General features: G+C 39.5%; 8 protein-coding genes and 1 long non-coding RNA gene across 23 annotated transcripts in view; 4 read left to right on the plus strand and 5 right to left on the minus strand.

The window, feature by feature from the left end:
• Positions 1 to 7,091: 7,091 nt before the first annotated feature.
• Positions 7,092 to 11,944, minus strand: ube2v2 (ubiquitin-conjugating enzyme E2 variant 2). The gene is made up of 4 exons (XM_067474327.1): positions 11,798 to 11,944; positions 7,779 to 7,927; positions 7,552 to 7,677; positions 7,092 to 7,387 (listed from the first exon to the last, which is right to left on the minus strand). Exons 1-4 carry the CDS (start codon positions 11,811 to 11,813, stop codon positions 7,241 to 7,243), a joined length of 438 nt encoding a protein of 145 aa, XP_067330428.1. The 5' UTR covers positions 11,814 to 11,944; the 3' UTR covers positions 7,092 to 7,240.
• A 972-nt stretch (positions 11,945 to 12,916) lies between these two features.
• On the minus strand, positions 12,917 to 21,021 carry mcm4 (minichromosome maintenance complex component 4). Of its 3 annotated transcripts, XM_067474325.1 has the most exons (18): positions 20,567 to 20,644; positions 20,440 to 20,463; positions 19,983 to 20,060; positions 19,695 to 19,853; positions 19,437 to 19,600; positions 19,217 to 19,318; positions 19,036 to 19,131; positions 18,819 to 18,914; positions 18,371 to 18,509; positions 18,015 to 18,235; positions 17,752 to 17,872; positions 16,985 to 17,244; positions 16,459 to 16,824; positions 16,233 to 16,360; positions 15,723 to 15,930; positions 15,402 to 15,630; positions 14,026 to 14,159; positions 12,917 to 13,301 (listed from the first exon to the last, which is right to left on the minus strand). In XM_067474325.1, the coding sequence occupies exons 3-18, from the start codon at positions 20,044 to 20,046 to the stop codon at positions 13,206 to 13,208; spliced, it is 2,583 nt and encodes an 860-aa protein (XP_067330426.1). In that variant the 5' UTR covers positions 20,047 to 20,060; positions 20,440 to 20,463; positions 20,567 to 20,644; the 3' UTR covers positions 12,917 to 13,205. The 3 variants fall into 3 exon arrangements, with proteins under 3 accessions (XP_067330426.1, XP_067330424.1, XP_067330427.1); XM_067474323.1 differs by lacking the exons at positions 20,440 to 20,463; positions 20,567 to 20,644 and adding an exon at positions 20,925 to 21,021; XM_067474326.1 differs by lacking the exon at positions 20,440 to 20,463 and having other exon boundaries at positions 20,567 to 20,591.
• A 2,708-nt stretch (positions 21,022 to 23,729) lies between these two features.
• Positions 23,730 to 25,146, plus strand: cebpd (CCAAT enhancer binding protein delta). Its single transcript, XM_067474736.1, has one exon. It carries the CDS (start codon positions 23,953 to 23,955, stop codon positions 24,820 to 24,822), a length of 870 nt encoding a protein of 289 aa, XP_067330837.1. The 5' UTR covers positions 23,730 to 23,952; the 3' UTR covers positions 24,823 to 25,146.
• An 87-nt stretch (positions 25,147 to 25,233) lies between these two features.
• Positions 25,234 to 63,601, minus strand: spidr (scaffold protein involved in DNA repair). Of its 4 annotated transcripts, XM_067474728.1 has the most exons (20): positions 63,402 to 63,599; positions 62,450 to 62,611; positions 59,670 to 59,727; positions 58,173 to 58,379; positions 57,741 to 57,883; positions 54,462 to 54,697; positions 51,958 to 52,058; positions 50,306 to 50,513; positions 43,813 to 44,017; positions 42,090 to 42,337; positions 36,367 to 36,525; positions 32,633 to 32,720; positions 32,015 to 32,155; positions 31,840 to 31,899; positions 31,116 to 31,314; positions 29,138 to 29,332; positions 27,855 to 27,945; positions 27,659 to 27,773; positions 26,310 to 26,366; positions 25,234 to 25,734 (listed from the first exon to the last, which is right to left on the minus strand). In XM_067474728.1, exons 1-20 carry the CDS (start codon positions 63,414 to 63,416, stop codon positions 25,615 to 25,617), a joined length of 2,808 nt encoding a protein of 935 aa, XP_067330829.1. In that variant the 5' UTR covers positions 63,417 to 63,599; the 3' UTR covers positions 25,234 to 25,614. The 4 variants fall into 4 exon arrangements, with proteins under 4 accessions (XP_067330829.1, XP_067330830.1, XP_067330831.1 ...); XM_067474729.1 differs by lacking the exon at positions 26,310 to 26,366 and having other exon boundaries at positions 63,402 to 63,601; XM_067474730.1 differs by lacking the exon at positions 59,670 to 59,727.
• Positions 63,602 to 64,492: 891 nt separating this feature from the next.
• Positions 64,493 to 77,336, minus strand: mapre2 (microtubule-associated protein, RP/EB family, member 2). 3 transcript variants are annotated; one of them, XM_067474733.1, is made up of 8 exons: positions 77,259 to 77,336; positions 69,743 to 69,870; positions 68,902 to 69,047; positions 68,562 to 68,778; positions 68,065 to 68,210; positions 66,135 to 66,293; positions 65,818 to 65,960; positions 64,493 to 65,601 (listed from the first exon to the last, which is right to left on the minus strand). In XM_067474733.1, exons 2-7 carry the CDS (start codon positions 69,861 to 69,863, stop codon positions 65,862 to 65,864), a joined length of 888 nt encoding a protein of 295 aa, XP_067330834.1. In that variant the 5' UTR covers positions 69,864 to 69,870; positions 77,259 to 77,336; the 3' UTR covers positions 64,493 to 65,601; positions 65,818 to 65,861. The 3 variants fall into 3 exon arrangements, with proteins under 3 accessions (XP_067330834.1, XP_067330835.1, XP_067330833.1); XM_067474734.1 differs by lacking the exon at positions 77,259 to 77,336 and adding an exon at positions 77,023 to 77,042; XM_067474732.1 differs by lacking the exon at positions 77,259 to 77,336 and adding an exon at positions 73,203 to 73,486.
• LOC137098485 (uncharacterized) lies at positions 72,311 to 75,070 on the plus strand. The gene is made up of 2 exons (XR_010910613.1): positions 72,311 to 73,090; positions 74,810 to 75,070. It is a non-coding gene; the product is annotated as an uncharacterized lncRNA (long non-coding RNA).
• A 1,181-nt stretch (positions 77,337 to 78,517) lies between the features above and the next one.
• Positions 78,518 to 97,078, minus strand: dtna (dystrobrevin, alpha). Of its 6 annotated transcripts, none has more exons than XM_067474742.1 (22): positions 96,868 to 97,078; positions 93,059 to 93,126; positions 92,261 to 92,341; positions 91,957 to 92,170; positions 91,546 to 91,631; positions 90,965 to 91,119; positions 90,758 to 90,863; positions 90,063 to 90,229; positions 89,756 to 89,880; positions 88,274 to 88,357; positions 87,972 to 88,040; positions 86,108 to 86,203; positions 85,487 to 85,568; positions 85,063 to 85,157; positions 83,752 to 83,865; positions 83,448 to 83,544; positions 81,665 to 81,824; positions 81,484 to 81,573; positions 81,321 to 81,417; positions 80,823 to 80,925; positions 80,657 to 80,694; positions 78,518 to 79,720 (listed from the first exon to the last, which is right to left on the minus strand). In XM_067474742.1, exons 2-21 carry the CDS (start codon positions 93,123 to 93,125, stop codon positions 80,677 to 80,679), a joined length of 2,106 nt encoding a protein of 701 aa, XP_067330843.1. In that variant the 5' UTR covers position 93,126; positions 96,868 to 97,078; the 3' UTR covers positions 78,518 to 79,720; positions 80,657 to 80,676. The 6 variants fall into 6 exon arrangements, with proteins under 6 accessions (XP_067330843.1, XP_067330841.1, XP_067330840.1 ...); XM_067474740.1 differs by lacking the exon at positions 96,868 to 97,078 and adding an exon at positions 96,464 to 96,627 and having other exon boundaries at positions 80,657 to 80,709; positions 80,821 to 80,925; XM_067474739.1 differs by lacking the exon at positions 96,868 to 97,078 and adding an exon at positions 96,464 to 96,620.
• Positions 97,079 to 97,244: 166 nt separating this feature from the next.
• On the plus strand, positions 97,245 to 116,932 carry LOC137098486 (coiled-coil domain-containing protein 178). Of its 2 annotated transcripts, XM_067474737.1 has the most exons (20): positions 97,245 to 98,362; positions 98,571 to 98,691; positions 101,804 to 101,940; positions 102,046 to 102,101; positions 102,188 to 102,267; positions 102,402 to 102,596; positions 102,728 to 102,948; positions 104,018 to 104,160; positions 104,855 to 105,008; positions 105,095 to 105,190; positions 105,406 to 105,542; positions 105,709 to 105,892; positions 106,890 to 106,952; positions 107,085 to 107,213; positions 107,292 to 107,405; positions 107,609 to 107,754; positions 107,966 to 108,125; positions 110,490 to 110,639; positions 113,175 to 113,309; positions 115,602 to 116,932. In XM_067474737.1, the coding sequence occupies exons 2-20, from the start codon at positions 98,634 to 98,636 to the stop codon at positions 115,737 to 115,739; spliced, it is 2,496 nt and encodes an 831-aa protein (XP_067330838.1). In that variant the 5' UTR covers positions 97,245 to 98,362; positions 98,571 to 98,633; the 3' UTR covers positions 115,740 to 116,932. The 2 variants fall into 2 exon arrangements, with proteins under 2 accessions (XP_067330838.1, XP_067330839.1); XM_067474738.1 differs by lacking the exon at positions 97,245 to 98,362 and having other exon boundaries at positions 98,387 to 98,691.
• Positions 116,933 to 123,555: 6,623 nt separating this feature from the next.
• klhl14 (kelch-like family member 14) overlaps positions 123,556 to 133,630 on the plus strand; it is a 16,241-nt gene continuing 6,166 nt past the window's right edge. The window contains exons 1-5 of one of the 2 annotated variants that reach the window (XM_067475569.1): positions 123,556 to 124,189; positions 125,032 to 125,932; positions 127,855 to 127,976; positions 132,581 to 132,670; positions 133,526 to 133,604. In XM_067475569.1, the coding sequence (XP_067331670.1) occupies positions 125,055 to 125,932; positions 127,855 to 127,976; positions 132,581 to 132,670; positions 133,526 to 133,604 (1,169 nt within the window). In that variant the 5' untranslated portion in view covers positions 123,556 to 124,189; positions 125,032 to 125,054. Of the gene's footprint in view, positions 124,190 to 124,277; positions 125,933 to 127,854; positions 127,977 to 132,580; positions 132,671 to 133,525; positions 133,605 to 133,630 lie in introns of those variants that run through there. The other variant, XM_067475568.1, reaches the window with a different exon arrangement.

The following is a 133,630-nucleotide window of genomic DNA, read 5'->3' on the forward strand; positions in this document are numbered from 1 at the left end:
CATAGCACAATATACAATATACAATAATAGTGGTTTATATTTGACCAAAGTTCTTTGCATCTAAATTTCATAACTTAGCATTCATAGCTTGACAGTTAGCTTAGCTGGACACGGTTTCCATTAGTTCACTACAGAAAAATAATGTGCGAGTTAGCTGATTATTTGCAGCCTGTTTTGAAGCTCACAAGTGGACGTCTGGTGACTCCAGCAAAGCTGGACACATGAGGCTGCTCCGCTATCTTAGTTAGCTAAGTTAACTCAAGTTAAATGTCAGAGTAAACATAAGAAACAATGTGGTGCCGGTGGAAGTTCTGTCATTCTACCGTCTCTTCACCACGATTGCAGCGACACTAGCAGCATTTCGCTTACGCTGTTTAGTTTATTGTATTGAATCGTTATTATCTCCACTGCTTCACTATGTTGCTTTTTCTCCTGCTCCTCTTTTTTCACTCCCAGAAGGAAAACTCCTAAATTTTATCAGCTGGTTTTCGTTGTTTCATTAGACCTGTTTGTTTACACCGAATCATGTGCTACTTGCAGCGTGAGTGAGAGTTGGGGTCCTCTTAGGGGGGTCTGTGACTGGTGGTGTCATTGCAAACTTTGCACTCAGTGCTCAGTCCTCGGGGGCCCCCTGCTTGTCAAGCAGTTGCCTTCCTTGCCTGTTGGCGTGCAGGACCTTGGCCCATTAAAGCGAAATAATACATACTGCTTTTGGAGCAACATATGTTTTCATACAGAAATCTTTTTTTAGGGGGGACCTTGGTTAATTTGCTTAATCCAATGGCAAATCAAATTCTGCATGTATTACAATAGCATGGCCCCACAGTCCAGGAGCTAAACGTGCCTGCCAGCAGTCCAGACCTGTCATCCATAAAAACATTTGATGTGAATAATCCAAAATGCTGCAGCAAGAGTGCTGACTGGAAATAGCAAGAGAGATCATATTTCACCTTCATTAGCTTCTCTCCATTGGAATTTAAAACCCTGCTTCTTACATATAAAGCTCTGAACGGTCAGGCTCCATCATATATAGAAGACCTCATAGCACCATATCATCCCAGTAGACCACTTCGCTCTCAGAATGCAGGCCTACTTGTGGTTCCCAGAATTTCCAAAGGTAGAATGGGAGGTAGAGCCTTCAGCTATCAAGCTCCTCTCCTGTGGAACCAGCTCCCAGTTCTGATTCGGGAAGCAGACGACCTCTCTACTTTTAAGTCTAGGCTTAAAACCTTCCTCTTTAATAAAGCTTATACTTAGTTATAATCATGCTGCATGCTGCTTACTCCTCTTGACCCTCTCTCCTCTCCTCTCACCCAACAATTGTCACCACTGTATGACATTAACTCTGTGTGTTTTCTCCTTGTCTTTGTCCTTCTCTGTCTCCCGCTCTCTGTCCCTTTCTTCAGGTGTCCTCGGCTTTGGACCCGTGTGTTTTCCAGCGTCCAGCTACTGGTCCTACCAACCTGCCTGATGTTTTGTTGTTGCTTTTTGTTGCTCTTTTCTTTTCTCTCTCCACTTTCCAATTGACCCCAACCGGTCGAGGCAGATGGTCGTCCACTCTGAGCCTAGTTCTGCTGGAGGTTTCTTCCGTTAAAGGGAGATTTTCCTCTCTAATGTTGCCTAGGGTTTGTTCAAGGGGGAATTGTTGGGTTTTCTCTCTTCATCTTTATAGTCTTAAAATTGTTATGTAAGATGACTTTGTTGTGAAATGGTGCTAAATAATTAAAATTAAGCATTATATTATATCTAAAGTTCAACATTTAACATGTAGATTTAATAAATAGATTTTAAAAAATTAAATCTATTTACCATGAAATAGTTTTAAAATTATTTGCAAAAATCATTGCATTCTATTTTCACTTACATTTTACACAACCCAACCTTTCTGGAAATGTGATTTCTTGTTTTGTGCATTGCAGATTGAGATTGTAAATAAAAAATACATGACAAGTTAATAAAATATCAGGTACATTTCTAAAATATATTACACAAGAGTGTATCTGTATAGTAGCTAATGTTAGCTTTGCCTCAACCAGCTACTAAGAAGAATCAATAACAAGTGCTGCTGTCACTTTGGTTAAGAAATAAACATAGCATTGCCCTAAAATTATAATTTCTAAAGCAAAAGGTAGCAGTATGTTTTTTTTTTTGTTTTTTTATTTGTCAGGAAGTAGTTTTAATAAACCAAAAAGATAAAACATCCAACAAACAAGTTGTGATGTCTTCTTTCCCCGGTGACTTTTCAGGACAAACAAGCTGAATTTGTGCCTCCCCTGGCGTTTGCTGCCTGTGAACAGCAGTTTTCTCAATATTAATAATAATATTACCAATGGCACCACTGAAAGAGAGGGATTAGTGCTCATACTGCTGGATGAGAAGTCACCGCTTGGCTGGTATACATGTGGGATTTGACTTGACTTTTCTTTAAACACAGCAAATGGGAAGCCAAAAATCTTTTTCATTTAAGAGCAATTAAGTGGATCCCAGAATCACTGGCTCCAGCACGCCACAGAGGCTTTTTTCATGGTTTTATTACCCATTTCCTCTTCCTTGCGCCAGCAGAAGGAATGCTTTCTCTCACAAAGCCACATTTCCAATGCCAGAATCACACAGGGACCACCATGATTAAGTGCAAGCCAGTGCTTCCCTAAACATGTGAGACATTAGACCCCCCTCCTCCTCCAAACACTGGAGAAGTGTTGTGTTCCAACATTTATGTGAAGTAATTAAAAACATCCACCAGTAATTTAATAGTTCTCACCAAGTAGAGACACGAAGTCTACACAGTTTTTTCCCTCTGTATAAATAACCAGGAATGCAGTGAGTACACAGACAGACGATTGGGTATTTTTTCCTTTCTACTTTTTGCAACATTTTGTAAGGAGCCCTGTTCTGTTTCACTTTGACGCAAGATGAGGCTGTGTAGTTACAAGCAACATGCTGACTTTAAAATCAAGTTCCAGAAAGTGAAATCCATACATCATGCGCTGACAGCAGATTCAAATCAAACCGTTCTTGTAAGTTGAGACTGTCATTCAACGCGTCTTATAGTCTCTCGGCATCAGTAAGCATAACAGTGACCTCAAGTGCTCGCTGCAGCAGTGTATCCGAATGTGGATGGCTCTGTGAAGTGCATGTCAATAGCCCAGAGAGCCGGCAGTGCGACAGACATGTGGTTCCAATCTGTCTCTTTTCTCACAGAGAAAAGAGGAGGCCAGTCATTTATCTCACTGTAAATACAGCCCTTAAACATTCGACAGACACCACTGTTTTCAGCAAAAATAAATATATAAATATGAGTTAGCCACTGGCTGGTGAACAGGAATTTAGCAGCTGAAAAGCCACATGCACGTATTTCTTGGTAGTGTTAAGAACAAAACTAGAGTTAAGAAGAGTGAAGACTGGTTTTAGTTTCAGAAACACCACTGCGGTTCTTCATCTGGATTGAGAAACAAGCAGGTGATTGATATTATTTCTACCACATCAGATTTAAAAGGTGATGCCATGTCAATGGTGTACTGCTGCCGAGCAACTAAAAAACTCTTTAAAGCAGGACCAAAGACTAAAACGAGATCTCTCAGAAAGAGTTGCTTCTTCGAGATGCTTGTTCAACTGAACAGGATAGCAAAGGGCAATGCAGCAATCTCAGGGGGTCACCTATGAAGGTAGTATCATACAACTACTACTTAGTGCTGTACATAATGTTTCAACAAAGACCTCCCTCATGGGGTCAGGAAAAATCACGGCCACCACATGAAGCCAGTGCTTTTTTGAGAATTCATGACACCAAACTGGATACAAGCCTCTGCCATATGCGAAAATGTACATGTAAGTTCAGGGAGGCAAGTAACTGGATTGAGTTTACCTTGGCTGATTAGACCCATCACAATTGATGACTTAGAAACCAACAGTAATTGTAATGTTACCCAATTTTTCCCCATTATTCTAAAAAAATATTATCCTTTACATGTGAAGAGAAATTATGCATCAAGTTTTATTTGTAGTTATAGTCTTATAAACTCTCTAGTCTGTAAAATGCAAAATGTGAATTACACGTGGAGAATGTGAACAAATCGAGTTTCTCAGGCAGACAGACACATTCTCTCCCCAGCGACCATAAAAAAGACAAAGCTTTTTACAGTATCAACAGACACAAGATGTGACCTTTTGGCCCCTCAGGGCAAAAGGTGAGAGCTCTGGGGGCAGAGGGCTGGTTCCAGCAGTCTGCTAGCAGACAAGACCTATGTCCTCGCCACCACATTCCTTCCCATCTTAGATCACCGAACAGCACTCTGCAGATTTCCCAGTGCAATATAACTCTTTATTTTTGCCCAGATGGCACCTTATAAAGAAACCAAAATAGAATGAGTGGTACAAGTGTAATAAGCTCAGTGAGCTTTCAGTGCAGCTCCAACTGGAGCTTTTGTGCAGGTGCAAGTTTGAAATTCAGATTAGTCTGATGAGGGTAGGGGTTAAATCGTCAGGTAAGGATTTCCCACTTTTATTCAAATGAGACTCTTAAAAAAGTGCAGGCATCAGACTAGGTTCAGAGAAGTCTACTCCGGAACTGCATGTAGTGAATAAAGGAATAAGCCTGTGTAACCTGGGGCTGTGTCTTTTATATTTGGGTAGGACTGTGCTACTGAGTGAACTGGCTGCAACACAAGCCCCTTCTGATTTTATATTCATGACTTCCGAGAGGAGTGGGGAAAAAAATAAAACAACAAGCAAGGGGAGTATAGCTGATGGAAGCTATGCCCATATACTAACTGTCACATCCAGAAAGTCAAATCTTGTCTTGCACAGACTGAAGAGGAGCGAGGTCATCCTCTGCAGCAAACACTGACTCATCTCACACCCACACATGCATGCACACAAATCGAAGAAAGGAATCTTGTTCGCATTCACAGATCTAATGGTGGCATGGTAAAAACTAGTTATCTATCAGCCTAAACAGCCCTATAAGGACACAAAAGGGACACCGGCTTATAGTCTGTGCTCGGTAGTCTGCAAAACTGCCAGGCAGTAGTTGCCTACAGCGAACTGCAAAACACGTCACTTTCCTAAAGAATAATGACAGCGTGCACAAATGAAGCCTGGAAGCATCACAGTGGCAACTGCCTTTTCAGACAAGTCATGTCCTCTAAACAGAAGCCCCTTCACAGAGCCCTGCCGAGGACATACATAAGCGTAGAGCGCCCTCTAGGGGACGTAGCTGTTAGTTGATTGGTCACGAGAGACAGTGACATGCTAATAACTATTCAACCAAATGCACATCACACTTCGCAAATTTGTCTTGAAAACAGAAAAAAAAACTATTACTTATGATATGCTAATGTTGCAGACATGGCCATGTAATTGCCGAAGTATGTTTTCTTATTTGCATATACATGTACAAAATGTTTATCACTTGTGCTTGTGTGTTATTTCTTTTTAAATACACTGACACAAGGCATCTCTATGGTTTCATCCTTATTTATGCGTTCTGACATTAGATACAGTCTGTGGCCCTGTGTCTTTTTAGGAAGTGATTTTGAATTATCACAAAACAGAGCCATGTTTGCCGTGACTGTTATGCTGAGGGTCACAATGTGGCAGACAGATGTGTGCCCATCCCAGCCCCAAGACAAAACAAGCTGCAGCAAGGTAGACATACAGCCCGGAGGTCACTCAGGTCAAACGTGGAAGCCACCACAGTTCATCACTTTGAGATGTCGCGCATCCACACTCTCTTGGAGCCTCGAGTGTTAACTGAGGACACTGATTTATCAAGAGTTGTACTGCTTCCACAGAGTGTGTGGCTTTCAAAATTCACCATCCATAGTTAGTTTTCACAATGTCAGATTAATGTCACAAAGTCTGGATAGACGATAAATTTTCCATTCTATGATTTCAGTTATACCATAGAATATTTATGTTAATGTTTAGCATTACATTGTTTTTAAGTATGTCAACAAACTGAGTGTACTTAAAATTGAAGATAACACCACCGAAAGTAAATTCTCTTTAAATGCCCATCTGGTTAATTTAGCTATAAATAATGAAAACTGAAAAGCAACAAAAGGTGACATTCTCACAGGGAACACTGCCATTCTTCTCAATGCCATACTGAGTATCTACCGCAAAACACTGCAGTGTTCACATAGGAGCCCAAGAAGAATCCGTGCACATTAGAACAAGGTTTGATGGGCAAACAATCAAAAAAAAAGAGGCTTGTTCATCTAAGAAAAATATGCCACTACATAAGAACTTCAGTGTAAAATAAAATACGTTTTGATTATTTTATACGCACAAAACATATATCAGTGATCTGCAGCGTGGTGTCATCCAGCAGTTTCATTACCCTATTTCCATCACATGGCTCAAAATGGACAGCGAGCTCATTCACAACATAACGTCTGACTCGTGCATCCAGTTGCCGACACACAAAATGACTTCTCAGCTCAGGCCCTGTTATTGGAATACTGGCAACTGTAGGTACAGGCAGCGAGTCGCATAAACATCAACCTCAGCATTTATTTATTTCGCGGTGATTTTTATTTCAGAAAATCACAAGTTCATACACCTGCCATTTTCACTAGAAGTTAAATGCAAGGGTTTCAGAACAGAACAGGCTTCAACGTCTGTTACATGTCAAAGAGCTGGAGAACAGAAATGTATTGGTATTGTGTCAAATACAGATATATATATATATTTATATATTTATAAAAAAAAAAAATCTTTCTTACCTTGTGACACTACTTTTAGACTACAGCCACAGTTTAATATTCAGTAATCTGCATGATATCTCAATAAAACTGCTAAATCCGACTAACAACTCAAAATCGTGGCTTTTCTTCGACTAGGTGTTAGTTACAGAACATGCCTTCACACACACATCTTGCTGTTTACTTCAGTGATCAGTCTGTTGAACATAAAACTATTTGGACTCTGGTACAGCCTTCGCGTGGCATCATGCTTCTCTCCTCAAGTCCACTCAAGCTGGAACAGGTCAAACATAAAGGTCATTGTCAAAGTAACTTTATTAAAGGCAAATAACTGTGGTCTTGTAGTCTTAACTATCTATTCAGTGCTTAACTGCAGGAACATAATTTTGTTTTGAATGAGCTATGTAATAAAAGTCCAATCTCGCTCTTGCAGACGATATAGTTGATGTGTGAAGTGAGCCTTCTTGATGATTTTACACATTATTTCTAAGAGAGTAAGGTTTAAGACAGAGGGTCAAAACAATCCATTACGATTAAGTGCTGTAGGTTTGTCCTTCTGGAGGTTGTGGAAGCTTCATATTTTCTTTGGACATCATTAGGCGCCTTAACTCTTGAAGAACAATTTTAATGCTATAAGAATTCTGCCATTTTGCTAATATTGGTATGCTACGTGAATCCACCTGTGAGACAAACACACACAGAAAAAAGAAACACAGCCATCAGTCATTGTGACAGGAGTGCTGACAGTGGGTTATTGCACACGTCACATCAAAACCACAGCACACAACTATTTCTCTCGTAGCAACACTCATACATAGTCTTGTCAGATTGCGATGGCACTTACCGTCCCGTTGGAATTATTTATCCCATTCATGCTAATTTTTGTTACAAATCTAACAGTGGGGGCTGTCTCTGGGTATCTAGGTCCACATTCCACTTTCAGACTGTATATCCTGTTCTCATAATTGGTCTGAAAAAAAAAGGAGACAGAAAATAATCATTGACATTTGTTATCTTTTTCTGAATGAGTCGGCTGTGTTTTCTTGGACGTGCTGAGTTCTCTTTGCTCACTCTTGCTGGTCCAATGATCATGCCTGTCCACCTTGTGAGAGTCATGTCTTCATCATCCTCGAGGCCCCAGCTGACTGTGCCATCACCTTCGCCTTTCTGCCCCTCTTCAAGCTCCTCCAACAAGCGAAAATTGCGTGGAACTTTAACTTCTAAAATAAAATTTAAAAAAATAAATAAATAAAAGCTTTTAGAAGGCTTGTTTGGGGCTATTTTCTATTTTTCTTACTGCCAACTAAAACTAGCATTGGACTAATCCAACTAATCATGAACATGTACAAAGTTTTTAACAAGCAGGGGTTGAATTAAAAAACTTTTATGAAACTACTTTGCATTATTACAATTACTACTAACAAATACATATTGTAAATATGATCATCTTTACAGTAAACTGCCTACTTACTTACATATTCTAATCTCCCAAGTTGTGCTGAAAAAAACAGTCAAATTACTTGCTTGTACTTTATAGTTGGAAAAGGTACCTGCAACACACGTCTGTGAAGCCAGAGTCTAATATATGCGGCTCCTCTACAGACCTCCATTGTTTTCCAAATGCTATTAGAACTGGCTGGCATGTTGCTTCATTATGAAAAATAAACTCTTTGAGTCAGCCTCATATTAAGCATCCTGCTGCTGTAAAACCACAGTAGTTCACAGATGTGTATTAATACGCTACTAGTTCCCACAATCTCCTCCACTCAGCTGCTTGTATAAAATCAACCAGCCTTTAATCAAGCCACAGTCAGTGCAGGGAAGTAACACAATATTTTTTGACAATATCAAAAATCCATCTGCAATCAATTTGATAGTTAGTTTTTTAACAAAAACTATATGAAAAATATTATGGTTTTGCGTCTTTTTTCTTTTGGTACACAAAAAACAGTTTTAGGAAATAAATGATGTTTAATGAATTATTATTCTTCAAATTAAAAATAGATTAACTGATGGGGAAAAAAATCATTAGTTCCAGCTACCGGTTTTAAACTGTACCCAAAATAAAAGTGTAGCATCATTATCCAAGTTTGTTGTCAATGTTGGTGCAGAAGCATTCATCTTTCAAAACACAGATAGGTTTTATAATAATTTACATTGGTTAATTCCAGCAATCAGTCACTGGCTTGATGCATCATGTGCATGTCGCCACAGCATACAGCATACGCTTGCCCACACACTGTGGAATGGCATCTAATTTGATACTTAATGATATCTGATGCTGCTGAATGTCGAACCCTAATAGAAAAAGAAAAAAAAAAAATCTGCACTCAACAGCTGTTTAGAAACAGTCACAAGCTTTAGAGCACATGGGTCGATACTGCTGATTTTTAACAAATGATGGGGGGTATAACATGCAGTTGTGTTATGACTGATGTTGCAATAACTAAGTTGATAATAAAATAATTTGAAAACGCTTTAAACGCTAGCCTGACAGCCACTCATGGCACTATAAATAATGAACCACTTAAGGCTCATGACTGAACGAGTGGTGTAGGTCGAGGGGACACCACACAAGTAAATCTATGGCTATTCATAATCATGACCCTGCAGACAAAAATCACAGACAGGGAAGTGACAAGAGCATTTCATGACGGCCACAGAGACTGAGGGAAAACATTCCATTTTCAAACCACTTACCACAGTCAAACTTCACAAAAATAACTTTAGAAAATCACTATTTCACATCTGATGTGCAGGGGCTTCTCAAGCGGAACATGAACTCTCTTACAAGGCGTTTCAGTCCTTTCTGAACATGCAAACACTGAAAAAGAGACACCTATCAACTAATTATAGCTCAACACAGCATTGTGGGTAACAGCATATTTGTCAGCTGCTAAGTAACAAGAAACTGCAACAAAGAAATTGTAATGATAAAAAAGGGCTACAACATTACAAATAAATGTGCTGTTACTTTCTCATTCCATTGAGTGCTTGGTCTACTGAAAACGATAATAAATCACCTAGCGCTACAAAATAATTTACACACATCTTTTCACATTGCTCCAATCAATTCAGTGTTGTTAAAAGAGCTACGTCTTCTTCTAACTTAGAGAACCTGAATATCCCTCTATCATCACCTAGCTTCGGCTCGTCCCTTCAGGGGTCGCCACAGTGGAATGTGTTCCGCACATTGATTTGGCATGAGTTGTTGTTTTTTTTTCACCCTCCCATTTGTATCTGGGCTCGAAACCAGCACTAAGGTGGCACGGCCCTGCCCAGAAAGGGTGGGTTTTGGAATGGCAGCCTTCTACATCCCAACCCAATGCTCTACCACCGAGCCACCTAGCTTTTGCTTTATCTAAACATGGCTAAAACCCGTGAGTCACATGTGTTCCTGTATGTGCACTAACAAGCCTTGTAATTTACCAATGCTTATATTTATTTACTGAATTAATTATTGTAAGTAAGTAAATCTGACAACATTTGAATGGTGGTTGAGTTCAATATTCATATCTGCTCCCCCTCAAATCACATGGCTGATGATTTATTGCATCTATAATTATTTAACTTAGTTTTTGGTGCCTGAGCAACAGTCCAAAAGCAAACAAAGCGTTTAGGAAAGAGGAAATGGCTCTAAGAAGCCGGAAAACATCAAATCTCCACTTTTTTTTATTAAAGAAAGAAAAAAAAAAGACTTTTAGATTATTTTTTAAAATCTAAATTACTTTGATTAGTTTACTAAAAATGATTAATCATTAATCGAGTTTCAGGAGTCGGAAAGAAAAGTGGTTTATACAAAAATGGGAAATGAAAGTCAAATTAAAATCGGGGGCGTGAGGGACTTTTTACTGCAATAAATAGCAACGACAAATCAGGTATAGTACGCAAAATAAACCCTCTGCAGGTAAAATTGGCAATCCACTTAATTCCTGTACAAAATCTCAACAAATATAATTTTTTAATCCAGTTTCAAATTAAATCTCACCTATTAAAAAAACGAACAGCAGGTCGCCCCAGCTTCTTTCGATTAGCATTAAACTGCAAACCCAAGTTTCTCCACTTTCTCGCCACGTCCACGTGCTTTACGACTAAACCGACGCGGCAGCAAATAAGTTAAACCTTGTGTTCCTTTTAATTTTACTAATGACATTTGTTTTGTTTTTTTTTTTACATTTCAAATTTTATTCCTGCAAGTTTTAGGACAGCGCTTCCTGTTGAGCGTAGACACAGGCTCTGACTATGTGCTGGCACAAAGCTACTGTAGCGTTTCTAGTATGTTGTAACAATCAATCCGGTGCGTTTCTACACAATTACCTTATCTTCCACTTACCGTACTGTGGAATATATATTTCATGTCAATACACCGATTTACTTTTATCTGTTTATAGAGATTGGTATCTGAAATTCTGCGTTAGCTGCAGTAGGACTGGTATATGTTAAATGCTTTCCGTTATCTTGCTGGTTTGACGTGTATCACTTAAAAGCTTTACGAATCCAGACACTGAATTAGACTTATATTAACGTCACGGCTACTTAATGGCTAAGAAATGGAACAAAAACGTGTGACTGGGCGGTAAATAAAGTCCACGATACTCCGCTAAGCTAGCAGGACATAACGGGCTCGACACTCGCAGAATATTCTAGTCGCTAACTTCGTTAGCTTAGCTAGCTAGCACTGCCTGCGGTTGTTTACAGTGCTCATGTTAAGGCCAATTTAAACAAACCGTTAAACTTTCCCATCGCATTACACCGTTTGTCAGGGTTTATTTGTGCCACAACGTACCAATGTGAAATTCGTTTTCGGGCACCTTGAGAATTTGGAGCTAACTAATATGGCACGCTGTTCACAACGCCTCGCTTTAGCCACAGCAAGCAACGGAGCAGGGCTCCATGAACTAGACTGCTCCAGTGAAGATCATTGCATCACCGAGAGGAGATTTGCGAGACAATTACAACTCAGAGCAGCTCTATAAACATCTTGAATGTGCAGATAGACACGTTTGCAAGCCGAGACGTCAGCGGTGCCCCGGGTTTGCTCACACTTTGTGCCCCTGTAACGCTAGATGTTAGTTTGAAGACCTACAAACCTGAGGAGGCCGCCATCTTCTTCAGCCGAGTCCAGAAGCGCACAGCAGTGTGACATCACACCGACAGGTCTCTGCTGCAAGCTGCACCCTCTGTTTTCCCACTGTTTAACGTAGAATGAAGCGCAGCTACTACAACAGTGTTTAGCTTCTGCACCTAAATACTGCTCTTAAATTTCCATTTTACACAGATCTCTTCACGTTTTTGTTATTGATAACATTTCTCATTCTTCCCATTAATATATAATCAATAATTCAATATTTGGGGGGAAAATGACTATTTTGGATGTATTAACAATATAAAACAAATCCTCCTTTTCTATTTGTTGTAGAAGCAGCAGCTACGGCTTTGGGCGTTTTTGGTAAAACCCTTAGGAAGAATGGGAGACTTTCTACAAAAAGTCTAACAGATCCTCTCAAGTTCCATTAGTGTGGATGGGTCCAAACTGCCATTTTCAGGTGGGTTTTAAGTCTGGGCTGTGGTTGGGGGACTCAGGGAGATTAGAGATGTGGTCTGAAGACTGTTGTATGCTTTGGATCATTGTTGTACTGAAAGTTGACCCCTGTCACACATTTTTGCTGTATCCATCCATCCAGTATTCTGATTCTATCATCACTATGTTTTACCTTAAGGACACTATACACAGTGGCTGGGGTTAGGACAAAATTTTGTTTTCCCATATGCGTTTAAAAATCAAGTGGTTGTCATCTCTTAATTAGGGCCATTTTCTGTGCATCACAATGACCTGACTTGATCAAGGGCCTCCTGGAGATTTAAGTTTATTTAAAAAGAATAAAATCAATTTAACACGGGCTGTGTAGATGGGTGGCTACAAACAGTCTTTTTACAACTTCCATTTATTGGGTGTGTATATCTATCTCTATATCTATAAACTACTTGAAAAAAACTGAGCATTTGTAGTGAGCAACATTTTATTTACCCTCTATTAACATTGCAATACAATGCAAGCTACAAGAACTTCAAGTATAGTAGTAAGTACTCCTTTAGAAATTGATATAAATGTTTCAAGCTTGCTTTAACAACCAACAAACAAAAGAGTGATTATAATGTACAAGAAAAGGAACTTTATATTCTAACAGGGCACAAAACAGCAAGAATACTAACAAACAATATACTATTTTTATTTTATTTTATTTTTTACACAATAGCTTTATTAATTGCTACTCCACATATTTTGTTTCCCTTGAGATCACAACAGGAAAACCGAAGTTTGAAGGAGCCATCTGTTCAATTTGAATCACATCTCCATAATCCAAGATATTCAAACATTTAATACGGCCAGAAAACCAATGGTTTATCAATGAAAATTATTTTTACAGCATGAAAAAAAAAACTAAGCGACAAGAAAGAACTTAAAATTAAGTACTGTACATAATTGCAGGCTGGGCCTTAGGCAAGGAGACGAACAGTCTTTCCAGTGACCGTTAAGTAATCCTCGTCAGCCAGGGCTCTGAGGGCCTCATCAAACAGCTCCTTAGTGATCGCCTACAAACAAAGGCACAAAGGAAGAAATCGTAAAAATTGAGTTGATTTTTCTACCAGCCTTGCAGTTTAAATTTCATCCTTTTATTAAAAATGAATCCCCAACGGTGAGACGTTTGCGTTTACTTCATCTAAAACTCCAGTATACAACTTTTTTTCTTTGTAGAAATTTGTGAAGATTCCCTTCAACTTCATTTAAATTGTGCCCATTCACATCAAAGTCATCTCAAAGCACTTTACATAATAAAGTCAACACTATAAAGATGTATAGAGGAATCCCGACAAATCCCCCTTGAGCAAGCCTATAGGCAACAGTGGAGAGGAAAAACTCCCTTTAACAGAAGAAACCTCCAGCAGAACCAGGCTCAGGGTGGGCGGCCATCTGCCTCGACCAGTTGAGTTAAGTGGAAAGAGAGAAGAAAACAGCAACTAAAAGCAACAAGACATCAAGCAGGTTGGTAGGACCAGTAGCTGCACGCTGGTAGTCACTCCTAGCATTTATTGAACAAGGCTTGCCCCTCTCTCAAATTAAAATTATTTCTGCTTAACCAACACATTTTGCAGCAACTAACACCAGATGAGTGCAAATCATAAAAGGTGAGCAGAGCTGTTTCAGAAGCAGGTAGAGGGAGGGCCGGGCTAAAGAAGCTGGACTAACCCTTAGTCTCAAACCACCACTAGCTTAAGCTGCATAATCTTACAAGAAAAACTAAATTCAATATTTTACCGTTTCAGACTGTCCTCTTAGGTCATCGAGTAGCTGCTGGTATTTCATGGCAGGGGTCTTTCCTTTGGCCTGGATGAGTTTCTTCAGGGCTTGGGCGACCTCCTCCTTACGTTTGCGGGCAGTGGCACTCATACCTAAAATGAGAAATCAATGTAGCAAAATACTGTGTTCACTTCTAGATCCAACAAGTGCTGAAAAATGTGGGGTCTCACTTATCAATCCATTTTGATTACACAATTCCAACCCTTTACTTCTCCCAGCTTCTCTAATGTGAGAATCTGCATGCTGTATATTATAATTTAATTATTCGAGTGAATCAAACAGGTTTTTTAACGGTTAATTGGACAGACGACACATCTGGATTCTGGGAAACTGGGAAGGCACTGACACAGGTGTGGTACGCTGTACATCAAAGCAAGTAACGTCCAATCACGATTGCATGTAGAGAAAGGCTGAGCAGGACCAGTTCCTTTAATTAAATGGTAAATCACCACTTATCTAAACAGACCGACCCCTGTGGTTCATGGATGACTGCCTTATCAGCTGAGCTGCAGCCGCCCCCATTAATGATGTTGGGATTTATTACAGAAGATGCTGGACCCACACAGGCTGTAAAATAACCAAGCCAACCGCAAAGGATTAGTGACGAAGACCAACTGAAGTTTCCGCTCCGATTGCCCTTTGTCTGGGCCGACAAGTGGCATTTGCTGTCAAAGCAGCGATTGATTGCCATTTTTACACCACTCTTGCTCACCACAGATGGCTTTTAACTTCTTCTAATCAAGGATATGTCTGATAAGAAGTTACACGTTGTACTGAGAATGTCAGGCTGCCTGGTTGCAGATCATCAGTTTGGATGCAGAATTCTCCCAAGATCAAATCCCAGCCAACGCACCAGGTGTTTGCTTAAGCAAGATGCTAGAATCCTTGGCGCCGCCTGTGACCGCACACGGCTCCCCCCAGTGGGATAGGTTAAATGCAGAGATCAAGTTACATTGTAATTGCATTCTATAGAATTTAATTCTAGTAAGACCAGGGTATGTTCTCATCAAAGTGATCCCTCCTACCAACAGCATTTTAACGTGTTGAATGAGCTGATAAGACAGATACAGGGGTCCAAGTAGTGCTAATGCACTGCAAAAAGTAGACAAACAGAGGTTCACCAAAGGCCTAATTGCTGACCATTGGCTTGGTATAGTAGTAAGGTAGTTCCATTCTTCCAGTGCAGTTCCACAGACAACCAACCCCAAAGAGCATTAAGGTGCTCTGGCACCACATTGTGTCCTACCACCACTTTAATTTGTCACCTGTCCTGTAGATGCTACAATTCATAAGGCATCCGTGACAACTAATTCCCTTTCACAACCCTTACATACCCGTAGTGAGGATAGAGATGTCAACAAATCCTGTCCTGGGGTCAGTGGCCGACTGTTTGAGGGCCTCTCTGTGCAGCCGCTTGGCCTCCTCCACATCTATGGTCTCCACCTTCTCAGAGAAGCGCACTTTAGCGTGGGCTTCTGCGAGACGGATGAGGGATTCCAGCTGCCGAGGGTAGGCGGACACCATGCCTCGACCACTGCCTATTTTCCTCATGTCCACATAGGCCTGTAAAGTAAAATGTACAAAAGCTGATGCAGACGCCTAGGTGCTTTTAACATAAAGCTCATAAATGGTAGGAATCAGTAGAGAAAACAAACCTCAATGAGGGCCTGGCTGGCCTCCTCGCTCAGTCTTGGACTGATGTATGTTCGTGCGTATGCAATGTAGTCCTTCAACACAGCCATGTCAAGGAACACTTCCTCCATCTGCTCCTCGCTCTGGTAATACAGCGACACCAGGTGGTGGGCCAGCCTGCGGTCGTAAGCCTCGTCTTGGGGATCCAGCATCAGGAAAATAAGGTCAAACCTGATGTCCACAGGAGAACACCACGTTAAACAAATGAGACAAAAAAAAAAAATCATACAGACCCCATCAGGTTATTAAAGCTGCAGCTTGGTGGTTCAAAAGGCAGAGCATCACGCTGGGATACAGAAGTCAAAAATTTCCCTGTACTGATTCACCATCACCTGGGGCACAAACTTAACAGACCCTTATTAAAAAAAAAAAAAATGTTGCATAGCAGCAAAAACTGCCAAGATCTTAGCAGCAGATGAAGATACATTTTCCAGCAGGTCTTTCAGTGTGATGCTTTTGACTGATCTTATCACCTGGAAAGCAGTGTGTGAGGCAGCTGGATGTTCTCAATTGTGGTCTTTTTGGGGTTCCACTGAGACTCAACGGGGTTGGCAGCAGCCAGCACAGCAGTGCGGGCATTCAGCTGACAAATGATTCCAGCCTGCACCGCAAGAATCACGAGTTAGTAATGATTTCGAAAACACATTTCCTCCTAGCCTGAGTGCGTGTATGTGCACGTAAAATACTTGTCAAACGTACCTTGGCGATGGAGAGGGTCTGCTGCTCCATGACCTCGTGCAGCACTGAGCGTGTGTTGTCACTCATCTTGTCAAACTCGTCAATGCAGCAGATGCCGTTGTCACTCAGCACCAGAGCTCCAGTCTGCAGGACCAGCTGCCTAGTCTCCGGGTCTTTCATCACGTAGGCAGTGAGACCCACAGCGCTGGAGCCTTTTCCCGAAGTGTACTGGCCACGTGGGACCAGGTTGTAGACATACTGTAGCAGCTGGGATTTGCTGGTGCCGGGGTCCCCGCAGAGCAGGATATTCACCTCTGCACGGAAGTTGCCACGGCCAGTCTGGCTAAAGTCCTTACGGGTGCCACCGAACAGCTGCAACAAGATGCCCTGGAAAAAGAAAGAAGCATTTTTAAAAAAAAAAAAAAACTTGCTGAGATGTTTTCATCATGTACAGGTTCACACTGGCTTCAGGGCCAGTGTGAACAGTTACACTGGCCAAGACATACAGTCCACTCACAGGAAAATGTGTCCAGTCACACCCACCCACCTTTTTGATGTCCTCTTGTTCATAGATACTCGGTGCAAGAGCAGAGGAGAGGCGTTCATAGACATCTGGTTTGGCTGCCAGTTCCTTCAGGGTCTGCACTCTGTCCTCAGTGAAGAGTTTCTGCTCGGCCTCCTCATCCATACCGTGCAGACGCTTCTCATCCGTCTTGCGAAAGTGAATGGCATCTATGTGAGTCTTGTAGACCGACTTGACGTTGCTTTGACGGGGGTTAACGCGCATGGGGACGGCTCTGTAGATACCTGCATTGATATTTGAGAAGCTGTTAAACTTTCTGTCAATTCCATAGCGCTAGTTAAAAAAAAGCCTAAAACCATCAGACACTAGACAAATTAATTTAAACAGGCTTATTGTTCATAAAAAGGTAAAATTACTAAACATTTGTAGAGTTTCTGCTACTCAAACATGAGGTGACACTTACCGTTTTATATTATTGTAAAACCATTATTTAAAGTGTTAGTTGGACAACACAATCACCATGAAAAATTTATTTGTGTCTCACAATTAACAGTGGAGTAATTTTTAAAACACAAATGAGAAATATAATTTTATGTCTGTGAGGAGTTTGTCCATTTTGTCTATTACAAATAATGTTTTGGGCTTGTGCAGAAGCGAATGTGTCGCCTTCTGCTCAAGAAAAGTGATGGTCAAGATGCATTATTCTGACATTTCACAGTCTAAACAAAAAAGCCAGAACAAGGGGCAAAATAATAAATAATGAAAATGTTTAGGGTGTTAGGAGAGCTTACCAGTGATGTTCACTCTGTCTCCTGGCTGCACTTTATCAACCAAATCATTGTGGGCATAGATAATAGTCGTGTGAGGTGTCTGACCAGCAGGCATATCTTCAGGCGACTCTTGAATTTTGATCTTTTGTAAAGAAAGAGCAATAACAGAACAGATGTCCTAACATCAGCAGCAGAACATGAGAAGTTACCACTTGACATTTTCTGAGGTTAGATGTCACTTCCTGTAACAACGTGCCCCATTACCGACCCCACCAAACTCTCACCATCTGTTTGTCTGAAAAGACCGAGCGATTGTGAATGAGCGCCAGACTGTGGGTGGTGTTGCAGTTGCGGCACACAGCCGGCTCAGCGATGCGACCGCGATCCACCTCCACACGGGTGCTGTAGGCACACACCTGGCACTGGAAGAAAGCCTCCTGCATCTCAGGAATGAGTTGTGAGGTGCGGATCACCATGCCGCTAATGGTAATCAGCTGATCGATGTCTGTGTAGACACATAAGACACACAGAAGCTGCAGCCTGATTCTGATCATTCGGATTTTATCAAAAGCAAGAAACAATATTCAAACGCACAAAAAAAAAAATAAATGCAGTGTGATTTTCACTTTGACCCACACACCTTCTGGGTTCAGACTCCGCATGTTTCTGGTTTTCAGGGCGTTGTAGGGGCGGACTTGGATCTGATACTCCAGAATAGAGTCTGGGAAACGCTCAAAGAAAAGTTCGTTGACTGCCATGTCAAAGGTTGGGATGACTTCCTGCAAGAAAACAACTCATTCATCAGCATTAATATGCAGCCACAAGAGAAATAAAGTAAAATTTAAGCATTAAAAAGCTGTTGTAGCCTCTATACTTTCAACGTTGACAAAAGTATAATATAGTAACCTACAGCTATTTTGGGATATGTGTAACATTTTCACACATTATTTTGTGGCTGTTAAGGTGCACTGCTATTTCATTTAAGTCAAGGAAACATCTATCAATAACCTCATTTACAAACATAGTAAAATTATTTTGGGATCACATGTGTTCATGCTGATGCCATGTAAATCAGTGCGTGACTTTACCTGTGGGTAGCAAATGAGCTGCCTGTAAAGTTCTGCATCAAACGCCTGCACATGCTGACAGTTCACATTCAGAACTGGATCACCAACAACACTGATCTGTAAGAAACAGAAAAATATTTAAAGTTTAAAAGGTTTAAAGTTTAAACATTAGTTCAATAATTGTTATGAATGTTATTTAACCTATTACTTGTTTACATCCAGAGCACAACGACATTACCTCTTCTAGCTTCTGCATGTATAAGGGCTCGCTCAGGTCCAGACCAGCGTTCTCATCTTCAGTGGAGGTTGGATCAATAAACCTCTGCAGGAACCTCTGGAATCAAAACACAGACAGATAAGCTCAAATGTGTCTCTCAGAAAAGGCAAAATCTAACAGCAATATTTCATTACATTAATACCTGAAACTTCTCCTTGCAGGTGCCCACATTGACATCAGTTCCCCAGATCACCAGTCTCTGACCTGCATTTGGTTCGCTGGCAACTACACCTTCAGCATTTGGCTGCAAATAAAAACACAGTATTTAATCTATAAATATTAATGCCAGATTAGTTACACTGGCTCATGCAATCTTAATAAATGTGATAATGAACACAGTAAATCTTGATGCCTCCACTGACCGGCTCAGAGTGAAGATCAACTTGTGGACCCTTCCTCACTGACCCCAGGTCAGGACGTTGTCGGGCTGGGGTGCCACGCACTCCACTGCGAGGCGTCCCTTCAACCCTGGAGCTGGGCGTCCCGTACATCAGCGGAGAGCTCATGTCCACTTCATTGGGTAGGACTGGTAAAGAGAGATATTATGGCACAATAGAGTTACATCAAATTCCCTTGTGTTTCCACTGGATATAAAAAACCAAATTTGTAAATTTTAATACCTGATGGCCGTGGACTGGAAAACAGAGAAGTGTCCTGAGGTGCTGCAGGACTGAGCATGTCAGTGGCTGGAGAGGTGGGCATCGGCATTAGGTCCCCAGTGGAGGAATCTTGTCCCCTGCGTCGCTGAAAAGGAGGTGAGTTGGGTCCATCACTGCTGGCTGAAAATGCAAGACACAAGGATCATATCATATCAACAACTCAATGACCCAGCAGCTGAAAACACACAAATGCCGACTAAAAGGTTTTGTTTCATTTAGGCCAGAGAGAGAAAAATAATTTAGACTCACGTGTGGATGGGTTGGTGTTTCTTCCACGTTTGCGGCCACCAGGAGTCGATGTGGGGGATGACATTCTTGATGGATTATCTGAAAATTAAATAAATTAAAGTGCATTGGCATGTTACCAAATGGAAAGGCTGTTGCAGTGGAAGATTTTTTTATTTTTTTTTAAAAACACGCACATTTTCTCAAGCACTGACCTAAATCTAACACTTAAGACGCTACATTTCCGCCACCTGCTGAGTTTAACAAAAGGTCAGGTGTAAACTGTTGTTCAGCTGATTGTGGCCTGTTTTACTCTGTTTCACAGTATGTGCTATGTCAAATTGTTAAAGGGAATAAGTTTTGGTGTTCTTTTATCCTGATAATGCCACTTTAATCTGCAGGTTTTATATATTTGATGTTGAGCTTGTTGTGAACATTAGTAAAAAATGTTCTGAGTATTTGACACTTATTTTTGTCTCACATCTCTCTTTATCTTCTGGTCACTCTGGAGATTAAGACACAAAACATATCATAGTTTCAGTATATACGTCAATTGTAATTTATAACGTAACTATTGTAAAGGTAATAGAACTGTTATGCAAAATCACCTCGCTATCTGTTAAATGTTCATGTTTACGCAGCAATAAGTCAACACCGATTCTTCTTCTTCAAAAAAGGACCATTTTCTGTGAAGCCCACATGCGTATTTTTGTTTATAATTACCGTTGATTTTCTACTTTATTGAAGATTTTTTAAATGTGTCTGCATGAACTTCACCATCTGACATGTGGTTACTGAGGAAACAATAAAATGAAAGCCATCTGACCCGATTTAATACAAAACAACTATAAAGACAGGTTGGTGCGCAAGCAGCCGACCACGTGTACTCATCGACACATTTATTCAATTATATTAATCAAAGCTTAAATAAGAACATTTTTAAACTATGATTAAGTTTATTCTCACCCCTTCTTTTCCGTACGTCCGAGTTCTGCAGATGTGGCGCGAAACTGCAGGTAACGTCACTTTCGCGGGGAACTTTGGACCAATAGTAGGCCAGGATTGTAAAGCCGCTTCATTCACTGCAGAGGGGTGTTCCTGTTTAGTTTTTCCCATTGTAACTTTACTTACACTCTAAGATATGTCGTAACGATTAAAATTAGTAGTGCATTATAGATTTATGATATATAGGTCTTGATTAAAATACAAATGAAACAAGATATTTGTTTCCTGTGCGGAGTTTTACATTCATGGTACCCTCACGCGATTTGAATAGGTCCAAGAGTAAATGACCTCCTCCTACCTTTATTTAAAACATTAGACTGTACAAAAACAAGGCATGGAAGGGCAAAGAAAATAGCTCAAATATTTAATCAAAACAAATAGGAGAAATTAATGACAAAGTTACGTAAAATGACACCGTAATTTGATAAGCGCGTAGTAATAAATTAATAAATTAATACAATACCTTTTTTAATTCATAATTTTTTAAATCATGTGCAAAAATAACTCATCTATGGATGTAGATTAAGTTAAATTGTAAATAAAATATAAATTATGTAAATGTAAATGCACTGTGTAATGTGTGACTTGCTTATACATTCACTGACCACTATGGGACACTGTCTCCTTTTTAGAAGGAGCTATGAAAGAGGAAAAGTACAGCATGCTTCCCAAGAGGAAAACATTCAAGTATTTCCAAGAAGTGTTGATTCATTTGTCATTGAAAGTTGCTTTTTATAGAACTTTCCAGACAAGATAACAAATAGCATTTTTTCATTACCTTAGGAAGTTATCAGCTACTTTTAATTTACTGTCTGCCCTCTATTATTAAATGCCATATATTGTTTTTTAATTAGTTTTATATAAAATGATTAAAAGTGGGTTTTTTTTAGGATAAATGAATACCAACCTGAATCTGAATGAGTAATAAAGTGTAATGCACAAGTAAAAAGGGATTTTCATAATGCAAACAGAAATATATATACGATATATCCTAATATATACTACAATTAAAATACACATTTTTCTGTAAAGTAAGCAGACTTTATATACTGTACTGCATAGTCTTACATATGCTCATCAACCATATTAGTATATGTAGTAATTTATTATCCACAACTCGTACAGTCATAGTCATATGTACTTCTTTTTTTTTAGCTTTTAATCATTTTACAATTGTATGTCCAGTTTTATATCCATGTAAATTGGTTCTGTTTTGCCAGTGAAAGCTAACTCAGGACACTTACAACAAGTACTACTCTTATCTACCTTCAACCCCCCATGCTTTCATGATTTATGTCATATCCTAATGACGTCCTTCAACATGACAGTACTTGCAAGTTTAAATCATGAATGTCTGTGTGGGAGATTAAGCACTGCTTAACAAAAGATATACTGTTTTGGTTTGTTATTTTCTCCATTGTAGTGCTTTTATCACAGACTGAATGTGATTAAGTACATTCTTTCACATCAGTACTACAGTTATTCTGGTATACTTGACCACATTTTGGATGGAGGAAATTTCACTTTTGGCCAATCTACATTTTTCTTACAGCTACACATTACTATATAAATTAAGATTTTAAACCCAACAAAACATTATTAAACATATTAACCAGTGGATGAGTGGTAGAGCATTGGGTTGGAATTCAGAAGGCCGCGGGTTCGAATCCCACCCCACCAGGCCCGGCCACCGTGGACGACTCTGGTGCCGGTCCCGAGCCCAGATAAAATGGGAAGGTTGTGGCAGGAAGGGCATCTGGTGTAAAAACTCATTCCAAATCAATGTGTGGAAAACATTCTGCTGTGGCGACCCCTGAAGGGACAAGCCCAAAGCCATCGATCTAATAAACACAATAAACAACCTCATACTATAATTAACATTTACAACAAGCTGCATGTCAACGAGCTAATAGAATAATGTACTGCTTGCTCTGAAGTAATCAATAATAATGATCCAATTACCTGTGGAATCTTCTGAGTAAATAACAAATGTGTGTCCAGTATGTGTCTTTCAATTGCATTTGCAGGTGAACCCACCCATGCAGCAATCCATCCATGTGTCTCCTACATGTGTACAGTATAATATGTACAATAACACGCAGGAAATGTTCTGCATCATGAGTATTTTAGCTTTATAGGTAGTTCTATACTTTTGCTGTGCACTGAACATTCTAATAGCAGATGGATTACTTCCAAGCACCTGGACATCAGCCCCTCTAGAGATGACAAAAATGATGGCATACAAAATAACAATAAATGAACTAAGAGTAAAAATACACCAGAATTGCCACAAGGGGATGTAACAGGAATACAAGAGGATACAAAATTACTTTGAAGAGATGCAAAATAATTAAAAATAAGTGCAAAACTACTACTACATTTTTTTCAGTCTTTGGTAATTTTATGCTGGGTGCCATGTGTCTCATTATCTACTCTTGTACAGGTAATTGATCTTTTTTTTTACAGTGTAATACTTCTGCTTTTACGGAAGTCGATGGCCTGAATGCACCACTGTCTGACTCATACTTTTACAGGCAGTCACATTTACGTAAATCCCAAACACCCAGGACACAACCTACAGAATGTAAACAACTATGAGCCATTCATACAACCGTAGTAAAAAGTGGGTGGCATGTGAAACACACCCCTTTCCGGCCAAACGAGAACATACAGGACACCACGTGATTCCAGATTCTATTTGACTGGCCCGTGAGAGGGCGGCACGTGTGACGTCAGCGGTGGAAACTGTACAAAACAGTCCGCGAAAGTACAGTCCTTTCACAGACTGACAAGAAAGTATTTGAGCGTCCTCGGTGACAGAAATCTGACAGGCAGCACCCAGGGTGACAAGCAGCACCTTTGAAAGGGCTTAACAGAAAGAAGTCGCTGCAGGGTGCGTGTGCACCACAGAGTTGTCACATCCCTGTTTTTTTTTTTTTTAAACAAGTTCAATTCTTTCCTAAACCACGTGGACAAATCAGCAGGGTTCATGTGTGACATATACAGCCTGGACTCCCACTGCGTGTCTCCACCATGCAACATGAGTTGGCAGATGGAGCCTGCTAACTTCTACGAGAGCACCAAGCTGGGCGGCCCGCAGCAGGGGGTCTGCAAGCCGGGCAGCCGGAACGACGGAGCGGGCGAGGACGGCACCATGGTGGAGCTGAACACTGCCCCTGCCATGTACGACGACGAGAGCGCCATCGACTTCAGCCAGTACATCGAGTCGATGACGGCCGTGCCGAACCTGGAGCTGTGCAACGACGAGCTCTTCCTAGACCTGTTTAACACTGTGAAGCAGGAGAAGGCAGAATTCTACAACATGCTGCCCGGCAGCATGCAGCAGCTGTCAGCCACATACACGGCTGAGAGGAAGGCGGACAGCGGGCTGGACAAGGGGGCATTCAGTGCACCCATCAAGCAAGAGTCCGACTGGAGTGACAGCGACATGTCCTCATCTCTGCCGTCCCAGATTGAAACCTGCGCCCAGACCTCTGTCAGCCTCCCCACGGGGCAGCCAACTCCCCCAACAACCCCGGAGCCCGCTTCCACTGTCACCTCAGCCAAATCCACCCCGCGGAAGATCGGGAGGGAAAAGGGGAAGAAGTCGGTGGACAGATACAGCGTGGAGTATCGACAGAGGCGAGAGAGGAATAACATTGCTGTGAGGAAAAGCAGGGACAAAGCCAAGAAGCGCAACATGGACATGCAGCAGAAGATGATTGAACTGAGCGCTGAAAACGACAGGCTTCATAAAACTATCGAGCAGCTAACCAGGGAGCTCACCGGGCTCCGAGATTTCTTCAAGCAGATGCCCAACTCGACCTTTGCGGGCTCCACAAGTGCAGAGAGCCGGTGACAAATGAACTGTTGCAAAAGCCGAACTTTTAGCAAACATACCTCAAGAGACATTTTGATGCTTACCATCTGTACCAGATGTATTTTAAACTTACCATAATGGCACTGGAAAATATGATGTTGCTGCCATATTTTTGTGGGATTTTATTTCTGTATTAAATTATTTTACCACTGCATTTATACGATGTTATTATACCTGATAACGGTACATGTTTTATAATTCCAACTTTGTATAAGAGCCAGAGCATGATCTTTTATATAGTTTATAACAAACTCTGAAACATTTTGTTTATGGAATATATAATAAAATTGCCGAAAACGTGAACGAGTGGCTGGTGTGTGATTAGTCTTTATCTGTGGCAGGAGGGTTTTCTCACAAGAAGCGCAACAGGAAATAGGAAGACAAGTCAGCAAAAATGCATACAGCCTTTATTGACATAGTGTCAGTGAGCTCAAATACAGAGATGACTTGGAGAAAGGCTTTCAGACCTTTTTTAAAAAAATGTCCTTCGAAAAGTCACATTCCAACTTATGAACCATGGTGGCTGCTTTGACAGACTGCGTTGCCACTGGTCCAGCCTTGGGCTGTCAGCTCCTGGTCCACAAGATCACATATCATTAACACAAACAAGACCTTGTCTTCTTGCAGCCTGTTCACTTCAGCACAGCCTGAAGCTGTCAGTGAGGCCTTCAGAGGGGAGGAGAGGAGGCCAAAACAAGGCCTAGTGTGCAGATCCTTGGAGCCAGCTGAAGCCTGAGGATTGATATCATTTGCTACTTGCTCTGACAGCCTTTAGAGGCAAATCTCTTCCAGGCCGATCCAGAGGGCAGGTTTCCTGGTGACGACTCGGACGTAGACAGCGAGGGGGCCCACCTCTTTTCCCAGGACATTCTCCACATCGTAACCTGGAAACTAAAACACATTTGGTCTCGTTTAGACCACTTTAAGCTGCAAACTTATTTGAACTGCACATGGACAAACTATTTATAGTTTTTTTTTTTTAATCTGATGATGTTACTGTGGTTGCGATTATATTTGAGAGATCTCTGTATTCAGAATATGTTATCAGCGTTCCAGAACAGAACTAAACGCGCTTGACAACTCTGCTATATAAACAGCAATTATTTCAGTATTCAAAATTTGATTAGTAGCTAGTGAGTCTATTGTAAATCTAAATAATATTTGCATACTCTTTATCATCTCCACCACTTGCTGGATTTCTGGAGAGTCAATGGTAAAACTCCAAAACAGGAAAAAAAGCATTGCAAACTTTAATAAGTCAATCCGTACTTGCATGAGGTGGTGGAAGATTATGTCAGTATTTTGGCAGCAAATGCCTTCAACTGAATCAGTGACCAGTTTGACTCAGTACAGTGCAAACTTTATTACCCTGACAGATGACTGTGCTTTCAGGGCATATTGACAAAAGATCAATGCGCTGCACAGTGCTGATGTGTTACATAAGAGTAGGTAAAGGCAAACCTTACCTCGTTACCCTCCAGTGCTGCAGTGTTGAGAATAGACATGATGGTCTTTTGCTGCAGCTGTTGCAGAGATAAAAAGGTGTGGAGCCATACAGGTCTTTTTTAATTATCACCTTAATGATATAAATGAAAACAAATGCTGCACTAAACACATTCTGCTCTATAGTCAGTGACTGATTACTGAGGGGTCAAAATATCAGCTGGCTGATAAGAAGAACTCTAATCATTTTTAATCAGTTTGGCTCACTTAGTTCCCTGATAAGAAAACCAGACCAGGTTGGTCGCAATACAAATTCCACAGTGCAGATGCACACACTGGACGATTTTATTTCTTTAACCTTTTAATGTGCAGAATATGACTTCTACCTAATTACAGAAGAGATGATTCAGCGTCTTGCTCAAGGACACTCGTCAAAAGGTTTGAGCTGAGCTCTCTGATCACTGCGCTGCCCTCCCACCCTGCTGCTCTTTGTGCTTGCTTCAGATATAACAATCAGGTTTTCCTGCTACTTCCCTCTTTATTTCTGCTGGTTAGTAAGCTTGAAGCATTGGAGACGTCAGCACTTACAATTAGCATAAACACTGGAAACCGAGGAAGATGGATTGTCTGTCACTGTTTAAAAGTCATAAAATCCACCTATCAGCACTTCCAAGTTTCACTAACTCACACATTTTGCTTTGATTCAAGTTATAATATGTAACTTAAAGTAGTGCTAGCATGACACTTGAAATCAATCTGCTTTCGTCCTCCATCCCTCTCCCTGCTCTACTATGCTCTGCCATGCACTGCACAGCCCTTCAGCTATTAGTCATTATCAGATTAAAATAAATAAAAAGAAAAGAAAAGGTACTAATCACGTAGAAGTTGTTGAAAATCTCCAACTGCCTAGAAAGGTGAACCTGGCTCAAACAATCTCTCTTTTTGTGGTCTGCTGCCAGTGCTGTTCTGCCAGTTTGACTTCACGTGTTGCTTCGACAGCACCTCTCCTCAAAAAATATTCCAAAAAGTCAAAACAACGTTTGTTTTACAGGGTGTCATGTCTCAGAGTATGTAACAGATAGGAGCAGTTTCCAAGCAGCTAGCTTGAAGAAGTTACCAGTCCCGGACGATGAATATTTCACCAGACACAACGTTTCCAACGTTAAACAATAAACAATTGTTTACTGGTGGATTTAGAGGAGTTGGTAGATAGACAAACTAAGCTAACCAGCTCCTGGTTTTATATTTAGCATTCAGCCACGGGAGTGGTTTCAGTCTTCACATTTTACTTTCAGCAAGCAGGTATTTCCCCAAATACTCCAGTTTTCATTTTAACACATGTAAGTTACGATTATTTCCACTATGTTCTCACCTTAACTTTCAAAGTACAATTAGTTAATGAAGAACAAGTCAGAAACACTTCGAGCTGAATCTTTGTGTCTGGATTATCCACTGCCGACTCACAAGACACACAGTGGAAGTTGTGACTGTGGAGAAAAGCACAATTACACTTATTATTTGCCATTGACATTCGTCAAAGTATTTCTGGTTCATTTTAAAAAGGTTACCTTTCAGCTATCATTTCTAAGTTGTCACTGCCACAGTGATTGCACACAGGCCAGGAATATGCTGTACTCTCATCCACACCAACTATCACCCCTGCAGAAATACAGTCAAAATCAACCACATTAGGCAAACAAATCATGCAAACTGAACTTTTTACCATGTATCACTTTATTTAAAATGTAGTGACAACATGCGTATTTTTATTACAAATTACATTTATATTTCACGTTCTTTTCAACTGGTGGTTGCCAAAGGAAAGATACTGATGCCTAACTAGAAACTAGAAACACTGATAAATGATCTACGTATACGTTTCAAAGTGTGTGTATATTTGTGACAGGGTGTAAGAGATAAACACATCCCTTTCATTTTTATCTGCAGCTGCAATGATAAATGCAGCAGAGACTTACTCCCTACCTAAACACCATCTAACTTGACAACCAGCGCTGCTGCCCTACAACTCAAACATGGGACCTTAAATAAGATACTGTCTTTAACGCTGATAAACTGATCATGTACTTTCTGGTCTGAGGCTTTTTCCACTGGTAATTTCCAGAAGATACTCTTCGTGCACGAGTGCAAAAGATAATATGTTTGTTTTATTTTTTCAAAGCCACCTGACCAAACATGTATGGCCATAGGGGCCAGAACCAAGAGGGTTCACAGGTTGAACTTTGCCCTCAACTGCGACACAAAGTCGACAGATGCAGATTATTATCTGAATTTCAGCAACACATTTACATACTTGGAAAGCTTCAAAGAAAGAAAAGCAATACTTTACGACAAGTACTTTTAACTGTTACCTGAAGCAAATAAGATAACATTTAAATGAACACAGGAAAAAGTTGAAATGTTTCTCCAACATAAAGCTGTGGCTAATCATATTTGAAGTTAGCAAATGTGCTTTTGGGCAAATAGTGCAATGGACCTCTAAGATAGCATTTTTTCACATTATGTTATCATCAACTAAAATTTAAAGCCTTGTGGGGAGCAGGCATGTTAATTTAATAAAAAAATGACATGGGAACTGATGTGAATCCAACAATATTTCACGTGTTTTTACTTCATAAAGTCAGAAACAATGACAGCCTGAGGACAACAAATTACAAAGAGCACAAAGTAATGCCCTAAAGCCACATCAAGGCCTTTTTGCTCAGCTGTGAACTCATAAGAGAAAAAAGTGGTTTTCATCTCCTGAAACAAAATAAACAGATGGAACATGCTCTGCAGGGATTTCTTCAGACGAACAGAAAAGCGTAGTACTGTAAAAAAGGGGGAAAATGACCTGTGAGGGTGCAGAGGCAGTTGGGTGTGGTCTCAAGACTAAGGGGATCCAGTCTTACAGGTTGGGACAGGGTCTTTGCCTGGGGCTCAGTCAGCGACTGTGGAAGTGACTCTGGTCTGGCTGTAGACTCGAGGCTGTCATCAGGATGCGCTGAACACACCTGGACTACTGAGTGCTCCACACACAGGAAGACACCTAGATGTTGACATTTTTAGGCATTATTACCAAGGAAATTCTGAAGTACCGATTGTGCTCGGTGAGAATTCAGCGGCGGAAGAAGCTCTCTGATCCTTTACTTAAGTAGAAACAGCAGTAGAAAGTAGCTACGTATACATACAGTTTTGAGGCACTGATGCCTAAATATTTCCATTTTATGCTTCTTTACAGTTCTGCAATGAAGTAGGGAAATATTGTACTTTTTGCTCCATTGCATTTATTTAATAGCTTTCTCACGCTGCAGTTTCAGGTTATTAATATGAAATAATATTGACAAAATTATCAAATTACAATTACGAATACTGCAAAACCTATCAATTAAGCGGAATGTTTTTTCTAAATATTTGAAATACTAAAAAAGTACTTAAAGTTACATAGTGTTGTTCAGGAAAATGTTTCAATACTTCTTCCACTGTTCACTAGAAGAAAAGCAATGGAAATTACCATCCCAATTCCAAAAAAGTTGGGAAGATGTGAAAACGTCAGAATCCAATGATTTGCACTCCTCATCAACCCATATTATATTCAAAATAGAACATAAACGATGTATCACATGTTGAAACTGAGACATTTTACCCTTTCACAGAAAATATCAGCTCATTTTGAATTTGGTGGAAGCAACACATCTCAAAAAAGTTGGAACAGGGGTAACAAAAAGCTGGAAAGGTTATTTTGGCTTATCCCCTTATTAAGCAGAAATGAGTATTTGTACTTTCCTTTAAGTACAGTCTTTAAGTAAGTACTGCATTCACTATTGTCTGAGACAAAAAAGACCGATGAATGTTCTGTGGTCAGATGAATCAAAATTTGAAATTATTTTTGGAAACCATGTTCTGTGGACTACAGAGGAGAGGGATCATCCAGCTTGTTATCAGCAGGCAGTTCAAAGGCTGCATCTCTAATGGTATGTGGATAGCACTTGCATATTTCAGCAAGACAATGCTAAACCACATACTGCATCTATTACAACATCATGGCTTCACAGCAGAAGAGTCCAGGTGCTGAACTGGTCTGCCTGCAGTCCAGACCTCTCACCAATAAACATTTGGTGCATCATAAAACAAAAAAATCCAGCAACAAAGGCCCAGGACTGCTGAGCAGCTAGAATCCTGCATCAGACAAGAATGGGACGACATTCCTCTCCTACAACTCCAGCAACTGGTCTCCTCACTTTCTAGAAATTTTACAGACACAGGAGGGGATGCTCCACAATGGTAAACATCACCCTGTTTCAAACATTTTGAGATGTGTTGCTGCCATCATATTCAAAATGAGCTAAAAAATTCCATGAAATGTTAAAATGTCTCAACTTCAACATCTGATATGTTGTTTATGTTCTATTGTGAATATAAAGATGGGTTGATGAGATTTGCAAATAACTGCACTCTGGTTTCATTTATGTTATACACATCTTCCCAACTTCTTTGGGAATTGAGGTTTTATTTAAATGCAAATCGCTGGTTTCATGATGCACAGTAAAACCCATAAAAAAAGAGGGTAAAAAAAAATCAATGTAGCAGAAAGAATCAACTTTCTATTCAATCCAAGCATAAAAACCTGGCACTTATTTAATGCACACTGCAACTTGACTGTTAGCTCAGGTGTGTACTGTTAGTAGCAGTAGCCTCAAACAGAGATGAGGAGCGAGCTACACGGTCTAGAAATGATTTAAAAACATTTTAAAAACATGTCGTACTCTGTAAACACCTGTAAACAAATTTTCTATGACATGTCAGGACACAATAAGCCATGTTATAGCTACCATGCTCTTTGATGGCATCTCGAAATAACAAGCAGCAGGCAGTAGGGGAATTTAGTGCTTTGAGGACAGAGGATGTGAGCACACAGGAAGTGCTCACACACAGGGCCACTGTTCGCCTGCATGGCCTGTCATGCTGCTCCTCCTGAAGACTGGGGTCTGTGAGCACCAACCAAACCTCACCCTGGCCTACATCACAGCTCTAAAAGAAAGCATACAAAGACAGAAAATGCATACATTTACTTAGAATCTGAAACAGAGTGACCTAGAAAGAGACAATTTAATGGAAACATTTCATAACTAAAGCTTCTGACATACAATTTGGTTAAAAATTGACATTTCTGTCAGCAGAAACAGCTTTGATGGGATTATTCATTCTACACACGGTGCAGGTTTGCTGGTGAAGCTGCATTAACAACTGTATGTGTGTAAGTGGTGTGAGTATGTGGCAAAGTCCACCACTTTGTTCTGTGCTGCTATCTCACCTTGGTCAAAGTTTAAAGATCTTACCAATCAATGGTAAAGAACACCCGAGCCGTACGCCGATTGTCATACATGCTGTGATATGAACACTGCATTTTACGTCAGAGCTAAAATCTTATCAGTTTGTTTGTTCAAATGATCTCAAAAAGCTGACTGAAGGGCTTTAAGGCAAATTGTTTAACTCGTTCTTTAGCTTGAATTGCATTCTAACTGTTTACTTCATTTGAGAAAAAGAGAACAATACCTGGTTTCTCTTGTATAAAACAGTAGCAACAAAACTGCAGCAACAGGTTGTCATCTCACTCTGAAAAACAAAAAACAAAAACAAAATAGAGATCAACCTCCTGAAGATAAGTTATCTCAATCTGCAGCAATTTTCTAAAATTTGCAGCATGTGTGTCTTTTGAGAGACCGTTCACCTGCAGTATATTTTGTAAGCTCCGCGTGTTCGGGGGTAGGTAGAGCAGGGACAGGTTCTGCCCCTCCGTGATTTCAACAGTGTTCTCCTGACCTGACAGCAGGTAGCAGAAACTTGGAGCTGGTCCTGCAGGGTTGCTCTCCTATAAACAACATTTGGAATTACCGTCCACGTTAACAAAAATATTGGGTGACTTCTAAATTTGTAGAAGTCACGACATATTTGACTGTCTTGCCTGATGAAACTTTCCTCAAAAAGAGGATCCCTGGTGCTCATTCCTCATCTTTATAGATTAGATATACACCAATCAGCCACAATATTAAGTTCATCTGTGGAATTTAATCTAATCCAAGACAGTGGCTATGCCATGAATTCTACTTTTTCAAGAATAGAATTTCTCAGGGTTTAGGTTGACACTGTCAGAAAAGTTGTAATTCTACTATGTGTTTATTACTGAGGTCAAAGTAGGTAGTGGAGTCGTACTAGTGTGCATTATAGGACAAGGTGCTTCGAATGTTTTAGCCACCTTATGCATTTCAAGGTGTAAGATATATATTTATATAAAATGCTCAAACCCAGACTTTCAATGAGGACGATTTCTGTTGTGGTGAGAACTTACACTGGACATTAGATACGTGCTGCCATGATCTCTCAGAGGTATTACTGGGGGCCACAGACTGTCTATCAAGCTGAAAAGTCTGGTGCGCCTGAGAGGGAGGGACAAAAAAAAAAAAAAAACAGAGTGAGGGGAGGAGAGTAAGGAGAAACTGGTGAATAATGAACTTTAGTGAGCGACTGAGCTTTCACAGCCAGTTTCACTTCCACTGAAACATGAATCTGTTAGGACAGAGCTTTAACGTCAGCTAGAATTAACAGTGAGCATGCTTGGGCTGGCAGAGCAGATACGCACAAAAACAGTTTTTTAAAAGCAGGTTGGGAAAACCGTTCACACCCTGTACAAATCACCATATCTTTGTGAGGCTAAAATAACAAGGCTTAAAAAACTAATTACAAGTTATTTTTTGCACAACCACATCTATGATCTTAGGAGCAACACACTGAAATTAGGTCATAGCCAGCGCGCTTTTATCACGTTTCATCTACGTCAAACTGATACTGGTAGCAAGGATTAAAAAATTAACTCTGGCAGAACACACCATTCTCTTTATTCATGGTCTCTTTTGTGAGTGGAGTATTTATTGAGTTCAGTGTGGCTGGTCAATGTTAGTTATTCATCCATGTGGGTGCTGTCATATCAGCCAGTGGTTTAACAACCTGTTAGTCAGCCTGTAATCACAGGGTTTCTTTGTGTGAACTGGTTCTGCAGCCCATTCAAGTCCACTGAGGCCTGCTTAAGGATGAGTAACAAAAAACTAATAGGACTCATTAAACACTGATTTTGACACAGGGATAAAATACAATAGTAAACAGTAATGAGTCTTTGTTCTCCTGTCTTAGGTACAGCTGTGGCTTTGTAGTGGAGAGTTAATCCCTTGCTTCCTTCAGTCATACTTCCATTCTTGACGACAACTGACAAGAGTATTAATCCATAAATATTAAAAGGTCAGCACTTATATAGCGCTTTTTCTACTTATTGGCACTCAAAGCGCTTTACACTGCTTCTCATTCACCCATTCACACTCACACTCACACACACACTCATACACCGATGGGGGAGTCAACACTAACCAATCACTCAGCACTCACTGTTCAGCGTCTTGCTCAAGGACACTTTGACACACGCCCGGAGGAGCCGGGGATTTTTGGACGACCGTTCCACCTTCTGTGCCAAAGTTGCCCACTTCTTACAGGTTTCTATTTAACTGGCACACATCCAAGACAATCTCACCTTTACATAATGGTGATTTTGACAGGTAATGATAGTTGCATGGTGTCTCTTCGAATAATTAATTTTGAAACAAACACATCAACAGTTGCATGGGATGGGAATAAGTAGCTCATACAGTAGCTGTAAAGCTGGAGATGTAGAGTTTTAATATGTTGGTATTAGAGGAGCATTGGAGATTGAAATGTTCATGTCTGGTTTAGGGGCTTTTTCTTATTCTTGCATGTTACTGTCTCCCAACTGACCTAAAGTATAACTTTATTCACATTTTCTAAATTAATCGTTTCCACAATCACTATAAAGATCTTAAAACCAACACCGAATGTTCTCTACTTGCATTTGGTAGGTTGTCAGTCAGCAGTCAGGATTTGCTTGTTCATCTATTGTTGTCTAAAAACAATAGAAAGACATCAGCTAGACACACAGCTCTGCTGGATGACATGTCTCCATTTAAAAATCACTGATCCCTGCATTTTTAAACAAATATTGCTCTGCATGATCCAAATCACCATTTCCTTGTACAGTGCCGCAGCAGTCAACTGTGCATACGTGACATCTCCAGGGAGTTACGGTGACTCACAAATATTTAAATTGATTAGCGCTTTTGGAGTCCATAAACAAGCCAGCCAGTGGAACAATGTGTCTGGCCGATTTGTTTGATAGTTTTAATAGTTTTTTGACAATAACTGAGGTCTATGGCACAGGTAAACACTCTTATCCAGGCTACAGGCTGACAAATAAATGCAAATAGAGAGGTTCAATGTTGGTTTGAGCATCTGTATGGTAAAGGCTGACAACATGAGTAATTTCGTTTTAATTTAGTTAATTTATCACTGGTTATCCTTTAACTACTGTTTTGTTTTTGTATATTTTTTTTAGGTTTCCATATGGCTGAATGTATCATAAATACATGTGCCAATTTTTAAGCTGTGTTGTGTTATGTGTATGCATGTAAAGCCGAGTAAGTCAGTTTATATATACCCCACACCCCTCAAAGACTGACACTGGTAAATGATCACTTTACTGGCTTTCATGTTGAGCAGGATGAAATGATTGATACCACATCAACATCTGTTAAATGTAAACCTTCAGCCAGTAGTGTTTAGCACAATGTAGCACAAACATGGGCAGAAACAGTTAACAGTCAGTAATGAACATGTTAATTAGCTTCATGCTTGTTCGGTTAGTTTAGGGAAGGTTGTGGCTTTGTTCTTGGGACAGGTTACAATCAAATCAACATGTGAATACTTGTTTTTCCTTGAGTTTAATTAGTGAGTTTTAGCAAAAGTTAAGACCTACAACCAACATCCAAACAACAAAGTAAGGATGGGGGCATCTTGTGAACATGTAGACATATAGACAATCAAATATGATGGATGCAAGTCCAATATAAGTCTCAAAGCTTATCACAGACCAAAACTCATTTATTATACTGAGGCAGCAAAATACACCATGTATCACCATGGAAATTTGATAATTTTTCCAACTATAACAGGAAAAAGTGTAGAAAAATCACCTTACAAAATAACCCAGCACTGTCTTTGTGGCTGATGGTGCAGTGGGTTGTGCCGAAGCTGAACAAGGTACACGTTTTTTTAACAGACAACATTAACAAGAATGTGGGGGCTGTATTTTTCTACAAACATGAGCTTTAAGTGCTGGTAGGTGGATTATGTTATGTGAACACAGCCAGGACACCTCTTCCACCCTTGTATTCAGTCTTTATGCTAAGCTAAGTGAACCAGCTGCCCGCTGTAGCTTCATATTAAAACAGACTTTAAAGTGGCACTGATCTTTTGATCTTACAGTCCTTGGAGGTACAGATTATGAGAAAATGCTTAGAGGTCAAGTAGTGACCATTTCTAAGAAACTGGAGAAAAATGAATGCCTGATTTATTCCAAACAGGCCCACGTGTTTTTCCACTTGAGCTAATAATATGGCCCATATGTGTGCACTGAAGATAGCCCATCCATCAGTCTGACCACAGACAACCTCCAGAGACATTATAGGCTGCGGTGTCATTGAAAATACCAAAGATGTAAACATACCCTGAGCCGGTTACTAAATGTCCCCATGTCAGTTCTTCTAACTGCTTCTAATCTGGGAACCTGACTGTGGAAACTCACAAGGAGACCGTGCACCTTGGTATCACTTTACATGTAAACACAGTGCCACTGCTGGGAGGACAGCGTAATCCGGTTCATATGAGCTGCGGACACTACATTCTTATTGTTCTGCAAAGGAAGATAATTAAGGTTTCAAAATTGCATTCAAGTATAAAAATGCTGCGGTTTACAAAACAATACAATACAGTAAAAGATTCACATGAGGCACTAAGTTTATTGTGTGTTTAATGGTTTAACTTGGGACAGAGAGGACAAAGCCCTGAGACTACCCTGCTACCATGTCATGTCAGAACGTGTCTACCAAAGGCATTTACAAAGCACCGTTGTCCCAGTTATCCTCATCTAAGAGGGACAGGTACTGTGGAGTGTGTGGGTCTCACCTTTCTCGAGTGACCCGTTGAACCACTTTAATGCCTCTCAGCACACAGGTCTTGCCCTCCCACATCCGGGAGTATTGGTGGAGGTCATCTTTGCTGGGGAGGAGGTGGAGCTGGACTAAGCTGAACATCCCATAACTGTCCTGGACAAGAACACACATCCTGGAGTGAAAGGAAAAAGAGCAGATAGAAAATTAGCTTTGGCTGATCCAAAATTTTTTATATGCACTTATCCTGTTGATTGTGGTCGGTGGAGTCAACAAACAAAAGTTTCTGTGCACATCTCTCAGAAAAAAATATTGTATAGTGTGTATCTTTGAGTGTGCGCTAATAAACACACCGGGTGCATTCCTTGCTATTAAAACAGTTGCAGAGCTGATTTTTTTTTAGCTACTTCCATTTGTTGCTCTTTTTGGCTTTTAGTGTCATTAATAGTGCTTAGTGGACGTGTGGCAGAAGACATCATTAATATGCTTGTTGTTGTTGTTGTTGTTGTCATGCACCGAAACAAACCTGTATACAATTTGTAAAAGGACAGCTGTGTTGAGAATTGGTTATTTCATTTTCATTTTTAGGTATGTGCACTGAAAATACTGAAAATGACTAGCATTCTTATAAAAAGCACACAATTTGAATCCACGTATATGTTATCAAACATCTTAAACTTTTTTGCCATTATGTAGGGGATAAAGTACGGCTAAATTTAGGGAGACTTCATGGTCGTCGTCAGTTAAGACAGTTTTGTCAGTTGATTTTTTTTGTTTTGTTTTGTTTTTAAGAAAACTTGAAGAACTTGGTGAGCAGAGTGCTTTTGTTCTGGCTGCACCTGTACCTGAATGGGCTTGGATGAGCATGTAACCCAGGTTTGTAAAAAGACACCCGTACGAGGAACGTTAAATTACAAACCTGATAGTTTATTATTTAGGAGTTATATTAGAAGTTTTTGTGGAAGTATTTTCCATTACTTCTTTGGCAATAATACAGTTTTTTCGTTGATTTTCATAAATACTTACCTTCAGAGTGTTATATATTTAGAAAGTAACAAAAATAAAACAGAACTGCTCTCAGTGACACAGTGACAATGCACATTTCAGACCTAGTAGTGATGTTTTGGTAGTTAGTTGGTAGCTGGTGGCTGGTTTGACAGGCTGGTGCTGACAGAAAAGACCTTTTGCCTACAAAGTTGTGAGGCAGTGAACTTCTGTGTATTCCTGCACTCTGCTGCTCCCAGCGAGTGTGGATGCTGAATGGCTATAGACTCTAGTATCTCAGTCAAGCCCAGACACAGCCCATGTCCCAGCCCTGAGAGTAAACAGTAGAGTTCATATCCCCTGGTTAGACAAGCAACAGCCAAGAAGAGAAGAGAAGGAGGAAGAAACAGAAAAATACAGGAAAAATGTCAGCATGCCCATCATGCATGTGCACATCTCAGACACTGGGAAAGTGGGGAGACTGTTTTCAGCCACCTGATTGGACCTATAAATGTCTTCTGTTGGTAAACATGAGGTCCGTCTGTGTTTGTTTTAAGAGACCTGGAAATAGATATCTAAATAACATGCCTCACATGACTTATGGTGTTGCAGGCCAATGTTTTAACCAAGATTATTCTCAGTTGTTTGCTTAAATCACAAACCAAAATCAGAAATGTACAACATTTTGTTAAAACAAGGAAGGCTGAACACAAAACTAACACAAAGTTTCTGCTGCTTTTACAGCCTCCAAGCTTTAAAGTGTCTAACAGATTCTTTCAAAAGAAGCGAGTAAACTGTTTTTGACCTGCAACAACAACAACAACAACAAAAAAATCATAACCAATAAGCTAAAACTAATACTATTTTCAGTATGAATTAATCTGCCCTTATCAGTGTTTTATTCTTTGTCTACAATGTCACTCAAAAATATGTGTACTGATATTCACTTTAGTGGCACAGCAGAGAGAGAAACTTTTTATTTTACACAAGCTGAAAGCAGCAAATATTGTGACAATTTTGCTTTATAAATTGAGTAGAATTATATGACATAGAGCAATATCAGCACTATTCAGTTAAGATTTAATTTCAGATAATGAACTTTAAAACTTTAGGGAGGCAATGTTAACATCTTTCCAGGGACTACAGATGAAAAATAGCCTTTTGGCTAATTCTGGCATATTTGCTTAAATGCTTATTAATGTACACTGTCCCCGTCAAATGAATGAATGTTCTTTCCGCTTATCCCGTAAGTTCAGGGTCGCGACAGCGGATCATTGTCCGCATGTTGATTTGGCACAGTTTTTACGCTGGATGTCCTTCCTGACGCAACCCTCCCCAATTTCTACCGGGCTTGGTCTGGCACTGCACAACTGGGGAGGGGAATGGGCTGTTAGGGGTTCAGTTTCTTGCCCAGAGACACTTCGACACTATAGCCAGGGCTCAGGGATCGAACCGCTGACCTTGTGATCCGAGGACAACTGCCTTTACCTACTGAGGTACAGCCGCCCCCCACTGTCAAAACAAAACAAGATTTAACATACAGTACATAAATACAGCTGCTGGACTGTTATATCTACTTAAATGTTAATATACTTTCACTTTTTGTGGAGCTTCTTTAAACCTAAACAAAATAAAATAATAATAATAAAATAAAATACAAAATAAAAAGTGTGAAATCCGATGTGACACTTGACTGATATGGGAGACTCATGGTGGTACCAGCTTAATATTAACAACTCTCTATTCAGTCCCTCCTCTTAACTGTTCACAGACCAGCTTCCTCAAACACCGACCCTCAGTTAAAAAACTCCTCAGCCATTGGCCGGTTTTAGTCACAGGCTGTTTTCAGGAATTTGTTTTTGTGAGTGATCACAGAAAATTCTTAGCAACTCAGGCTTTCTTCCAGGAACTTCAATCCACTGAGCCTGTGCAAGCAACATGCATGCACACGTACGCACACGCACAAACCAGCGCACATACAAGCACACATACACACACACAAGTTCCTTACACATAGTCACACTGTGTGCACATACAAGCCATGCACTTGCACATTACTTGGCAACACAGTAAGTAAGCAACCCACACATTAAGAATACAGCAGAGAGGCCTCATTGGTGGGGGGCAGACAGGCGGGATTCCTTCCTATGTGTTGTGCACCAATCAGTGCAGGCAGAGTGATAAACACAGTTGTAACAGGATCCTTTCAGCACATTGTGTTCCTTCTACACAGAGAGAGAGAGAGAAAAGACGACAAAAAAAAAAAGAAAAAAAAACAGCCTCTCCTCACTTCCTGCAAACAGTTAATCTTCTTGTTTATTCTATTCCAAATTTACGGGAACTTAACATCTTCTTCAGGCATAAATATCATACTGGCCTCTATCCCGTGTGTGTTAACATAGAGGCTGAACAACAAAAGGATCAAATCAGAATGCTGACCAGGAGAGTGAGTCATAGAAGCTGGGGACATGACATTAGAGGTACAAACTGTCCTTTACACAGAACGAGGCCAGTAGGCTGCTAAGTAAACTACCCAGCTCTCAACTCCGACGCATTCATTGCATCGTGGAAAAGCAGTACAAGCAACACAATGTACCAAACTTTATTTCTGTGCAACAATTCGGACCAGAGCCTCTCATGAAAAAGGCATGAGAGCAATAAAAATCTGCTACAGGTTAGTTAGATAGTAAAAAAAAACAAGAAGAATTAGGAAAGGCTGGGAACATAATAACAATTGAGGATTCAAATTGTGACTTTTGAGATGTTTAATTTCTGTCATATCATTATGTTATAGTGATCCTGACATTCTGAACTTAACCTATGTGTCCTAGACCAGACCCCACCTCCGGCCTTTCACTACCAACCAAGCCTGTTGAATCTGGTTGAGTTAGGCGGGGGAGTGTTTCTGGTCAGAGGGTGGTGATTGTTTACCAGCCGCAGAAGCAGCATGGCAAAAGTGTGTGTCATATTACCAGTTAGCTTGTCAGCTGACCAGGGCTGTACTCCCTTCACCACAGGATGCCCCTTGGGCCCCTCTGCTCTCAGAAACCAATACTTTTCTTTTATTACGCAGCAAAGGACAAAAACAACAAGCCTGGGGAGGGCCACGCAACTAAAGGTCACACTTCCAGGATGTGCTTCAAACAGAACATTCACTGGTTCATTAACAACAGGACTACTTGAGTAATTCTCAATTTCAATAAGACAGGCCAATGTAAACAGCTTTGACTGGACACAATATTCACTTGTCTGATACTTGTTTTTTTCAAAATAAGACATAGTTAAAAGTGGCACTATCTATCTTTGTTTTCTTTGCTTGGATTTGCATCATTTCAAGCACTAGGAGGCAGCCATCTTTGAACAACATCAAAAACACAAAATAAACAATCAAACGCACAAAACTTTAAACTACTGGGCCAACACCAAGCAAAAAGCAGTCACCTAGTGCTTGTACAGGCACTTACATTACCCGATTACACTCACGGCTCGGATTTCCTAGCTGCGATGTACACAAGAACGTTTTTTAACCACACTTTCACAACACCATTTCTGCATAAAAATGTGCGCAGATTGTAAGTAAACGGCTGAATGAAAAAGGGGTCATCATACCAAACAGAGGACATGATAGGCCCTCCAAACTCGGACATCTGACCTCAGGTGTCACGTTACATTGCGTGTTTGTTTAATTTCAGTTTGTGCTGTGCAAATCCGTGAGCCATGCTTTCTAAATACGCAAGGAGGAGAAATCAGATTAGTCATGTTTCTGCATTTGTACCTGGGTTTACAGTAACTATGTTAAGCGAGTGTATCTAAACCCACCTACATTTCGAGACTCATTAGTGAACACGGTGGAGCATTCAGCATCTACAAAAACAAGGTATTGTACTCGGAAGCTTATGGAGGCGAAAGAGGTGTTAACAGTGAATTAAATAAAGTAAATAAAAATGCTGCTCCAACTACAGCAAAAATTAATTTTCTGCTAGATGTATAAAAGAGCAACTGTTTCATAACAAATCTCACACCACAAATTAATGTAGTGATAAAAAGTGCCTTTTTTGCCATTATTCCATCCAACCATTTGTTACACTGCTTTATCTCGTAGAGGGGTTGTTAGGGCCAATTCTAGTCGTTGCCGGGCAAAGGGCTAGAGCATAAGCCATATAAATTCATCTATAGGGTCCACCTACAGATAAAGTAACCAAAACTAGGTCAGTACACTTTTTGTAATGCTGAGACTGATAGGAGTGGCATTTCTTATCAACCATATACAATATACTTTCATGAGGTTATTTTTAATGTGTTGAGGTTGATAAAAACCTGTAGCAAACCTGTTCTACGCAGCGTACGAGTGGGCACTAATTCAACTCTGACTTGCCGGTTCATGAAATTGTGAAAACATCATGTTGTCTTTCTTGAGAACTGGCTCACAGAAGGACTGGATTCAATTATAAATGTTTGTGTCCTTTGTCAAGCAATGCCATATGCCTGGATACAGCACTTTGTGGGGCTTGCTGTGCTGTAACAATAGCTCGACCACTGAGACACACTGTGCCACCAAGGAGAAGCATGCGAAGCCTGAGAAAGATACCGGCATCCAGTTTTTCACAAAAAGAGTAATTTATACTTTGGGAGAGAAACATAAACACAGCACATAAAATTGTGTTTAATCCCCCTCCCTATTCTGTCTTAGCATCAAGTGCCAACCAAAGGCCTCACTTTGCCGACAATTGTCAGAAAGAAATGTCAAACAAGTACCTGACTTTCCCTTTCTCTGCTTGAAGAAGAGGAGCTGAGGAGAACAGGGAGGAAACTCTGGGCTTGAGAATGGACACAGGAGCGCTGTCAGGCACGGGGATGGAATAAACTCTCTGGACCACCACCTCCACGTCCTGCTCAACGCAGCCAGCCTGGCCCAGTCCCTCAATAGCTTCCAGGAGAGAAACGCAGTGCCGTGTCAAAACCCCTGAGCTATCATAACTGCACAGAAAACCAGGATGAGACATCTGGAGGAAAGAAAACAGGGAAATGCTTAGTTATGTACAATATGTTTAGTACTGGAAACAAGTAAATTATTAACAAATGAAATGATCTGCAGAAGATAAATATTTTCTTAGTAAATTAATAATCTTAGGTGATTTTTTTAGATAAAATGGCAACATTTCTAGCTTTTAAAATGGGAATTTTGCTTAGCTTCCTTTCTGTCAATAACCTGAATATTTTGGACCAATAATAGTTACAAATGTCACAATGGACACGGGGACAGGGATTTATAACCTAAACAAATTATATATTAACAGAGGAATAAATTAACAAATGAAATTGTAATTAAATTATCCATTAGATGTAGCCCTGCATCCCTACCTCAGACAAACAGTCTGTTAGTTTATACTTATTTCCACTCGCATCACCTAGTTTTGCATCACTGGTGTGTAAACATTGCTTAAACTCATATTCTTACAAAACACAGTGCTAATTTCACGACAAGTGATTGTCACTGCAGAGTATATTGTATATAGTTTGATATTAACACAGATAAAGGCTGTGATGAGGTATTCACTATTACAATCATGATTTCTAGGTCACGTATATGAAATCCACTTTAAAGGGAGAGCATTGCTGAAGAAGTGCTTTTTGATCTCTGTCAGCAACACCTGGTTCACGTTTCTATTTGCTTAAAGCAGCCAGATGCTCAGTTTTAGTGAAACAAACACGCGTAAACCAAGAACCTATGATACCGATACAGCAAAGACTCAACGCACCTGTTACTGACTGATATGGGTTGAATGCTCCAGTGAGACTATTTAGTATTCTTTGTATTGAAGTGTACCAGAAAAACCCTCTGATAAAACCTATTGTTTGCATAGTTGCACCTGTGATTTAAGACTATGAAGAGAAATTAATAAAGCTGTTTATATAAACATAAACAACTAAACCTGATTAGAACCTTGTGGTGGGTGGCAAACTTGTCCTGTACACAACATACTGTAGCGGTTATCACATCACCAGCTGTGTTTATATGCTGATGTGTTAAACTGATGTCATGTGTCCATTTCATATGGTGCACTGAAAGTGAGTTACTAAGGTTAGAGAGCAAAACAAGAAGATACAAGGAACTGAATCGAATTTAGAATTACAGAAGTGAACTTTCAGTGAGATTTCTGCCTTTATGCATAAATATCATCAAAACATCACATTTCTCAAACTCCTAAACTAAATTTAACAAATGATAATGATAAAATTCCACATTCATTTCTAAGGAAAATTATCCAATCTTACATATTTATGTAAACTTAGAAGAATGTTGGTGATGACCAAGCACTTCATTCCAACATAATTAGATAGACCTTAGTTGTATGACTTGGAAGAAAATCTGATCATAGTTATGCAAAAAGAGAGAAAACTCAAAAGGGTTCACAAACCTTCAACTATTAGGGTTTGTTTAAGTCACTTTATTGCAATGACATCAGAGCATACACACCTGTTTAATGCTGTTCTCATCCGTGGTTCTGCATACTTCAAGCAGGTTAAATTTCCCCCCCAAATAATAAGGCATGCCCCTCCTCGTGGTGATCAGACCTCTGGAGGTGGACTGGTTGGCGGGTTTAGAAGGGGAGAAGATTTTCTGGCTGAAGTGCGTGTTCAGAATTATTTCACAGCTGAAGCCATCTATAGAAAGACTTTGCCTGCAAAAATATAAAGTTCATAAATTATAGATTCAGGGCAAACCTGCTGTTAGCTGCTTTTTTTGGATTCCACATTTTCTACTCTGCACTTTTTTGGACATTGTATTCACCATGAAATGAAACACCCTCAAGGTGTTGGGAAACAAACTGTTTTTGTTGTGATTGCATTGATAATGAATGCCAAAAACTCAGATTTTACATTAAATGGAATAGGCTTTTTAGACAAACAGGGGGCTGACACCTCCAGGCTGCTTAAATGTCAAGCACAGATAAGGTACCAACCACCTCCACAGGTCTGTGTACCACCCTACACAGAGAACAAGTTCAAGTTCGCATTACCCGCCTCCAAGGCAACTTAAAATACACAACGGATGTATTTGTCCTCTTTAACTGAGCTAAAAGATCAATTTTCCATGTAATTGAGGTTCTTAAAAAGCTACAATTCACAACTTGGCACCGTTTGATTGAAAACACTTTCCAAATGTGACATAATCTGTGGAAAAATATGACCCTTAACACAATCAAACAAGCTCAGAGTGTACTGATGAAAAACACCAAATACAAAGTGCATACTGCATATGTGGGACCTGAAGTTTTAAGATTACCAGCTTAGTGTCAAAAAGGAGGTGCTCAAATCCTTCTTACAACATTAAGAAAACATTTTTGGTCAAGCCACCTAACTCCTTCAGACAAACAACACATCTGAAGTGCAACAGAGGTTGAGAATAAAAGAACTTGAATAGCAGCCAGATAATTATATGGCACGTTGTTGCTGGATAAGTCGGAGTTAGATTTTTTTCACATGTGAAATGGATAATAGAGTGATGATGGCTTATCACTGAGTCAGAGCCAAACGCATTCTGTGACTGGAACTGCTGCACATGTCACAGCTCGTCTCAGAACTGGGATGATAGTTGAACCAGGGACATTAATCACAAAGATAAGTGGGGAAAAACTGATTTGTTTGGATGTTCGGTGATAACATGGGAGAGGATCACTTTTTCAACTTTTGGTATTAACCAAACCTAGCTGAAAACAGAATCCAGTCTTTATAAATTATACATTTTGGTTAAAGCTGAATGGAGAGGTGTTTGTTTACTTTTGGATCATTTTAGAGCCAGTAAATCCTCTGTTAGATGCCACAGTGTTAACACAGTGTCCTGAGCATTATTAACAACACTTGCTGTTTATCGGATGTATGAAAGCCTGAATACTTTTGGAGATAGAAGTCATAGCAGAGCTAATTCAATATCTATTGGAGTAAAAAAAAAACTGAAAATGAAAGATCTTACAGATAGTATTTACTTGCAGTTTTCTTGCCCTTGACTGCAGCAGGTTGTTCTTACAATCCTTGGCATCGTTTTCATTACCTGTACTTTACGTAGTAATGCAAGACTAATGACAATAATATTGATCATTCACCACATCAAGCACATACTGTGTGGTTTTCCAAGCTGGTACAGACACACACATGACTCATCCATTAGTCAGTCAACTGAAAATTAATGAATTGTTAATTTGACAGTCAAACGTCATTTATCAAGTCAACATAACTAAAATCTGCTTCTATATATCAGGGGAAAAAAAGCATTTGTAAGCAGTATATCAGCATTTAGATACAGTTTTATAAAACATTGTAATGAATTAGTACACAGCTAAACAGGACTGTGTCTAAGTTATTAATAACGGTGACTTCATCTTATAGGTCTACAAAGACACGGTATTTCACAGTAAGACTTTTTGTACATTTTGTATGTTACAGGTAACAAAGACATACAAATATAAGTCTTATACAGTATATGCTCAAAACTATTTTATAGTATGTAAACTACATATGTTTATACATTGTTTACAAGTGCTATATAGGGTAAATAAGACTAAGATGTAAAACAAAAAAGTGCCCATTGAATGTCAATCAAAAAACATTTGATTAAATGTGTATCTGACACATTAATGTATCACAATCTGACATTAGATCTTATATTTACCAAACAAATTGATCCAAAATATTGAGGGGCCTGATTTACAAATATTAAGTTTGCACCTTGAAAATTTGACATTTGTGAGAGTAGGACCACCTTAAAAAATGCATGAAAAGAAACCAACCAGGCAGAAGTGTAATTACCCCCCCCCCCCCCCCCCCCTCTTTTTTTTTTTTTAACATCATTATGAAATGGCACCTACACTGTGCCATTGGAATATAAAGGACAATTTTAACAGGAAAGGAAAATGGATCTTGCTCAAAACAATTTGCTGAATGATTTGCGGAATTTTGTTTTAGTAAACAGCGACAGTCCCTTACTTGAAGCACCGACAAGTGTGTGTTGGATGGTTTGGTCATTAATTCTCTTCAGGTCGAGGCAAAGCCATTTAATCGTGGCTGCTTTGTAAAATGTTAAATCCCTTTAATGTAGGTTTTTTTAAAGTGTAATTGATGGTTAGAACGTACTCTTTAACAATAACCATGGCTCAGCTATGCTGCTGTAACAATTAAACAGAAAACAGCCTCGTTGAGGGAAAAGTTCAGGCAGATTCTTTCAATTGCGGCAGAGTTTGGTCTTTGACAGGAGCGAGGTTTAATGTGCACTTGTCAATGCCTTTGAGTTCTGTTTTAGACAGAAATAGCACTGATCAGTCCTAAATTATCAGCAAAATGTAAAGCTAAATAATTTCTACACTTTGTTAACAGCTGCAAATGAACTCCACTAAGTTTTCACTAAGTGGAGTTACTAGCTAACGTGCACTAAATAAGCTGCAAACAATAGCACTGTTACTGCAGTTAACATTACCTGCCTCCAGCTGACTTGCTTTGCTGTGACTGAGTGAGTAGTGACATTTATTACTCCTGGTAACATTAGATTTGAGGCTACGGCTGCACGTGTACACTTGATTCCAAGTGGATCCTTCTTCCAAATTTTAAGAAATTCAATTAAGAAAGGAGTTTGCTTGTGATATTGCATTTAAGAAAGTAAAAGGCCTTTGGGGGCCACAGAAATGTTGAGCTTGACCTTTTGCCTCTGGCCAATGAAATATCATCAGTTCACCCTTGAACTCTAAGGGAAATTTGCAGCATCTTTGAAGAAATTCCCTCAAACCATGCCTGACATACCGCACTCACAGGAATGTATGGACATAAGGTCAGTCGGACTTCGACCTTTGACTTCTAAAACCGAATCAGTTCATCCATTAAGCCTGTTGGGTATCTCTGCTAAATTGAAAAGAAATTCCCTAAATGGCATTGTTGAGATACTGTGTTCACAAAATTGTTGACAGGATGATTGATTGACTGATTGATTCAGTACATATATGTTCCTAAACACAATTTTGCGGAATCTCTACTTAAATTTCTTTTTGCTAATCTCTACTTAGCATTTCTGTTTTGTAATACACTCAGTATGCTTACTTACTGTGAGAATAATGTTTATGATATTTGATTGTAACACAACAACATTATTTATAGTTTTAAATACTTTTGCTTGCTGTTTGTACATTTTTTTAGTATTCCAGACGTTTGCTTGATATGGAGTATTTTTATACTTTTACTAGTATCAGAAGTGAATATTTCTTCCACCACTCATAAATACTGACAAAAGAAAACTTCCCTATGAAAATCCAGAACATGCACTCAAGTTATGATTTAGTATGTTAGCATCAGGATTGATATTCTGTGTTAATCTGTAAAAGCTATACCCTAAGGTAAATTGAGCGGAATGTACTGCTTACAGGAACAGGTACCGGAAGTGTATCTCTATTGTGAACAGGTGAGTGGGCAGCAGTCGTTATCAGATAGGTAGCCGGTTAAGGAGTGGCTCTGGTTGCTGGCGTCACAGCTAGTAAGTGAATAATCTCTGCAGGTATTTCCTCTCAGTTCTCAGCACACTGGCAACAAGGTGTGGGAGGTGGGAGGGGTCAACTTACTCACTGTACACGGGGCGACTAAGCCCCGTCACAACGGAAACCCATAATAGGAGTTTTACAAGACGATGCTTTAAATTCCATGTATTCAGTTTGGCCTGTGCTGAAGCTGCAAAACTCTTGAATCAGTTAACATCTCTCGAGAGAATATTAAGCCTTTCATTGACTTTTCTTGGTTGATTGTCCTTTCGATGTAGAGTCTTTTTATTGAGTTGAACTGACTTCTTTCCAGTAATTACTATACTAAATGTTTAAGCAATTTACCCAAACAAAGAGCATTTGAGGATGCATGTTCACATAAAAAGTACTTCTTAAAAGAGCATGTGGGTGTTTTCAGTTAACTTGTGATTTCAGGAATATAAAACTGGGAAGAAGAGGTGCTAAAAACTAGAGATACTCTCAAACCACCATGTGTTTTCAATCTCAGCACTCTGGCTCCATCCACTCTCTTCTCCCAAATACTCCAGAAAATAATCCTACTGTGTTTTTTCCCCCCAGTTTGCTGGAAATGACCTAACTACTGCCAGGAAGAGGAATGTGAAGCATTCCCTGGAGCTGTCCGTGACGTCAGAGCGCAGAGGAGGCCCCTGCACTTCCGCCAGCCTGGATATTCCAGATCACACTCAAACTAAACTCCCAACAGCTGCAGTCAACTGATGCTGCCTCCATCCAACTCCAAAACAATCCCAAATGCACACACAATCACCCCTCCTAAGCTTTGCTGGCTTGTATGTGTGGGACTGTTCCTCACATCTGGGTCTTTAGTAGTTACTATTGTGAGCTGAGAACAGTACGTTATGATACTTAGACCAATGTTTAACCATTATCACTACAGTTATTTTTAAATGCAGTTTTCAGGGTTTTATGTACACATTCATGTGTAGTATTCTGTCTCTCAATTGAGTCTATTCAATTTGCCTTCTCAGCATTATTTTGTGAGATCCTGTCACACTTTGTTCTGCACACGATGAGTCACTTTTGCATTGTGCAAGTGCCTGAAACAGTCTCTTTTTGTGCATTTTTTGATTGCCTGCCAATATAGGTGTAATTAAATATCAACAAACAAGAGAACTGACCAGAATTTTTAGAAACACGTCACCCTACCCGTTTCCTATACTATTTTAAATGTACTGCATGTAGAGAATAGCTTGTATTTTAATTCATTTATTAATTTATTGTTATTAAAGCTTCAACAATTACTCATGTGTTTTCTGTGACTTGAGTGACTATTTTTAAGACCAGCTGAGGAACTTTTTAACTTATTGGTTCCAGCTTTTCAACTGTGTGTATTTCCTCTGTTTTTAATTTCTGGTGACTTTGTGAATGGCAATTTGAAGACATCTTCTTACGTATGTGATGTGGGGCGGCTATAGCTCAGTTGGTAAAGGCAGTTGCTTACGGACCACGGGGTGAGTGGTTCGATCCCCGGCCCTGGCTATATGTCGAAGTGTCCCCGGGCCTAACAGCCCATTCCCCCTCCCCAGCGATGCAGTGCCGGTCCAAGCCCGGTAGAAATTGGGGAGGGTTGCGTCAGGAAGGGCATCCGGCTGTTGGCTGTCTGGATGTTGTGCCAAATCAACATGCGGACAATGATCCGCTGTGGCGACCCCGAACTCACGGGATAAGCCGAAAGGAGAGTAGTAGTTCTTACGTATGTGATGTGTATTCAGTTCTATTTTCAGACATTGTATAGAACACATTTATTATTCCGAAAGAGAGTACATCATTGCACCGACTACTTGAAACGCTGTGCACAGTGTGGTGGAGCGTAACACGCAAAGGAACGATGCTTCAAAGCAGGGAGATGCATGGCTGGGCAAAGCAGTGAAAACTGCAATGGCAAAAGAAAACTGACTCAGTGAATTCTGAGTCTCACATTAGAACTAGCTTAAGTTGCACACGCTAGCTTTAGCAGCTGCTAACTGCAAATGTGTGCAAAACATTCTCATCCATTTCTTATCCACATTGGACAAAAGCAGTCAAACGTGACTTTAGTACAACAACTGCCTCTAGAAACCTTTTTAATCATGTAAACATTATCTGCTAATACTACTTGCTTTAAATCATTATTTATATATTTCTATTATTTATACATTGCAATAATTATTTTTTTTCCCATAGACTATTATATACAAATATGTTATATGTTTAACTTGTGGACACAAGGTGTCTGCTACAGAACTCCACTGAAGGCAATTCTCAGTGTATGAGCAATGCAAGGTTTCAAGTTTCTACATTAAAAACAGACTTTAGTGTCAAACTTTGCACACACGTGCTCAGTGCACACATTCTGCACAGTATGGGTCATAAGCAAAACACATTTTTCAACTGAGCAGAGCAAATGGACTTTAAAACCGTACTGCATTCTCTCACCATGGTGGGTAAATGTGGATGATATCTCCGGGTGCAGGAATCATCTGTGCTGCAGTCTCTCTGTTGAATAACACCAGCACACCAGCTTTCTCCTGGGAGACAGTGTGGCCCTCTCTGGGCAGCTGGCTGTGCTCACAGTGCACCAGTTGCATGCTGCACTCCACCTGAACCTCCAGCACCTCCAGCACCAGCACACCAGGCCTGTCCACTGGAGAGCAGAGCAACAGTAAAACAGATGTTGATTGTGTGTTCGTTTCATTGTGTGTCTGTCTTCACAGTGTATTCATGCTCTCACGGACTCTTGCTCCCTGTGGGATTCATTATGTGTTGTAAAAATAATTCACTCTTATGAACAGAACAATCCCAACTGTTTAACTGTAAAGCTGTTACTGACTCAGTTGGATATGAAAGGAGTAGATCTCATTGGGTAAGTGCACAAATGTTTGGAATTTGTACCACAGCTCTGTCTGAGATTTTGGCCCAAACAATAAAGTCGAAAGAGAAAATTAAGAAGAGCAAATCAAGTCAAAAGCCTGGGGCTACAGTATAAATCAAACTGAGATAAGACAGCTTGGATGAATGTGAATTCTATGTGCAAACTTGGCTGCACCAATTTGTGAAGATTGCAGCATAAGAGCCTACGGTCATGTTAGCTATTCAGCATTGTCTGCATTAACAATCCCTAAAAGTAGCCGGAGGGAAGATCTACATATAAAGAGATAATCATATTAGAGGTGATCAGTACAGAGGTTTTAGGTTTCTGCACACATTTGCCTAAATGTAATGGTTAAACAAGTAAATTGTGCTCAGTGCATATTTGTGACAAATTACAAAATCGTTAGAATACAAATGGGCAGCAGGCCAAAAGTGAGAGAGTGAACTCCATTTCTACTACTGACCTCTAATAGTCTTATAAGTCACAGGCAAAGAGTTATTTCGGGAAACAATTTGAGATCTTTTACTTCTGCATGTATGATTCCTCTTACATCACACAGCACAATCACTAGAATAAACCCATCCAACAACAGTGGGATTTACTGTATTTGGGAAATGATGGTTATTGTTATCAAGATTTGTTCCAATAGAGTTACTTAATTTAAAAAAAAAAAAAATCATAGTTTTCTATTACAAGATATTACAGACTGAAAGATCTACAAATAGGAGTAAAAACTGTCAATACAAAACAAAATGAAGTCAACTCACTATAAACCTCCACACTTGAACCTCTGTTTAATCCTTCACTCTAAACCATCAACTGACCATAAACTAAGCTGCATCTTGTGGGTGTTTTCTTTTTTCCACAATAAACTGTCACATTTAAGCGTCTCTGCCTGTGTCCTATTATAAGTAGCACAATTGGTTTGGTACAACCATGGAAAGGAAAAAATACTAAACAAACAAACAAACAAAAAACCCACTAAGCAAGCAGTTTCCTGTCAACTACATAATAGCTCCACGGTTCAAAGCAACAATGATCAACCTACAGCCAGCACTTCCTCAGCGTGGCCTCTCCATGCAATCACATACATAAAAAGTTAATCATCCCACTCATACGTCAAAGTTCACTGCTGCACTCGAATGGTGATTCAGAGGTGCAAATGTGCAAAATGCTGTAATCTGGATGTGTAGTAGGTTTGTCTGATGTGCATCACCTGTTGTTGTTAAGCTGTCAGAGATGGATTGGTGCCTCCAGAAGCTAATAGCTGACCTCTGTCTGCACTGAAGTCGATTCAGCCTGTCTGCCAGACCTCCACTACATACAAACACACAGAGGTAGATTATGTTATTTGATAAACACACACAGAACACACAAACAGAACAAAAGCACATGCAGAATTGTTTATTTCAAAGGGGAAAAAAAAAAAAGATTTTCTTATGCAGACAACAACCTCTCAAAGACTACAGATAGCCATCTGTCAGATTTGGTGGGCTTGGAGATGGCAATGACATTTAGCACCCACATTATGACACCAGGTGTCCCTTTCATCATCAATTCTGCAGTGGAAACATTGCCGCCAAAGTCTGACTGTCACCTGGCAGCAAACAATATCTCTCATCTACTTTGTTTGCTCCTCTTATGAGGCAATGCAACATGGAACATGAAATACCTGGACACTTTATACAACACGACAGACTGCCAGAGACTGTGTTTTTAGGAAAGTTATGTATCACATGTACAAGTATGGTTTTATGAATGCATTTGTAGTCAATGATTGTGTTAGGACTTCACTATATTTATCTTACATATGCATTAAAATGTTTATCCCCCATGTTTGTAAAAGATTATTAACAACTATCAACAACTAACTTAACTAATCAGTTAAGTTTAACCCAACTCCAACCGACGAAAACAATAATACGACTACATGCCACTATTGGGAAATCATGTTTAAATCATGTTTATACTCTTACAGAGCTTAGTTACACTGGTGTACAATATATTTATGTTTCTGTGGAGTTGCATATGCATGTAGTTGCTTTCTTTATGAATAAAACTGTAGATATTTGGGAACAAATTCACCAGATCCTCCCCACAAATATTACAGATAGATCTTCATGTACAACAGCTCTAGAATCATCAATAAGACCCAAACCCCTAATAGACACCTTTTTATCCATAGACCTTCAACAATTGCTTCTTCAAAACTAACATGTCTTTTAGATGTTTTACCTTTAATAGACACATTCGTGTTAGATTTGATCAATCTATCGTTAGAAACTAGCTATGTACCAAAGGGCTATAAAGCTGCTGCAATCAAACCTCTACTTAAAAAACCTTGTCTTGATTTAGCCAATTATCGACAGATATCCAATCTACCCTTATACCCTTATATATCTAAAATCCTTAAAAAAATAAAATAAAAACCTGTCTGAAGATTTCCAGACAGGAATATAAGTACATCACAGTACAGAAAAAACACTGGTGAAAGTCACCAACAACCTTCTCTTGGCTTCAGATAATCGACTTGTGTCTATACTCGTCCTACTAGACTATAGTGCCTATAGATTTCAATTTGTTCATGTTAAGGATAAAGTTTCTATATGCAGAGAAGATCCACGAGGCTCTGTGTTAGGATCAGTACTTTTTACTCTGTATGTGTCACCTCTAGGTAACATTATTAGGAACCATTCCATTAACTTTCACTGCTATGCAGAGGATTCCCAGCAATATTTATCTGTCAAAACCAGAAGATACTAAACATTTAGTCAATCTTAAAGTATGCCTAAATCAAATAAAGGCCTGGATGTCCTATACTTTCCTATATTCAAACAAAACTGAAATCAATGTATTTGAGAAATATGAGAAATATGATGTCTAATATAGTTACTTTAGATGGCACAACTCCGGATTGCAGTACTGCTGTGAGGAACCTTATCTTTGACCCGGATTTGTCATTTACCTCGCAGAAAAAAAACAAATCTCTAGAACAGCCTTCTTTCACCTACGGAACATTGCCAAAATTAGGAGCATTGGCTTCCCATACCCAAGACCTCATAGTACCACATCATCTGATTAGACCACGTCAATCCAAGAATGCAGACCTACTTGTGGTTCCCGGAGTTTCCAGAAGTAGAATGGGAGGCAGGGACTTTAGCTATCAAGCCCCTTTCCCGTGGAACTGACTTCCAATCCAGATTCAGGGGGCAGACATGCTCTCTGCTTTTAAGACTAGGTATGGTGAGTTATATTTATATGTAAATGTATAGTGACAACGTTTATGGTGCCTTGAGATTATTTTGTTGTGAATTGGCACTATATAAACAAGGTTATACAGAATAACCTTATAATATATTTGAAAATAAATATTTAATGTTAGGGCTGACAATGGTGACATTTTGGTGTGCACACACGAAAATATCTCGAAATATATGTTGACTCTTGTTTTTACCTTTTTGGTTAGATGTAGATTTTATTGGTTGTCTGTTTATCCAAAAGCCTAACCAGGGAACAGGGGCTGCTAATGAGCTATTGCCATCTATCAATTTATTATGCATTTTATTAAATACAGTTTCTTTATTAACATATTATTTTGGGTTCAGCTTGTCAGGTACATTCATGGAGTCAGCCGTCACGTATTTCTCACAGCGTAACCCCAAATAATATATAAGTGTACTATTATATAGGAATTTGAAAAAGGGGTAACATAATTCAAACCTTTGAAATTTCCTCTTCTTTTTGGCAGAGTCTTCCGGAGTCTTGGACTTCCTGTCAAGTGATTTCTGAGGCGTCTGTAGCATTGCCTGAGCAGACCTGACCCAGTCACTGACTGACCTTCTGCTGCCCTCACCCGTTTGGAGAGGAAGGCTCTTAGAGTCCCGTCTGCTCAAGGACAATGTGTCACCAATATTTTCCCCATCGGACACATATCCTGAGATTTCTAGTTCCGTCCCCTATGGAGACAGTAAATTGTATTAAATTTTACAGCAAAAATACTTTGGCCTAGTTTAAAATATATTATGTTTTAATACATTTGTGCAGTTCAAGGTATCAATTTGCATATTTATATACCTCTGTATAACAGGTGATATTATCTAGCCTCAGCCTTGAGTAAATTGATGAGTCATTAAAGATTAAACAAAATTCAGTAAGTCAATAATACAATAAGTGCACATCGGGCAGTGATACACTGATTCATAGGATATCATAACAAAACTGTCATTTTTGCTGTATCACTGCTCACTGCACCTGAGGGAATCAGTTCTCATGGAAAAATCCAGGATAAACCTGAGTTCCTGTCATGTGCAGACAAGACCAACATACCAGGCACTGTCAGCCAATGTGCTCTCTTATTTGAATCAACTTGACCCTGCTAGGCGATGTGCCAGCAGACGTCACACTCTAACCAGCTACAGAGAAAAAGGAACACTATGTTCCTGGCCACGGCTCAAAAATGTTTTCACCCGGCACTGAAATCGTTGTAAGTACACAGCTCTGTGCAACCTCATCCACTCACGTGTTTTTTTCTGAACAAACAGTAGTAAAAAGATGTTTATGGCTTTCTACTGTTGATATGGCCCTTTTCTAGTAAAGACCTGGTGTGGGGTATGTTGTGACCCTTTAAGCCTCCGATGTTGGGGGACGCTGACCTACTAATGTGCTTTATCTGGGAAGTGGCCATCTTCTTTGCCCTTCAAATGCAAAGTAGCCCTCGCAGCTCCGCCCATCCACTCTCAGCATTAATACAACAACAGAGAAATCTGGCAGACGTGCATCAAGTGAGTCAACCATGCATTTATCTTGAGTAACATTTCTGACTTGGATCGGGATCTTCCCCCTCTGTATCCTGTTAGATCCGGTTTGATCTACAATTGGCAGTTTGGAAGCAAGCTTTCCGGGCAGTAAAAAAATGTCAAACTAGGTTAGAACAATCTGCTGCTGTATTAAATCATCATAACAGGCAACAGATATAATAAAACTGCAGCTAAATGCAGCTAATAATCCACTTGCTACTTTAATTATACACACTGATCAGATTTTCAAAAATAACACTTGCATACATTTCAGTAAAGTCATATTTCAAAACTAGAACTCTAAAGACTTTCTCTCTAGTAGGCCTCTGACCACAAGCGTTCTGTTAGGTGATCTTAAATCTCATTTGACCCCATAGAGCTGATAGCAGCAAATTAAACTGTGACAAGAGGAAGTAGCTGGGTCTGTGGGAGGGATGTTAATCTGTTGACACGCTTCCTCTCAACATACAACCTGCAAACTCTGATCTTCATCACCAAAAACTGGTTACTTAAGTTGATTACTTTCTGACTAAACGAGTTTAATTAGTGGGAGCAGTAAGCCACTATTGCCCATGATTCATTTGAGTACTTCAACCAGCGTCGTTCTGTTCTTTTTCATACACCGCTATCCAGACAACCACATCACTTCAGTAATTTGGTCATCTCGAGCTGATTAATTACATGTTGTAATGTGTGTGATGACAACTAGACATGTGTCTTTGTCCGTGGTTTTGAACCTGAGAACAACTCCCACCCTTCTTGAACATTGTCGACATGCTAGCCCTTCCTTTAACAAACACTGCACTTGCATGATGTCTGAAAACATTCTATCCCGGTGTCCAGATTATAGAGGAGGGTCAATAAAAATGGACTTAAGTTTTGCATTTACGTTTGCTCCAAAAATATCCAACTGGCTGTGTGAATGACAAATCACAAAGCAACAAATCCCCAAATTTAAGAAGCAAGAATAATCAAATCTGGAATTTTTACTAAGAACTTAACTTGCTAATATAGACAATTCATTTTTTTCTGTGTTGCAGCTCTACAGTGTTCTGACTACCATAAACTTTTGTTTTTTTTTTTTTTTTTTTTTTTTACAAATTTGAGTTTCACAGAATACAAAACAACCACTGCCCTTATTAAAGCTGAGATGTTTCATATTTACACATTACCAAATAGTAAAATATCAGTTGGGATGTGTGAATATGTAGAATCTTGTCCCCACAGTCTGAAATAGAAATCTAGAAATTGCTCATTGCAGCCCTAGGTTTGAGCCCTTAGTCTGAGTCTAATACTCCACCTAGTGGATGAATGGATAAGAATACATCCATCCATCCATCCATTATCTGTAACCGCTTATCTTGTTTAGGGTTGAGGGGGCTGGAACCAGTCCCAGCTGTCAATGGGTGAGAGGCGAGCTACACGCTGGGCAGATCAGGGCCAACACAGAGAGACATACACAGACAGACAACCATTCGGGTTCACATTTACACCTACGTGCAATTCAGAGTCACCAATTAACCTAACATACATGTCTTTGGACTTTGGGAGGAAACCGAAGCAGCTGGAGGAAACCTATGCAAGCACAGGAAGAACATGCCCACACCATACAGAAAGGCCACAGCTGGCAGGTAGATTCAAACTGGGAACCTTCTAGCTATGAATCGGCAGTGCTAACCATTCACCACTCTGCTGTCCTCCATCTCACATTAAATTATAAAATTTAAATAAAATATTTTACACACCAAATAATTTTGGATTTGTGTAAGTTGACACTAAAGCTCATGATGTTTATTCTTGAACAGAATATTATGTGGTGTTTTTTCTGGAATCAAGACTACTCACACATACACTGATCAACCACCTGGAGGATTTAATGCTGTTGTCTACTGGGGTCAGTATGATCACTTTGACCAGTCTGAAGCTTTACAGCTCTATATGCAGTAAGCTCTGATGCCCTGTATGAGCATCACAAAAGGACATCACGACTATAGGGTCGGAGGATCCCACCATCTGTATCCCCAGCTGTGCAGTGCCAGTCCCCAGTGCTGGTAGAAATTAGCGAGGGTTGCATCAGGGAGGGCATCCGGCCAAATAAACATGCGAACAAATAATTTGCTGTGGCGACCCTGAACTTACAGGGTAAGTTCAAAGGACAAAGAACAAAAAAAAAAGGTGATCAGATTAAGTGCAGTTTACTCACATTTGTAGGTTTCAGGGAAAGGTCTTTTGAGTTTCCATCGTAGAACTCTGACTCACAATCAGAGATTTGTTGCCCACTGTCCTTCTCAACATCTTCATCAGATTTAACCAGATCACTATCTGTGTCTATAACAGGAATGTCATCTAAAAAAAATAAATACAGTCAATAACTAGTACATAAAAATTTCAAAACTATCCATTTGTTAGCCAACTGAATTACTTTTTTCTTAATTAAATGTTTCACTACTTTTTTCTAATAACAAAACTAAACATGTTTGGGTTCTATGGAGCAAAGCTGGATAGTAAACATTCACACCCAACCAAGGTGAGGCCTAAGTGTGACCAACTGTGGGAGATGTTGAAATTGTTGAAAAATCTAACTGCGCAGAACAAGCCATGCCCGAACTCAGGAGGTCATAACCAGCATGTTTACCTTTATCAGCGCTGAGCATGCGTAGTGCCCTGGTGTAAGACTGAATGTGAGCCTTTGGTCTCCCTTTTCCCCAGGCGCATTGTTGCTGTGGTGCAATAGTTCTCGACAAATGCTGCTCCTGGTTCTCATCATTAGACTGTTCACTGTCACTGGAGCTCCACAAAATATGCACCTGGTCCTCGCTGCATTGAATGCCACTTGTCTGTACTGGAAAGATACACGAAGAGTTAATATCGTAGTCATGATGAAGTAAAGCTGAAACACCTGTAGAAATGCATAAGCACTGGGATGGCTGTTATCGTTGGCATTTTAGAACTTTTTCCTTATGTGCCAACATGTGCTACTGTCCACAGTTTGACTTAACAACCAGAGTGCTACCAAAAGACTGCTTTGTTTGTTACCTTCCTTTGAGAAATACACATTTTCAAACAAAGGGATTTTTACGCTAGAGGCCTTTTCTGACACAGCCATCCCCAGTTTTACGGCACTTAAATGTTTGGCCAGGAGGATTTGGGGCACAAAACTACCAGTTAATAAGGAGCCACTCTACCACCTGCCCCCAACATATCTGCATTCATTAAACTGTCCAAAGTCCCAATAATTTAGATGTGATTAATGAAGGGAGGTGTGATCGCTTTAATAATATCTGCCCTGGTCAGCAATTTTAATCCAACTGCTGCTTAAAGGAAAAAAAAAAAAAAAAAGGCAGGCCAAACAGAAATCCAAGACCTCATAAAAGCTCATCAAATGGACCCGTTATGTTTTCTTAGCAATTATCAGACCATATTTGTTTGCATTTAAGCCAACCGGCATCATTAAAGGTAAAACAATTAGCAATTCCCATTAGCCAAATACTCATGGATGTACAAACAGCCATCACTAGACTGATTGTGATTCTTAAAAAAAAATGTTTCCTTATGTGTAGGCAGGTTCTAAAATGCAATGATTTCTAAGCAGATTTATAGAGAAGTATTTTCAATGAACAGCAGAGATATTGATATCCCTGGATATAACATATATCTGTGTTTAAAGTTTGTATGCTAACATTTGATTTAATTATAACTGCTTAATAGTGCAATTTCTGAATAGAATTTACTTTGCACAGTTAGCAGCACTTCCGTGCCTCCCTATCACCTGTCCATCTCAATTACAGATGATATCTTGTAATTTGGCAAAGTTTCAAATCCCATCCAAAATAGCAAATGATGTATCTTACTAAGAACCCCATTAACCTCTTTTAACAAAATTACAAGTCTGACAAGCATTCAATGCCAGCTCTCAGTATGAAACAATAACTGTCCATAAGACAAGGAACATTTTTTTGTGTTCCAAGAAAGGTTTGATATCCAGCCTCAGAAACAAACACATAACATAATTTAACACATCATTTATGAAGTCTGTACGTTGCTACACTGCTTATAGTTAACTTGAAAAGTGTCATACTGAAGCTATGAAAATATGTGATGCAAAATTTAATTGGAATGAAAAGCAAATTACCTAAAGAAGGGGTCAACTTTCTTATGGAAGACAGTTTCTTTTCTGATGACTTGAGGCTCTACAATAAAAACAACAACAACAACAAAAAATCCATCAATAATGTATAACATAACATAAAAGTTGGGGTATACTTGCTGTTTACCCAGGTGTACCCATTGACAACAGCAGTGTCATTGTTCACATACTTCCTTTGCAGTTTGTGTATGTCTGGAACATTAGATTGTTTAGCCACAAGGGGACACAACAGGTCTGGGTTACATATTGTTACCCATAATGAACTAATCCCTGAGAGCATAGCACCAACTGAAGCACCATAGTCCATGACCCCCGGTAAGTGGACCAAAAGTCACTACTTCAGCACTCTCATGGTGTGCTCAATTACATCCACAACCACAGTACATAAGAGCAGTGATGGTAGCACTTCTTCCCTTAAAACTAACCTTTTCCCTTCAGCCAGACAAGGTATCTATATAGGCCCAAAATCCAGAGGGCAGTACATCATAATAAGAGAACCTACAATATGGAACCATTGTTCTGTTGCAAATGTTGCAGGTACTCTGGCTGTAGAATAATGAATCAAATGCTACAGCAGGATTTTGTTCATGCCCCACTATTCCAATACAGCACCTTGAGGCAAAACAACAAAACCCTGCTTCATGGCTGGGCCAACCTTAACCATGAAATAGAAAAGGGAACTAACCTGCAGACAGTCAGAGAGCAAAAAAGAAACAAAAGGAGGGGCTCACTTAAGTTCGAGATGAAACAAACCTGCGTTACCCCAAAACTGTGCCGGACAGGGTAAATGGTCTGCACTTATATAGCGCTTTTCTACCTATTGGCATTCAAAGCGCTTTACACTGCTTCCTATTCTCCCATTTACACTCACTCGCTGGCCAACACTCACCAGGAGCAACTAAGTTGGGGTTCAGTGTCTTGCTCAAGGACACTTCGACAGCTGGGGATCAAACAAACAAATGCGAGATTGGTGGACAACCGCTCTCCCTTCCCGCACCACAGTCACCCCTGGGACCAGAAGGGGGAATAAGAAAGGGGTCCAAAATAAATCCAAAAACTGTACAATCTCACCATCACAAAGATTAGCACCCTGGGAGGTGGAGAGCACTGAACCAGAGGAGGAGGGGCATAAAATATCATGCCAGACTGAGGTCCCCATGGATTGAGAAACACTCCAGGCAATCTGAAAGGGCAGAGAGGTCACTCACTTGCTTCATAGAGTGAGGGGGGGCTGGAGAAGCACCATCTTCCATGACAGGAGCCTGAGAGGAACCTGGTCATGACTTCCACCGCCACTGGAAGTGACAATTCTTTGGTCCCTTCACTGGTGGGCCATATCATGCTGCTTCAGTTGGCACTACGCGCTTCATTATGCTACCGCCAGAGTGTTAAGCAACAAACGAAGCAAAGCAGCAGTTCTTTCTCAATAATTTACACTTTTCCACAACATTAACAGAAGCCATAGCAACACTTAAAGAAGTTAATTTTGATGGCAATAACATAAATGGCAGATATGTAGAAGGGGGGATTCGTTGACAGACATGGTCATGTTCTTCCCCAAACTTTCCACTATTGTTGTGATTTGAAGCCACTGCATGCATCTCTTGTAGTGTGTTTCTGATGAAATGCACAGGCAAAATTTTTAATGGACGCAGGCTATCCAAGGGAAACATTTCCCATAGACGTACACATACTTAACAGCAAGTATACTTAAACCCTAAAGTTTTGTAAAGTGAATCAGCAATGTCACAATGCACCAACTTTTGTTCAGTAATGGGACTGGTAGAAAACAAATTAGCAGTGTACAACTGTATAAAAAGTGCATCAACTCTTTGACATTTACATTACATTCAATACTTCCCTGCTTGACAACGATAATTTCAAGTAATATAATTTATTTTCGTAACCTGGACCCATAGAAAGATGGAAGAGGATCAGGGGCACGATAAGCCCTTGGGCCCCTAGTCTTGTTTCTCTGTATGAAGTGACTCGTAACAATTCATGTTTGAAAGTCACGGAGAGCAAAAACAAAAGAGCATAAAGTAAAGTAAAAATATCCAAAAGAGGCACAAAGCAACAACTAATAACATGTTGCAATATATGTTGTTGTTTAGCGCCATTCTTGGGGTTGAAGCCATTCACATATATGCACCTAGGGAGCCAATGTCTATATTAGGGCTGCATGATGTATCCTTTCATCATCATCATTGCAATACGAGCATGTGCAATATTGACATCGCAAGACATGCAATATGAGGTGATGCAAATTAATTCAAACACACCAGCTACATCTTTTATTCTGCTTGAGAATAAAAAGGAAAATTCACATGGTTCTTATTGTTCATGTCTAATTTACAAGAAAAAACATGTTAGATAACATATAAAAGATAACACATAACATCCAGGTGATGTCATCTGGAGGTGTTTTTTTAGCTAGAAGTAAAGACATATTTTAATTTGGGTGAATCAGAGGGAAGTTTAATGGCAGTCAATCAAATGTACTCCCTAAACTAAAGCCAAATGAAGCGAGTTCAGTATCAGTGAAGGCGTCATTTAACAATCATGGATTAACTGATTAAGATCTATACAATTTTTGCTATAATTGCAAATCCCAATACACAAAAGTTGTAACTAATGGTAAGAAACATACAGGAGATACTTAAATTAACGTAATTAACTTTTAGTACATTTTAATGTATATTTGAAAGTAACTGAATTTGTTGCATTTTACAACCTGTAGATACCGTGTATGTAAAAATAACTACCTTTATCGACGGAGTGTCCAAAAAGCTGTCTCCCCATTTCTCCCAACTCTTGGCTGAAGACACTGATGACAGTGATGCTGGCTCTGTGCACACTTTTTGGAAACCATTTTTGACATCATCCGGAAAGAAAACACACTTCATATCCTTAGAGTATCTTTTTCGCTACAAAACCAGTAAAGAAAAAGACAAGAAGGACCGGGTTAAACACGTTCATCATCTCTAATGATAAATGAGAACATAGCGAATAGCTTTTTCAGATGTTGCTTATCAGATGTTTGAAGACCTAGGTTGGAAAGCCAAGATTTAAAAACTTTATGGTATTCTGAGGGTATTGCCAAAAACTCAAGAGTCGTCTAACCACCTAGATGTGAAGACATGTATCGTCGGCTGCAAGATAAAAATAATTTTGACCGGTTTCCCCACGTTGTTAGTTGGGTTTCCTATACAGGCAGTCAGCTGGACCGCCATCTTTGTTTTGATGCAGACACACGGTCAGCACTTGGGAAATTATTTCAAAAATTCTTGTCCCTAAATGAGTGGGCTGAATATGTTCCACCCAGAAACCATCCAGATGATTAAAGTAGTTTTTTGTGGGATGTAGCGAAACGTCTACAAAAACGGTAGAGTATGTTTAGAGGACATTTCAAGATTACAGACATCGCTAATTATTTTACTTGTACAGTAGATCTTGGTGACGTCGGCGACAGGAGATATTACACTATATTAGCACATACTGGTGCGATTCCTGATGGACTGTGATGAAATATATGCGCAGTGTCGTTAGCGAATGAATAACTAACGGTAAGATTATAAAATAGCTGGACGGTGGATTTTGTCCAGACTTTAATAACACACAGGTACAAAGCACTCGGCATGGGCGGGCAGCAACATAGGTTGCTAACGCTTCTGGCAAGCAAGTTTGCCAACGCTAGCTAGCAAGCGGGTTTCTTACCTTTCTGGACGACATAGCAGCACAATTAAGTTCGTCTGCACCGCTGGTATTGTTGACACAGCAGAGCGAACGTTTATGAAATATGTTTTATTAACCCGTCTCTTTAAAGCTGCGGGTGGCCTCCAGGGAAACCTCACTCGCTGGAAATAAAGCTATCTACCAAGAACAAACTTGTTGCTGTTACACAATATGAACAGGGGTGTGTTTGATTCATGGACCAGCGGAAGGCGGGTTCCTCTGACCTACTCCTAGTAAAGGAAAGCTTCAGTATTTGTAACAAGTGAAGATACTGCATTCAACATATTACAAGTAAAAACAGTCGTTATATGAACAAGTACTTCTGTGTTTTAATAATATAGACCAGAGCGGGTAATAATCAACTCTGTACCGTATTTGTTAATAATTGGTATAGATTTTTCATATTTTTAAACTTTAAAAATTTGTTGAACAAATCTCGACTAAACTTGGACAGTTGTTATCCACAGCTTAAAATTCAATACTGTTAAAAAATATTTTTTGTGAAATTTAACATCCCATACTTCAACGTGAGTAAAATATCCATTTGTTGTAAATTATGTTTTTAGTAGTGCTTTCACTTTTACTCGAGTATTGACTTTGTATACTTCTACCACATTATGCACAGTACATTATTATATTATGTCATTAATATATTAATTTTTACACTTCTCAAAGTTTCAAATGCTTCATTATCTTGTATGGTAACATAGGAGATAAGATGGTTTTCATATGTTTTGTATGTAAAGTCAACATCTGTGAAGTGATACAGCTGCTGGTCAAATGTTTAAATACAAGTACCTCACATGCTTCAGTATAGTACTGGAGTGAATCTAAATAGTTACTGCAAAAAATAAATTATCATTACTCTACTCTACTCAACTGCCGGTTTTAAGAGAGCACATGTAAATATGATTATTAAATGATCATCTAGAAAAATACTTTAACAATTTCTATAGCAAAACATGCACACAGAATCAAACCACTTGTTAAGAAATACACTGTTGACAAAATGAAACCCGGGCTGGGTTAGTTGCTGTTGAATTGTCATTCTGGAGTGACATGAAGACCCCCAGTGGGCTCAAAACATAATTTTTATTACAGCAAATCCATCCCAATCTCAACATCTTTCAAATAGCAGGTAAACATACAAAAGCTCACTTAACGTATACATGTTTTTTTTTTATTAAATATGTAAAAAGCAGGTCAAGTTATTCACAAATAAAATGCAAACATGCAACACTTTTGGGGAATGCATAAGTGGGACTTAAAAAAAAACATTTACCATTCATTAATTATTGACAGTACAAGTTTACATTCCTTTTCATTTACACAATAATATATGACTAAAGCATAATGGTGCACTGCCCCGTTCAGTATTAGTAAATGCAATATTAAGAAAGAGTATACAATGTATTTTGTGGAATATACCATGGCAAATTGCTCAGTGAACCGACTCAGCTCCCTAAGACCTGTGGTTTAAAAAAAACAAAAAACAAACCCAGCTGAAATTTGAACAAATGACAAGTTCCAGCTGAGGTTTAAAAATTAAAATGCTCAACGTAAGACTAATCCACAATAATATTTGTTCCTTCCCTATGTTTATGTCACACCAGGTGGACTACTAAACCATGTTTTGTGGGGAGTAACACATTGTTGAGTACACTGATTATCTAAAATGGTGTAATTTGTGAGGAAAGTTGTCAAACGGTCAAATGTTGGTATGAAAACTACATTTTATTCACAATTGATTCACTGTATTATCCTCCATTATGAGGATACAATTCAGAATCTTCCACTATTCTAAAGGCTTAATAATAATAAATATGGTGAGGGTCTATGGACAGATTGTCCAATACAGATTTAAATGTCAGTGCAACATATGGGAGGATGTTAAATAAGAGCTACTACGAGCCCTTTCAGGGCTTTTCCTTATTGCATTCAAGTGATTAATATTGTTGATATGCTAAACAAAACCAACTATAATTGAAAGAAAACAAACAAACAAAAAAGACAGAAGCGGGGAAGATAATACTTGCACTGATGGACAACAGTCACCTGTGTAAACTTCAGCATTTCATCACTTCTACTGTTTGGACTTGAATTGACTTTCCACTCATCCAGTCCTTGGAAACCTCTGTGATGGTCTTGAGCTTCTCTGCTGGTAAAGGCCATCACCGCAAACCTGCCACAGCAGTTCACCAAAAGTCACAAATAACATCGAACAGTGAGCAGTGAGATAGAGAGAAAAAAAAAAAAAAAAGGTGATGGTGCTTCTATTCAGGAGGTTGCTCCATGTGCTCAGTCTTTGAGAGACCAAAAATGTGTAATAATAATAATAATAACAATAATTATAATAATAAACCATGAGGAAAAATTAAAATCCTTTAAAAGTTCTCACATATTAAAAAGAGGGGGAATAACTGCAGTGACCAGTGATGGCAGTCAGTATTCATCCTGTTCCTCCTGCTGATCATCTGCCGTTTCCTCGTGGGCATGCTGATCCACTTCCTGCCCATCACCTTCACCCAGCTCTGCTCTTTCCTAAAAACCCATACAGTACCATTACACACAAAAATGGAATTCTTATCTCTAGCAACTACGTAACCAAAATGTAACTTTCACGCTTTACTCGTGTGCACCGCTTCTATAATTAAATGAACAACAACAACAACCATCCTCAATCCGGTTCAGACCAATTCAAGCTCACAGACTGACCTGTTCATCTGAGGCGTAGAGAACCTCCATTAGCCGCTCAACAAATGGGGCATTTTCTTCACCCTGTTCCTGGCAGAGCAGCTCCACCTCTCGCAGCTTGCTGAAGTAGTAGTCTCTTTCCTTCTCCACCCCCTCCAGTGCCAACTTTAATGTGTTCACCTGCAGAAATAAAAATTCACCAAATTATTTTTTAGCGTCAATATCAAACACATACACATACAGTGAGGACTTTGGTAAGAGTCAGAAGGTTTGAGATGAACAGCCACAAAACAATCAAACACAGCTTTGCATTTAATTGATTTTAACAAGCTGTTGCATATCGAAGGACAGAAATAAGAAACATTCTTTAAGTTATGCAAACTGTTTAAAGTGCACAAATTACATGTAAGTAGAGTAGTAAAGGGTAGTGCTGAAACACCAATGCACTTAACAGATTAGCCTGTGGACTGGAACTCAATCATCAGGGTTTAGTCGGTGTTATAGATTATGTTATAGATAATACATTGATAAGTTATCGATCAGTACAAACATAATATATTTTCTGATGACAGATATTTTACTACACTCATTTTTCACGTTACTCTTGGTATAACCATTCCTTCTAACAGGCCTTTAAGAGGAGTAGGTCCCTGTTTAACTGATGGGGGGCACAGTATACAGTCTTCCCTTTGTGCCAAAATATATAAAAATAAGTTTACCTGCAGTAAATTACAAAAAAATTCCCAGCCTTTTTTAGGCAAAATGTTAAGTTTTTGCTACTAGCCTCTGGCTGCAGGGTAAAAAAAAAAAAGACTAACTTTGAAAGATACCCACTTGATATGATTTAGTTTGCCAATACCTCAGATTAGCCTCTAATACACCATGTTGAACAGAATGAGGACCGTGGGTTTTCCCCCCTCATATAACATCCACCGTGAGATGGAGGACCAACATGTAGTGGAGGAAAGATTACAGCAAGCACACTAACTAACTAAATGTTCATATGGGCTTTTAAAATAAGGCAAACCAGCACTTTAACATCAAAGCCGAAAGTCTGGTCACACTGCAGACAAGAGTTTCAGCTCACTTTCATCTTAGTCAGGATCTGAAGTGTACCCAGCCACATTAATGCAGCCAGCATCGCTCAATACATCTGCTGAAGCCTGTCTGGCCTTACAATGGAACAACTATAAGATTTACACACTGCTTCTATTTGCATGAGATAAATGTAGCTCTAGATTCTAAATCTTCTCCACTGTGTAGCATCCTTCAAACGTATTGTCCTCTCTTGGATGTTTTACACTTCCTTTTGTACTACACTAACAATTCCTGGCTTAAAATTCACTCAGTGCTGGGCTAATATGAAACCTACACAAAATTTACCCAGGACCATGGGTAGAGATTTTTTTTTGACCTAGTGACCCAATGGGGGATGTGTATATTACATCAATACTGGGTCACAACTGACTGGTACTGGGTACATTTAAGACATTTTGTGTAGATGCTGTATTGATCTATCACAGGCACACACACACACACACACACACACACACACACACACACACACACACACACACACACACACACACACACACACACACACACACACACACACACACACACACACCAAAAAGGAGTTCAACAATTAGTTGAACAATTAGACCCTGTTGTGCGGGGCCAATTGGAAATTGAATATAGCCTTATTACTAAATACAACAATGAAAATAATTCCTGGTCCGTATAAACCTGCAGCTGTGTGAGCTTTAACACTCTCTCTATAAATCAGCTGCACTCCTCTAGTCTTTCCTGTTAAAGCACACATCACTCTAATCACTACTCCAAAGACAATCCATTAGGTTCAAACGTGACCACAAACGTGGAGAACAGACTTTGGTTGTTGACTTCAAAAAGATAATGCATTTAGACCAATTCCTATCCAACACAAACATACCTGCTCCGTAAGATGTGTGACCTGTGCTTCCAGTTCTTTTTCTCCTTTTGCAGGAGTTGATGCAGCTGCAGGGATCTTTTTGGCTGATGAGGGTCTGGATGTCGGTGTGGAGGACTTGGGGGTTGTCGAAGTTGACCTTGATGCTCCTGCAGCAAATGTAAAAAGTTATGAGCCTGGCATTGAAGATTTATTGCCAGAATTCTATTGCGATTTGTTTCATTGACCAATACCATAAAGCAAATCCTAGAACATGGAGACGTGCAATTTACTGTGAAATATTAAGTCTGGCAGTTACTAGAATTAAAACCACAAGATTAGTTAATAAAACAAATGTTCCTATTTCATTTCCTATTTCATTTATTTGTTATAATAATCATTAATGTTAATGTTATTTCAGAAAATTAAAAAACTAGAAACATTTGCAAATAAAATCACTAAAATCAGCATTAGTCATTCGTGTGCTTGTAACCTTTAATTTCTTTAGCGATGATAATTACCTGCAGTGGGGGAGCTGGCTGCGTGGTGGGACTTCTTTGGCAAGTTGAAGATCTGCTCACCAGGGTCTGGTGGGGGAATGGCATCCTGACCCTGTCGAGCTGCAACCGGGTCGTACTCTTTACCGTCATAATTAGCATCAAAAAACTTCTTAAACCATTGAATGAAATCAAGATTGTCCTGAAATCTGCCTTTAACCAGTTTCTCCACAGGAATAATCTGAGTTGAGGAAGGAAAGCGGTTATAAAGTTAGAAGACTCATGCACATAAATGTGTAGTGTGCAACAATTAGTTATAAACATATGACCAAAAACTGAAAAAAGACAAGGTTATGAAACCCACCTTATCCACATTCATCCTTTTGAAGGATGCCTGCAGGAGTTTAAAATTGTGAATGTACTCGTGCTCCAATTTTGCTTGAAACTTGACCTTCTTAAGACTAATGCAGCCAGGGAAGAGCAGATCCATGAACTGGCAATAGGCAGCTCCTACACACAGAGTAAAATGTCAGTTCAGACCATAAGCCCTTGCTGGAAGGTACAGCAATCTGACGAGGATTAATATTTGTGCACACTTTAGCAAAACAAAAAGCCTGGAAGTCCAGATCATTGGCCCTTTTACCTTTAAAAAAACAAAAAACAAAAAACTATTATTGGCAACATGGTTCGGGGAATCAGCTCAACCTCGTTGGCTGTAATTGGAAGGTATCAGATAAAAACTCACAAGTTCGACTACAAACTTCATAAACAGTTATAATATTAATTTGCACAAAAAAAGAAGCCTACACATAGGTGATTGTGTAAATCTCTGTAGGCAGAGTGACTGAAATTGGATTACTTGGTCACAGCAGGAGAACACAGCAGGCTGCAGGTTTATTTATAGCTACAAAGAGGTGAGCGTGTTTCCATGCGTTGTTGTAGCCGTCCACTTATACAGAAACTTATGTGAACCGTGTGCATTACAGGTGAAGATGTAGTCTCTAACATATGGTTCCCATCTCAAAAAGCCTGATGAAATGCAGGAAGAAAGGAGCGGGTAAGATGAAAGAGAGAGAGAGAGAGAGAGAGAGAGAGAGAGAGAGAGAGAGAGAGAGAGAGAGAGAGAGAGAGAGAGAGAGAGAGAGAGAGAGAGAGAGAGAGAGAGAGAGAGAGAGAGAGAGAGAAGTCTTTCTCTCGGTTCTCACCTGAGGACAGCTGCTCCACTTTTGTATAGTTTAGGCAGAGAATATCATTAACCCAGGCAGTAATGTCATGCCTGCTCATAGTCTCCTGGGTTATTGAGGTAGAATATACGTTGACCGCCATCCCCCAACTGCAATCAAATAAATAAATTATTAATTAAAAAAACAGTAAAACGCAAACAAGCATTGCATCTAAAGTAAATGTGCCATTCCCCATGTCTCATGTTAACTTCTTGAGGTACAGAAGTTAAACAAAAGAAGCGATTAGTCAAGGTGAAAATAAAAGACAAAAATCAGTTACAGAAACAAATGCGTGTTGTTTCCACTCAAATGACCGATTCCTGGGATTTTTAGCATTTAACCACATGGCCAGACTGACCCACGGGGCTTCAACAAACCCTCAGGCTCTCACTGTTGCATGCTACCTGTACTGGTATCCATGCTCGGAAGTGGGAAATGTAACCTAGTGTCCTTGCTGAGCACAGTGTACAATCTGTCATGGATTATTAGGCGAAGAGTAGCGAAATGTACCTAAGGCTTTTACACATTTTGTACCTGTAGGCTGAAAAAATACAAGTCAATGTAAACATTTTATTATGGCCAACATTCTCAGTGTACAGTACAATTCATTCATTTCTGTATTCATCAAATATGTCAAGTATTTTCTTCATAAATCATCAGTTTCAGAAACCAAAATTTGGAAAAAAAAAAATGAAAATCTATCAAAAGGGTTTTACAGTGTATGTGCACAATCTGTTGCATGATGCTGGAAATGTGTTAACTATGTTGCATTGCTACTATTGGCTGCAGCTCTTTTAAAAAAAATTGTAATATATTACAAATGTGCATCTTTTTCTTAGCTAAAGTTCCCTTTTACAAAAAGACATCTTCCTTTGCTCAGGGAACACACAGTATGACTATGATGATAATGGCCCTTTGCTATATTAAAATCTTGGTTGGTAGGCTCTGTATTTGTGTTTAATTTGATTTAACCTGCACAGTAAATGAAAGCTGTGGCAATTTTATCAGTATGGCTTTTGGGGTCTCTGGCACCTGCAGCACATGCCTTCAGTTTGAGCGGCCTCTAACTCTAATCCTTAAGCTTTAGGTTAAGCAGTTGCACCAAATGGAAACAAAACCCTGAAACATTGCCTCCTCCAATTTCTACAATTTCATTTGTTACCTGCAAGAAATACTGGGTCATCATTCCCAATGTTTCTCTCTCTCGCTCTCTCTCTCATACACACACACACACTATATGTGGTAAACAGAAAGCCTTACAAGCATAATCTGACCAGCTTTTAACAATGTTTCACAACCAAATTTAAGTTTGTCGACTTATGCGTTTATTCTTCCTTTCAGTTGCATGTTTGTGAAAGTCAATCCCGTAAAACACATATACAACCCCAATTCCAAAATGTTGGGAGTATGTGTAAAGCGCAAACAAAAACAGAATGCAATAATTTTGCAAATCTCTTCAAACCATATTTTATAACATCAGATATATCAGATGTTGAAACAGACATTTTACCATTTCATGGAAAATATTAGCTCACTTTGAATTTGATAGCAGCAACACATTTTAAAATAGTTGGAACAGGTTGATATTTACCATTGTGTAGCATCCACTCTTCTTTTAAACAACTGTCTGTAAACAAAACATTTGGCATATCATGAAACAAAAATCAGGCTACAAAGGCCCAGGACTGTTGAGCGGCTAGAATCCTGCATCAGACAAGAATGGGACAACATTCCTCTCCTAAACTCCAGGAACTGGTCTCCTCACTTCCCAGACATTTACAGACAGTTCATAAAAGAAGAGTGGATGCTACACAATAATAAACATCGCCCTGTTCTAACTTTTTTGAGATGTGTCCCTGCCATCAAATATAAAATTAACTAATAAATATCTTAGTTTCAACATCTGATATGTTGTTAAAGTTCTATTTGGATAAAATATGGGTTGATCAATTATTGCATTCTGTTTTTATTCACGTTTACACATCCTCCCAACTTTTTTGGAATTTGTATTGGATTTGTATATTTAAATATAGATACAGTTGATTGGTATAAGTGGGTAATATTATTGCAGCAGTCAGTCCTGGAATAAATCCTACCAGTTTTATCCTTTCGGATGCGTGGATATCACACATTTCGAGGATTTTCTGTCATATATGTCACAATAATTTTGGACTGAACCAAAACATAAACAAAGCATATTAAAAAGAACATGTGTGTATTTATATAGAGTAAATATTTGAGTAGAATACTCAAAAGATGATAATCATTTGCTGTGATCTTAAGGCAACAGACGTCAACAGCACTGACTATTACAGCTTCCAGAATGGCCGCACACACACTCAGCTGTAATTTTCAGGAACAACTGAATAACTATCACCTCCATGAAGTTAGACTGCATTAGTTTTAGCTCAGCGTACATAATAAACTGCCAACTCACTGTACAATAAAGTAGAATTAGTAGTAGTTATTAATACACAGTATTTAAGTGAAAATAGTTCGCAGTCCTCCAGGTTCCTGGCAAAAATAAATAAAAAGAACAAATCAAGACTGCAGCATGAGAATTCCAGCTTGTTCCCTGATAGAGAGCAGCAGGACAGCAACATTCAAAGCACCTCTCCTTGGATGATGGCATCCAAAAACACGGTATTAACACAGGCTAAATCATCGTCGCATTGACCGTCCAACCTCTCAGGCACCAGCAAATTAATCATACCGACCCAATATCAATGAAACGGGGCCATGGCAGCACTACATAAGAGGAGCCCCGGATGACCTGTTCTCTGGGAAGGAAGGAAGGAAACTCGCCAGCCGAGCTCATGTCAACAAAGCGGATGTATGTGTAGCGGCTAGCGCGCTTTGTTAGCCGGGCAGAGACAGCCAGCCAGGCGACATCAGGGCAGGGCTACCGCCTGGATCCACGCAGGGGGAAGCCGGAGTTGAGCATCAGGGAATGAATGGTTATACACGTTTAAAGGCACCGACCAACGCGCGTTAGCTGTGATATCTGCGCGTTTTGTGGCTGTAGAGTATCAAGTCACGATGGGAATATTCTAGCAGCACCAGCAGGGGCGGCTGCTCGTCGCCTGTGTGATTCTGCCACTTGACAAGCTGCACCGTTTCCAAAATGTGCCTGTACCACTGCGCACCAACACACTCCACCGCGTTATAGTGATGTAAGCAAACATTTTTGGGGGTTGGATAGCAGCAGAAGATCGGTGTTTAAAGCCAGCTCGAAGGGGATTTGATCCACAGTCAGCGCCAACATGACAGGACCCTGGGAGACAACAGAGGGAAAACGAGCGGATGGGCGCAAAGCAAACCCGACAGACGGTAAGGAGGAGGAGGCCGGACTGCAGCTTTCCGTCTGCAGCAGCGTCTTGTCCCATTTTGTGACCTTTCCCCCCCCCGAGATGAAATCAAAGGCGACGTTACACGGATTTACCTGTAGGCGCGCTCTCCCCGCACTGTATTTTTCCTGTAAGGAATGATGTTGGTTCCGTTGTCCGGGACGATGTCGTTGTTATTCTCGCCATTTGGGGAAAGGGCTTGGGTGGGACCGGGCATTTGGGTCTGTGAAATGTTGAACAGATACACTGTTCTCTCTCTGGCCGGGAAAAAAAAAACAACAACAAGAACGATGCAACTGCTAAAGTGCTGCACCTCCAGGTCTCGTTCTCTCTGCCTGCTTGTTCTTCACAAATCTCTGCCCTAATGACGTCGCTGCACCCTGTACCACGTGATGCAGGAGGAGAGGAGGGAGGGGGGGGGGGGGGGTAGCCTGTCCCTTATAGTGGGCTATTTCAGTGCAACCAATTGTGTGCTAAAAAAGCATCATCGCCACACTGATCAATGCGTGGTGCTTCAGACGCTCAGAGGCAACACCCAATAAAACTCGGAGAGGGTGAATTTGATAAGACATGTGGGTAAAGCCCACCAAGTTTAACCGGCACCTCACTAACTCAGGCACAGTGGTGCTGATGAAAATGGTGAGCACACGTGACAAATCCTGTCTTAATTAACCACAATAACCAAAGCTATCCCGATATGTAGCATTTTTAAGTAGTATATTAACATATAATAAACATTTAAAAAAAAAAACTAAAGTAAGCAGCCAAGCTTTCATTTGAGAAGCTGTAACATAAGCACAGATAAAGAAATAAACAAATCTGTTAATGTATTATTTTGCATTTCATCTCTCCATATCAAATATAAGTGTCTCTTTGGGTATTTCTCAACAACCACGACACCAACATTAACCATTACACTAAAACCTCTTCTATAAACCGATAACGAGAAAGTAAAACACTGTTATAATAATACGAAATGTCTTAATAGAACAACCTGTTAACAAATACTCCACTGTGATGAACTTACAATTTAATCTTAGAATGTCCTCAAAGCTAATTCTGAACTATATCATAAATAATTGTTTGTATAATATTTATAACTGTTAAATTGGGGACTTTAACTACAATAAATTTTTTGGGATGCAACTAGTTTTGGAAAGAACAGCTGATTAACCAATTAACAATTATCAGTTACACTAGTACAGTAATATTTTAAGCACAGATTCTTTTTTAAGCACTATTTCTTAGTTGATTTGATTGATCTGCTGATGATTTGTTGTCTGTCACAAATCTGAATTATTATTTCTGTTTTTTAACTGTATCGCTCCAGGTTTCACAAAAACAGATTTTGTTTTTTTAAAAGCTGAAACCAGTTACTTATTTGGCATTTTTGCTCGATAAACGACACGATGTTTATTCTCCACTATAACACAAATAACTTGAACTCAAATTAATATTTAATATTGTCAAATCATGATTTGTAATAAAGTAGCTACCTTTAGTACTTTATAACAACACCTGCTAACCACCTGCAACCACCTGCTAATACAACACAGTCATGATTTGTTTTGCAGGAATTTTATGTAACTATATGTTCAGCTAATCATTTGGTCTAAACACTATAATAAAGTAGAATTTAAAAGCCTCTTTTAGACTGTAATATTTTACTGACATGATTTTTCTTATTCCCTCCTCCTTTCAGCTTATTCAAGGTCGTAATTTTTATGCCAGATGCCCTTCCTGACACAACCCTACCCAATTTCTACCGGGCTTGGGACTGGTACTTGGCACTGCAAAGCTGGGTATGGGCGGCCGGGGGTTCAGTGTTTTGCCCATGGACACTTCAACCTGCGGTAAGGGATGGTGGGGCAGAACCCATGGTTGCCTCTGGGCACTCTGAGCCACTACTGCCCCTTTCTACTTGATCACTGCACTGCTTTAATTAAAATGCAGCCAAAAGTTGTTTTGTTGCCCTGTCTTTCTTTGATGAGTCCAGTAGTAGTCATTAGACCAAAGCTGCCAGTTTTTTGGTAAACCGGTACCAGCGGGTACACATCTAGTACCAACATCAGTCCAAAGGTCAACTCATTTGTCCACTAATACATTTCTTGAGTTAAGGTGAGAATCAAATGTTTCTAGCCCACTTTCTTACTAAATATTAAATACCATTCAGACCTAAAGCACGGCTTCATTCAGGAATCAGTGTACTCACTTTTAACATCTGACTGAAGCTCTAGTGCCATCATCAGGCCAAAGTTGAGGTCACTTCTTGGTCTCTGTAAATCTAGGCTTTTTAAACAGATCTTTATATAAATATGGTAAAGATATAAATCCACCAAATTTTGTCTGATTAATTTTATCCAGTATTCACTTACACTAACCAGGTCAACAAACTCTTAGTCTTTACTCACATTCTTGCAGACCCAAACCCAAAGTAAAGCCAAGTACTAATCTCATTAAATGGTGTGGATGGTAGAAATGTCACCACTAAGTGCCAAAAACATGCAGCCCTACATTTCTACTACAGTAATGCTTCATCCCATTACAATTCAGACTGCACAAAGAACAGAGGTGTGCTTTGTATCTGAGAGTATTTTACACATCTGGAAGGCCATTTGAGATTAAACATATTTAATTGGCCAATGCAGAGTTATGCAAGATAATAGTGAATCACACCGCTGTAAAACCTGAGCAATGTTCAGGTTTTGCTGCATGAGTCTTATCTCGGTGCTCCCGTTTTCTCTAACAGTCCAACAAAATGCAGGAAAGGTAACTGATGACTCTAAATCGGCCTCGTATTAATGTGACCATGAAGAATTGTCCATCTCTATATGTCAATAAAGTCACTAACTTAATAAATAGCATGAAAAACACATCATGCTCATTTTTAGGTCTAACAGAGAAGGCCACCTGGTCATACTGAGAAAAGAATGATTCTTTGAGTGTTTAACAAATACACTCATTTATTGCTATTTATATTATTTGTAATCACTCCTTCCCAGCTCCACTGTATGTGCCAATAAGTCCTTATAATACTGTTAATTAGTAAAGCAACCAAAACTAACTTTCACACAACGTCAGAGCCAGTTTATGCTTCATCTAATAAAAACATTTCATAAAAATGCAACAATCATTAAAGTGGATGGGAGTCCATTACTTGCATGCTACACTCATTCCATTAGAGGAAAGGCCAAAGTGATGCCTGCTCCTCCAACATCCCTATGTCAGCGATGGCTCTTGTGTATGGATAATCAAGTGGTGTGGTGAGGGGTGAGGGCTGAGGGGTGGTAGGTAGCTCCACCCAGCATATCTAGCCCTTAACATTCAAGACATAGCTAAGAGGCCACTGCTTGTTGTGAGTTAAAATGTTTGCTATGTTATAGATACTGAGGTTATTCACACTGCAAAATATTACTGATACAAAATTAGGGTTTGCTGAGTCAGGAATGTGTAGAAACACTTTGAACACAGCCTCAAACCTGAGGACAGGGAGGATCAGGAGCAGTGAGGAGGGATCAGTGAGCTGTCACCGGTATCTTTTAGATATGGCTCCATTTAAAGCACATGCAAAGTTATTATTGGCCATCTGAAAATGGCAAACTTGTTCCCAAGATAAAAGACAATGTCGTCCATTCTCACTCCCTCTTCACACCACATGTCCCCAGTGCAGGCCACCGTACAGAGACGGCTTTCACTATCTTTGGATGTTGAAGGGAAGCACGACCGCCTTGCTGGTGTCGGGAGGATTTTTACAGCAACTTCGAAACGTAGCAGCTAGCTGCCTCCCAATCTCTTGAATGAAGCTAGGTCGTGTTAGAAATTACAGTTAAATAAAAAAATAAAATAAAAAACAATACATTGAAAGCAAGCTAACATGCAATCAAACACTGCTAGAGCAACAACGACACTACTTACAGTGACCGTAGTACATCTTTTCCCCCTAAAAGCCAAGTTACAGTGAGCTAATCTAGCTCCTGCCAGCACTTTGTCTGAACGGTGACAGCCGACATATGCCCTGACCCTGGGTACCATCACCGTACAAAGCAGCGACAATAGGGTCGATACCCTCCGCTTTTGCGTGTACACATCATATCACTGGTTTGAGATCAAATCCCAGTCTTAAATTGTTCCAAAAAGCAAATGTGACTCACCAGTGAACTCAGATCCGCAGGTTACAAGGTGTTAAAAAAAAAGCAGTTTTCCGGCTATCACCCCACCCTCAAAACGCCCATTCTCGCTAGACGAGGAGCCGAGAGCAGACCGCTGATTGGATACTGCTTCATCGATGTGGCAGCTGATTGGGCAGTAAGTGAAAGCTGTCGTGAAGTGGGCCAATTACGTGTTGATGCGTTGATCATTCAAAACATCAGGCAGCTTTCCGTCTTGTCGCTCTGTCATCTCATTTCTACTACTGAGAATAGCAACAGTGGCATCAGGAAAATTCAGACCCACGTCTCGAATACTACTCTATAAAAATACTTTAAAAAAAAAGTAAATGTTCTCCTGTCAAAACTGCACCGTGTAAGAAGCCTAGTATCAGTAAAATGTGTTTCCTGTAAAAAAGTATTTTTAGGCAGGCTACACATTATGCTGGCAAAGTCACTCTATCCGGGATAAATGCTCATATATTTATACACAAAATGATGAGTTGTGATCCACTAACATGTAAACAGCATTTTATTTTAATTAAATGAGGTGCATCTTAAATAATAAATTCTGCTGTTACGCTTATTATTACAGAATATTAATAAACACTTTTTTTCTGTGATGCAATGTGGATCAGCGTTGCAGTGGTTTAATCTGCTAAATGTTAGCATCTTAATCCCGCCCGCAGACACAGCTGCATTCCTCCTCTTTTAACACCAGGGTGCAGTCATGGACTTGAAAAAAGACAAAAGAGGCGAGGCTTAATATAAAATTCATTAGCTGGTTGCCAACTACTCTGATAGAGCACACAGAACATAAGCCACATTAAAAAACATATTGTAAATATATAACTTTTCGGTTTGTGTTAATTATGCAAAGACAAAGTGAGTAATGCTGTCTGACCTTAAATGTTAAACAGGTCAGTGTTGATGTCTTTAAAAAGTAGGCTATGGATAATAATAATAATAATAATAATAAAACCTATTATCAGTTAATTAATATGCTGATAATATTGCTTGAGCATGAAAGTGAAATTCTCCTCCCTAATATCCACATTACTATGAGGTTCAGTGCTGGATGGCTGCTTTTATGTTACCTCAGATGGTGGTTCTGTGTGATGAATTATAGACAATAGGTTGAGGGCAGCCAACAGTGCATTTATGACAGATAATAAATGTGCACTGCCAAACCAAGCCAATTGAAGTGTGCCGTTCTGGAATGGAAAAAGAAAGAGGAAAGGAGTATATAGGCAAAAAAACTGTGATATTGTGTCAACACTTTATTATGCATCACCACCATGCAAAATCACTGCTATGAACTTGCTCAAAAATCAAAGTAGATATATTTCACACATTTATGATTTTAGATTGGCTTGCCACTTTTCCCAAACTGACTGAGTAAAGTTTCATGCACACTCAGAAAATGCATCAGGAGTGTGTATGTTGGTGTGCAAGTCCCACGGAGATTTGTGTGAGAGCATTGGCGCTAAGAAAAAAAAAAAACAATGGCAAAGGATCTATAATCAAACCTTAATTCATAAACTATTTATAATAAACACAATTTGTTCAATGCCCTTGTCTGTGTAAACCTTTGAATTTCAGTGATCATGTAGTCTTTGTGTTACCTACTGTTGTTTTAAAACAATTCTAATCCATCCATTTCTAATAGTCGACAATTTAGATGTAGACAGTGTACACAGTGCCGAGAAATTCACTTCCCCGTTTGACATTAAATGTGTTCAGCCCCACTTGTCCAGTGAAGACAGCTATCACTACTGCTGAGCAGATGGGCTTTGTTGTTAGCTACATGCTGCATTGACAGTTTGAACGAGCTCCTTTGAGAGATCACCCAATCAGCTAAGGCAGTGTGCATAATATGTATCAAATGAAACACAATTATCAGCTCCATCGTAGTTGTCCTGCTCTAGAACAAAAACAATACAAAAGCCACTCAATAGCAACAGTAAGGAATCTATGGAATAGTGGTAAAATTGGTTCAAAGCAACCAGGTGAAAGTACTACATTTACAAAATATTGCAAAGTTTATGATCTATACCTTCAACTCCAGTGTAATCTTAGGTTTTTAATCACGTCAGTTGACAAACATTTAGACCTGTTTCACTCTATTCAGAAACATGAGAATATGAAAGAATCCGGTTTGCCACCATGTACAAACAGTATTGTTGTAAATTGTCTAAACAACTTATATAAAAAAGAAACAATCCCCCAAATCACATGTGTTTTATGGCACCTGTGGTATCATATACAGCTCAGTAATGAATCTTTTTTACATCAGCTCACAGTATTACCTTAAATATGTGGTTGGTTAAAAATATATATCTTTACATATTCTATGGTTGGATTTAGCTTTTTTCAATTAATTCTTCTAAACTTCAGTGCTCTGTATCATCAGGCCAGTGTTGTCTCATCCAGTGTCTTCTGCTATAGTTGCGTTTCATATTGCTCACCTGTAAAAATAAATAAATAAAAGCAGGTTATTAGCCACTTAGCAAAGCCCAAGTGTGTTTACATAGATATTACATTAATATTAGTATTTTGTTGTATAAGCTATCACAAAAACCAGTGTTTGGGGGAATTGTAATCCAGGCTTGTGATTAATGACTTATTGGTTTCTTTAGTTCTAGTTATGTTAGAATTATGTATGTACACAGGAAGCTAGTCATATATTTAAGATATGGATATGTGGTCAGAAAGCTAAAGTCTGGACACTGGCTGTAGGGTATGTGTCGGCAGGGAAAACTTCCAAAAGAAAAAAAGAAGGGTAAGACATTGCAGGCAGTGAGTTCCAGTGAATGTGTGTGGATTACAACAAAGGTGTGTAACTGGGGGCAGAATTAGGTTAGTTCTGAAATGGTAAAAGAAGCTGTGTATTGGTTGGTTGTGTTTGTTAAGATGATATAGCACAGGAGCACTGGCTCGTTACCGTTGGGGCCTAGTTGTGTGCGTGTGTGTGTGTGTTTTATGAGCTCTACTCAACAAAACACCAGAGCTTGTCTGATGAATCTGTAAGACTGGCCTGCACACTCAAACACAGGGATGTTATCTTGTGGCTGTTGGTAAAAGCAGTTGAGGCTTGTAGCTCAACCTGAGAAGGTGCGTGCAGATGTAAAAGCAGGGTCATACCCCCAAATTCTCGTCTTTGGGGGACTAAAGCGGTAGTTTGATAGTAGTATATGGGTTGTGGCAATCAGATTAAACTGCAACTCAAGCCACAGCAGCTCAGCTTCAGCAAATACAATATAGATATAAGCTTGGCTCAAGTGGCAGAGTATTTACACTGTGTGTGTGTGCGCATGTACACACACACACAGTGCCAGATAAATACAGAGACAGATTTTTTTTTTTAACCAAAAAGTTTTGGAAACTGATCTTCAGATACTCACCGTAACATGGACTAATACAGTCACTGTTGCAGAGTCACCTTTATCACAATACAACCAACAGACAAAACATCCAGCAGGTCAGAATCAGAATTGAGAATGAGGAATTTTATAATTCAAAAAAAGAATATGGAGCTTTCTTCTTCCAGCCATTGAAGGTAAGACTCACCATGCACGTTTTGTCTGGTTCCTGCCTGTGCTTCATTAGCTCATCCTCCAGCTGCTGCGCCAGATCATTCTCAAACCGCTCGTCCTCTGTGGCGCTCGCACTCCTGTGGCAGAAAATGGGCAGTTTAAAACAAGACAAAAGACAGATGCTGCACTTGGGAGCTTTAGGTATGAAGCTGTTTCTAATAGCAAATACAGTAACTTCTGTTATGTTCAATTGAAAACGGTCGAAAGCAAAGACCCACAGCATTATAATGTCTAATAACTGTGGTTTGTAGTAAAGTATGAGACATCTGTATGAAAGGAAACAGCACTACTCCAAGAATTGCGAAGGCAAAGTAATGAGTGATGACAGTCAAATTCCGTCTATGCTCTGTCTATGCTCCTAGATGCCCATTTAAAATAAAAAATCCATTCTCACAAACGTTCCTATAACCATATGGATCACTGTACAAAAGCTGTAATTGTTGACAATGTATCCTGTAGTATATATATGTACCTTGGATGAAAGGTGAAGAAGGGATCGGAAGACGTGGCCAATAGGTCACCACGTCCAAAATCTGAATCCACAGTGCTCTCAGTCTCACTTCCACCTTCTGTAGAAACAATACATTAAATCATCTGCTGTATAAAATGTTGAGCTTGTCTAGAGCAAATATTACCTGAATTGAGTTCTTTAACCAGGGATGACATTGTGTTGGTAATAGAGTCAGCAGCAATGAGAAGATCATTTCTCAGATTTCTCCGTGGACCTTTAAAAGAGGTTTTGAATTAGGATTATTAACAGCTTCAAACATACTACTTCTGTAACCAGATGCACGCTCATTTGTTCAAGTGTGTTACCCTGAGCAAAGGCCTCTTGAACATCCCCTCCCACGCCCATTAGTGAGTCCTGAGGTGTGTGAGTCGGGGTTGTGCCGGCAGAGTCCGAGTGGATAGGTGTGGGAATCTGCCGGCTGATGGTGTGGCTGGGGGAAGAGTGTGGAGAGCTGGGACCCTGAGTCTGAAACACAAACAGTCAGTTCTAGTGGTAAATGGGGTCTCTGTGTTGGCATTGTCTGGAGACAAAACCATTTTACGACAAGACTGAGAGTAATACAATTCAATGTGAATAAAAACACAGTGAAGCACACATCAAATCAGCGGCTTTTGGCTCGACCCTTCCTGCCACAACCCTCCCATTTTTGTCTGGGCTTGGGACCGGCACCAAGGGGGGCTCTTGGTGGCTGGGCTGGGCCACACCTGGTGGGGTGGGATTCAAACCCGTGGCCTCTTGTACCCCAGGCCCCCTTGAGGGACACATCTAATTAACACATTTTCACTCCTAAGACGTTGTCCTAACAATACACCAGTAACTATGTAAGAAACAAATATTACACACATGCTAGAAATATATAATATATACAGTCATTAAGCTGTGTACTTTTATAGTATATCAGCATTTTTTAAAGACTTGACATGCTGTTAAAATTTTTCTCTAAAAGCTATTTCAGATATTCCCAATGACCAAATGACCAGATGTCACTGTCTGGTAAACAGAATGTATATATCAGAGATAAATAAACTGAAGAAGTAAAGAACATTACCTTTTCTAAACTTTTGAGACAAAAAAATGTATAGACACGAAGTTCACCTGACAACAGTATCTGAGACATGCAGCCATGCATCTATGTTTGCCTCACACTTTTTAAACTTACAGCTTGTTTCCGTCCCTCCCCCTGCTGATAAAAACTATATTTTATGGCTCATGAAACAACAACCACATTGCTATATCTGAAAATCCAGTTGGTATTTCATCCCGGAGGGTGACAAGCATGTGGCTTCCTCGTGCAAGTTTAATGGATTAACATTTATCCTTTTAGGCTAATTAGATTGATATTGTCCCCACTTAAGCCAGTAGCATAAGCAGTTTATGTTTATGCTTTGAAGACCTCTTGTCTTGATATTCTCACACTAAAGGTTATCCCCCTTTGAGGGGTGTAGACATGTTCTCTTATAAGGTGTGATGGAGCATAATCCCAAGCTCAATATCCTGTTCTTAAATTGCCTGCGTGGACTCTTGTCTGTAAAGATGAGATATAATCACAAAGCATAACTAATCATCATATTTTTTTTTTACAGTTTACTATGGATATTTTCAAACCATAACTTATTTGCTTCTCTACTAAACACTAAAGTACAGGGTTTAAGCCTGATGTCACACTTAATCAAAAGACATGTTATGAACAGGAATGCTGCTCAGATAAAACTCTTTAAATAAGTAGGTATATAAAATTTGTACTTTAAAAAAACAAATGACAGAGCTTGGTTGTTAAAGACAAGGGCCCTCTAATGGACATCTTGGGTTACTGCTCGCGTGTTTCCTCATCTGTAAAGTGCAGTGTTTGCTTTAGCTGAAGTGATCCCACACAGCTGGGAGATGCTGTAATACAAGGAAAATTAATCGGCTGCCATATTGCTTAACACCTGCATCAAGCTGCATAAATATTCAAACTGCAACACATTTGATTCTGACCAAGAAGCACATTTACAGCTTAATTATCCGATAACCTTCAGTAACCATACAGTAGAAGCATCTTCTAAAACTGTATGTGAGCCAAAGAGATGAAAGACGTGTCTCCGTTACCTTGAGAAGCATCATTAGTTGCTCCAGCTGCACCATAAGTTCCCTGCGACTCTCCTGCAAAGTAGACATTCTTTGTTCTAGCTCATCTTTGCGTTGCCTAACAGAAGAAAAAGTTGTAAGGCGTGATGATAGCATTATGTCGCGTCAGTGGGAAAATGACAAACGGGAGCTGTGAGCATCTGCAGGCTGTAACATGTGATGTTCGTTTGCTTTCGACAAAAGGTAAGCAGTTACAATATGTAGGCTCTGCTGCAGTCTAAGCAAAACTGGGGTGCACTGGGGCGGAACAATGAAGCAGAGTTACCTGAGAAGTCGTAGCTCAGCCAGAAGCGTTGGGTTCTGCTGACCCTTGTCAGTGGGTGGCTGGGAGGCCTCCTCATGCTGAAGGCGCAGTCGCTGGATTTCCTGCAGGATTTCTCTAAAACAGTGATGAACACGTGCAAGTAGAAGACCACGTTATTTCTGGACACTCGAGTCATGTGACTGTCCTGTTCCACGTATGTGCTATGTGAACACACAGGGAGGTTCTATTTTGCTTTTACATTGCACATACTTAGAACAGCTTCCCAAATGATCACTGGCATTTCAATCTAACTAAGGCCCATCATAAAAGTTGTTTTGCCACTTGGAGGCAGCAGAAACAAGCTTTAGACACAAGCTGATGGCTCACTGACCAACTGTTGTCCACTTTTACATCCAGGGGATGGGAGCAACATTAGCATGCATTTAGTCTCATTCTGGCTCCCTGATGAATCAAAGGCCAATATTAACTTTGATTAAGTTTTTTGCTAGTACTCATGAGGTAAATGCTAAAGTTCCCTTTTAGCAACCAAATACTCCACTATAGTGATCAGCTTGTTTAAAACCTTGCTATTTTGTGCTTTTAGGTGTAGTGAACACTAGGGTTTTAGAACGGCCTGTTGCTTCTGGAAACTATAGTTTGGTGGGAATAAACTAAAGTTACAAAAGACCAAACAAATTAGGCAAAAAATAGGCCTGATGATACTTGGATTGTCATAGTGTGAAGGGCACAGATGTTACTAAAAACATTAACAATGGCTCTGTTGTCTTAATACTACACCACGATAGTGCAATAGCAACCCAGCATGCACATGCTGGGGCAACTGTGGCACAGGAGGTAGAGTGGTTATCCACAAATCCCCCCCCCCCCCCAGTTGCTGGTTCAATCCCCAACTCCTCCGGTCACATGTTAAAGTGTCCTTCAGCAAGACACTGAACCCCAATGTAGTTGCTCCCGGTGAGTGCAGGTCAGCTGCATAACAGCTCCCCCATCGGTGGATCGGATAAATGCGAAGCAGTGTAAAACACTTATTCATTTTATTATTTACACCTGTTCTTTTCCTGTGACAAGTGAACATGTCTTCTGTGCAGAAGTGTTTTAAAGCTCAGTAAATTCACGCTGAAAGGAGAGACAATTCTCTGTGGGTTTGTTGTTGACTGACGTTGTGTACGTCAGTCTTATGATCAGTTGTTAATTTACTTAATGGATGTGGTTTTATGGTCTATTATTTTGATGGTGAATTTCAGGGGGGGGAAAAGTAGAGAGACAAACAGAAGAGAACTAAACAGTATCACCAAGGCTCTCATCCCTAACCTGTTTTTGCTCTCGAGCTCAGCAATGAGCTGCCTCTGCTGTTTGTTGGCATCCAGAGAGCAGGGGAGGTCTGTGGGGACCCTCTGCTGTTGAGCCTGCAGGTGAATCCAAGCAAGAGACATATCATGAACTGGCTTTACCTCTGGGTGATGTCATCCACTGCTTTATCTCATATCTCACAGAGAGAACAAAACACTTAAGTCACTAGACATCCATCAAGACTCGATCGGAGCATGAACTAGAGTACTGGCCTGGTTAGAAGTAATCACCATCTGTAAATCCCTTCTTTCTGAAACCCCTCTGAGGTGAGCAGCAGCATAAATTAAGCTTTGTTCCCATCAAGGACAGATTTTTGGCATCGGACACCGATGAAAGATACTATGATATTGTGTGCGATAAATGTCTCATATACAGCATATCTCACCGCAGCATCAGCAGCCAGTCTAGCAGCATAGCGGGCGATGAGACTGTGCTCTTCATCTTGATGGTTACTGCTCTCCAGCAAACTGATCAAGAGGAAAATAGAGATGGGAGTCAGAACACGACACAGTTAATATGCAGCTATGCAGATATAAAATATGCAGGCAAATGCAAAAAATCTAAGAGTGTGTTTTGTTCAAAGGTCTGACTAGTCAGAAAACCAGCAGAGGCCCCTGTAGTCATGCTAACCTGCCTACATAATAACACAAAAACAGGAAGGGAGTTGGGTTATGAAAGTGGAGATGATATTACTTTATAAACCATTACTTATTACTTAATGGGTATAATTACTGAGGGGAAAAAAGAATAGTCCTCAAGGACTATGTTTGTAGTTCCTGTTCCAGGTAGAACAAAATCTGACAAACACTAATTGCTGCTGAATGAGACGTTGATATTAGCGGTACAAGTCAAGGCAACTGCTCTGTAAAATTAACCACATGCAGTGTTAGGACTGGAAAAGATTAAGAATAAGGTTAGTTTATGAGAAAGCCTGCAAGGTGGCGGTTCAGCACAACAGATGCTATTCCACGGATGTTTGGCAAACACAGCAACACACCAAACTAACCATGTTTTAGGGCAATTTTGGAGCAGATTCACATAGAGGCCAATCAGAACATGTTCGTCAGCAAGTCTATCAGCAACATCGAGGTTGTAGTTCAACCTGGAACGGTGCATGGTTTCACAAAACATAAAACCATAACATTACACAGGTGACAACAGAGGAGGAGAGGGAAAGAGAAAGCTGAGAGAGGGAAGGAGGGAGCACGACAAAAGGAAAGGGAAGGATGAAAAGCAGCCATTCATGGGTGACTGGCTAGAAACAAGGCCATATTATGTTTGGGAGAAACACCACTGATGGAGGTTGGGGGTATGATTGACGACATGCCCAACAACCCTACAAGCCATGTGGGCTGTTTACACTGTACAAGCATCACCCAGTGTTCTATTACTAAAATTATTAAAAGGGAAACAAGCTACTGCTTAAAACATGCAAAGTCTTCACTGTAACTCCTATATTTATAGAGGCTTTGCACCTATTTCTACGTCAAACACTGGAATTTCTTTACCAGACAGATTATGTGTCACAATAACTTCAAATTTCGGTTTGTGACTACATGCTTTTTAAAAAGTTTTGGGCACCAGCGCTTTGACTAAGGGCACAGGGTTTTTTTTGCTACATCTAGAAGACACAAGATAAAAATTACATGTTGTTTGCTGGCAAAATGTCATTTTAACTTTCACTCTGTTTTGCTAAATGTTGTAATCAACTCTAATCCATATTTAGAGTGTTGAGAGTCAACTAAAACAAAATCGTGCACAGAAAAATGCCTTCTAGGGCCAAAGTGTCCTACTGTATTATGTGATAAACAGTATTATACACAAGAAGCAACCAACCAACCATTAGATTTATTGGTCATTTGATCGAATATAAAAAAACAATATTTATGTCGTTTTAAAAGGCCACTTTACAAGTTGGGGTTAGGAGGTCGAAACATGTGGCTGTTTTAATCTTCAATTTTCAGGATATATTTTTTTGAGCACTCTTTTTAAATTATGCGTATCACATCAAATATGACTAATAAATATCACACATATTACAATATGCATAATATGCAAGCCCCCAGCTTTCGGGAAATGCAACACTAAGCAGCTAGATTGCAACTTAACCGTATATTTCATTCTGTTTATCAATGAAACCGACTTTGGTTTTATTTTAGTTTAGAAATTTTATCAGATATTTTTTCAAGTCACTGTTGAGCAAATGCTAGCAAACCTCTAGATGGCACATCACCTGAAACCCCTGTATTATATAGTCTCTCTGCTTGTGCAAACAGCAATTACAACGTCAGGTGCATTGACATCAATAACCTAACCTCACTCATCACATCATATGTATGTGTTTCTATAAGCCTGGGCTATGAAAGGGACTAGTGTTCACTTAAGAAACACTTTCTTCATCAAATGCAGGTGCAGAGGAGGTCAGTTGAATTCTACTACAAGAGGGTTGACAATAGTTTTAGCTTCCAAAATACATGCATGAATTCCATTTCATCTAAAAAGGTCGTTACACTCACATATATCATAACCAATGAGAATTTACACTTTTTAACTCCTGCAGCTTCAAGAGGAGATTAAGGATAACTTTCAAAGGCAGCTTATATTGGGAACTGGCAGTTAGTATTTGCCTTTTTCTATTTGGCTAAAACGATGGTACTAGACATTCCAAACTAATGGCCGATGATCGTTATGATGCACGGGTTCATCTTTGAAACAGCCCTTTGAGAGCAACAATGTCCACCACTCTATGAGAACACAGGTTAGTAGTTTCCTTAGCACTCAAGTTTGTGCCCTATGATTATTATCTACATTAGGTCACACATGCATTTGCTTTATAAAAGCATTCTCGTACGCACACCTGTGTCACTTACCCTCTCCCTTTCAACACATGTGGAGCAGACCCAGTCAAGGGCTTTTTTTGCTCAACATCATTATGCTTACTGTAAGGCAAGCCATTTGCATTCAGTGCAGTAAACCACACAAGTAAAAACAAAACAAAACATGGTGATACACAATTGTTCATATATGCGCACATATTTATTTGGAAAATAAATAGACTCTGGGGGTCACAGAGTCTACTGTGCATCAGGCCTTCAGGGAGCATCACAAAAAAAAAAAAAAAAAGCTGGGTTTTAAAAAGCAGGACATCCATCGTTCCTGCTGCTGTACTTACTTTTTGGTGGAGTAAGGGTTCCCTGATGTAGGCATGGAATGGGAAAAGGAGTAGTCATTGGTGATGTTCACCGGTCTTGGTGGCCTAGACAGAAAAAGATAGCATTTTTCAAATGTAACACGTTTTTCCCTTATGCCGCTGCATTTTTCTTCTTGTAATCTTTCACTGTTATACATTTCTAGTGGATTATTTATCATCTATTTTCTGAAATACTTTGCTGGACATGTAACAAATTGTTATGATTACTCCAGTACACAGGAGGTGGTCTACAGTGGAAACATGCAATAAATGGAGAAACGAATCCAATGGATCAACAAACAAACAAAGCAAACCAACAATGAGTAAAAGATATAACTAAACGTAACAAAAAAAAATGTGTTAGTTAATTAAAACACACTCACCATGTGTCTCTATTTTGAGGAAAGTGTGGAACAAAGAAAGGAATGAAAATAATTAATTAATAATAAAAGCTTTTAAGCGTCTATGCTTTTGTTTACAAAAAAGATTTACAAAATAACACAAAACATCTCACTATTTTGGGGAAAGCAAAGAACATTTATTTTTATTTTAAACTGTAATAGGTCTCACTGAGCATATATGTAGATGTTTTTGATCACAATTCAGTCCCTCCAAGATTTTGCAATGTTGCAACAATAAATTCAACAAAATAAATACATGAATTCTGTGCAACCTTGCAATTTAAGCCTAGGTAAAAATGTGGCACCTTTCATCACAGTTGTTTTTTAGAAAAGCTGTTGCAAAATCAGGCATTTTAGGCTGCAACACTCTCAAACACATCTGTGAAATCTTTGAGGGACTGACTTTATGACTATGCAGACGTGTGGGATCCTTGTCATGTAAATACTAATATAGGCAGATACAGTTTATCGTTTTACTGTGTACACTATTTTTCTGAATTTGTATTAAGAATTTGGCTGCAATAATTGGAATCCATTTGGCAGTTCAAGTTTTATAAATTACTTTACTGTGAGAACAAAAATAAGAAAATCAACATTCAATTCAAAGCTAAACATTCATGCCCCGAATAAACATAGACAAAGCCGCTGTAATAGTAGAGATGTTCCTGGCACCGGAAGTGGCTCATTTATTCTGTAATAGACAGCATAGGATTGACACAATGTCTATGCTCGTGTAGGCTTTAATATTTCTATGACAACAAACAACAGCAGCCAAGTCAAATGGAAAGGTAGCAGCAGCAGGGCAGATTACAATCATTCCCAAGGCTATAATTAAGCTTCATTGATCAGTTGACCTAAGAGATTGACTGGAATCACTTCAGACTTAGAGGCAGCTACAGGATAATTATCGGCTTAGGGATAAAACCAAACATCTCGGTATCTGAAATAGAAATCGGAGCATCTTAAAATGGTCTGCTTATACGGACCTCGACTAAGAACGCGCCCGCACTGGATTTGTCGGTTTCTGCAGCAAAGAGAAACAAAGAAAAAAAGATGAACTTACACAATATGAGCTAGGTTGAGAGGTTTCTCTGGCATTTCAGGAAACATGGGGTGAAGAGGCTCTCTGCTGGATGCACAGCTCAGTGACTTACTGAGAGCATGGGATAACTTCTTAGCAGGGGATTTCTGGGAGAAGCGCAGAACGTGCCAGTCATGTAAACATGAGGACACTAATATCTTTTCTGAGCTCATAACAATGTTACAGCAATACTGTCACCTGCATCCAGAATTACCCCTCCTTACATTGTGATCAAAAATAGCCACAATGACTGGTCCGGAGTAGACACACCTCCCTCTGCTTCACTTACCCATGACGTATACTCCTTCATTTGGTGCTGGTTGCTATGGGAACCGCTGGCATGCCCCCTCCAGAAGCAGTCCTGACAGAGCTGGTAATTATGACATTGCTGGCAGCGGTAGCGGAAGCCCATCATACTCTCAGTATGGCAGTAGGAGCACTCGACCGGGTGAAAGACTGCAGGGAGGAAAGGAGGGGGGGGGGTCACACACAAACCCACACTGATGCGCAACACGCGCGCAAAAACAGATGTGACAACAAGACCAGATATGTTGCACATTGCAGTCAGTAGAGGATTCATTTTCATTAATCTAAGGACAGATGTGCACGGATATTCTGTTTGGATGACAACATATTTCCTAATGTTTACAGCAGGAAGCTGTGTATGTGTATTCATGTCACATTTCTGTTTTTCACACATGGAGGAGGCTTGTGAGGATGAGTGCATCATAAATAGACACACACACACACACACACACACACACACACACACACACACACACACACACACACACTTATGCACAGGGTGTAAGGTCCCAATGGGTCATCTGCAATCTGTGTGAGTGTGTTGTGTGTGATTCACGGTGTATAGCAGCTTGACTGAATCTGTGCATGGTGACTCAAGATTATGATGCAAAGCTGAACTTTACATCCTCCTGGCCCTGCGGGTTGTCTTATTCATAAATATTGTGCATGGTGTATTACCGTTCTCCACGTTGGAAAGCCGATGCATGAGCGGCAACCACACCAGACACTGAGGGGGTGGGTCTGACATCAACGTATCGAGGAATGTGTTGAGGGAGACCTTTTTCTGTTGATATTTGTGAGAGAGGAGACTGAGATTCCCGCACACAGTGAATGCAAACACAATCGCAGGTTCCGTTTTACTCCCTGTGTTTAATGGACCCTCACCTGCTGTGCAAAGCAGGTTCGTGCTGCTTGTTCTGTGTAACCAAAAGAAGGACCCTCGAAAACTGCCATTGGTAATTTAAGAACCTCCCTCAGAAACTGGTCAAACTGCGAGTGCACCATTATTCCAGCGCCATCTGATATCTGTGAAAAAATATCTGGAAAAAAAAATGTTGGGAGACATACAAATGATTCAAACTAATTGTCAGTTGGCACCACAGTGCACTGATTACAGCATTACACAATACGATTACCCCACTTATTTGGGAAACAGAATAAAGTACAGCAGTTAATAAAATCAACTGTTATCATACACCTCTCTTTTTTTCCTACATGATCTAATACTGCTGCTCCCACACATTTTGTTGATTATGTAATAAACCTTATCCTTCGGATAATAATTTAGATAATGACTTCTTCAAGACAAAGAGAGCCAAACCAGTACTGCGTCGTCTTTTAAAAACAACACTTGAAGCAGAGGGTGAACATTCGAATCCTTTAGAATTTATTACAACTCAAATGGAGAGTTTTTCATTTCATTTTTTATAATTAACAGTAAAGTAAGAATTTCCTGTGTTGCTCACATCTTAATTTATCCAGAATTTTTCCTCCACAGATGGTTGCTACGGCCATCTTCACAACGAAGACAGATATCTTCCCATGGCCATCCCTGAAAGGAGCAAATAATGTTTACATTATGGTTATAGATTCTTTTACATGGAGCTGTCAATGCTTGTGTGCCGCTTTTTTCAATGGCAAAACCTTTAAAGGCAAACTTGAATTAGAGTGATCACTCTTAAGAAATGTTTACTTGGCTTTTACCTTCACTGAAATATACATTCTACAGCTGCATGGTGTCACAATATTAAGGTGTATTTTCACTCCACTTTGGCAGATACGTCAGACTCGCATTTCACGCTTCATTAACTCATGTCAAAACCTTAGATGTAAAGGTACACAAGCAGCCACCAACCGTCATGTGACGTGTTACTCACGGGTCATAGGATGCCAGCAGGAAGTTGAGCAGCAGGCTGATGGACTGTTCCACATTGATTTGGTGGGTGGTGGGCATGCGCTTGTTCAGCTGGTAAAAAATGGTGGAGATTACCACCTCTAGACGAGCCACAGAGAGCTCAGCATTGAGGTCCATGGTGTTGAGGCCATTCTCTCGGAAAGCCTCAATAACATTCCAAATGTCAACCAAATGCACTGGAGAGCAAAAATAAAAACTGGATATAAATATTTTCTTAGGAAAATATTAGCACAGGGACTTAATTAAAACTACTCACTCATACTCACAATTGCATTTCTTCTGCACAAATCTAAGTTTACAGGCTGTTCTGTATGTTGATAATCTTATGGAATCCAGGTCTTGAGCCCCTGAGGATAAATCAGTGCAAAATATAAATGACATTATGATATAACTAATATATGATTTGTTTTTTTACTGTATTTATTGTGTAATACATAATAAATTTAACCTTTAATTATTAAATATTCTTCAACCTTTTTACAGTAAAAGCGCTCATATGAGTATTAGAACAGATGTTTCATATGTATTTTATCTAAAAATCTTTATTTATTACACAAGGCCATTTTTGCATGTTTTATATTAAAATGATACTTTTCATTACAAGGTCTTTTCCTGCCAGTTGAGATCAAACATAGCAGAGAGGTTATGTGACTGGTTGTCTGCTCCTTCAAACTAAAGGCAGTAAGAAATGAAATTATAACATAAACTGATAATTAAATAAATAAATAAATAAAAAACTCACTTTGTGCTTGAAATAAATACTGGTGAAAAGTAAGATCGGTAATAAAGTTATTATGAATAGAAACTGTGAGTTTTAGAAAACACACTCTTTGTGTCGTCATAGAGTGTAGTGTGCCTTCACACCGTTTGAGAGCAGGAGGTCACACTGGAGGCTTATCTGTCAGCTTTTAAAATCAAACCGGTTACCACCAGTAGAGACACTTGATCTTCATGATATGTGCTTTACATGAAAGTTATAAACAATGATTTTCCATTTTTATGGTTGCTGAGTAAAACTGATCTACCGGCCTGGATCAAACCGAGCTGTGGCCTTGAGTACTTACTCATCTCGATGAACAGTTGCCTTCTATCTGCCATGTTGTCACCGCTCCGCCTACAGTCTTCAATCATTCTGGCCAGGAAGAGAGAAAGTCATGTCAGAACCTGTTATCTCAGCTTTTAACTGTTCCAATGAAGATTTTCAATCACTGAACAAAACATTTCCTTTTGCTTTCTACTTTCTTCTGTAAAATCACTAATGAACTGAGCTGCACTTTCAGAAGGTATTTCCATTACAACATACAAAAACGTACTAAAACAACATTATGTCCATGTGTCATGCAACTCACATCTAAATTGTCATTTCACTAAATTATTACATTACAAAAATATTTAGTTATGTTTTAATAGCAAGTAACTGCTAAGGCTGGATAGCAATTGGAAAAACTGTGCAGGGGCCTCATATCATAAAGGGGCCCAAAGACTCCAGGTTCACTGAACTGACCTTCCAGGCCCCTGCCCCCCTTTGGTATTGTTGCTACACATGTCAGGCTTTCAAAGGTGTGCACATCCAACCCAAGTTGGGTACAGACAAAAAAAATGGAATGAGAGGAAGGAGAGGCATTGTCTGCTCCCACTTTTTAATCCACATTTTGACCTATATGGTCTTTATCAAACAGATGCAAAGGTTTTGTTTAACATTAACACTATTTTAGATAATGTTGAGAATAGTTAGTAGAGTGTAAATCAAAAATAGGACTGAAAAAACATCACATTATACAAACACCCAGTTTAATGCATCCTTACACTTTTCCATCTGGAAAGGCTAAAAAAAAATGGAAACCACTCTTCAAACCCTCTAAAAAGACAAAAGGGAAACACTCTTTTACTTCATCCTCATAGAGAAATCTAGATTTCACACACTTGCACCTAGTAAAGGCTACTGACTTATGATTCATAAGATTTCTATTGTACTATTGTAAACATTGAACTTTGTATTTACTATTTGTGATGACAAATGACTAGAAAATTAGGTGAAAACTGGTTAATCCTGTAAGAGTGCTTCTGGTAGTAGTGGCCTAAAGGTTAGAAAAGTGACCCAGTAACCCGCTGTTTCAAGCTCTGGACACTGGCAGGAATAAAACTGAGTGAAAGCAGCATAGACTACTACCATGGTACCTTTGACCATGGCCATTAACCCCGGTTTTCTAGCAGACGGGTCAGACAGTGGTTCTACAGTGGCATCTTTGGTACGAATGTGACCAGGTCTTTCCTGTAAAACGGTAAGTGGCCTCTCTCTAAAACTACCATTAATAAACCAAAACTGTGAGCGGGGCACCAAAAACTTAAGTAACACCCCGGACAAGACTTTGAAAGGGGCAGAGCAGCCGAGAAAATGCTCACACCATGCCTCGCTGCACACTGTCCAAGGCAATCTAATACACCTAGTCATGTGGTTTGTTGCCATGGAAGCAAAGATCCCAGTCGCTCCATTTGTAAAAACATAGCACCCCCCTACACACATACACTCACACACACACACTATACACCTCCTACTGCAGACATGCAAACTTTGTAGAGAAGTTTTGTGCACTAGTAATTATTCTCTTTAAGATAACACTAGGAAGGTAATTCTTGGGTGAGTGGTTTGAAAGCATACTTTCTGCAAGGCAATGCTAAAGGCAGGTATTTAAAATCATTCTGTCAGTAATTAGTAGACACAATTATTATGCTGCAGAGACCCATGGTGAAGAAATGAGAATTCCCCTCGTGCTAAAAAGCAAACAATAGCAAACTTCTTTCTCTTTGATTTTACCGCCCTTCTTCCTCTGATGTCAGTCAATTCTGGAGATCAAGGACTATATGAAATCCAGTTTAAGAGCAAATCTGAAATTAGTGCAGGAAGTCACCTCAAAGCATGGCGATGAGTGCTACGGCCGAAACAAATATTTATTGCGTATTATTCTGACAAGTCAGAAAATCTAAGAATAAACATATCTGCATTTTAAAGTTAATACTTTTCTATGCTGCTTTTGGCAGCTCTGTGAAAACAGATAACAGGTATTTTGCCAGTTAAGGCAATGATGAAGACAGTAAATATCAGTTTTAGATATATACACAGCAACATTAGACCACTGCCAGCAGGCACTTGTCCACTGTCCGTCTGAAAGTAATGGATATGCAAGTGCACCATCACTAATGTGTGTGTGTCTGGATGAAAAAGTATACAAATCTTTGCTACAGCACTGATTAATATTGGAATCATTTTCCACATCACAAGCAAACACGTCCAGAGCTATTGGACCTTCTGCGATCTGTTTTCAGTCTCGGAAATAACTGGGATTGATACAATCTCTAGCAAAAGTAGATGTTTAGCCAGTGCAATCAGTGCAAATGTTACAGTGGTGGTGGTGGTGGTGGTGGGGGGACACGATGACCAACATACCTTCTATAAAGTACCATGATTGTATTCCTCTCTTATCTGACCTGAAGTCTTGGAGAAACAAATTTCCAGAAACACAAAGTCCTCTCTACCAACCAGGCATTACAACAAAAGCAGCCCAAATGGACGACCCTGACAAAACATATCTGAAATTAGTCAGTGAGGATACAGCCTGTGCTGCCTCTATCTTTAACAACAAACGAGAAGGCTCTACATTCTTGTACAGCTTTGCTCTCTAGTTGCAGACTCCAAACCTCATTCCTGGCATGTGCCCAGCGAACATTACTCTTTCTCTGTGGCACTGTCAAACTGGCAGCATTAGAATAACTTCCCTTAAAAGAGCAAATAATTCCCCGTTAACATTGCAGAAAGACCAGCTGGGCTAAGCACTAGCAAAAGCAAACCAAGAGTCAAGAGCAATGGATGTATTTGAATGCCAGCAACAATAAAATGCCTTATTAGTCATTTATTTACATTATGAGTCTATTTCTGTAGCAGCTCAATAAAACAGAGGATAGTGCTGTTAATTTATGTCTCCCTTGCTTTACTATAAGAACAGATTGTCATGCAACATTTCCAAACACATGCGCTTGCTTGAGTTACAGAGCAATATGTGTTTGGTTGCCTCAGTACAGTACATCGCAGCTGTTACCAGTGATTGGAGTTATTTTTACATCACGAGACTCTATGAACCACACTGGCATCCAAATCAGGTCCCCTAACAGGAATCAAGAAGCTGCAACATTGACTTAAGGCTAATCAGTTGCTGTGCTTTAGTGCTGTAGTAAATGTGTTGCAGGAAACAGTTTTGTCTTCCTGTCTGGTACCAGTCAGTGACGTCTGCTGCAGAGGGCCCTCTGTTCTGTTGCTTGCAGATGATTACCAAGGGTTTCAGTTGCAAAAAGGCCAAAACTTTGGGACTATACGGTAATGTTAGATGAAAGCCCACCGACAATGTAGTGTTTGTGAACAACACTGTTTTTGAAGCCCAAAAAAGGGTAAATTCTGTGTTGTTTAATTGACTTACATTTGCATTTCAATCACAGGCGTCACAAGAGATGCACTCCAGGGCATAGACAGAGCCAGGCTGCCCTCTGGACATTAAGAAAAACAATACAAATTCCACCACAGAAATACTGAGCCAAGATAGCGACAGAGTCAACAGGCATCGTACGGTACATTTTCAGCACAGGCATCACCTGTCATGCTACAGACACCTGTGTAGACGAGAGACAAAGGTCTCGGCGTTACAGAAATATCCTGCATCTACGAATCCCTTTTCCACGTTTTTATTACACGTACATCCTAGTTTGTTTATCGCTGAAACAAGAAACTAATTTCACCCCGACTGACAAAGTAGGTTAAGGTCGCCCCTCTGCTGCTGCTTGCCGTCCTCCAGCAGCTGCAGCAGCGCACTTGAGCAAGACTTACCAGAATTTATTTCGAAGCATGTCATGCAACATCACTGTTCTCCCATTCAGGAATACGACGGCGGCTCGTGTCCGGCGGTGCGATCAGGGTTTCTTGGGTGTCGGGTGCTGCATCCCTGCACGAAGCGGCCCTCGTCGAGCCGCTCTCCTGCAAAGCTTGTGTTGTGGAAATTTTCGGGTAGCGCACTGGCTGAGCTCAACACAGGCAGCGTTTGCCTCCAGTATGTGGCCTTCACGATGACGTAATGCGGGATCTCTTCACTTGCGTCAGCCTGCTTCGGCTGCAAAATATGAAAGTTTGATATAAAACAGAGTTGGAGATGGTAGACAGAAAAAAACAGATATATGTGTTTTTCATTCATATCCTCAAATAGTCAGTTGCTAGCTGAAGCACTTTTTTGTTGTAGCTTGGAGGATGACGTCATGCAGATAAAACGTGTTTGTTATTGTTTGTTAACAAAATGAGTCATTAAGTCTAGTAGAAAGAACCACATTTACATCAAACCTTTACACCATACAATATTTTACCATTTCTATTGTAACTAAATACATTTCTGCACATTTTGTGAAACTACTAACTCGTATAATATATAAGTCATTTTCTTCCGTGGTAGAACAATTTGAATCAACACATAATAATGCTTAGATAGTCAAATACAGTATTAGCTGTGAGCCTTGACCTTGCATAGGTTTTTGCAACCACAAGATTCTAAGTTTGTTTTTTTTTATGTAATGATAATTAACACAAACATGTCAAATTTTTGCTGAGCTGGGATTGTATAAAAATACAGCAGCGTGTTTCCATCTATTCTCAGTGTTAGAGTATAACTAGGTACATTTACCCAGGTACTTATTAATTGTGTTCCCTATTTTCTGCTTCCTTTTGTTTTCTACTATATGAATATTGATACTTCTTCCATCAGTCTTCATTCTAATTGTTTTCTGTTAGTGTGTACACATTGCAGTTTTTTACACATGGCAAAGGACCTTCACTTTCACTGTTAAAAATAGCCATGACTAAGGTAATATGTATTTACCCTTATCTTTATTTTTTTAAAGTAACTGTTCTTTTACTCCATTAATTTGCAAAATATGTCTGTTTTGATACTAAACAAGCAGCAAACGCCTCACATTGCGGCTATTGAAAATCACGGTTGTCCGATGTTCTTGAACGCAACGTAGTCTCTTCAAAGCGCAGCCCCTTGTTGCCTAGCAACCGCCACAGAAGATTGACAGCAACTTCAGTGACTCCATTTGGGGAAAACTTCATTAAAAAGCAACTTTCTACAGGATGTAGACGGGCTGTGGAAATGTGAAAGACCTCAACATATCAAACAGGCAAAACTCATTTAATACGGCTAACGTAAAGCCGATACCCAGCCAGTTTTAGCTTTCACTTTCTGTCATGACGACGACCCCCCCGGACTCATTAATTTGTTATGAGCCAAGTTAATTAAACGTTAACGTAACGTTAGCTAAAGGACCGGAAACCATAGGTGAGTGAACGTCTCGCTAGTAAACTTTAGCTCGGAATATAGTTAGCTTCGTCAACTTTGTCCACAAGTTTCACGACATTATTCAGCGCACAGTATAACGTTAATACCCAGTGTTCCAGTATATTTACCTTGAAGATGGTGTTTTAGTTAGTTCATGGGGGATAAGTTACTGTCTAACATAACGTCAGATGTATCTGCTTTTCCACAGGGCGGTGACTTTTGCCTTGAAAATCAGTGATCTTGTCAGTATTTCTACTGCAAAGTTAGAGCAATGCCAGACGTTAAACCCCTCAGATTTCCATCAAGGGAAGCACAATCTAATCCACAAGGTGAGAAGAGGGATTAAGTTAACTAACTAGCGTCTTAGTCAGGTAGTCAGTCAGTCAGTTAGTTAGTTAATTAGTTATCTGGTTTTATAATTGCGGCTGTTTTCTGGCGACAATTCAGTTTAGATTAGGTTTTGATTTTTAATGTATTGGACAGAATAATGTGTGGCAGATTTAATCAATAATCAACCATGTAATTTCACCTCCCATTTGGCTTTCTGATCAGGCTTTGTTTGTATTTTAAAACCTGCCTACAAAGTGTGCTGCATGTCTCTAATTCCTCACTGCTGCAACTGAAATCATTTTTTTTTTTTGTACTGAGCTAGTTATCACTGTTTGCGTTTATGAAACATACAATAAATAAAAACAAAACTTCAGGTCAGATTTGGGTGTTGATACTGTTACGTTCGTAAATTTCAAGCAATTCTATTGGCTTTGAAAAGATTTCATTGTAATGCACATTTAAACGTCTTTGTTCTTTTCTTCCCAATTTTGGCAACTTTTTAAGATATACCCATCTAAAAGATGAGGGATTACACTGGGAAAAAACACCTCTAGTGTTCTCTTTGTGCACTTTTCTGTGACCAGTTTGCAAAGACACACTTGAAACACAGTGAACCTATGTAGACAATGAAAGTCGATCAAAATTAAATGGACCAGTGTGATCACCTACATGATTCATTTTAGCAACGCTAATGTGGTGGCATGTTGTGTGCAATGTTGCCCTGCTAAGGTTTGAGCATCTGCACAACACAGAATGATTAAAAATAGTGAATCTGAATAATCACAGGGCTATTCAGTGATGTTTAAGGAATGTCCCTGTGTCTCTTCACCAGGGGTCACCAATATGGTGCCTGTGGGCACCAGGTAGCCCGCCCCGGTAGACCCCTGCTCTACACATAATGGCAGAGGCTAAAAGGCACCTGATTGGGCCTCAGACTCACATGGACTTGCTCTGAGGCTCTAATATACTCTGCCAGTGTGGTTTAGAGCTAGTCAGACTCACTAATATATTGCCTTACCTTCATTCCTCATCTGTTTCTTTCAGCGTGTATTATTCATCTAAACTCTTCCAACAACAGATGGCCTTCATTTTGGGCAAATCTTAAATTTTTTTCTCGACTCTGTCCATTTTTGGTCTGAGTCAACTACCTCACTAGCCATTCTACTAATTAATGGGGCATTGTGACAAGATAACTATTCCTCAGCTAGTTCCAAGTATAGGTTCGTTACCTACCTACAGTATTTCTCAGTAATTAGCGTAGCACTTTATCTGCCAGTCTCTTTGATTTTGCTTATAACTCTACTTGGTGGTTTTGCTCTGTCTTGCTGCACACATTTGATTTCAATGAATACTTCAATGAAGGGGACCATTAACTACCCTGTGCATTTAATACTGTCCTTAAAAAGCGGCCTGGCAACGCCAGATGTCAATTTTATGGCAAAAAGCCTGGTGGTGAGAATCACACCAAGGTTTGTAATGCTTAAAGATACTATATATTGTGGATGTGTAGACACATTGGTTTCCAAAGAGAATCGGTGATACTCACGCCTTACAAGGTGTAGCTTAGAATAGCTCAAAACCTAAGCGTTGCTCCTGCTAAGAACCACTTAATTTTTCCAGTTGGCACCTGATGCCTTGGTGGCAGAACAGGATTTCTCGTTTACCGAGGCTTTATTGTAGACACAATACTAGGCTGCCCCTGTAGCTTTCAAGCACCAGCCATTGAAAAATTTGGCCCGGAACCTTAGGAAAGAGACAGAAGGAGAAAAGGAAGACTGAGAAACAACTGTCTGAGATATGGGCAAAACATTCCCACATGTAATTATAACCGGGACAGAAAAGGGAGAAAGAGCTGTGTCTCGTCATTGTATTAATACCTACTGATCAAAAGCCCTTATTTGCTATTTAGCCAATATATGGTTAAAGTTCCTGCCTCTATGTATTTTATAAAATAAATCCCCCAAATAACGAGCCCTACTTGTAAAGCATTCGAATGTTAATATGCATACTGGAATACTGGTTTTTAATTTTCAAATGAACACAGGTCACTGTAGCATTCACAATATATTGTATTTGTTTGTATATGTTCAGGATAAGATCATGGACAATTGAAAATGTATTTAATGTATGTATGTTTGTATGTATAAACAGCTCTCTCTCTCTCTCTCTCTCTCTCTCTCTTTCTCTATCTCTCTCTCTCTCTCTCTCTCTCTCTCTCTCTCTCTCTCTCTCCCTCTCCCTCTCTCTCTGTCTATGTTTAGTTTTACAGACCATCCAATTAAAAACGAATTACGTTTAACTTAACGTCTATCTTATGCAGTGGCTTAGCATTATTCAGGAGTGAGAAGGTACAACAAGCTTTAAGGGACATTTTTGTTTTCCAAACTTTGCATTATTAACAAGCAACATATTGAAGTTCTGAGCAAATATTAATTCCAAACTATACATATTATTTGTAATATAATCCTAACTGATATACAAAGCTAAATTGTAACCAGTGTTTGCTGTGGTATTCATTCACATACTCATTGAAGATTCATACATATTGAAAACCAACTGTACGTGATCCGCGTCCTAGTGATAGATGTTGGTCTTTAATAAGTTTTAACATTTTGAATTTGCCTAAAGGTTGTTTTTCTTATGAATAAACATTCTAATGTACAATGATATGAACAATACTTTTCCAAAAGTAGTGATTTCCCAGACATGTACAGTATGTTCAGCACCGGTGTTACTGTCCCCCTTTGATCCGCCAGATGGCGCACTTTCACCACTAAGAATTGTGCCCTTGGGTTTATCTTAAGACATTGGAGTTAGATGTCTCTGCTCTTTTACCGATGCTTCCAATCTTTTGCACACTGAGTGCAATCATAAGCAAAGGGAATGTAAAGAACCACAGAGCATCTCTTACACCTGAATTACATTTATTTAGTTACTTTCAAACTTAACTTATAATAACTGAAGGGTGGATGCTTATTCCAGAAAATTGATTTTTTTTTTTTATCATCAAGACATGGTTCCATATAAAATTCTATTAATTATCTTAAAACAATTGTAATAAACTAGAGGTTTTTTTTTTTTTACAGATTTTAATATTTTGTGTTTCTTAAGATCAAGCAGATCTTCAGCTTGTCTGTACTGGCAGACGTCGCACTTGTGCTTTGCTCAACAGTCCCTTACCCTGTGTCAACAATGCTATTTACCATATTCGGGAGATTAGGATGACTGTGGAAAGTTGGTTTCAACAGGTAAATTGATGTTTAGACGTGATCAAACCCAACCCCCATTCTGAGACTGGTGGGAGTAAATTTAAAAGCTTAATTTTTTCCTTTTTTTTTCATGTCTTATACCAGTATGGAAAAAATCAGTTGCACATTGATCAAGAGAAGAAGTACAGTAAAACTTTAAGGTAGAGTATTATAATGTTTTTGTTTCATGTTTATTTATTCTGTATGACATAAAAGTATGAATATGAATTTCACTTATTTGAAACAGACTTCAGTCCAAAGACTCAGATACTGAATCAGTGACATCTACAGAGTTGTTTGTTGAAGGCATCTCAATTAGTGCAAGAGGTGATGAAAACACTTTTACTATGTGTTAATTCATGAGATTATAATAATAATTGCAAAAATAGTTTAATTGCAGATTGGTTTACTTGCTGATGCTTTTGTATATTAACCTGACTATTATGGATTCTGTCTTTCAGAAAGTTCCCCATTGTTAAAGAAAATAAATGATGTCCTTGTAGAGGTTGTGTATCTGATTGAGCGGCTGGAGGCTGATCGGCAGTATGCAGAGGAAGCTATCCTCAAAGAAAAGAGAAGAAAACGATTTCTGGAGAATAAAGTTGATAGTATTTCATTGTGGAAGCAGAAGGAGCATGCTTTGGTTGTCCAAAAAGGTCAGTGACTAAAAGGTGTTTTGTCATTTGTTCCCAGACCTCTTTCTATTAAAGTATTGTAATTCCATCATCCCTCACCCCTAGGAACAAACTTTTTAACTCCCTTTTTTTTTTTTTTTTTTTTTTTTCAGAGCATGATGCTAGTATCAGAGACATCACTGAGCTGAAGTGGCAGCTAAAAGTAGAAAGAGGGAAAACTGACCATATTCAGGATAAATTGTCACACACTGAGTTATTGAACCAGCAGTTACATGAGAACATCACCTTTTTCAAAAAGCAAATTCCCATTGTGAATGAAAACCTGGGCTTCCAGAGGGGCATCATAAAAGAAATCAACACTGCACAAGAAGAGGTAGCTTCTAATTAGATTTATTCCATTACCCTGTTTATAACTTTAAATGCACAAAAGCTGTAAATGTCTGTTTGTAGTTTTGTAGTTTAAACTCAGTCTTTGTTGGAAGATTAGGTATTATTTTGGTATTTTTGCTCAGTTTATTGTGAACACAGTCCTGTTGTGTTACGTTACAAAATGTAATTCTCTAATCAGATGAGGTTAATGTGCTTATGGCTGAATGTGCAAAACCTCCTAGTCCCACATTTACATTTTGGTTACTCCCTGGTCCCTGGAACCTGTCTTTACAACAGTAGTGTAGTTCCATACAATGCTAAACCGCAGATTATACTGTGGTTTATACATACTGGTGTATTTTTACATTAGCATGTAACCACAGTCAAATATGCATCATATTATTTTCAGTTTCTTTTCACAGAGTAGCTGTATCTCATTCACCCACAAGTAGCATGGCAGAAGGAATTTGACTATTTCTAGGTCTAGTATACACGCAGTACTTTCTAGAATCAAATCTCTCTGTTTGAACAACTGGTTGGACTTCCTGATCCCCCAGAAATGAATTCTAATAACTCCGAAGATTCCTTGACTTATTATGTAGCTTATCTGTTATTTCTTTAATTTACGACAGAATGAATCTACATCTAATGACATATAGCTTTACAGCTGAGTCTGTAGGCTTAATGTGTACATGCAAATATGCCATTAATGTGAAATGAAGAGAAGGATGATATTAAGAGACAGCGGGATCATCATGCAGCAGGACACCTTTACCTAAAATGAAACCCTAAATTGACTCTTAAAACAAATAACATCCTGACAGTTCTGAAGATCTTAACACTGGTTTAATGTTGGGATTTCCAGATTTTTTAAGTTTTGTATAGGCTAAGAAAAGCTGTAAATGTATTTGTAGCGTGTAGCCATTGTGCTGCTTGTAGCAGGGGCTATCTGTATGCTATGGGAGGCTGGACCTGCAAAGTGTGACTTGATAACAATAACTTTATGAAGTTGTTCAGAAATCATTGTTGGATATGGATAATATTGAGTTTCTAACACCCTCTCCCTTTTCTAGGCCGATGAAGTTTACTTAAGTACACAAAGGCATCTCGTAACGATTCAGAAAGAATTTGAAAAGATGGAGCAGGATGCCAACAATGAAAGGAAATCTCTGGATAACGTGTTGTTGGCACTGAAAAGTCAGTTGGCTAACAGAATGTAAGTATTTACTGTAACTGTGAACTGCATGTTCACCCAAGACCCAAGAAAAGAAAAACAAAATATATGAATTTCTTTCCTCATTTTCTACTTCAGTTATTATAAATTAGTAGTAATTCCAGAACGATCCGTACTCAGTATCCCCAGTTGCTTTCAACTTGAAATATTAGGACATGAGCGGAATTCTGTACTTTGTTGTGACTGCTATTTATTTGTCTGTAATTACTTTTATTGTGATTTTGCTATTTCAAAACACTTTATTGAGATTTTTAAGTTTTATGTCGGTACCAAGGAAATCAGAAGCACCTTGGGTACATAAGTGTATAAAGACGAATGGATTTATCCCAATAACCACACACATAGTTAATGAACATTTCATCAGATGTTATTTTTCATTAAGGTGTTTTGTATGTAGGATTATTACAGCTCCATGAAATATGCTGTCTTTTTCACAGGATGGCTACTGTTTATCAACTTTCTGTATCAAGCGCAGATTCATTACACTACTTCAAACTTTAATATAGCATTTTAGACATTTGTGAAACTGACTACCACAATATATTACATCAATATTATCTACGATATATTGGATCTGATAATGTTGTGGTCAACATACTGTGATGGAAATGCATTGTGAGTTTCTATGTGATTACACCAACTTAATAATGAACAACAATGTCTTTTTTTCCTGCAGAAATGATTTAAACCAGTTGATGAAGCTTGATGAAGGTCTATGTGCTGAAAAAAAAGAGGCTGAAAAAACAATCACTCTTACAGAACAAAAGTGCACAACCATGATGCAGTATATCCCTGAACTGATGGAACGCGAAAAAACGGAAAAAGAGCAGGTAACTGATAGTGACCACATTTACACTTTTTATTCGTCACGAGTATACAGAATAGTCATAGTCCTGTTTTCCCCCTTTTGTTACAGATTTTGCAGTTGAAAGTTCAAATTGATGATGAAATACAAAACAATTCTAAATTAAAAAAGAAACTAATTGCATTGCGAGAGGACATAGTGAGAACTGTAAGTATTGTCCACATACCCTCCAAAAAAAGTCGTAATCGCAGATTGCTACTTTTGTGTCTTTATATTTTATTGGCTAAAACATGGAGGCAGCTGCCAAGATTTGACTTGCACTAGCGTTATGCATGCTAGTAATGTTTGAATTCATGGCACTGAAGGGTGTTTTGGATAAGTGCATCCACTCGATGGCATTCTGTATGTTGTTTTGTCTACAGAAACGTGAGGGGGAAGCAGAGGTATCCGGCACTCAACTGCAGCTTCAATCAAAACATGATGCTTTTGCACCTCTCCGTAAAGAAAACATAGAGTATGAACAGAATATAGAAGACTACAAGACAAAAATTTCGGAGAGGTAAAGCATCAAAGTCAAAACATCCTTAACTGGATTTTTTTTTTTTCTGTTTACTGTTTTCTTGGCCACATATGTGTGTTTACCATTACTTTATTATGTTATATTTTGTGTGTGTGTGTGTGTGTATGTGTGTGTGTGTGTGTGTGTGTGTGTGTGTGTGTGTTAGCAAGAAAGCAGTGAAGCAGATGCGTGAGGAGAGGAAACAGATGCTCCAGAAAATCATTGACAATGACGAGCAGTGGGAAAAGGCCAAGGAGGAAGTGACCCAAGTTATAGCCCAGCACAGTGTAACCCAGGCTAAGCTGGAAGAGCAAGAGCAGCTCACCTTCATGGAAGATCAGAAAGCCAGGGTCAGTTGCACCATATGTACATGTTCTGTGTATGGCTAGAATGTAAATACGTATTTGGACAAATGCACATTTTTTCTTTTTGCGGATTTAGTTTTCAACAAAATGAATACCTTTCATTTTTCCTTGAAAATAATCTATAAAGAAGAAGACTTCATGTTTATAACCCCAGAGAATTCAGCACATTATTCAAACCTCTGGCAAACTTCAAAAACAGAAGGGCAGGTTTCAGTTCACAAAACATACAAAAGGAAACTGGTAGAGTTCTTAACACGATATGTATTGGTGAGGTAAAAAAACAGTCACAAAGTTTTGTGTTATGTATTTTTGGCACATTGGCATATATTGATGATTTTAAGTCAAATTACACAATATTCCAAATTTACCTAAAGCGTGTACTCAAATTCAACTGTCTAGATGACATTGCATTATTTATGAAATATATCATACTGTACTGCCAAAGGAACACAACTAATTGTCAGGGTCAAAAATATTATATTTTTTTGTAATAATGAAGACTAAAGGCAGTGAAACCCACAAACAAGCAAGAGGTGAATGTATATAGAATATAATATAGCTTTTATACCTATTGGCACTCAAAGCACTTTACACTGCCTCTCATTCACCCATTTGGACTCAATCACACACACGCTCACTCCCCGATGGGGGAGCTGCTATGCAGCTGACCAACACTCAACAGGACCAACTAAGTTGGGGTTCAGTGTCTCAGCTGCTTAAGGACACTTTGACCAGAGGAGATCAGGGATTGAACCAACAACTATGTGATTGGTGGACAACCGCTCTACCTTCCTGAGCCACTGCGCCCCTTCTTGTGCCATAGTAGCAGCAGTAGCAGCAGTGAAGGTCCAGGAGTGCAGCAGTGCAAAATCCTACAGTCTAGTTTGTACATATATATTGTGTGTGTCGCATTTTGTAAGAAAATGAGAAAATACCACCTTTTTTCTCCAGTGTTATTCAGTGCCCTTTCTATACTCTACAGAAAGAGATTGAAAGCCTGAGAAAAGATCTGAAGGGTCAGATGACTACCCTGCAGCTACTGAAGGTAATAACAAAATTGTGATTTTAAAAAAAAAAAGTTGATTTAAAGGTAATTTTCACTCATATGACTGTACCTTATTCATTTTTACTGCATGCTAATGTTTTAAGAATAAACTGTAATGCCATTCTGCCCCAGGATCAGTGTGCGAATATTGAAGAAGAAAGGATAAGACAACAAAGGAGCTCTGCACTAACTAATGAAAAACTTCAGAAAGAATTTAAAGAGTCATCTTTAGCAACAAAAGCTCTGGAGACAAAAATTGAGGTACTAATGAAAGTTTTAAATGAACAATCATTGTCTTGTCTTGAAGATATGAATCCGATTTCTTTTTGGTTTTTAAAGAATATCAAGAAATTGACAACAAATTTGGAAAGGATTCAGAGTGAGCACAGAAACACGTTACTCAGTCTTGAAAGGGAGAAAAAACTCAAACATGACTACCTCAAAGCTGCACAGGTAAGAAAAGAAAAGTGTCTAAAATTATTCTTCTCGAGTCAAAGAACTAGTTGCTAAGTCAGGTTCATTCTGTAAAGTTCACTGAGCACCAGACTAGCCACAAATATTTATCATGCGATTGTTCTGTTGAACAAAGTAATCTCTTGGAGCAAAATATAGTTTCTTGACTTTTTTTCAGCATTCATGGTACTTGATGTTTGCAGAATTTACACACTGCTACTATAAAGAGATATGACAACACTCTTGGCAAGATTAGTGACATTACAAAGAAGACCAATGAATACCAGGATGCTGCGGCTAAAATGGAGAAGATATTTGAAAGCATGCCAGAAGCCACTGCAGAACTTGAGTAAGATTTATTAATAACTGTTTAAATCAAGAAAAGAAGTATGATGTTTTTTGGAATGGGCTGACTAATGTTGGCTCTTTTGAAAAGAGAGAAATTAAACCTTTTCTTTAAAACATAATGTTACGCATTTAACTTTTTTTTTCTAAAATTTTTAAGGAAAAATCATTTTTAGAAGAATAATCCCATGCTCTGTGTTTGATTTCTCCTACAGAAGTGTGTTTGATGTGGTGGATTTCAAAAACAAATCAGCTGCTCTCATAATGAGCACCTTGCAGTCTGATATTAATAACTGCCAACAACGAACACAGCGATCCATGCAGACACACACTGCTCATTTTATGGCAAGAAAGAAAGAAATGGGAAAAACCAAGGTAACATAATGTTGTTCAGTATAACTCTCTGTAAATACACAACTTCTTTGTCAAATGCCTCGAAATCAGAGACAAGCTGGAAAAAAAACCAAAAAAAAAAAACATCTCATTGTTTATTTGTTTGTGGATTAGTGTCAGCACATTGCTTGTCACAATACTTCCCTTAAGATGCAGAGAAAAGAGCTGTGTGCAATTAAAATTACAAGCCATGGTCAATCTTGTTTAAGTGCTTTTCCCACAAATGACAACTCACTGTTGTTATAGTCTTTTGTCTGGACAAATTTGATGAAGCGTGTCGTGGTAAGATGCTGTGCCTTTTTTTTGTTACCTGTAGGCCAGCATTTCCAATAGCAATTTTAATGTACAGTTCACAATATCAAATAGCCATATAGTCTGGACTTTGTCATATTAATGTCAAAAATAGACCCTTGTAAAAACATGAGTGTATTGTGCACAAAATGGCATGTGTTCCAACACTCCTTTGTAAGAGAAACCCCTATTTATTGTAAGGTTTTCATCTGCAGGATTATCAGCCCCAGCCAGAGCCTCTTTGCTGATGGGGGTTTCACATGGCTTATCTAATGTGAAATCGCCATGTGGTATATAGTTTCATTAAACGGTGATCAAGAATGCATTAGTTCAAAACAAGAAAAGGCAATGGAGCTTAAGCCGCCATGCATCCAAGTGCAGCAACTTTAAAGAAGTTGTTGGCGTGAGACAATTTAAGAATTAGAAGTCTTCCTCATAGACACAACTCCCATTAGCCAGATAAAAGTTAGCCATGCAAAAAAGGGTTTAGTCTTTTCACTTGACGAAATAAGATGATATAACAACAATACTCCTCACCTAATAAAAAGATCACAGAGAGTCTGAAGTTCGAAGAAAATTGGTCACTTTAATCACTGGGACCAATATTAACCACACATAATGTCGACATTAGCATAACATAATAAGAAGAGTGTGTGTTCAAAAGTCACAGTGCATGAAGCAGAATGGTTAGACAATTTTAAATATCAGAATTCTTATAAATATGCTGAGCCATACTGTACTCCCACCAGCTCTTTTTATCAGCCCCTCTTTGAAACAGACACCCATACAGGTTAGTATAACTGCAGTAATGGCCTGATTGAAGTTTGTATATGGCTGAATTCAGAAAACTGCAGATGGATACGTCAAGTTTCTATAGGTCGACCTACAGTAGGAATTTCTGCTCATCTTCATTTATTCCATACTGTACGTGAGAGGGTTTCAGCTTTCATACATGCACCTATTTTTTGATTTAATCACAGCTTGTCGTTTGGTGAGGACAAACTAAACAATGCAAACTGCCTACGTTATCAGTTTCTTATGGGCAATGAAGTGTAATTTGTTCCATTTACACTTCACAACAGCATCAGATGGGCTTTGTCAGTGCTGCATGGAGTAATTAAACCTGAAATCAATAGCAGGCATTTGTCATGTTTACAGCCCCTCTTTCTGCTGGGTTAAACTCATCACTTTAGTGCTGTTCTGTTTTACTGCAGAGACACACTTCATTATGTCTGCAGGTAGAGTTGAGATATTCACCAGCTACATATCCAGTGCTTGGGAAACATTGTTCAAATGAAAAAGGGACACGTAGAAACATATACTCACAGTGATTTATCTGCACGATTTCCTAGGAGAGAGTGCATCATTGTATTCCTCTTTATTATGTTGCTTTAATCAGCAGCAACAAATTCTACTGAACACACACAAAGAGGTCAGTGCTACAAATAAAGTATCTTATAAATGATCCATATGGTGTTAGTTTGCAGCATGTATAGTCCTGTATATTGACTGCAGTTCACTTTGCTCTCTTGGGTATGTTTACATGACAGAGCCATGAAGAAATTGATTCTGTATATGTGACCATACATCATGCATTTTACATCTGTACTGTACATCATGCTGCCTTAGCAGTTGTTCTCCTGCTACTGTATCCGCGGTCCAATACAAACATATTGATAAAACTTTCTTCATATTAAGACAAGTAAATGTGTGTGACTCAAACTGTAAAGTTTCATGTTTAAATATGAGTAGGCTCTGATCCAATGGTATTGATGTTTTCAGTATCAGCTACTGTACATGTATTCCCTCATACAGCTGTTAGTGCAACAATATTTCTTGATCTGGGTTTTATGCTGTAAGGTATGTAGAATTATCAGAATCAGGATTTGGGGACAAAAACTCAGTTCAATGTCTCACTATTGACTGTCATAATTCAGTGTAGCTCTATTTTTTTTTTTTTTTTTTGTCATGGTAATTATTTGAAAGCTAGTGTAAACACATTTTTTTCACCTTTATTGCTTTACCTAAACCTCTTTCCCTCTTGTATGTGTGTAGGAAGCTCTAAAAATGGCACTGGGGGAAAATAAACGGCTGTCCGAGGAGTACGAAAATCTTAAGAAGGTCCTCATGGAGGCCAGACAAAAGGCAGTGACTGCACTGAGCAAGAAAAACCACGAACATAAATCTTTTCACTATTACAGACAGGTAGTACATATGTGGCTTTGATGTATTAACTTTTTGTCTTTATGCTCCACCTCCACATTTTATTCTCTCTTCTGAAATTACCCATAATTCCTGCTGTTATCTGATGTTCCTATCCCTTTATGTTCTAGTTAATGCAACTCTACTTAGCACTCAATCCTGTAACTTATCTTTGCATGGGCAGTAATTCTAAGAAGGTTTAACTGGCAACCAGTGAAGATGTAAATGCAGCAATCTAATCATGATGCCATGACTTGGAGGAGGATGATGGATGTGACATAATGTAATGATAGCTATGTATTTTTTGCCACAAAGAGGAGTAAAGCATAAGGTTGATGGTACATGTAAATACCATAACTTCTGTGCTTTCCTGATTATGTTTTTTTTTTTTTTTTTTTTTTTTGAGGTGGTTAGAGGTGAAATGTTTTATCGAGTGTTACAAATTTGCCTCCACTCACCACATCAATTGGGTAGGGATCAGTTGCAAACACAGGTTAGGATCAGCCAATGAATGTGCTGTCTGTGCTAAAATGGCATCAGAGCTCTTGACTAGTTAAGTGAGACAACTCAGCAGCATTTCCTATATTAATCTTTATAGTTTTTGACACTATTTAAGTGGAATAGAATCACACATGACAACCATAGCACCAGAAAGAAGCCACACTCCTCCTGCAATGAAAAATACATATTATTTGTTCCAAAAATGACTAATACCTTTACTTCAGCAATTCCTCATCTAACTGCATGAATGTTATCAAGTGAAAAATGCATGCAAAAATAAAATCCTGTGGACAGGATTTGCCACGCTCATGATCAAAGCCTGATTTTCTTTTACTCCGGATTCAGCCTTCACCATTTTTGTTTGTTTCAACTCTACACTTGTACAACAGCAGCCTCTCGGCTAGTGTTTTAAGCCTAAATTTAGTTTTCATAACAAGCTTATAATCAAAAAATGCTTTTTAAATGTAGATGCAGACCTATCAAATGTAATCAGATTTATTTCTTTCTTATTCCGTTTTATAAATTCCGTTGCTTTTTTGGTCTTAGTTAGTATAGAAATTACACAATGTCAATTTCCCTAATTGAATTGTTTTTAACTGGAGGCAAAAGGTAGGTTTGCATTTAACAATGTGAAAATGGTAATTTGTAAGATCAGAACATCAGTGTGAACATGTGTGTGGACAGCCCATGACCTTATTTATTATACTTGACAAAGAAACCACATAATAAGCATTTATTAAAAATCTTTCAAATATAATCTTGACAGCAGCAGCATTGCTGACATGCAGTTTAGGTGTCAAGTGTGAACTAACTTCAGCATCAGATTAAGAAAAATTATAGGCATTTAAAAACCTGGATTATACAGAACAGTGCTCGGAATTGGTCATTAAAAAACTGTTTTTTCTAGCCTTTACACTCATCCAGTACTTGGTATTCTCATGTTAACATACAGGACATAGTTCTGCCTTCACAGCTGAACTTAGTAACCTACTACATAAAGTGGCGTTGATATAAACCTGTGTAGGTGGCACGAAGTGTCATTGATACTGTACATATATCTATGCAGTTTTCAGTATTTGAAATGTGCTCTAAAAATTAGACATTGCATATATTTAACCTGTAGTCTTTGCAGCTTTAATATATGCAGTTAAGTTGAATCATCTTTATTTTTATTACAATCAAGACCTGTTTTAGGTGGGCTATCTAACAGTAGATTCTGTTTTAAATTAGGAGGAGGTCTATGTTAGGATATTACCGTAAATAATTTAAACGAGTATAAATTCATTAAAATATGCACAAGAGGTGCACTTGTCAGCATGTACCTCTTATAAAACCCCTTTTTGAATCTACTGTACATGTAAGCATAGCTTTGATTATGTGGAGGCTTTGAGCTCTTAGGGTAAACAGGGTAAACCATAAAGAGCATTCTTGTTATTGTCTTTCCTTCAGGAGCTGATGACTGAGCTAATTCGCTTTAGTTTTCAATGCACTGGGGAACACATTGCCAAGGAATGATAAGCTTTGTAGGAAGAGTAGAGAGATGGAGGGGAAAGAAAAGCAATGGCATCTATCAGAATTTAAACCTCTTTGCTTGAAACTGTGTTCAAATAATAAAGCAAGCAGCATGTCTTTCCAAGAGACTAGGAATAATTTCTGGTTTCAGTGGGGGGTTCATGACTCTGTGTGTATGTGTAAAATATGTCTTGAGGGGATTGGTATAAAGTTAAACTGGGTGAAGTAGAAATATTTTACTCATCAGCTTTGCAGTCACAGAGTTTGCCTCGGCTAGAACAAAACTGCTGAAGCATTTAGAGAAAATTAACCCCCCATCCTGGCAGCCAGATGTGACTGGATTCTGATGAGTGCACACGAGTGGGCAGAGAAACCAAGAGACTGTGAAATTCCTGTCAGGCCCGTGTACTGCAGAATGGGCTATTGACTGCTTTCTCTATTCCCCTCCATCATTCTTCTTGAACACTGCCATTAATTTCCTCTCCTGCCTTACCAATTCCTTTTCTCTGCCTTCTCTCCCCCTAGCTCTCTTTGTTGCAGAAGAGGATGCACAAAGCTTTGGTGAAATACTTCAAACAACGCAGCATCTACAGCCAGGCTGAACTGGACCGTTGCCAGGCTCTTTCTCAAGAGACCAACCAGAAAATAAAAACAGCCCAGGTATTTGTACATATACATGTAAATCAGGCTGGAAAACTGCACAAACTGTCACCATTCATTTAAATGGTAAATCCCTTTATTCAACTTTTATTCCACTCTAGGTCTTCTACCCGATGGAAGCGTATTCTGTTGCATACTACAGTAACTCTATGTTATGCTTGGCATTGTTTGAGCCTCATCCGGCTAGTCAGTTGCCTTGTGTCTTCCTTGCCAAGCAAGGGCAGTCAGGCGAACATCCATCCAAGGCTTTGTGCCTTTCTACTATGGCAGAGTTAAAGACGCCACTCTTACCTACAGTCTATACATTCACTCTGAAGATCCTAGACTGACGTGATGGATGATGTGTCTAATAGATTGCCAATGCAGTGACCCCGGGATCGGGGCTAGCTCTGCCTCTTTAGATAGCTCTGTGTACACAACACATTATGTTCAGTCACATTACATTAACATTTGAGCCTGTTTTCTGTATAGCAGGTGCGTTTCTGACCTTATGTCAATTTCTGAGTGAGTTCAGTGGACCACATGGAAGATATCTTTGTTTGCAGCTTCCCCTTTGTGAAAAGAATAACCTTCTGTCTGTCTCACAGAAGAGCAGCAGCATATTCTGCAAGGTTGAGAAGTAAGGATCTTCAATTAGAGGATAATCGGTGCCTAATCTGTGCTGTGATTTGAGATGAGGTCAAAGCGGACAGAGGGACAGTGATGAATCTTTATGAAATGTCCTGTCCAGCAATATTGCGGAGCCAGGTGCCATGCAATGCAATTGTAGATCACTTTATACCTTTTCATACACCTTTACATTAACAGCAGTGCATCCCAAATGCCTAAAGAGCCATGTTTGTTAGCATCAGTCTGTTGTTTTTGTGTTTTTTTTTATTACTTAATTTGCTCAGCAAGATTCAAATTCAGCTGACTTTCTCACATAAGCTGGAGGCAAAATATGCTTTGGTTTGATGAAAGGTTTTCCAGGGGGGGTTACCTAGTAAAAATACTATTAAGTGGTTTCTTCTCAGTTCCTCCTCCTCTGACTGCTGACAAGTTTTTTGATGGGTCTTGTCCAGACATTACAGGGAGCAGCCATGTCTCAGTGGCCCAGCCTCAAAAGGCCCCAGCAGATCACAGCTCAAGGCAGGGAGGAGTGAGGCACAGGGGGAGGAGCTATCAGAGAGCTGCAAAGTGTGAAGGACAAAAGAGCCGGTGTATTCAAGCGCACCGCACCGTCACCCGTCACAGCTCAGCACAGGGTCCATCAGAGCAGGCAGCACTCACTTTAAACAGGCTCCTCATGAACAGCCCAACTCATGGTCTATCCTCCAAAATGGGGGGGAAAAAAAAAAAGAACATAGAATCACAAAATGCACAATCTGCATGATTATCTAAATATTAGGACCTCGAATCTAGAAAGACATTCCCTGACAGTGTGCAGACAATGAGAAAATTCAATCCCATTTTGAGTAAATCAGAATTAAACACAATAAATCACCTGCCAGCTTATGAGAAAGAAATGAACAAATCAATAGAACTGATACCAGTCGTAACTGGAGTTAACCAGGCTGGGTCCTGATGAGGCCTGCACTAATCCATCATGTCCACTTAACCCCACAAGCAGAACATATGAGAGGTCAGGTTAACACTTTCACGGCTAAGGCGAGCTTGAATCAGAAGCCAAATGGCAGTTTGTTCTAAAGTAGCTGGAGGGGAGGAAGTCCGGGGAACCCTAGGGTGGGTGGGTGGGTGGGTGGGCGGGGTGGATATGGGGGGTGGCGGGCTGTCATCCTGTTACACTCCTGCCAGAACTGGCAGTTCAGCTTTGTGTTCAGTGAGTTTACACTAGGGATGGCATAATTGACAATGGCTAACAGCGGAGAGCAGTGCAGAGCCATGTTGAATGGCCAGTAATGATTGGAGCAGACGCACACTGCCCCAGTCCCAGGGGAAAGTAATCCAAGATCCTGTTTCTGATATAATTGTTAGTCAGAGAATTTCTGCATGGCTAGGCCGGTTCAGATTCCCAAGCTGGTTGACAGTGCCAGGCAGTTTAATAGAAAAACTAGATGCTGAGGTTTTTAAAACAGAAGAGCACTGAACCTGGACGCGGTTCACCAGGAGCCTGTTGTTTTCCTTCCTCGCAAAAATAAGAGCACAGCGGTAACTTTACTCTCACAATTGTACACCCGTCAGCGTGTGTGGGATGCAAAAGAAGTTAGGGCTTCGCGTTATCGCCCTTCTTACGAAACAGTGTTTTCTTAATTAGTCCCTTTTCATTTATTCTGTTTGTCCATTTTTCCACAGGATGGGTTGTCAGAAGAGATTCAGCTCATCTCAGTGTTCCTGCAATCCTTGACAGATGACTCTACTACTACTGATGATGATGCCAGGAGGAACAAACAAGCCAGTTCACATGCGACTGTGAAGATGCCTTCAGTTTAAATAGGAATGTAATTGGACATTCACCTGTACCAGACAACTTACTTACCCTAGCACGCTTCACTATTCCCCCCTCTTCACTTGCAGCAAATCCATAACAATGAAACAGGTGACTTTCATGCTGCTGTCAGGACTGATCTAATTTTAGCTGGGTGAATGATTGCAATTGGCTTTGCCTCATCAGATAATTAATCTATGTCACCATTAATTGGAAAAGAGAATAATTACAGGCAGTGTTGACAGAAATTCTACGCTTCTCCAGATTCCAAGATCTAATTACAACTAGTGAAACCCTGTGACCTTAACTAGCACTTAGTACACCTTTGCCACCTTGACCATGCCCACGTGAAGACCACTTTCTCTGGAAGAGACCCCGTTTTTGTGATCACGGCCCGCACTCTTCCACTCTCTTCACTCTCTGAAAGCTGTCTCCCTCAATCACTTTTCAATATTCAATCTTAATTTTGTGGAAGTTTAGCATTTTCAATGAGCTGGAGATGAATGATTAATGAATAAATTTAAATGCTTCATTTTGTCCATGGATCATTAGTTAAGTCCTTTGTGGGAAGGACCTGAGAAAGGAGTGAAAATTATTGAGACATTAGCCTGAAGCAATCCAGGGGTAAATAGTGTGCACAAAAGGATGTTGTGTGCACACTATCCACTAGCTTTCTAAAGAACCCTGGGGAAACACTGTTTTCAATTTGGAATCTTAACTGAATCACATTTAGTACTTGTAGAAAATTGATTTGTATTTCATTATGTTTCAACAATGCCATACTAATTGTATGCAACATTAATGTCTGCACCATATAGATTTAAATAGTTAAGTAAAAATGTTAGAGTCTAGATAAACACTTGTCTAAATAATATTCAGCTTTTAGATATTTAAACTCCAATTCAAGAAACATCAATAGGTATTGTTGTATAACTATTAAAAAAAGGGTAAAGGCTGAAATGCTTGATACTTTGATAACTTTGTTTTTTCCCCTCTTCTGTAAGTTTTCGGTTGATAGAGATGCTGTTTTTTTTTTCCTGTCAGATGCTTCTCCTGCTATAGGAAACAGAAGGGGGCAGTGTGGACACAACAACCTTAGAAGACAACATGTCAAGTACCTTAACCTGATCATAGCAGTATATCTCGAATTATTATGGTCAGGTGAAATCTCAGTTTGGGGAAAAAAGAAGTTCTTAAAACCTTTGTGGTGTGTTACATTTGAAATAAATGAATTCAAATTTCCTGTACTGTACTACTCTTTATAATTTGGTACAGTGAGAAATGCACAGTAACACAGTGCCTAATGTTGACTGCTGTCTAAGCCATAATGCCACTGGGTCTCCAAAAGCACCTTGAGAAGAAAAATGTTCAGTCTATCTTAGATTCCTATGGACTATATTGCAATATCTCAAAAGAAAATGCCTCCCTAACACATTTATCTACTCTCGTTGCATCTAATCAATCCTGTAAATAAATGAAAGTGAGCCACAACTAGATGCCATCACATTTATCTGCAGGCATGCCGCAAAGAGCACGCACCTAAATGCTGCTACTCTAAAGAGTGTGAACCGTGGAATTACTGATGGGGGCATTTTGACAGCTGAGAAGTATTTTCGTTCATGTTAGACACTTATTTTAATCAAAAATGGACGGAACATGCAGCACAAGTTTCATGGTTTTTGTATTCTGTGATACATCAAAGCTGGTTAGAAGATTCTTGTATAAAAGCATATTTTGCAAGAGACATTTGAGAAAATCTGATTTACAGGCAGCGTGATTCTCATTTTCAGCCTGGCGCCGCCATGCAGACGAGGAGCCCGTTTCGTCTGGATTCACTCCAGTGATCTCTTCTGATCATTGACGTGAAGCCAAGCGAATCAGGGCGACATTCTGCCGTCTCAAGCTAACCAAAATTCTGTTTTGAGATCTTTTTAAGAACCAGGAAAATGGAGGTGTCCACTCAAACCATCCTGTCGTTGTTCATGAACAAGTACAGAGTTGAACCATGGAGCTGATGGAGTCAAGGAAAGAATGCGAGGAGACAGAGGTGCTACTGTGTCTAAAATATCAATGAGGCAGATGCTGCCAAGTTTGGGAGCACGCAAGAGGAAACAGGTAGACATAAGAGTGGACCAGGCAGCTCTGCACTGCTACATGTTGTAGCTGGTAATATAGAATATTTGGGTCTATTTATTATTTATTTTCAACTGCTCGTGTTCATCATCATCTGCTACTAATTAATGTATAGTGTTCATGCACTGCAGTTGGATATTTGGGAATATGTTCCTTTAAAGTTTAGGCAACCACAGCATCTGTCATTCAAGTCATACTGTATGACTTAACTATACACTGGAACTGTGTGTTTGCCCAGGTGAGTCTTCAAAGTGGAACTCTGCCGAAAACATGCCAGACAAATTCATCAGTATAACAATACATGTTCCTTGTGTTTCCACACTCATTTGATTTCAAAGATATTTATCTTAACAGGATAATAATTTGTGAAAGTCTCTGACATTTGTGGCTAGCTAGCATGATAATAAATCCATGGCTTGGAACATTTTTTAGTTAATTAGAGTCAATCAATCCAAACTTTGCTCACTTACCGGTGTGAAACCGGAGTATAATGAGCAGAAATCAGCATGGTGATTGGAAAACACAAATTACAGCTGTTAAAGAGAAACTCATCCACTTTTCTTCTGTTGATGCCAATGCCTGCTGTGAGGATTTAAAATTAGCGTGGTATTCCTTTAATGGATGTTAGGGGAATGTGTTCCTCTATAATTAAAAAAACCCTTTTATATCCTCCTTGACTGAAATAACATGGGCTAATCTGATTACATGATGAATTCATAAAAAGGACGTATTGGTCAGCTGATAGTCTATGTAAACCGAAAATGCATCGTTATTGATTTTATTTTGTTCTATTAAGTTTGTTTCTATTGGAAAAATATGAGTCCAAATCACAATTACACTTGCAAGCAGCATCAGCTCTTTCTATGACAGATTAATAAATGCATTAGTTGATATATTGTTGTTCCATGCTTATAAGTAATATGAAAAAAATAAAAATAACACTGCATAATGTCGTGTGACAACGGCAGTGAGGTGGGCAGCACTGCTGCCTTGGTATTCAGATACGTGTGGGACAATTCTAGTCTCTGTGTGTCTCTCTGGTCTGGGTTACATTCATATTATTGTTGGCATATTCCATGCACCTTACATTCATGGTGTAATGATGTGAGTAATAGATTGGTGATGTTAACAGCATGCTACAAAAAAGGACCTTTATCTGATCTAGGCTCACACAGTAGAATGATATGACCTGGCTACTAGTGGCTGGATGTATATGACCTCACTGCTGGATGTAATTTTCTTTCAAGAGCTCTTGGAAAGGGAGAGCTTATGTTGTTGAGCTCATGTCGTCGGGGCTGGTAACAGCAGCTTGCCATTGTATTAATTATTGTCAGGGAATCCAAGGGGTGTAGATAATACAGAATGCACTGGTTGGTCCCATTTGTTTCACTTGTCAGTGGAGTGAATAATTGGGAGTGCTGACCATATTAGACACAGAGAATTTCTGAAAGATACGACTGAAACAGTTGCAACACAAAAGTATGGCATGGAAATTAAAAAGCTTAATGTCTGCGAATTTCAAATCAGTATGGAATAATTTCTTTGCTTCTCATTGCCAAAAGAATTTACTGAAGTTGAACTTTGACAGCAGTAATTCAGATCCACAGTGAACACCGTTTAGAATATGCTAAATGAGAGAAACTTCCATTAATATATTTTATCTTGTCCAAGCGAGATTATACATAGTATTCTAACAATAGATTTCTTTGATCCAACCTAAAAGGCAGATAAGTGTCAGATGTTGTACACTCGTAACTTTATACATGTATAAAGGCTTGAGAACTTTGATACAGTTTTAGTGGGAGAGGGTTGCTAATACAATGGGGCTCATCTTGAAATTCTCCCAAGGAATAACTATCAGTCCTGCTACAGCAGCTTCAGTGTCCCTAGGTGGCCGCGCCACTGAGCCCGTGCTCGCTCCACCGCACCCCACTCCACGCCTGCTGCCACCCTGAAGGTAGATGCATCACGCTGGGGAGAGTGCGCAACAGCAGCCCCCGTCTCCCGCCAGCCCCCAAACCTCCTCCACGGCACAGTGGCCTCCTGCGGCCCCCTACACCTCTCCAGGTCTCTACTACAGCCGTGGTCCCAACAGCACACACTCTCCCTCAGGTGAGTCTCCATACCACCTTCATGTCTCCTCCCATTTGAACTGCACAACTGATATCCTTTTGTCATTTGAGAATGGCACACACACACACTGTACACACACACACACACACACACACACACACACACACACTCCTGTGCTCACTCTGGAGGGGACACCGCCTGTTTTTCTGCTCACCTCCCGGCTGCCGGCTGACTCTCTGAGCCGTGTCTGTGGTGGCTATGCCATGTGTGGGGATCTAGGGGTTTAAAACAGCAGGCCTCCCATACTCCCTGAATGGCAAATATAAGTGCTTCCAATTTATTACACAGTGGACGTTTTTATGAATCATGTCTCACTAGGCTTGATCTGAGATGACAGGCAGGCACTAATCAGTCCAAATTTCAAAATATATGGAGAAACTATTTAATCAAATAAACAGGTGACTGCAACTGTTGAAAATCATCACAATAAATTAAAGTGCTATCAGAAATGTCACACAGTAAGTGACCCCTTCACTTTCTCCCAGAGCACATCAATTAAACCTGGGCTGCAAGTGAACACATTTTTTTCCTCTTATGTCAGAACTACTTTTGGGAGATGACAAACTAATAGAACTGTTGACACAGACTGTTAAAGCAACAGAAACAACAGAAAATGTAAACAGAAACCTCCAATCAAAACCCCTTCAAAAAAAAAAAAAAAAACATACTGTAATAAGTTTTTCATATATGAAACACAGGGAGACGGACGTTGAATCAATAAACCTATGCTACTACAATTTAGGTTTTTCTTAAATGTAACTGCTAAATGCTTTGTAAATGTAACCTCAGACCTGCACTTTGCATTAAATTTGTCTCACTAGCATCTTTCTTAAGAGGTTTATTATAGTATTTTCTTTTTTTCCTTTATAATATATTTTTGGGAGGGGAAAAAAAAAAGGCTTGGAAACTACATTACTTTTACTAAAACACAAATTACAACTTTGACTTTATAGGTTGCCATACTACACCACACTTAGTTAACAAAATATTTTACAAACAAGATGATATCACCCTCTCCATGATATTAATATGATATGTTCTCTGATCTGTAAACAGCTGGTTATCTTGCTTTTCCACGATAAGAGAAAGTGCTGAGGATTTACGCTTGGTGAGCACATTTGGGCTGAATCTTTCACACGTCACAAATTGCAGATGGGAAGCAGTGATCTTGAACAGCCGATCACATTTCCGTGACCATCTGACACCTTCCATTTAGGAAAATAATACTTTCTATCTTAGCATACCCCTCTGCAGCAGCCAGCAAAAGGAATTATGCCTGGTAGACTTTGCTATTCACAACTTCGGAGATTCTCCTTTTGTTTTGTTTCATTGCACTGATTAGATTAAATGTTCACTCTTTAATGAATTATTCAAAGCTGCAGTAACACTTTGTGTGTCTGGACATTTTTTTTATATGTTGTTACATGCACAAAATTGCAAAGTTGAAAACATGTTACAGTACATTAAAGTCATTTACACATGAAGTTGTATAGTAGATAATGGTAAAATAAGGAGCTTGCTATGTCACTGAGCTGTTAGCCAGTGGCTGAGAGCCTCGTGCACCTTTTTTTCTGTGGCACTTCTCTGCTTTAAAACTCAAAAGTGAACAACAGTATTTTAATCTCTGAGGATTTTTTTTTTTTTTTTTTATTATTTACTGTATTACCTGCCCCAGTCATTTTTACCACAATATTAAGAACAAAAGAAGGTTGCGAGTGCGTTTTACCCATAGAGGTAGATATGGTATCTGAGTTATATGACAGATAAATATGAGTCGGGTTAACTGGTACAGAGAGTTGTAAATCACTGTAGTGTGATTCTTTGTCTCAAAGGGTTTAATTAGTCTAGAAATTCTTCTCTTATCTTATGACCCCACCTTCCCTCTGCACACTGCAACAACTTACAACCATAAAGGCCCTGCAATCTGAAGACCAGTGGCCTCAGGAGACTGAGTTGTTACAAAGAGCTGAAAGAGTTGCAAATGGTCATTTTATTGCGTTAGAATAGCTCGCTCGAGACTTGGGTAATGTAGTGCTAACTGAGTCCTAGTAAAGATAACAGTATGTGACTCCAAAGTGAAATATAGTCAGTATACTACTGTATTACTCTACAGTGATGAGTGTTTTGACAGTGAGGCAACACGGTAGTGAAGTAACTTTACAATGGGCTTTGTTAGGGGTTTCAAACCACTAATTGATACTACAGTACTAGCAGTTTTCCTTCAGTGGTGGTGCTTTTTTTGCGACGCAGTGCACAATTCAATCAGTCATCTTGCACAGTTAGTGTAGAATGGATTTGTTCGGTTCAACTACAAGTGGGGAATACACGGGTTTGTCAAGCCCTCGAACATCAAACAATGTTCAGGTTCCATCTATTATAAACGCTACCTATATGTGTCCTGTTATTGCTTTAACGGTAGCACGGTGTTGCTCTATTTCATAGTACATGAACAAACCCATTTATCCCTATCTGTCATTTCATAACTTGTGAGGTATCTGTCACTTGTGGTCCCACGGGATTCCTGTATGTGAGGGTTTTTTTTTGTTTTTTTTTAGCTCTAATTGAGCTCTTTATTTAATTGACAGTTTATTCTGTCATAATAAGTTGTATCTAACAGTTTTTGATTAGATGGGCAGTGTTAGTTTGCTCATTTTGAACCCGTGACCATCCAGCATCAACCTGCTAATGATAAGAATTATATTACTTGATTATTCATGTACAGACCATAGGACGAATGCTGTCTTAATTTATTTAGTAAAAGTGGTTTTCATTATTTTTGAATGTATGTGTAAAACATGCAGATATAGGACCTGGACTTAACTGAGGAAAGTTTTCAGGCTTTAACTGAAGTTAATAAGGTCACTGTAACGTGTTGTGATAATAAAAAGCACTTATACACAATACAGGATTTGAAGCCACTTAGTAGCTGACAGCTTTTAGTTGGTTTGTTGTTGAAGCGCTTGGTGTAATTCATGAAGTCAAGTGAACTTAAATAGTCATCAGCTTCTTTTAAGGCCATTTTTGTTTGCTGTGTGAAGCTGATAGTGTTAAGGCTTGTAGATCTGTTTGCATCATATACCACAGACCACTATGGTATAAAGATGTTTCAGGGTGTTCTCAGGTCAGCAGCTAGGCCTCGTGAGGTTGTGAAACAATGCACTGACCAGACCACATGATCTCATTATTTTATGGTCGACTTTATTTTTCTGCATGTTGTCGATAACTTTACATTACTTTGGACACAGGTGTTTCACATTTTTGGGGGCCTGATGCTTTTCTCACATGCCAAAGAAAAAAAAAAACGGTGGTTCATATGTTTTAATTTAACATATTTTGGGCATTATGGTGTATGTTCTAATAATGATACAGATGCAAAACTTGAGTTTCTGTAGAGCACCTTCTTTTGAAGGACTAGCAGGAGCAGAATGAAATGAGGGGTTATTTTGGCGATGGAGATTAAGGCAGGGGCTTTTTGTCATTTGTGCGAGACAAGCCATTCATCCATCCAGTTCACAGCCAAAAAAAGGCTGGTCCCAGAAATTAGCAGTTTCAGCTCAGCAGCAAAGTCGTCGGGCTGTGAAGGCAGAGAGAAATTGACTAATTAGCAATGCGCACTAAAACTTGACGGTTCTCTCTATAACAGCGAGGGAAAGACTCGGTTTTTCTCCCCCTTTCTATTTTCTTTCTTCCATAGATGTTTGAAATCGCAGTCATTTACGCTCGACAGTTTTTACAATAGCCTTGAGCCATAATTTTGCGAGTCTCTCCAGCATCCATACCCCTGCATGGTCTCTCTCCACCGGCCATGCACGACCGTTTCTCTCCCCAACCGTGGATTTCCTATTACTCTCGTTACGACTCACTGAGCCCCAGGCCCAAGGATAATGATGTGTTGTTTCTTGGTAGCATAATTTGTCACACGTATATTTCTTCTTCTTCTCTTGCAGAAAGCACAGCTCCCTCTCACACACTCACACACTTCTTGTTAATTCAGAAGAACAAATGATCAACGTCAACAAATAACCTGAAATAGTGACTTTATGAGTTGGAATCAATGGTTATTTTGAGCCACCACCGACCATAGCCTTTAAAGGAAAGGACATTTCTTAAAAGGAGAACAAAGGGAAATCCAAGTGAGATTATTGCGAACCTGAAGGTTACTTTCTTTTTTGTGAAGAGCTGAAGTCAGGTAAGTTTGGCTCCTTCTCAGGCAAAGCTGCTCACATCATTTAGTTGTGACAGGCGCTTTTAGCGAATCTGGCGACAACGTTACAGCAACGCGTGTGTCAAGTTTCCACACATTACGGACACAGAAATGGCTTTTGCGCTGCCTAAGAAACAATAGATGTGCACATGCCGTTTAACTTTACTGAAAGCTGCATTTCGGGGGAATATTTTTCGACACTCACGCCCGCGTAACTCACGTAGGCGAAAAGCGAAAACGCGCCCTTACCGCTGCTGACGGCTCGGAGACAAACTAATTGCTTTTGTATGAGTCCGTAAATCTGTGCGATGTGTAATGTCCTCATTGTGGGGGTGTGCGGTAAGATAGGAGAGGCGATAAGTGTTTGCTGGATGCTGCACGCATTTCGTCCACCGTAGCGGTTCTCTCTTTTTTCCTTATCCGACAACTTTAGCCGCGTTGCCGAGGAGAAAGCGCCGCAGCATCCTTGTTTTGTTTTGACAGCGCCCTTCAAACCTCAGCCTCCATTTAAAGCATCTCGCTCGTCCTATAGATAAGAATGAATAAGAGTGGCGCACTGTGGGAACTATTGCGTTTTTGTTTGCTGCTCTACGACCAGAGCTCAAAGTTGAAAGCGACCGAAGCCGTATTGGATGTAGATTCACGCCGGCTGGCGGGGCGCGATGGCTATTCCCCGCTGGATGCACGGGAAAACTGCTCAATAACTTGTTCCAGAAATCGCTTTCTAGTGTAGTATTTGATCTGATGGCGTGTATAAGCTGCGTGTGTTGTTCCAATAAATGACCTGAGGTGAATTGCTTGCATGGTTTATTTGTTGCCTACTGTAGGTGGCGTTCACAGTCAGGAAGTCATGTCCAGATCGGGTGATAGAACATCCACCTTTGACCCAACACACAGTGACACCCTTCTGCATGGGCTCAATCTCTTATGGAGAAAACAGCTTTTCTGTGATGTGACTCTCACTGCCCAGGGACAGCAGTTCCACTGCCACAAAGCCGTGCTGGCATCCTGCTCCCAGTATTTCAGATCTCTCTTCTCATCCCATAATGTAATCAACAATGATGGGGGCAAAGGGGACCAGGGAAGCAGTGGGACCCCCTCATCCTCTCCCGATGACAAGCTGGTGACCCCCAGTGCCAGGCCCATCAATAACCTGGTACTCCAGGGCTGCTCTTCCATTGGACTACGTTTGGTGCTGGAGTACCTGTACACTGCCAATGTAACTCTGTCCCTGGACACAGTGGAAGAGGTGCTGTCTGTCAGCAAAATCCTCAACATCCCCCAGATTACTAAGCTGAGTGTGCAGTTCCTCAATGACCAGATCTCCGTGCAGAACTACAAGCAGATCTGCAAGATCGCTGCACTCCATGGACTGGATGAGACCAAGAAGCTGGCCAACAAGTACCTGGTGGAGGATGTGCTGCTGCTGAACTTTGAGGAGATGTGTGCCATGCTAGATGCTCTGCCACCCCCAGTGGAGTCAGAGCTGGCTCTTTTCCAGATGTCAGTCCTCTGGCTGGAGCATGACCGGGAAACTCGCATGCACTATGCACCGGACCTTATGAAGAGGCTGCGGTTTGCCCTCATACCTGCCCCAGAGCTGGTGGAGAGGGTGCAGTCGGTTGACTTCATGAGGACTGACCCTGTGTGCCAGAAACTACTCCTGGATGCCATGAACTACCACCTGATGCCCTTTAGGCAGCACTGCAGGCAAACCATGGCCAGCAGGTGAGAAAGAGACAAACAAATAAAGATGCAAGCAGAAACTCCCAAACCAGAGCTCAAACACACACACCCACCCACACACACACACACACACACACACACACACACACACACACACACACCACACAGCAGTTATGACTCTATGTTAGAGTGGATAGAAGATGATTAAATTCCTCCCACTTGTTAAATTTGAACTCAGACTAAAGAATTTTTTACTAACTCAAGTATTGGCTGCACTGCCAATCTAGATCATGTAGGTGGTCAGTCAGAGGTCTGGGGTTTAAGGTGCAGCCAATGAAGTTTGCCGGCTGTGGTGTTGATCTGCTTCATGCTACACTTATATACATAATTACAAGGTTACCTTATCTTTAAGTGAAGATAAAACAACTCTTTATTCTTTCATATCAGTGTAATTGCTCTTCAATCAGTGGAGACAAGATGCAGTAAACCAGATAAAGGTTATGCATTTGACATGTGGCAACTCTCTGGAATACAATTTAAATACTGTAATTAGATTGTTACCAGCATAACATGGTTATTATGTAACAAATCTGATGGAAGTACAATGATAGCTTATTACTGATATAATAAACAAATGTTCTACAGTCAAAGGGAACTTGGTACATTTGTTTGTGTGTGTTTTGCTTATGAGAAAATAGCAGTTATTCTAAATAAAGGACATTATGACAGTGCTCCCTATTTGGGTTAGATGCACATTTCTCCCTCACACCAAAGTAGGCCAAACTGGTTGCTTCCATGTTTGTCCTGTTCAGTACTTTAAGGGGCTGGTTAGTAGACAAGTGTTGCCAGTAAGCTGATTGGTTGACGCTGTGGTTGTCAGATTTTTCTTCAGTAGCGACACAGTCAAGGCTGGAAATTGTTCGAGTTGTGATATTAAAATATTTATGTATAAAAGGTAGCAGAGCCGTGGCATTAGAGATACTGGAAACCTGAAAATTATAATTTGGGTGAAGAATATGAAAGTATGTTCTTACATGTAGCTATTCCTACAAATGCACTAATAACATATCTATTCCCACATATGGACTTAAATGAGCACGGAATCAGGAATCCTCATAATTAGTTTCACATGCCACTGTTTCTCTTCTCTCAATTAATCACCATTATCTATGTCCAGGGGCTCATTTGCATATGAATAACCCCAAAACACTTCGGAGTGGGGCAGAAGCAGGAAGAATGTGCCGAGATTATGGTGATTTACCCAAGCATAAAAAGTAAAATATGAAAAAGGGAAAAAAAAAAAAAGGGGGTGAACGTTGTCTGGAAATAAAGGCCAGCTACTCTTAATCTTTTTACTGCATATTGTGATTAATTAGAAGATTTGTGTTCAAATCCATTAGGACCCAGATAATAATCATTAATGTACAGTAAAGTGTGAAGCTTTGAGGTTATATATCATATACAAACAGCAGGAAATATCTCACAACGAGCTCAGAGATGTCACATGAATCACCGTAGCCAATGAAATGGAGACATTGTATAGGCAGGTTTATGTACTCAATTGCACTTTTACCTTCCAGCATGTCACCCTGCAGGGTTGTCTTTGCTTCACAGGTAATAGAAAAAGGTATCTATAGAGAATAATAACCATTTATTAACACATCGAAAGGATAAGTGAGCACTTTTGGTTAATTAAAATAAATGTGGCCACATATTGGCCGATTAGCAATCTCAAGTTGAGTTGTTGTACTTGAACAAGTAGCACTTATTCCTTTATTCATGCATGTATTATTATTCCATTCACAAAATTATTCACCTCACATGGAGCATTTGCAGAGTGAGAAATAAAAATACGGATTTATTTTTTTTTTTTGGCCTCTAGATGTTTTATTTCAAGACCTAATACCTGTTTTTGTTCTGTTTCCTGACACTTGTCCACACACCCACAACTTTTGACATTACAGAATCCGTTCCAATAAGAGAATGCTGTTACTGGTGGGTGGTTTGCCTCCTGGACCTGATCGTCTCCCCAGTAATTTGGTCCAGTACTATGACGATGAGAAAAAGACATGGAAGATCCTCACAAGTGAGTACCAAGGGCTCTGCTGCTTCTTCTTCTTTCTTTCTTTCTTTTTTTTTTTTTACCTGAGGCATCTTGTGTTAGTGGCTTTTTATAATGAGAAATAGTTGTTCCTATAGATTACTTTAACACGGGTTAATTTCCACAGAAAATGAGGGGAAGGAGTTCCCTAAATCCTTCAGGTAATAATGTATCACTATCACTTTTAATATAAGTTTTTAATCAGAGCGTGACTTCACAGCACTGTGGAGCTTCATGCCCGGTTTCCCTTGTTTTTGCTGAAATGTGCTGGCAAGATGCATGATGAGATTTACTTGAATCTAATGATCTATTGTGACACAGATAAAACAGTAACGAATGACATTTTTCCTTAACAGCTATAAGATGTAGCTTGATTATGCTCTCATACTGACCAGTGTATAGGACTGGATCCCCCTTTACAAATGTAAACTTAGTATGGAATTAGCCTGTTGACCTGGGGTCAACACTGATATTGGGTTTATTTAAGGTGAAGCAAGTTCCAGTAGTTTAAGTAAGGAGCCCAGCAACTGTGATGGTTACACAGAAAGTAAATATAGATAATGATTTTAATCGACTAAACATAAATAACTAATAACTACTGCGTGGGCATAACAATGAAGAATAAAGACTTTGATCTTTGATGTGATAAGTAAACAACATAGGATTTCATACCAGGGTATGTTATCATATCACATTGAAAGCAAGTTGTCACAATTACCCGAAAACACACTTGCATTGAAAGAAATGCAGGGTCTATAGCAAACATAATGTGAAGCCTTTGTGAATTTATTAATACATTATAGAGTATACTATAGTCTTTTTTTCTCCCTGTCTTCCCTGACCTTTAAGGTCCACTATTCTATTGTTGCCATATTGCAAAGGTCAGCCGAGAGCTAATGGGAACCCGTATTTGTCCTTTGCATCATCACTGCCAGATGTATTGAGTTTTTGTCCCTTTGTTGTGGTCGTGGTCATATCTCAGCAGCATCTCTTCATTGATACATATTAGTTTTACCTTAGGTCTGTTTCCAGTCAGCTGTAGTCTCACTGTACGGCACATGGCACACGTTCTTAATAAAGTTGCTGTAATTTGGTGGCAACTTAAGATCACCAATTGCTTTGGACATTGTTACTTAGCGGTTGTCTGTTATTCCAGTTCATGTTTGTCAAAATGTATTAGAGGGCGTTTTAGTGAAGGAAGCACGCATTCACAAAGGCTTGAAGCTCGCTGGTGTTTCTATTGCCATTTTCTCATTAGACTCACACTCCTGGGTATAAACTGCAACAAGCAAAAGGTCAATAGGGATTTCCATCACTCAAAACGAAAAAGTTAACATTCAAATGGTCCGTGGCCAAGTGGAAGGACAAAACTGCAAAATCATCCCCTTAACACATCAGTGACCATCTGATGTAGCCTCCACACAATGGTTGTGGAATAGAAGATTATTAACATTCAATCATAACTTTTCAATGAGGCGAAACCTGAGAGGGACAGCCTTTGATTAAGACATTCATCAGCACAATTTGGGGAGAATCTGATCCCCCTCATGTCAGATATATCTGCCGCTGTGTGATTCTAGTGTAAAGTTTGCCATCTAGTGTACCCACTGCAGCGTGGATGAACACATGAGAAAGGCAGGCAGAGACTTGGCCACAGTGCAGGACTATTCGCTTGCTCTCGAAACCAGCGAGATACTGAACTCTCCCATTTGAAAATGGACCTCATCTATGCAGTATGACCTGGAACAAAGAAATTCAGCTCAGTGGGATGCAATTGTAATGGTGTTAAAGACACGTCAGAGCATCGAGCAGCAGTGGTGCATTAGCTGTGGAGTCATTCAACCGACCCCGACTGTGGCTCTATGCAGAGGTTTCTGACTCCCTCTAGTGAGCCCTAGAGCTCACTGTAGTCTGGAGTGATGCCGTCCATCTCGTTGAGGACATGCCTTTTCTGCCACGCCAAGGCTGTTTCCCACTTGGGGTTGGTGTAAGATTTAGTGGAAAGACGGAACAAATAGGTGGATTGATTTCCAAACTTTTAAGCAGATGACGAGTAGCAATAAGGAAATAAATTAACATGTTAAAACTTCTACAGTGGCTGCAGTCTAATAATTTAATGTATATTTTGCCTGTATCCGAGCCACCTGTAGAGTTAGAGAAAGTGTGCCAGGGTGTCCCACAGTCCCACACTCCTCATACTGTAGCCTGAGACATACTGTAAGCAATAATCTTCTTTTCACATGAGATATGAGATGATCTTCAGTACAAGTTGGTAGGCATCAAATAAAAGGGCACCCATCCGTGACTTATATACTGCTGACTGAATCGTAATGCAAATAGCATGTAAGCGAATATGGCAGTCATATGGCACTCGTCTTTAAGGTGCACTGGAGGCAGGCGGCCTAATCTCCTCGTTTGAGATAAAGCTGTGTTTAGAGTATGTAGTATTAGTTCCTATCTGAGCCTACTCTCTTATAGAGAGGACCGGCACATGTCAGCCAGCCAGAGTGAGATTGCAGGGAGAGGCCATTTGGAAAGAAATGAGATTCAGGGCTGTCTAATTTTGCAGCAACTGTGATCCATCAGGCGGTGGGGAGGTGACAGTGGAAATGACTGATGGAGACAGACAGGTGGGCTTTAACATTTCACTGATTTGTGCTCAAAAGGCACCAGGCCTGAGATTTATTGAGTGAACATGATCATGTTCATTATGACTGTCACATAAGACCATTTCTCTACATCTCAATGGGGTCACTTCAGAAAAAAAAAAAAGAGAGAGAGAGAGAAAAGAAGCACAAAAACATCCACAAGGGAAAACCCTCCACCAGAGGTCCAGCTGTTCAGTAGCTGTGGGCCTGTAGCCATTTATGCTAACCTGTGCTGACACATAATGAGGAGTGTGATACATTAAAGATTGTGTTTAGAGGATGTTCCTAATCTATTACGTTTGTGTCCTAGATGCACTTCAGTTGTCACCACATGAGTAGTTGTTGCTATAGCATTACGGATACTAGAAAAACAGAAAATACAATCTGCACTGCTTTCTGGCAAGTGAGCCATGTTTCGAAAATAAAACTTACCGATAGCAAGAGCTGCGTCCAACAATTATTTTCATTATCAATTACTTTTAAATTATTTTCTCAATGAATCAGACAATTGTTTGGCATATAAAATGTCAGAAAGTTATTAGAATGTTCCATCGCAGTTAATTGATTAACAAAATAGTTTGTAAAAAAAAAAAAAAAGTGCCAATAGATAATGATATTTATTATTGTAGCAAATAGTAAGTTGTTTACTATGTCTTACACTTTCATTTGTTTCAGCTTAAGAATCCACAGGCCTGATTCCCCGCAAGAAATCACTGTAGATGGATGATTAGGAGGTTATAAAACAAAAACAATGGAAAAGGCAAATAAATCATGTAACACTGACTCACACAGAGGACTGTGAAATAGATGCTTTGCTGTCTCATTACAATAAGCACTTTGGCCTGTTGGTAAGAGTACACGGAAAATTACTGTAAATAAGTCTTGACATTAATATCCACTATGCACACCCCCTGTCAAACAATAGCACTTTCAGCGTGAATAAAATAGAAACACTTCACACATTTTGTACACGGTCTTTAAATATGAACCTTCTTTCAGCAACATTTACTGTCTAGAACCGCAGAGCTACGATAGGCAGCTGTGATTGGGTTCATCCATAGGCTCGTTTTTTTTTTTTTTTTTAGTTAATCAATCTTTTTTAAGTCTTTTTGTGGTATTATTTGGAACATTTCATACAAATTAAAACTGATTACGAGACACCTTGTGTTAGTGTAACATCTGAGGGTAGATTTAATTTTGCTAAGGGTTACAAAGCCTCACGTTAATACTTAATTGGCTTTAAATCCACACAAAACAACACATTAAAGTATGACTTGATGTTAGCGGTGAAATCCAGACAGTTTCAGTATTGTCTGACTCCCCCCCACCCCCTGCCACCCTCTAATGGACTCATGGATAATGTGTATCCAAGAGATTTTTCTAAGATAATCTGTGTTACGTTCTGTTTTGCTGCAGTCTCCGTTTTTGTCTTAGCATGAAAACAAAGTTCCCCTCATCCCACCCAAACACGTAAGATATCACTGGAAAGGCCAGGATGTCCTCTATTGAGCACATCGGGACTTAGTAGGGTACCTCACATGAGTCAAAAGATATCGATCCACAACGTCCACTACAGAGGACCCAAATGAATAGGCATGGTATAAGGAGGATAGCAAATATTTGTTTAGCAATTTTGTCTATAGGTTTTTGTGGTTTATGAAAAACAAATTGACTAAATCCCTAAAATTATAACTTTTTAACACAGCCTACTTGTTTTAGAAAGTATTTAAAGCATCTGTTAACTATTAAATTTACTAGATGGAAATTAAGAAACCAAGGTTAAAGATAGGGCTGTTCATGGTACATGTTTGTCTTTGACCAAATATGAAAACATTATTTTTTCTTCTCAATTATATTTGTTGGGGCTGCAAATTGGCTTATGGGTGACTACAGAATGTGCCTAGAAATGACCTTTTCCCCTTGTTTCTGTTACTCTTCTAGTAATGCCTTACAACAGTGCCCATCACTGTGTGGTGGAGGTGGAGAACTTCCTGCTGCTCCTTGGTGGAGAGGACCAGTGGAATCCCAATGGTACAGTAACAGCATTAATTCAGCAGATTTGTTCTCCAAACCAGGGTTTATATAAGTTCAACCCTATTAGAGTTATTGTAACACTCAGATAGCTTCAAACACTCATCCTAGAGCCAGATCAGCACGAAGTGGACAAACAACACTTCAGTCAACACTTGTCAATAATTGGCACATAAAAATAACTGTTATTAACACTGAAATATTTATGGTGTGTTAAGACTGCTTTCTGTGAACTGGTGGTAACGAACCATCATAGAAGGAAACTAACTGTAAATGATCAAATACTATCTTTCTGGTATTATTCCCAGTGTCATGGCAATACAGCCTTACAGTAGCATGTAGTGAAATTGTTGAATTGCTGAACGCAAATCAAAATATACCGTGCGTCACTACTCATTATGCAAGTTTTTTTTTTAACAGATTGTCCCTAAAACTAGATCACTCTATGATTAGAAAAAAAAAGGCCTTTAGTCAACAGTTGCTAGGTCTAATAGTGGTGAAGAGCAGCATGTTAACACTGAAGATGATCATGTGTGGGTGGTGGTTTGCAGATAATATGCTTATTTTTAAATGAACACTTGCACGGCCTTATGCATTTTACTGGTATGTAACAGAAACTTTGTGAGCACCGTAGTACTTAATGCCTTCTAAGCTAATAACTGTATTAGATTAGAAGCGTTATTGTCATCACTGAGTACATATACATTTACATATACGTGTTACAATGAACTTTTTTCCTTGGATTTAACCCTTTCACTGGGGGGGGGGGGGGGGGGGGGGGGGGGGCAGTCAGGGAGCTACTGCTCTGATTTGAATAGTCCTTTTTATTGAACTTGATTTTTGTCTGTTGTGCAGGAAAACACAGCACTAATTTTGTCAGCCGCTACGATCCCAGATTCAACAGTTGGATACAGTTGCCTCCTATGCAGGAAAGGTGAGTGTACCTTGTTATTGAATAAT

The sequence above is a fragment of the Channa argus genome, chromosome 14 (assembly GCF_033026475.1).
Source record: "Channa argus isolate prfri chromosome 14, Channa argus male v1.0, whole genome shotgun sequence".
NCBI lineage: Eukaryota > Metazoa > Chordata > Actinopteri > Anabantiformes > Channidae > Channa > Channa argus.

Coding starts and splice junctions, on each gene's coding strand:
- ube2v2 (XM_067474327.1), bottom strand. Junction 7,678..7,778: donor TGATCATTGGACCAGCAAGA/GTGAGCAAAGAG, acceptor TTTTTTTTTCAG/ACCAATTATGAGAACAGGAT. Junction 7,388..7,551: donor TAAATAATTCCAACGGGACG/GTAAGTGCCATC, acceptor TTTGTCTCACAG/GTGGATTCACGTAGCATACC.
- mcm4 (XM_067474323.1), bottom strand. CDS start 20,046: ATGTCATCCCCCACATCGACTCCTGGTGGCCGCAAACGTGGAAGAAAC. Junction 19,854..19,982: donor AAACACCAACCCATCCACAC/GTGAGTCTAAAT, acceptor TTGCATTTTCAG/CCAGCAGTGATGGACCCAAC. Junction 13,302..14,025: donor TAAGAGGACAGTCTGAAACG/GTAAAATATTGA, acceptor CTTTGTTTGTAG/GCGATCACTAAGGAGCTGTT.
- cebpd (XM_067474736.1), top strand. CDS start 23,953: ATGTGTGACATATACAGCCTGGACTCCCACTGCGTGTCTCCACCATGC.
- spidr (XM_067474728.1), bottom strand. Junction 58,380..59,669: donor AAAGTTGACCCCTTCTTTAG/GTAATTTGCTTT, acceptor GTATCTTTCCAG/TACAGACAAGTGGCATTCAA. Junction 25,735..26,309: donor CAGCACTGGAGGGTAACGAG/GTAAGGTTTGCC, acceptor AATGTGTTTTAG/TTTCCAGGTTACGATGTGGA.
- mapre2 (XM_067474732.1), bottom strand. CDS start 73,324: ATGCCCGGTCCCACCCAAGCCCTTTCCCCAAATGGCGAGAATAACAAC. Junction 69,048..69,742: donor AGTGGAGCAGCTGTCCTCAG/GTGAGAACCGAG, acceptor CTCTGTGTGTAG/GAGCTGCCTATTGCCAGTTC. Junction 68,779..68,901: donor AAAGGATGAATGTGGATAAG/GTGGGTTTCATA, acceptor TCCTCAACTCAG/ATTATTCCTGTGGAGAAACT.
- dtna (XM_067474739.1), bottom strand. CDS start 96,510: ATGCCCTGGAGTGCATCTCTTGTGACGCCTGTGATTGAAATGCAAAT. Junction 91,120..91,545: donor AATTCTGGATAAATTAAGAT/GTGAGCAACACA, acceptor TTTTTTTTCCAG/ATATTTTTTCACAGATATCA. Junction 90,864..90,964: donor GAACCTGCTTTGCACAGCAG/GTGAGGGTCCAT, acceptor AAATATCAACAG/AAAAAGGTCTCCCTCAACAC.
- LOC137098486 (XM_067474737.1), top strand. CDS start 98,634: ATGCCAGACGTTAAACCCCTCAGATTTCCATCAAGGGAAGCACAATCT. Junction 105,009..105,094: donor AAAAAACGGAAAAAGAGCAG/GTAACTGATAGT, acceptor CTTTTGTTACAG/ATTTTGCAGTTGAAAGTTCA. Junction 108,126..110,489: donor AAGAAATGGGAAAAACCAAG/GTAACATAATGT, acceptor GTATGTGTGTAG/GAAGCTCTAAAAATGGCACT.